We start from the raw sequence: 144,179 nt of genomic DNA on the forward strand, positions 1-144,179 counted from the left end.
GACAGGTGAACATAGAAAAGTTCAGCTACCACCATATGCCCACTAGTGATCACCTTATCTACAGTGATTTAACCTGCCACATATATAAACATATGAGCATCCCACTGGTATCCCCTCCTTATTAATTTATCTCCTCCCTGCCTGAGCACATACAGGTATATATACTCTCCTAGGTCTGACATCACTTCATTCATACCTCAGTTACAGAACAATCTAGAGATGCAGTTCATTTGAACTAGAAAAGTAGGGGGTAGATCTCCCCCCCCCCACACACACACTTCTTTAGCCCTTTTAAAATATTTTACAAGAAATTAAACATTTTGTTCAGACACTAACTCTTGACTTAAATCTCAGTCCCTACTTGTTTATTGAGAGATCGCTTCAGCTGACTCATATTTCAGTGTTTCCGGTTAATTTACTGAACATCCTTATAGTCTCTCTCTACAGGAGAGTCCTATCCCCCTTTTCAGATCTTAATGGTGCAGTCCATTTTGACATTCAGCTACAGAACCTGTCTGCTTCATCAACTGCAGAGGGAGAGCTGTCTCCTGGGTCCCCAAGACCACCAAATGCATCACAGGTTGCACTCATCTATCAACCAAAGAACTATATGAATTCATCTTCTAAGGATGCTGTCAGGTCATATTCAACCCGATATTTAGGTTTGAGAAATGAAAGCTTTATCAGAATCCTAAAAGCAATCAAAATATTCCCACGATATAAAAAGTTTCAAAAAAGATTGAGTGTCTGTCTGTGTGGGTGGGTGGGGGGAGGAGGGGTCACAGACTCCCAGGGTCTGTTGACCATAGCTTGAAAACCACTGCATTAGAGGCAAACATTCCCAAGCACTGTTCGCAATCTATGCCTAAAATTTCCAAAGCATTTCGCACCTCCATTCAAATTTGTTTAGGAAAAAAAACCGTTGAAAACTATCCTTGTGTGGGAACATGACCTTGGAGCATGAAAATGAGTAATGAATGGCAAACGTAAAAGTGACTAGTATCAGGGCTTAAACTTTTGTGAATAAAGAAAAATAAAGTGGCGTTTATAAAATAATTCAGAAAGTTTGGCAGCTTAACCTGACAGCATTTATTTAAAGTGTTGAGTTTTCTGGCCAGTCATGTAAGTGCAGGGGTTGCCAGAACAGAATCCGACTGAGGAACGATTATTTCCAAAGTTAATTGAAGGGAATTATTCAAGTTAGTAGCAGTGGGGAAGGGAAAGGAAGAGAATTTGATTGGGACAATTGATCTAATTCTGTCCCCTTTGGCCGCTTCCCCCATTTCCTATAACAAAGAAATTCAGTCTTGGAGCAAATGTGTTGTCTGTTTTGTTCTGATTTAAGCAGCGCTGCCTGTATCCTGGACTGTTTTTACTACCATAACGTGAAAATCGTGGCCGTGATGGGTAAGGTTTTCAATGCTAGGAGCTTCAGCGTCGGTGCTGGGAGCTTGAGCAGCGTGTCTCATTCAAAGCTAAAAGGGTGTGCCAAAAAAGCTACTGCTCAAGGGTGATTCCTTCGCAGCCTCTAGCTATCGCATTCTCCAGTTTTTGCTTCAGTCGCGTTCTAAACGGTGGCGGATTTTCGAGCCCGGGGGCTACTCTTGCGCTTGCGGGAGGAGGTATATGCATGTCACCACCAGCAAGCAGAGGCTGAGCTGCACACAGACGGGCACTAAGACCGCAACGCCTCCATTTCCTCTCAGGGTGGATGCAGAAGCTGAGAGGAGGAGACCTCCAGACACGGGTGGAGAAGGATAGGAAGAGGAGAAAAGCAATGCGAAATCAAGGATATAGCTGAGAGAGAGAGAAAGAGAGGGGGAGAGAGAAAGGGGCGACTGAAGGGAAGACGCGGGGGGAAAGATCTGTAGATAATCTATTTATATTTAGACATAGGAAGGCATCCCCTAGAAGATTGGTCCAATGAACATGTCAGTGTTGACTTTGCAAGAATACGAATTTGAAAAGCAATTCAACGAGAATGAAGCCATCCAGTGGATGCAAGAGAATTGGTAGGTGATGGTTAATGTAGTATTTACCAGTAGCTGTCTCTCTCTGAGCATGTGTGTTTCATATCTATAGATGGATTAGTCATAATTGACTCCAGGGTAATCGCTGATCCAGTGTCTGTATTTTACTGGCTCTGATAAGGTGCAGTGGTGTGTGTAGGTATGTGTATATAAACATACATACCAATATATGCATATATGAATAAGCGTGTGCAAATGCACATTAGTGTGTGTGCATTATTCCAGTGACATAACAAACCACACAAGCAAAGGTCAAGGATGCTAAGATTGAGAGACTGCAGTTTTTTGTCTAATTTAAAAAAAACTTATATAACACTGGCATCTCACTAATAAAAGCATTTTTATAATGAAAGAAAACGATTCCCTGCGATCTCCTTCCATTGTACTTTTGTTCTTCTTTCCTCATTCTCGTTCGCTCTCGTACTTCTGCCTTTTCCATCTCCCTTTTGTCCTTCTTTTCTCCTTGTAACTCCTTTTTGTACGTGTGCCCCATTTCCTCTTTCTTCAGGGTCTCTTACCCCCTCCCTCCCTTTCCACTCCAGCTCGTTACCTCCCTGCCACTGTAATGATGCAGAAGGACGAGTTAAAAAGAAAACACATGTCACTGTGGAGTCCCCGGCTTGAAATAAAAACTTAAAACTGCAGCCATGCGCCTATTAACTTTGTTATGCGTGTCTGTGGCAGGGGGAGCAATTCAGTGACCTGGATTTACTAGTGCCAAGAAAAGGCGGAAAGTTAAAGTGCGTAGGGGCAGGCGGGGAAGTGGGAAGGCGCGCAGGAAAAGTTCTCATGCTGGGCACATCATGTCTGCGATGGGTGCCTGACAATCCAGGCGCCGGGGGGAGGGGGGTTTCAGCCAGAGCGAGCATGGAGTCGCCCGGCAGCGTGTGCAGAGGGCATGTGGATTCGGCGGGGGGGATGCGTGCGAGCAAATCAACCATGGCTCCTGTCGGGGGGGGGGAGGGTCGGTTCCAGGAAAAAAAAAAAAAAAAAAAAAAAAGCGCCTGTAGTGAGGTCTGCCCAGACACCGGCTGGCCGCATTCCCAGCGCGAGAGCTCGCCGGCGAGACGGGCTCGCTCTTTCACCAAGCCCTTGTCTCTCATTGATCAGACGGGGGCTGGGCGGGGGCGCTGCCGGGTCTCGGGGGCTGGGACTGTAGCGGAGGGGGCTCCCCCCCGCTGCCGGGCAGATGATGGGCGGGCTGGCGGGTCTCGCCGGCTGCCGCCGCCCGGCACTGCAGAGCCGCCATCCTCCGGGCACTCGGGCACACACAGCACGTGCGCCTCTCTCCACTTCGCTCGCTCGCCGCCCTTTCGAACCTGCCACTCCTCCCCCTTCCGCTCCCTCCCCGGCTGGGCCGGCCGCCGCTGGGGCACCTCATCGCCCCCTTCGCTGCGGCAGCCGGCTCTCCGCTTCCTCCCCCCCGGGGGGCCTAGCACTGGGGCGGGGGGCGTTCCCAGTCGTGGCAGCCGCGGGAGGGATGGGGGGCAGCGGTAGCAGCAGCTTCGGAGGGGGAGGCCTGTTATCCGGAGGAAGAGAAGCCATCGCAGTCCCCGACATGGCAGAGTTGCCAGCTCCAAACTTAAAAACCGTATTTTAGGAAACACCCTCTCCCCTCCCCCAAGAACGAGATTGTCTTAAATATCATGAGACTTTAATAATAAATGTCTGGGGTCTTGCCCTGTGCCCTCTGGTTTCATCCACCTTTGGGCTTCAGGCAGGCAGGTCGAGCATTTTAAGTTTTTCTCTGCCACCAAGAGAGCTAGAAACTGCCTTTGTGCTGGAAATGAAAGCCAAGAGTCTCACCTCCTCCCATGCTTCCAGAAGCTGGGGCTTCAGCTATCACAAAAGGCATCCTGAAATCAAGAGGTGAAGAGCAGAAGCCCCCAGTGCAAGGCTCAGCGCCTCCCACCACCTCCTCTGCTGCTGTGGTTTGCTTGGGTGTGAAAAGCAAATGCCTCACTAGCTTTCCCCAGGTGCTGCATTTCCTCTTGGTTACCTTTCCCTTGTTCTGCACCTCCCTCCCCTGTGCCCTTTACTCCATTGGCTTCTCTTGCTTCTTTCCCTTTTTGTTCCTTGCCAGGGTGACTGTTACTTCTCCTGCCCTCTTCTTCCATCCTGTGTCCCCAACATCCTCTCCCTCAGTGAACCTGCCTCACCCCACATGTTGTGCTCTTCTTCCCCCCCCCCCCAGTGAGATGCTGTGTCCTTTAGCCATCTCCCTTCTGGCTCTCACCTGAATCCACATCCTGCGCTTCCTATTCCTTCAGCCCTTCCTGCTTCTGACCTCTCCCATTCTGTAGTTCTCACCACACCTTCTCCCCTTTCACTGCAATGCCTTAGCTTCCTGTGTCTCCCATCCCGTATCCTCTGCATCTGTCTCCAGTGCACACCATGCTCTTCGATCTTCACCCTCTGCATTCTCCTCTTGCTTTAGCCTATGCTTCCCCTTCTTTTCCCCTCCCTTTGCACCTTACGCTTTGTTTTGCTGCACTCTGCCCCCAAACCTCTCATTTCCTTGCATCTGTGCTGCATCCTTTCCCTCGTACCTTCTGTCCTATCCCTTCACTCCTTTACCACACACTGACCTCACATCCCTTGCCATCTCACTTCTCATCCTGCTACCCTAACACTCCACACAGTACCTTCTCTCTTTCACTGGTGGTGATAGATTTGGGACAGGAGTCAGCTGCAAGCTGAGGCTGCACATCCTGGGTTTGCTAGGCCGGATGATCCGAGGCCTTTGCTGGGGTACCAGGGATGCTTCTGGGATGGTGCAGTGGCCCATGTAGTTTCTAGAACAATAATGAATTTAAATGACCATTAAATGCTTTGACTTCTCTGTTCACCTGCAGGAGAGATGGTTAGGGATATTAGCTCCTGACGGGTACCCATTGAGGCATACTGTTCAGACTGATTTTTTTGCCTTTGTTTGGTTTTATTTTCATAGCTCTTAACAATCTTATGAGGCTTATTAGGTCGTCTTTTGTTCTCTATCTGTGGAGAAACTTACCTTCATCATGATGTAATATTTCAGTAAAGGAGTAGAGGCAGGGACAGTCAATAGATGGATTGCAGGCCAAATCCATCCATCCTGATGCTTTTCAACAGAGTGCAAAATCTTTATTTACTTATTATTATTATATTTGTCTATTATTTTCTCTATAATCTAGAGGCATTGACTATTCCTTGACCAAGAAATTTGGACCTTGACAAAAATAATTGATTACCCCTGTGTGGCGGAGATTGTTGCCTCAGTACTTTCACGAGCCTATCAGAGAAGCTGTGGCCTACTGAATTAAGTATTCAATTGGAAGTCAGGTTCCTGTGGTTTTTTCTCAGCCCTGCTACACTTCATTATGTGACCATCACTTTGAGGCAGTTGCAGCGCTGCTGTGTGCCTCAGTTTCCCCAGTTGTAACATGAGATTGATATAATTTGCATAACTACCTGTTAGGGTGCTTTGAAGATTAATTAATTGATGTTTGTAGATTGCTTTGACTATGTAAAGTGTTGTATAAGTGCTAGATAGTATTATTAAAACCCCTTTACATGCATCTATTTACTGCAAAGGTTTGCCTGCTGCGATTCTAATAATATTAATTTTTGACTCCCTAGATTCAAGAGAGAACAAATATTTTCATGCTATTACTTTACAGCTGAAGAGATTCGGTCATCTGTGTGTGAACTCAATCTAATATACTCTGTTTTAAGGGCACTGATGAATTAAGACCTTCCGTTCATATTAAACTGTAGGAAAGGAGAGATTTGCTCAGGTTTGAGAACATTATTGAAAATGAAATGGAGTCCTGTCCATTGAGATGCTTTTTGCCTTGTGAATGTTCCCTTGGAAATGCTAGTAAAACTTAGTAGTTAAAGTAGATGATAAACTTGTTCAGGAAATTCACCTCCCTAACAAAACAATCATGTTTTCAGTGTTTTAATTTTTAAGAGAATTTATGTGGCAAAATTCAGTAAGTAAAGAGCATGAAGATCTCCTATCACAGTGTCATCAGTGGGATTTCTATATGCAGATAAAGGATAGTAAATGACTGATTGACATTGACATAGGTTTGATATGAAGTTGTCTGGACCAGTGTTATTAACATAAGGGGCCTAATATAGGTACATTAAAGAATATGTTTCAGGGATAAATGTTTGGTTGTGTATCAAATGCAAATATTAGTGGAATAAACAAAATCATTTAAAAAAAAAAGACATTCCACTGGTAAGAGGTTTTATACTAGGGGTTGCACTAGTCCTGTAAGTTACAATACATCAATCAACATGGAGGTAGAAAGTAGACCAAAAAGGTTTGACATTTATTATTTCAGTTCCTCGTTAAAAATGCATCTTGATATTTTACTGTCTTTTAAATGACTATTCTGAATGGATAGGGTGAAATGGACCTAGGGAATTTAATGTGTTTGCATTTTGGGAGCATGTTTTGAATCCAAATAGTTCATACAGGGGTTTTTTTCCATACAAAGATTCAGCATAGAAGTTGATGTCAACAGGAGAATATGGCAAAAGTGGCGTTATACCCTTTTATGCCTTCTGGATTCTGGACAACTCTAGTAATGTCTCTCCTAATTACAAAGGCCCAATCTGGGCTGCTCATGCCTGTGATGCTGTCCAGAATCCTCATAGCACTGTTGGTATCACACTCCAACTCTGCCCCTAGAAAGTTGCCTACACTGTAACTTTTGGCAGAGACTGGGAACTAGGCACCTGTAGGAGTTTGAAAATGTCCCCCCTTGGAAACTAAAATAAATTGAATTCCACTGATGTATGTCAGTGGTAAATCAGGCCTTCCTTGGTTTAACTCCAGATGTTCTTATTTTACTTTGTGAAGGCCCTCCTCCTGCAATGAGGCTGGGGATAGAGTGCTGTGCAGATACAGTCCTGTTGAATTCTGGGTCTAAATTGTCAATGTTGTAAATAGAGTAATGCAGGCAAAATGAATCATGTTTTTGTAATCCGAATGATCTAATATATCTTGTGTTTCTGTTAATGTGTGTGTATGTATTGTGCAAATACTGCACATCCCTCCAACTATCTCCACAAAATCTCTAATTATTTCCCACTTAAAAATTAATTAAGAATGATTCTTCTAACTGTCACACAAAGACCTGGCAATTCATCATTCAGTGGAAGTGAGATTACTGACTCAGAAGTTAATTTACAGAATCAAACAATGTTTTTAGGACAAGACAGACCCCTTCCTATCATAAAATCTTACTTCACTTCATGATGTAACTGCAGGTATGTTTTTTTACATATAGCTGATGGCTTTTTTAAAAATATCAACCTATATGGTGTTTCTCACCCTTGATATGCACATACCTCAGGAGTGTTGACTGCAGTGGGAGCAAAATTAGACTCAGTACTTATAGAGATGACTTCTCAAATTATGCAAAATCAACCCTCCCAATTCTTGCAAAAAGGGGAGGATAAAGGAAATTAGCAAAATCCGCAGACGCTTGCTTCTCTAGCTAAACAGCTGTATGAGGACTTAATACATTTTTTTTGCATGTGTGTCAGGAGGTAGCACAGACATAAATAATTTGTTTTAAAAATCTACATTGCAATCAGATGTACTGTGAAATGGAATCTAGAGCTGGGTTTCTAGTTTACAGCTGCAGTCAGTGAGGTAGCACATTTGGTCAGTGATTGGAAAAATGATAGAAATTAACTGAATGAGCAATACACTGTCAGTCTTTCTTTCCTTGTATTTCTGCAGACTGCCAGGTTTATGGTATCAGCACTAAGTGACAGTTGCTCCTGTGGTAATTGTCCGGCCAATAATAGTTATCTTCTGATGTCTGCTGACACTGTATTCACCAATAGGAAAGCCAGAGGTCTGTGCTGACTGCTCAGAGATTATCTATGTGAAGCTACGTCATGAGGGGGTTTGCCTAAAATCACACACAAACTTTTCTCCTTTCTGTTCTGTGGAACCTTGCACAGCTCGTATAATGATGTATACTACCAGTAGGTACTACCTCTCACTCTGTTTATTTGTTCCAGTTTTTTTAAGTTTGCTTATTTCTGAAATGATTTGCTCTCTTTTAAGCAAGCAAACAAACAAACAAATATATATATATATGCCAATATTTTCTCACTTAACACTATGCAGACTAAATGTGGAGTTCCAGTTGTAAGTAAGAGTAGAATTACTGTAGTCCTAACTATGTAAGTTATTTTGCTACAAAATAGTCTTTAGTGTATATTATGGAAGGTGGCTGTTTAATAAGAAAGCTTTTGTATCAAATGAACCATTGGGTGAAATAAACTAGTCATTTATTTAATGGGCACAGGTAACTCTAATCTACCTTATCTAATCTACTTGAGACAAATAGAAACATTTCTGCAATTTAATTCCAATGGCCACAATTGTTTTAACCCTTTATTGTCTGAAACTATAACATTACAGCACTGAGAACTTGAAAGTGTGGTTACAAACAAACATAAATCTTAACTTGAGTTTTTTCAGAGTGAAAGCTGGGGGAGGAGTAAAAAGAAAGAGCATAAACATTGATAACTGTTGGATTTTTTTAAAATTTATGTTAAATAATTTGCATAAACACCATAAATAAAAAAATGTTTGATCTATATATGGGGCCAGATTTTCAGATCTGCTTGAGCTATCCTCAACCCAAATCCAAGGTTGGAGGCAGAGATGAGTTTAAACCACTTCTGTGTCCCCCTTTCCTCCTTTCTCCCCCTCCCTCCAATCCTGGGGTCAGCCTGGTCTCTGGCATAAATAAAAATAATAGAAATGTAGGCCTGGAAGGGACCTTGTTAAGGCAGATGTTCTAGGTCCCTGAACTGAGACAGGACTAAGTATTATCTAGGCCAGTATTTCTCAACTTTTTTTTTTTTTTTAATAAAGTACCCCCTTTAAAAAAAAAAAGTACCCACAGTACCTACAGTTTTCAGAGAGACACAATTTTTTTCTACCATTGCAACACATTTAAACAACTGAATCGTAGGTGAGTGATGAAATTTTTGGGTGTAAAAAGTACAAAAATAATAAAATGCTGTAAAACTTAAAACCAAAATTCAGTTTTCTCCAAATTTCAGTTATATTGACGTACCATTGGTGGAGAAACCGTGATCTAGGCTTTTCCTGACAGGTATTTATCTAACTTCTTTTTAAAAGCCCCTAGTGATGGAGATTCTACAACCTTAGTAGGTAATTTGTTTGTGCTTTACACTTAGGCTGTGTCTACACTGGCAGCTTCTTGCGCAAGAACATCTGCCACGTGAGAGCTGTGCTTTTGCACAAGAGCTCCCATAGCAGTGTGGACACTCTTGCGCAAGAAAGCTCTGGTGGCCGTTTTATCCATAGGGCTTTCTTGCCCAAGAAATCCCTGCTGAGCGTCCACACTGCCCTCTTACACAATAGCTCCTGCGCAAGAGGGCTTACACCTGATAAGAGTGTAATTCTTGCGCAAGGAGCCCTCTCAACACACCGTATTGCAAATCTTCTTGTGCAAGAGCGGGCGGGCAGTGTGGATGCTCCGCAGATTCTTGCGCAAGAACGGCCGTACTCGCGCAAGAAGCTGCGAGTGTAGACATAGCCTTACAGTTAAGTTTCTTCTTAATCTAAATTTTCCTGGTTACAGTTTAACCCTATTATTACTCCTCCTTTCTTCAGTGGCTGAGGAGAACAATTTATCACCCTCTTCTTTTACAATTACATACTCAAAAACTGCTATCTTATGCCCCCCTCTTGTACTCCCAGTCTTCCCCAGGCTTAACAAATCCAGTTTTTTCAATCTTTCCTCATAAGTCATGTGTTCTAGACCTAAAATTTTTTAATTTTGCTCGTTTGGACTTTCGCTGGTTTGTCCATATCTTTCCCAAAGTGTGGTACCCAAACTGGACACTATATTCCACCGGAGGCCTTATTAGTGCAAAAGAGAGAAGAAGAATGTCTCATGTATTTCTTACAGTACTCTTCCTCATACATCCCAAAATAATGTTCACCTTTTTTGCAACATCAGTATTACATTGTTGACTCATATTTAGTATGTGATCCACTATAACCCTCCCCCACCTCAGATCCTTTTCCACAGTACTCATTCCTAGCCAATTATTTCTCATTTTGCATGTGTGCAACTAAATATTCTTTTCTGAGCTACTTTGCATATCTACTTACTGAATTTCATGCTGTTTATATCAAAACACTTTTCCAGTTTTTCAAGATCATTTTGAAGTTTAATCCTGTCCTCCAAAGCTTTTGCAATCCCTCCAAGCCTATTATTGACTTCAACTTTATAAGTGTACAGCCGGTCCCCAAGTTGCGAATGGTCGACTTATGACCGTTCGCAGTTATGACCAAAAATGTCGTAAATGGCAGACCCCGAGTTACGAATGCGATCCGCGCTTACGAACAGTGCGGTCGCGTGTAACTCTATGGGGTCCGACTTACAAACAAACCAACCTAAGACCAATTGCTTGGTCCATAACCGGTTCATAAGTCGGAAGACAGGCTGTACTCTCAATGCCATTATCCAGATCACTTATGAAGTAATTGCATAGAACTGACCCGAGGGTGACAGCTCAATGCAGGACATAACTTAGAGCAAACTGAAGGTTCTTCTAACTTGTGTCCCACTCTCCATGGTTCCTGAAAGTCATTCCCACTGCCAGACAAGGCCAAAATATAAGGATGCTACATTGAATCCAACATTCTCAGGAAATGTGCCCTGCACAGTTCGGGATTCTGTTTGTGCAAGTGTAATCTTTAGGGTGAATCTGCCAGCTTTATAGCTACTTTATGCCCAGTGCTGGATTTATGCACAAGCTACATAAATCATAGTTTAGCACCTCAGATTATGAGGGGCCTCTAAATACAAAAAAATTACTAGTTTTTAGTTGCACCCTTGTGTAATTTTTAATTACACCAATACATATGCAAATATAAAACTTTATTATTTCTATTGTCCTTTCTGTTAGAATAATACACATTTTTTGTAATGGTTTGTAGGTCTCTTAAAATTGACCTACCTTAGTTCTCAGCATTAGAACTGTAAAAAAAAAAATCTATAAAAACAATAACATGTAACTGTTACAAATCCTATTAGGCACAATGATAACTGTTTTATCTGAGGCTGTACGGGTAAGGAGGGAAGGAGAGTGGAAGGGTGGGCCCATGGTCTCTCACGGAGTGTCCCTTGCTGGTCCCACTCATGGGGAGCTGGTTGCCCTGTGCTACAGGCTCTTCAGCTGGCAGGCTCCCTCCGTGTGCCAGTTGCTGGCCCTGCTCTTGGGGAGCAGGCTGCTGACCCATGCTTTGGGCTTTTCCAGCCCCATTCCCGGAGAGCTAGCTGCTCTGCTATGCAGGTTCTACAACTGGCAGGCTCCTGACACATGCCAGCTTCCAGCTGTTGGCCCTGCTCCATGGGGCACCGGCTGCCGCCTTGTCTTGAAAGATTTGCTGGCCCCACTTCCGGGGAGCCAGCTTCCTCACACTCTAAGCTATGCAGCTGGCAGGTAGCTGGTCCCAGGGCACACCTCTCCAAGCTGTCAGCCCCACGCCCTGCCAGCTGCAGAGCACCCTGGGAATGGGGCTGACAGAGCCTTTAGTGTGGGGCAGCAACCAGCTCCCCAGGAGCAGGGCCAGCAGCTGGATGACAGCATGTGCTAGGACCCTGCTGAATGCAGAGCTCGCAACATGGGGCAGCGGACACCCTGGGAAAGGGCAGAGTGTAACTGGTAACACAAACTGATAAGCATTAGTTAACTGGTTAAACTCTTATATCCCTACTCAGCATGTCTTACTCCTGCCCTGTTTATGCCCTTGGGGCACCCAAAGCCATTGCAGTGTAGCCAAGAATCAAGTTTAAGATTTTTAATATGACAGTGTTTAAATAAACTCAAATGCCCGGATTGTAAATATATATTCAACATTTATCATAGTTTGCCCAACCCTCTGTGAAATGCATTCGCATGATTACCCATTACTGTTGCTCATTTGTATTACTGTAGCAACTAGAGCCCCTAAGGAGGAATGGGGGATGCCATTATGCTAAACCATCTGCAGTCATGCAGTAAAAACAGAGCTCCCCACAAATAAATTACAAGTGGATGAAGCAAACCAGTAGCATGGAAGATGGAAAGGAGAATCAGGTAGCAGTGTGAGCATCCTTTCACATAGCCTAGAGATTTGTGTTCCAAGTGCAACATGAGTTTCAAACATTATTATTATGAAATCACATTCTTAGATATAGAAGAACTAAGAAAATGTTTTTGGTCCTTAATAAACTAAAAATCACACAGACCGGTCATTGTCATTATCAGGCCTGAAATTCTGATCCAGGCAGAATTCCCACTGAAGTCAGTGGGAACTTGGCCTGCATAAGGAGTAAGCCCTAGACAATGTTGTTTAAAAAAACCCAACAGAAATGATAACATGATGATAAAATAAAGTATACATGCAGATAAATAGCTGCACACACGTGTAGCTAATCATGCAGTGGTGTGTGGGTGGGTGGGTGGGAGAGAGAGAGAAACAGCGGCTTGCTTTGGTACTCTTCCTTTCCTGAGTTATTACTAAGTCTATGACTGATACTTTTTGTTATTTTGAGTGGCAAACACCATCACCCCACAGAATAGTCTGGTGATGTAGAAAGAGGGGGAGTGCAAAGTCAGCTGCGTTTGTCTCCACCTCCCTTCCCCCACCCTGGCACCCTCACTAAAAAGCCAGTCTGCTGGAGCTCTTTGGGGGTTAAGGCTACATGGAGTTGCAAAGGGATGGAGCTAGAGAGGAATGTCAATGTACAGCATTTCAGAGACAGTCTGTGTATTGGGTATGATTGTGGGTGGGTGGGTGGTTGCATATGCAGCAAATACCTGTGTTTGCAAAGGGATGAGAAGAACATTAAAAAGAAAAATCCTGAATTTCAAATTAGGTGTGTCACCATGGCTGTGTCCAGACTCAGGGGTTTTTTCGAAAAAAGCCTTTTTTCGAAAAAACTTCACCTGCGTCTAGACTGCAGCCGCGTTCTTTCGATATTAAATCGAAAGAATGCGGCTTTTCTTTCGACGGTGGTAAACCTAATTCCACGAGAAAGAACGCCTTCTTTCGAAAGTGCTCTTTCAAAAGAAGGCGTTCTTGAAAGCAAACAGGCTTTTTAGAAAGAGAGCATCCAGACTCACTGGGTGCTGTCTTTCGAAAAAGCGGCTTGCTTTTTCGAAAGTTCCGCGTGCAGTCTAGACGCGCTCTTTCGAAAGAGCCTCTTTCGAAAGAGGCTTGCAGTCTAGACATAGCCTAACTGTAACATATCCTGTGTGGTGTTTCGACTTTTCACTGTATGACTGATATAATTTCTAGTTATGGGATGATTCCTCTATTTAGTCTACTGTGGTGAAAGGGCCAATCCCTATGCATAATTTAAATGGGTCTGGCTGCACCCTAAATAATTGCACCCAATACAAGGAACAGTCACTCTTCAGTTCCTTTAAAGGTCAGCCCCACATATTAAGAAAAATAAGTCATATGAGCATGCTTGAGCCACTGTTAGCATTAGGCCAGCTCCCCATTAGGCAATGCCATCCATGGTCCAAAAGAGAATGAAGCCATAAGAGATGCAGTAATGACATGAGGTTTTAAGCCTTACTGCACAGATCAAAAGTTAGAGTTGATAGAAATCATGTCAGAACAAATGATAAAACATGCTCAGGAGAAGACAATCCAATACTACAGTGACAGATATGGCATATGAACCCAAACAGAATAAGAGTATATTGACTGAACAACAGACTGTAACATCTCTTCACCTGATGGGTTTTTTCTTAGTTAAGATTTGTTCACTTCTTTAAAGATTCCTCCTTGGCTTTATTACTTGAGAGAGGAGAAAATGAAATGGTTAGTAGAACTGTGAAGCATCAGGTACACTGCTGATCTGTGTAAATGATAAATAACAATAACTTTCCATAATGTTAGAAATATGTCATGATTATTAGAGAAAACAATGGACAGAAATTGTGCACATGAACCAGTATATTTAGATATTGCTAGGATGATGGACTCTTACACTATTTAGACTAATTTATCTGAATGGTAGCATGAGATTCTGTTCTGAAAATAAGCTCTGAAGAACTGGTATTGTAAAACTCTGGTTTCCATGTTAGATTTGCCTAGTTGACACCATGCACTTGGGAATCCTCAACAGTTGAGAAGTGGCCAAAACTGAACTCTATGTTGGTCTGGCACTATCTCAAGCCATTCCCTTAATGGCTGAGTCTTGTCTCCAGCATAACTGACTCTCAAAAGCACAGGGCAAAATCAACATGCAGGATGGAATTATTGATTCATTATTGGTACTGCAGTTCCTAAAAAGCCAGTTGTGCTAGAAACTCTACAAACACAGGTGCAGAAGTCTTGTTCTGTCCTCTCTCAGACCATTATATTCCCCTTTTGTTAGCTGAGCCAGTCAGTTGCATCTTCCTGGGGTTTGTGCAGCTGTGATTTCCACATAGATTATCTTTCTGCAAGGGGGTTTGCCAGGCCAACCACAATTGCTGTTTCTGGTGTACTGCCTTGACCTGAGATCTGAAAACATGTCTCCAGGACTAAAGATTCCATAATCAGAATTTTGCTGACCATTTTGTGTGTGACGCATGTGAGAGATTTGAATCCATCCCACTTTTCCACAGATGTCTTACTCTCCAGTGCTAAGAGGAGAGACATAGAGAGGGAGGGAGGGAGGGAGAGAGAGTGAGTATGTGTGTGCGTGTGCATGCGTACACGCATCCCCTGAAGTTAAGTTCACTAAAGTTGCCATGTTCACTTTGGCTCAATTACTTAGGGCCCTGAGCAAGTGGAAGTGCATTGTTATGCTGCTACAGGAACAGACTGGAAAGCAGATTGTACCTCCCCATCATAATCTTATCTCCTGTATTCCCCTTACTCTTCAGGGGAAGTATCTTTAGCCAGATTTCTACTCACTCCAATGTGATTCCCCAGTCCACCTGCCTGCCTATGCTTGCTTTAATATGACACAGCAGAGCCAAGGCCCTGTGGGCAATAATTTTTAATGGGGGGCCACTCCAAGATTTTGTTAAGTGGTCAAGAGCCACACTTCAGTGGAGGGGGGTGCAGGTTATAGGGCAACAGGTGGGATGCAGAAGAGAGCTTGGGATAGAGGACTGGGGTGCAGGAGGGAGTGTGGGGTCTGAGAGGGAGTTTGGCTGAAGGAGGGGCTTGCCATCCAGAGTCTAGGAGAGAATTCTGGCCTGGGGGAGAGGTGTAAGAGGGGGGTGCAGGGTCTGGGAGGGAGTTGTGACCTGGGAGAAAGGAGGAAGGGGTGCAGAGGGTGTGAGTGGTGACATGGGGCAGGGGAATGGGGTACAAGTTCAGGAAAGGATTCTGGCCTGGGAAAGGGGCATATGAGGGGGAGCAGGTTCTGGGAGGGAGTTGTGACCTGGAGGATGTGGGGAGAGGGGATACAGAGGGTTTTGGTCATGGCCTGGGATAGGTAGTTGGCGGGGCAGGGCGGGGGATAGGGTGCCAGAGGCAGGCTGTGGCTGGTAGGTGCTTACTTAGGCATTCACTGCCCCTGCCTTTAGCAAAGTTTCTCAGGTCCTGTTGGCGGAAACTGGCCAATAGGAGTTGAGGAATTTTGATAAGAGCGGGAACAGCGCACAAAACGTTCTCCTCCCTTCCCAGACTGCATAGCAATTAGCAGCCTGCTTTGCAGTAATACTGGCGAGGTGGCTGTGGGCCGGATCTGACCGTTTGGTGGGTTGGATCCAGCCTGCTAGCTGCCTCTTTCCCACCCCTACCTTTATGACTTATACAAGTAGGAAGGCATCCACACTTGGAAAGGTGTTCTCCTACCAGCAATGCAGGTAGCTGACATAAGAGTACAAGGGAGTACATCCGTTCTGCTTTGCACTGCCACATGATCCCAGATGACAAACTGGCCCTTAATGAAGGCTTTTATCATAACCCTTCTTTAAGTGAACTTATTAGAGTGTTGACTTATATTACTATAAGTTTGGAGAGGAAAGGATAATTAATATTTTTGCATCTGGCTGTACAGTTTCCATTTTTTCATGGTTGCTATACTTTGGATGAGAGAAAGGATGATTAACTTTAAGCTAGGAATTCAGGAAATTATGGTTGTGTGGCAATTGGGGTGTGTTTGGTACCTACCTACATAGGAAATATAAAATATTCAGGAGGCTATCTAGGGAGCAGAGCTGGGACTTCTGTTTGTATTGCTCTCATTGATAAATCTCATTAGCATTCATGGATGATGTAGCTTGTTTTTTTATAGTACAGATTCTGTAGGGAGCACACATGACAGGACTATAATCCATGTTTTAAAAACAGATCTGGGGAGAAGTAAACTTTTCAGAAATGGAAATGTGTATTTCAACTTCCACCTATGGCTTGTTATTTTTACATGGAAATTAGCATTCTTCAATATTTAAAACAAACTTTCAGTTGAATCTGATTTCATCCACTGTAGGCACTAGCTAGCATTATGTAACCACATTGTCTTATTCCTGCTACCCTCACCTTCCTCTTTTTCTGTTGTCTGACAAACTCGTTGAGTCTAGTTTTGTAGCCTTCCATTTAAATTCTTGGGGACAGTCACAGTCTGTATTCTATGTGTACAGCACCTAACACAGTGACTCCCTGACTTTGCATGAGGCCTTCAGGTGCTCCTTTACTAAGAATAACAACAAAGAGATGTCAGCTGTGCTAATTCTCACGTGTGCTGATGTGAGATCAAACCATATGTGAGTTTGTTTCTAAGCTCCGCAGGCTAGCAGAAGCAATTATTTGAAATCTTATTTGGGTTCAGAGGCAGCAAGGGGTGTGTGTGTGCATGTAGTCGTTTGGATTAACCAATAAACCCAGGCTTATTGGTTAGTAGTTTAAATGATTATACACTAATACAACTGCTCAATGTTAACTTCCTCATTACAAATATATTATGCAACTTGCCAGCTAGTTTTTAATTGATTTAATATATGCTGTGTTGTTGTTGATATCCTTCTGGTTTCTTAGTAAAACTAATATGCAGTACCAAGTTAAATGCCTTGGGGAAATCTAAGTACTGTAAATTACATCAACACTGTTACCTTTACCAAGCAAACTTGTACTTTCATAAAAAAAAGATATCAAGTTAGTTAGTTAGGGTCTATTTTCCATAAACCCAAATTAATGGGCAGTAATTATAGTATCTTCTCTTAATTCTTTGCCAATCAATCCCAATATGAGGCTGACAGACCTTTGATTACCCAGGTCACCCCTTTTACCCTTTTTAAATATGAATTTAAATTAGAATTCTTCCATTCTTTTGAAAATTCCCGTGTTTCCAAGAGTTGTTGATAATAAACATGAATGCTCCGGTGAGATCCTCAGTCAGCTCTTCTGAAACTCTTGGATGCAGTGATAGAAATGTAGCCGTGTTAGTCTGGGGTAGCTGAAGCAAAATGCAGGACAATGTAGCACTTTAAAGACTAACAAGATGGTTTATTAGATGATGAGCTTTTGTGGGCCAGACCCACTTCCTCAGATCAAATAGTGGAAGATCTGAGGAATATGGTTATGACTATTTTCTTCCACTATTTGATCTGAGGAAGTGGGTCTGGCCCACGAAAGCTCATCATCTAATAAACCATCTTGTTAGTCTTTAAAGTGCTACATTGTCCTGCATTTTCTTGGTTGCAGGTTATCCGGAACTGCTGTTTAAAAATATAGCTACTGATTAACATTCTCCTGAAATGGGAAATGTTTCTTTATTGTATGAGTACCTCTGTTTTTCCTAAATACAGAACAGAAATACTGAATTGCTTTCTTTAATTTGTGCATTAATATTGTACCATTTTCATCTAGTAATAGACTTGTACCAATCTTAGGATTCTTTTTCTTCCTAATAAAGTTAGTCCTTCCTCACTCCATGCACACATAGTTTATTAGTCTTAACTTCTGCTGGTCACACATTTTCCCCACGTGTATCTCAAAATTACCCATTAATATTTTTCTGTTTGAATTCTCTCAACTAATTTGGTTCATAATTGTTTTCAGCTTTCTGATATTGGTCCTTGAAAAGTGCCAAGTATGTGTATTACTGGCATTGACTTTATTCTGTTTGCATATCACAAATTTGATCAGAATAGGTAGACAACTAATTTCTGTAGCTTTTTTTTGTGTGTGGCTGTTTCAGAACTTAATAAACTTAGAATTATATTCTGCTTTTTTTAAACAATTATGTACAGCTTGGTGGATGAAGAGAACTCTAAATTATCTACTATATATTTGAGAGAGTTTGTGAGCAAGTCTGTCAGTCCGTCTTGTTTGTTCAGAGACTCCTAAATGGTAAGAGCTAGGACCACCAAATTTGGTATGCAGCTTCCACTTATCACAACTTAAAGCAAGGAAAGGGTGTGGTTGTGTGCTGAGAGAAGGCGGGGAGTGGAGGTTGATGCTCCCCTTTTCTCAATTCGTACAGGGGGATACAAAACCATTCAGAAAAGAGACATAATTACCAGGCAGGTGACGGGCTGGCTGAGGGTGCTCACCCCCTCTTCTCCCGTCCACAACTGCCCCAGTCCTGAGCCTACCTCAGGGAGCAAGGGGAAAGTGCACAGTTTGCTCCATTTCTCACTTTATCTGGGAAGTGCAGGGAGTAGACGAACCTGGACCTGTCTCAGACAGGGAACATGCACCCAGTGGCAGCCCGTCAATACAGGCGAACTAGGCAGTTGCCTAGGGCGCCAAGATAAACGGCCATTGAGGGCTTTGGAGGCGGGGGTGCCGATTGCGCATTTCGCCCTAGGGCGCCAGTTGCCGGCAGCTCATATAGGGCCACTCCTGCATGCACCCATCCCCCATCTTTGTCTGCTGGAGCTGCAGCAGCCATGGAGAAGTGCTTCTCACTTGACCTCAGATTGCTAAGGATAGTCCCCTCTCCCTGTGGCAGCCTGTATACGGAACCTCTCATCCCCAGCCCTGATTTAAAGGAAGCAATGATTTAAATGAAGAAGAAAAAAAAAGTGAATTGAATCAAGGACCAGAGCAATGCTGGGTAAATCTTCTAGTTATAATATATATTTCAGTAGAGCCTTTAGACCATAACCAGGCCAGGTCCTATTATGCAAGGTGCTTATACTGATATGTTGTAAAAAGACAGTCCCTTTTCCAAGTGTCCCAAGACACTTAACAGATAGGTAAAATACCATGTGATTCCTCCCCCCTACCCTCCAGGTCAGAATAAATATTGGCAATTGGTGTCAGTAATGCAAGAGTGGGATCAGCTCTATGTCATCACCCATCACTGTGAAATTTGTACCCAAAGCCATGATGAAAAGAGAGTAGGTTCTGTGTGCCAGGATATAGAGCTGGCCGTGTGTGGCAGGAGAGTAAAACAAACATACAAAAAGGTCAGCCACAGCAGTAGCATGTTATGTTTGCACGGAAAAAAAGTCTAAAAGAAATTAACTCTGTCTACCAGTGATCACTAGCGGTTGTTGTCAGATGTGCAAAATATGTCAATCCATTTCCAACACAATAATTATATATTACACCTAGAACATATTTTTTTCTGAAAGATTCAGAAAGCTTTACATGCTTTCTTATAGAATATGGGAGTTATTTCACATTCCATTGGAAGGCAGTAGTGAGTAGACAGTGTACAGCAATGCTACCAAACAGTTTTCCAAGCAACTTTGGGGTAAAAAGAAAAATTAAAACTTGGAAAGATTGCAAAATAAAACAATTGAAACTCTGAATTCACAAAGAACTTCACTGTCAATAGACACGCTAAATATCTAAAACATTTTCTCTCTTTGACTTCCTTGTAACAATTTCTGACCGGAACTTTCTTTCTCTAGTACACGGGCCAGATTTTCAAGTATTCAGCACCCACAGATGAGGCTGAATTTGTAAAAGAGCCCAGCTGCAATACACATGATTGAATAAGGGCCAAATTTCAAAATTATTTAGGACTTAGGAGCTCCCATTGCAACATTTTTGAGGCCAGATATTTCAAAAGACCTCAGTGCCCAAGGTACTACATTCTGAAAGCGCAGCCACTTTTTTTAGTATCCAAATGGGATTTAAATTCTGTTTGAAAAGCTTGATTGTAGATGCTGAGAATAGCATTAATGCAGGCTTCCCACACACACTTCCACCAGTGTGCCTCGCTCTTATCCTGGCAGGCTTACCATTCACATGCCTGTTCAATCCCTGGCGTTTGCTGACTGCTAACAAGAGTGAAAATTGTTACCCATTCTATTTTAAATAGTCATATATTGCTTTTTTGTCCTTCAAGAACTTTGCAGACTTTATCTGGTTAGTTCTAATTTGTGGTGATTTGTTTGTGCATGTGGACTCCTGTCTACTAGGAGCTGACTCAAACTAACTTAATTGTCCATAGGCCTCCAAACAGCTGTGAGATGCCATTAAATTCCAATCACTAGAGACCTAAACTAAAACAAGTGTGAACTGCAGAAAAAATACTCTGCTATATTAGACAAACTGACATTGTATTATTTAGGAGAGAACTCTGAGCCATGTCTAGTCTGCAGTGAATAATTATTGATACAGCCTTTGTGTGAGATACTAGCAGTGGTTAAAGATGAGTTGGGACTATGGTTTGTCATCTTACTCTGTGCATCTCTGTAGTTTTGATTGTCTCCTATTATCTTTTGACCATGTCAAAAGCTTTCCTTTTTCCAACTTGTTTCCACTTTCCGCCTCCTCCCCTTATCTCTGTCTCTCTTTTATCTTCTCCATATCTTTTTTTTTTCATTTAAGAACAGCCAGGTAAGCAGCTCTGGTGACTGGGTGTACAAGTTTTTGTGCAGAAGAGCTTGCCAGCACTACTGATTGTAGAGTAAGTTTCAATCTGAGCTGAAGGTGGTGGAAAAACCATTCTGCAGAGGGATACTGCACAATTAGAATCTTGCTGCACCTGTTATTGGTGAGCATGCTGTAGATATTAGTTGCTGTAAGGATGTAACCTGCTACCTAATTCAGGTGCATCGTGGACTGCTAGAATCTATCAGTTGCTTATTTGCTGAAATTTGACAATCAAATCCCCTCAGTAAGGACCTAACATTGCACCTTATTACAATCAAAGCAGAGGGAGCCTGAATTTGTGAAAACATTTAGGTTACAAGCCAACAGGCTTGGGAAGAGAGAAAACAAGCACAGGATTATTTGCATTTTGCCATATTCAGATGGTCTCCAATGCAAAGAACCATCAATACTATTACTATTTGCATTATAGTACTGCCAGACTTCCAAAAAATTTAGAATATGAACAAAAGAAGGATTATGGTTCCTATTTTGAAGGTGAAGAGCTGGATTACAAAGATATTGCGTGATTTGGTCACACACTTGATCACACAGGAAGTTGGGGCAGAACCAGGAATTAAACCTAGGTCAGTGCCTTAACCACAAGCCATTTTATTGGCTACTGTCTCAAATGGCATCCCATAACTGCAGATTTACCATGCAGTTTTATGCGGCTTGCCTCTTAAAATCATCCCTACCATTTTTGAGTTGGTCAGAAAAGTCTGTCACTTTCAGCATCTGTTTTCTTTTTATGTATTATTGGATTATCATGGTTTTTTTTCTTTGAAAATTATAAGAACAGAGAGAGACATTAAAATCACAGTAAAAATGCTTATATACAAATGAGATGAGTAAAGTAATGGACACAGTTGTTTCCCAAGGAGAAAGAAAAATAAATAAATAAAAGCTTGCAGTGGATATTGAACAAAATCTTGTTAGCAAAATATAAATGAAGCAAATGGGAAAATAGCAAGCAAAAATAATGTAATGGTACACTGAATTTTGCCCTAAATATCTTTATTGGCTACTGGTATTAGTGGGGACAACTCCACTGAAGTTGAATGGAGTTTTCTAATTCAGTTCTTAATCCTTCAAACAGTTACATGCTCAACTTTACACACAGACCCTAACCTTCAGTGACACTGAGCATGTGAGTGGTTGCAGGTTTGGAGTCTGACACATCTGGCAGATCTCACCCATAATTTTTTATTGTTAAACATTTTAAAGATATTTTAACTATTTTATTCCCAAAGTTACTATTGTGATATCTCTCTACTCGCAAAGAGCAACTTCACACTTAAAGGATCCTGTTGTGCATTCATTCCATATCCAAAATTTGGTATTCAGTGCAATTATAGGAATGTAAGGAATTCTAGCTTGGACTGTCAAGGTATGTCTACATTGCAATAAAACACACATGCAGCTGACTTGGGCGCTGGGGCATAGTTGTTTGGGCTTGGGCTGGAGTCTGGCTTGGTTATAGGATCTCAGAGTTTGGGGCTCCAGCCTGAGCATCTGCACCGGTGAACTGACATGATTTTATTGCAGTGTACATATTCTAAGTGACTGTGGCAAAACTAAATCAGGGAGGTATAAACCATTCAATTTTTAATACATTTGTGCTCTTCCTGTCTTAGCAACTTGACAATACATAGTTTTTGGTGTTAAATCTTGTCCTTCTCTATTCAGCAATATGAAACACCTAGTGAAAGAATAAGCACCTTTCATGTGTTGTCCATACATTGCCATTAGTCTAGGGTTGGTGGTGAAGTTATTATTAATATAAAGAAAGACTAACAGAATAAGCCAGTTTAACCTTTGCAGCATATGTATTCATTCAGGATATGTCTAAACAACATTTTTTTTCAAAAGAGGATATGCAAATTCTGCGGGAATTTGCATATCTTCTTCCAATCGTCCTTTGAAAGTGAGATCTTTTGAAAGTAAAAGTAGTCTGGACATGGGGTGTTTTTTTTGGGGGGGGGGACTCTTTTTTTGAAAAAAACCACGTAAACCTCATATTTTAAGCAAGAGCAGTTTTTTCAAAAAGGTTTTTTTTCTGGAAAAAAACACGTCCAGCCTACTTTCACTTTTGAAAGAGCCTCTTTCTAAAGTATCAGAGGGGTAGCCGTGTTAGTCTGAATTTGCAAAAGCGACGAGGAGTCCTGTGGCACCTTATAGACTAACTGAAGTGTAGGAGCATAAGCTTTCGTGGGCAAAACCCACTTCGTCAGATGCATGTAGTGGGTCTTTGCCCACGAAAGCTTATGCTCCTACACTTCAGTTAGTCTATGGTGCCACAGGACTCCTCGTCGCTCTTTCTAAAGTGAGATCCTGTGGAATTTGCTTATCCTCTTTTAAAAATAGAATGTAGTCTAGACATAGCCTCAGTTAGGAACAGTAGCCAGCACAATATAAAGTAAGCCTTAGGCTGCTAGTTGGGCCTGGTAGTAAGAGAATTGGAAAAGTGGCTCATAGTATTTGCTGCCTTTTCCTACATATGTTCTGATGTATTTACACCCTAACCTTACCCTCCGTACTACCCCTGAATGAATTTACCTAGTTGTCAGTACTTTCCATACTATGGCCTCAGGTTACAATACAAAGATATTTTGGGATTCCTCTCCATCCATTCATGGCCACCGGGCCCCTCTCTCCATACAACCCAGTATGAAAATTCCAATGAAGTCAATGGCAAATGTTCCATCAACTTCAAGAGGAGTAGAACCACAACCTAATCTAATACTTTTTGGTAAACTGAAGTATAGCATGAATCATATAACTTGATTTTCATAATTTGGAATTACTTATTACAGTGCCTCCAAAGGGGATCAGGGTTTTGGTTTTCCATGGCGCTGCCCCTCGGGCTGCGAGACCAACCCGGCAGCACCCCAGCTGCTCTTGGGGACGCCTGGGGAAGAACAGCTGGGGTGCTGCCGCGTTGGTCCCATAGCGCTGCCCCTCGGCACTATGGGACCAATCTGGCAGCACATCAACTGCTCTGTCCCAGGCTTCCCCAAGTCAGCCGCTGCTGAAACTGACCAGCAGCTGATTCTGGTCAACCGCTGGTCAGTTTCAGCAGCGGCTGAATCGGGGATGCCTGTGGCAGAGCAGCTGGGGTGCTGCCAGGTTGGTCCCGTAGCACTGCTCCTTAGCGCTACTGGCCCAGCCCGGCAGCACCCCAGCTGCTCCTCCCCAGGCATCCCCAAGAGCAGCTGGGGTGTTTCCGGGTTGGTCCCGTAGCGCCGCCCCTCGGTGCTGCGGGACCAACCCGGCAGCACCCCAGCTGCTCTGTCCCAGGCGTCCCCAAGAGCAGCTGAGGTGCTGCCGGGTTGGTCTCGCAGTGCCAAAGGGTGACGCTACCAGACCAACCCAACAGCACCCCAGCTGCTCTGCCCCAGGTGTCCCTGATTCAGCCGCTGCTGAAACTGACCAGCAGACGCCTGGGGCAGAGCCGGACTATCAGAAGGGGGGGCTATGAGGGGTCTGGGGTGGCATCCCTCCTACCCCACCCCAGACCTCTCATAGCCCCCCCTTCCAATAGTCTGGCATATCTGATACTCCTGCATCCCCCAGGTCCTAAAGGTGCCGGATTATCGGAAGTTTACTGTAGTTACATGGCTTGAAATCTTGGGCACACAGGTCCTAGTTTGCTGCTGACAAAGAGCAGGCACAGGTCCACTAAAATCAAGGGAAACGTACCCCCTTATGCCAGTGGTTAATTTGGCATGAGTTAGAAACACCAGAAGCACTGTTACATTTTCAGGCTAGTCAAAGTTGTTGAGTTTCAAGGAGCGCTCATGCTGTGACACTTGTTTGTGTCTGCTCATGACCGTATTTTCTCTGGAAAATTTGATAGGACCATTTTATTGTTTTGGTAGAGATCTTTTATTTTCTTCCCTTTTTCTTTTTCTTCCCACAGACTTCTTCTGCTATACACAACATATCCCCCCACAGTCATATTTCTTGGTGAGCCAGGTAGATTTGTACAGCTTTGTGCTGTAAAATAACATATAGCTAAGAGTCAATGGGAGACAAAGCCCTTGAAAGGATTTGTTTGATTCCACTAGCCTTTTTAAAGTTCCAGTCTTTTTCTGAAGTCTACTCAATTCATTCTGGGTTTGAAGTCTCACAAGAACAGTCTCATGAGATGTTCAAACTAAGGAGAACTGGAGTAGACTAGAAGTGCTACAGTCATAATATTCTGTGTTTCCTGATGTTTCATCTGTAATTGCAATAGTGAGAGCTGCTGTATTGAAAATCGTAAGGCTAACCTACTTCCCTGGGATTCTGAAGGTTAAAATCTAAAGGTTGGATAGTATTCTGAGAATAGCTTCATGCCATAGTGATGCTAAGCATCACAGCCAGGCTCAAAAAGTGTATTCTGGGGAAAATATTCAACAGCACTATAGGGATTTGGGAGCATAACTTCCAGAAGACTTTCAATAGAACTTGTGTTTATGCTCCCTGGTCCCTTAGACACTTTGGAAAATATCCCGTAGGGGTGTGTCTAGACCACATGTCTCCATCGACAGAGCCATGTAAATTAGTTTATTTGGCATAGTCAAAGAAGCGGGGATTTAAATAAAATAAACATGGCCGCCGCACTGTGCTGATGATCAGCTGATCCTTATGCCTCGTGAAACGAAGTTTACAGGATCGGTCGGCAAAGGCTTCCCCAGCCGACAGATCCGTGTCTAGACTGCCGTGCTCTGTCAGATCAGCTGATCATCGGCACAGTGCAGTGGCCATGTTTATTTTAATGATTTTAATTTTTATTTAAATCCCCGCTTCTTTGACTATGCCGAATAAACTAATTTTACATGGCTCTATCAACGGAGCCATGTAGTCTAGACACACCCTATATGTACTAAAGCTCTGCCCATACCGGCTCTATTTTCTGATGGCTGAACTAGTCATGCTATGGCCTCTACTTCTTATTTATATTATGTAGTCATTAAACTAGATCCTGCCCTTCTCTTGTTACCCAGCGCATTGAGCAGTAGTGGTGGATTCCTGGCTATGCATCTTGTACAATGGAGTGGCATCAGGACAGGCTACCAGAGTCAACTGGTACCACTCCTGGAGGTACTGCAGTACCAGGTGGATGCTTGGCATGGGCGGGACAAGCTCTGTTCTTACCAGTTTAATATTTGGTGGTATTTACTGCCGGCTACTGCCTGTAGCTGGAGCCATTGACTTACCAGCAGATTTTCCCCATGACTCATGCTGAGTAGTCCCTTACTCTAAGTAGTCCGCTTAGCTACAGAATGAAGAGAGTTCCTTGCCCTTGTCTGCTGTGCCACTAGCAGACATGCTGGCATGGATATGGCTTGTGTTGCATTCTCAGGTACACCTTCAAATGCACTCGTGTAGTATGAAAGGGTCATACCTAGCTGTGTGCACAAGGAGAAAAGGCTCTGCCCCGTCAGCAGTCAAACATTCACATTTATGAATTAAGCAAACCCATTCCACAAGTAAAACCAGGGATGCAGCTTGCTTAGGTAGATAAGTGTCCTGGGAAACAAACACCAAGATATCCAAGTCCACCTATCTGAGTCAGTGAATGGGGAAAACACCAGTTTTAAGAATTGCAGTAGTTGGGTGAGAGAGGGGAAAGAAGCTGTCCACTTCAGACACAATGTACTTGTGACCCCAGTGTCTTCATGGTCATGCACTAATAAAATTAGTGCTGGAAAAAAACTCCTATTTAAGTCTGTGGGAAGACTTTAATGAATGAGAGATGGAATCTTAGTGCATAAATATACCAGTTAGCTTTAGCAAATTCTTGATTGCAGCTTAACATCATGGTAAACAACGTTTACGTAGGAGTTTCCCAAGAAACTGAAGCAAAGGGGAAGGGATGGAAAATGGCCTTCTTTCCCCAGATTCCATGCATGGAGCATCATTAGAAGGCCATATAGCTTGTGAGCTAACTTATGGCAATGGAAAATAAGGAGAAATTGACTGGAATAGCTCTCTCTCTCTGTGGGTTCTCTTATTTTGGAATAAGAGTACATAAGAGTATTCACAGAGGGCATGTCTACATTAGGAAACTATTTTGAAATAACTAAATTCGACTTAATAACTCCCTATTTTACAAAATCAAAATAGCGAGTCCCTACTACAGGGAAGCCTCAAAATTAGTCTGAGGCAAGCTCCATTAACGTGGAAGTGCTACCTCAACTTAGAACCCCAGGAAACACTGGGGAGTAATTAGTTCAAATTACTCTGGGGAGTAGTTATTTTGAAATAGCACCACTGGAGCATCAAAATAACTATTTCAAAATTAGTGTCATTCCCCGAGAAAAGCAGGAGTACAGATTTGGAAATAAGCATCTTGTTGTTATAAAATAACAGGCTTGGTAGTGTGGACGCTCTGCTTATAAATTCAACCTAAAGAGGGTTATTTTGAAATAAAACCCTAGTGTAAACCAGGGCAGAGAGAGTTTTTCCATTATAGCTATAGCACTTAAAATGTGGGTATAATTTTCTTACGTAGACAAGATCTATAGAACGTAAAGGAAAAATCCATGTTTACATCACCATTTTAAAGGTTGTGTACATGTAGGATATAAAGTGTGTGTGGGTGTGTGAGAGAGAGTTGAATATAAATGTCCTGAAAATATCACTGGTTCATAAACAGCCATGGAAGAGGAAAACATGGAAGAGTGCAGGGTTCTGATGAAGTCACAGCGTATCAACTGGCTGGAATCCTAGATTTTAGAAATTCTCACTGTAACATTAAACCAAGGTGAGTTGCAAAATCCAGAATTCAGATCAGCAAGATTGCAGAATATCCTAGTTTCCTTAAGGCAGGCATGTCCAAAATCCGGCCCGCGGGCCAATTGCGGCCCGTGTTCCGGTTTAATACGGCCCCACAGGTAATTTGGCAATATCTATCTTTTATGGCCCCCAACGAATCCATATGTATTGAGATGAATACATTGTAAAATCTCAGTTAATGTCAGTTGGTCTAAATCAGTTATAAATATATTTGGACACAACATGTATACTTGGTGTTATGTTCCTGTTCATATTTTTTTAACTTAAAAGTTGACAGACAACCTCTATTACCAATAATATGTAATGTACTTTACAATGTTCCTGACATATATTTCAGCTTCCTGGATTTTTTTTTCATCTGGCCTTCAGATATGAAAGGCAGAGTGATTTAACACCTGTTTAGATTTGTCATCCATGTGACGAAATGAAAAGTATGCCGTTTGCAATAAACTTTGCATAAAATAGTTAATTTGCATTTAATTTTAATGGTTCAAAGAATGTCAGGCAAAATGGTCGGCCCTCACGCTTGTTCACTTCATCAAATCTGGCCCTCTTTGAAAAAAGTTTGGGCACCCCTGCCTTAAGGTATAGCGATTTCAGCCAAAGCACAGGTTGCATTCCACCCTTACGCTACTTTTATGCTGGTGTACATCCACTAAATTAAATCCAGTTAAGTTACTTCTGATTTATGCAGTCAGAGCCATTGATTGAAAAATATTTTCAAATCTGTGCTATGATTAACATATTTGGTTTCCTTTTACTATAGAGGAGCCACGTTATGTTTCTTTTAGGGTATGTCTACACAACAACACTATTTCAGCATTCCGCGCGTCTTAACAGCAAGCCCGTTATTTCGAAAAACATTCAAAATAATGGGCTTGTTGTTCCGAAGTCCCGTAAACCTCATTGCGCAAAGACTCAGGGACTCATCAGAATAGTAGTGTATTTTGAAATCAGCGCTGTTTAGACAGCCTATTTTGATATTTGGTGCTATCTTGAAATAAGCTATGCAATTTATGTAGCTCAAATTATATAGCTTATTTTGAGCTACGCGCTACTGTGTAGTCATACACTTACTGAGACATGCTTAATTCAAAAAAATAAGACAAAGCACAGGTACAGATTTGTAAAACAGAATTTACAATGCCTTATATGATGGGCAAAGTGAATAGGCTAATTCTGAAAACGTATTCTTTGTCATGACAGTTTAATACAGCATGACCATAGTCCTCTCTTTTACTATGTAATATAGAATACATATAGATCTGTGCCTTTCAAAATATTGTATAGATTTTTTCTCCCTTCCCTTTACTGGAGTAATGTAAGAAAACTGCAGTGATGCCTTCTGCAAAATGCTGTTGAAATAAATAGTTTATATAGCAAAAGAAGAAGGCCCTAACACAAGGTGATGTATTGTTTAAGTAAGCAGTGTTGGAGGAGGTTCTGATTGTGCATATTGACTTTGTCTGGGATATTAATAGTCACACAGGGAGTTCAAAGCCACCTCAGACTAACATGAGAATGTGCTGACTCACTGTTGTACTGCTTCCCTCCACCCTCTCCCCATTTGTGTTCATCTTTATCTCAGCGATTCATGTTCTGCACAGACACTGCAGTACACAGAGTATTCACATTTGTCTCAGATTGTGATAGGAAGTGTCAGCATTTGGATATAATATTATTATCCACCTGCAAACTCTTTACCCAGTCCAAAAAAACAACCACATGAAACCTGGTTTTAATAGGTTTTGCACACTGGGCCTCATAAAATATCCAAAACTGAGGAATTTTTAAAAGGTCAATAATAGATGCAATACCCCTTACTGGATTCTTTCCTATTATTCTAGAGGCTCTCCCCCTTGGTAGTGTTTCAGTAATTTAATGTTAAGTACCAACAACATGTTACACTTTGTAAAAGGTAAAATTATAAACAGGCTTTGACTTCAAAGAGTTTTCAAAGTACACATAACAGAGTATAGAGGACATGCATTGAGATACCCCATGGAGAGAACAGATTGAATGATATATTTAATATTATTTATTATATTTCTTTATTATGGTGGATCACTTGATGAATACTTGTTCTGTTCATTCTTTCTGAAGCACCTGATGTTGGCCACTGTTGGAAGACAGGATACTGGGCTATATGGACCTTTGGCCTGATGAAGTTATGGCCATTTTTATGTTCTTAGTGTACCTGGTACGTCTCTGGTCTGGTACCCTTGAGACCCGATTATCCCAAACTAGGGAATTTGCCAGACCAGGGGAGATCAATATCTACCCTGCGGCTTCCACTAGTTGCCAGACTCCGCTTGGGCAGCAGCAGAGGTGCCAGCATTGACCAAGGGGGGACTGGGAGGGGCACTCGGGGGAAGAGGCAGGCTGGCTGTGGAGCCCCATAGCTGGGAGTGCAGCTTCACAGAAGCACAGTAAGCCCTGTGGCTAGGGTTGCCAGATGGTCTCAACAAAAATACCGGACACACTTGACATGACATCACAATCTACATTACATCTTATTTAGAAAATACCAGGCATTTATATTTTCTCATTTATATTTTCTCAATTTGTTTCCCGAACAGAAAGCTCAAATACTGGACTGTCCGGTTCAAAACTGGACACCCTACCTTTGGCAGCCAGGCTGCACTTTTGGACCATGCTGCCGGCTGAAAGGTTGCACTCCTGGCCCCCATCCACAGGGGTAGGCAGCCACCCTGCCTCGTCTCCTGAGCATCTCCCAGACCCCACTTCTCCCCCTCCCTCTCTCCTTGAGCTCATGGTACGATGGAAGCTCAGGGGGGAGTTGCTGAGTGGGAGCCTAGCTTTTTCCTGTGAGTGCTTCAGCCCGGGAGTACTCATGGGGATTTCAGACCACAGATGATGCCGACTATAGAAATCCGGACTATAGAGCTCAAACCTGGAATTGTCTTGCTCCTTGTGGTCATCGTGGAAGAAGTGAGTCCACAGAGGATTTTGAAATTAAAGTTCCTATGTGATTAGGCTTTTAAGGTAGGCTGTCCACAGCATAAAACTTTGTAAATTTGTCATGTTGGGGTGGGGAGGATCACCATCTAAGGGGTACTTTCATATTTACCATGTTGGAACTACTTACCATCAGTTGTGCACCATCTCTTTTTTTTCATAGCTGATAGAAAGTGAAGAATGGTAGATGGTGGGAGAAAGGACACATGAATGTATTTGGAGATCATGGGAAATATATTTGTAGGGAAGGGAGCGAGGGCCGCCTGGAGGTTGATCTTGAGGGGCTGGAGTCACAGGGCTTCAGCCATCAGAAAGGGATCCAACAGACATCAGCCTCCTGGCTCCTGTTTGACTATCCATCCAATATTAACCCGAGGGGCATTGCAGGAATTTGTCTTGGCAGTAGCACAGATCTCCTGTAGCTGCCACAAAAATTTCTGCTCTTGAATTCCTGGGTTTGGCCTGCACTTGATTTGGACCTCACTTGCTAACCTGCACCTGGAAACTTGACTTAGTCTCTGAATTTTGTTATTGACAGTAGCCTGGAACTTGACTACAAACTTCTCCGTAACTCCTGGCCTCTGATTTGACACTACTCTGATCCTGGATCCTAACTGTCTTTGTTAGGATCCTGACACTTGACAGTGCAGCAGGCCTCTCTTTAATGACTGATCCTGTTCCCTTGGACTCTTTATCCTGCTATTCAGTTTATATATTGAGAATGTATGTGCAATACTTCACAGCTTCACTGTGCAGAATTCAGAACTTGCTGTAGCTTGAAATCTTCAGTTTTCGTGTTTAGTGTCGTTGCTATTTCTGCATATTGGTCTCGGCAGCAGCATCCAAGTGTGTGGCAATTCTCAGTGCTTTGGGCCTCCTGGCTTTGCCTTCAAACAATCCATCTCAGCAGTTTTAGCTTTTGTTTCTTCAGAATGCTTTATCAAAAGCCCTGCACTGAACCATATCGTCTGTCACTCTATCTCATGCTTTACTGAGGGTTTCTAAATGGTGCAGATTTTGCATTATTAGCCAGAGCAGTGCTAAGCATTTGCAAACAGACATTCTAGATTTTACATTACTAGGAATTTAGGTTGGGATTTCCAAAACAGCTGGAGGTGCCCAAAAGTTGTGGTATTTTAATTGAGCAGAAAGTCATTTTTCAGAGAGAAATGTCATTCCATGTATTGAACCAAGTCCCCTGAAAGTCTTTCTAGTACAGAACTTCCATTTGCTTCGCCAGCAGCTGCATGTGTGAAGAGCTCGCAAGATCAAGCCTTTTATTCAGCTTTATATTTATATTTTATCATCTAGTCTAAATATGAACTGGGCCAAATATTTGCTTCCAACAATTTCAAATAGATTATATTTTTTGGTTTTATTTCTATTGAGAACTCAGTGCAAAGCTTGGCCTGGGTGGCTATTGCTACTATGTGTAAAGGAGGAGCAGAGTTTCATGTCCCCTGTTAAATTTGAACTTTCTTTTCTAGTTTTTTGAATTTGCATTATACGTCAAGAGCATTAGCTACCTCTGATTTGAACTGATATTTCTATGTCCTCAAAATAGCAGAAGAATTTGAAACAAACATATTAGTGGAAGAGTTTAAAAACAAAGAAGTAGAGCCGTGTGTGGATACAAATTACATCTGTTTCTGCAAAAATGAGCCGTGGATATGTGGATACTTGCAGATATAAAGCAGATATCCACGGGTTTGCAGGGCTCTACAAAAGAAAACTGTATTTTTCCAGTAAGTAGTATCACATGCACTATTGGGTCTGTTTTAGCAATGCATTTTTTACTTTTTGGTGCCTTTTGCAAATAGTTTTTTTCTTTTATATTGCACTCTGTCATAGTGAAGCCTGAACCATGAACTACTCAAGCAAATGAACTCGTCTTCTCACAGACTGCAACTCCTACTTCTGGTTTTAAAAAAATAAAGTATGTCTCCATTTGCAATACCATGCTACTTTTCTCAGAGCTGAATGGTTGTTCCCACACATAATTACAGGCCCATGGAAAAGGGGCTTTGCAGCCCAGCTTTCAATTTCCTGTTTTAAAAGTAGGGAGAAGTAAGTGCCTATTAGGGGAATATTTCCCCACAATTTAGAGGGCTCGTTCCAGGGCAGAATTATGGCAATCCTAGAACTTTTTTAAAGGATTAGAAGAATTATGGAAATATACCTGTCTCATAGAACTGGAAGGGACCTTGAGATGTCATCGAGTCCAGTCCCCTGCCCTCACAGCAGGATCAAGTACCATCACTGACAGATTTGCCCCAGATCCCTAAATGGCCCCCTTAAGAAGTCCACACGTCACCTCCCATGACCTTGTCCCTACATTGTGACCATGCTTCTGTGCCCTGTTTTACCCCTCTCAGGGTAGTAGCTTTGCTTTCAGAGCTAAGGCAAGGATTGTCTTATTCGTCTTTCAGAGCTATCAGGCTATCTGCAGAAGAACATCCCTGCATTAGTTTTACTAGGGTGCGTCTACTTAGCTCAAAGTAAGCTATGCAATTTCAGCTACGCAAGTTGCATAGCTTATTTCAAGTCAATTTTGAAAGAGCTTATTTCGAAATTTGGTGCTGTCTACACAGCACATTTTTCAAAATAAATTGCTATTCCAAAACATCTTTTCCTCCTCGTGAAATGAGGTTTACAGGGACATCGGAATAGCGAGCCCGTTATATTTAGAAATAATTGGCGCTCTCAAAAGATGTGGAATAGCTGTACCTCCAGTATCCCAAAATAGTGCTGCAGTGTAGACATAGTCCTAGAGTCCATGTTTTCACTTACGCATGAGGGCTTTTAACTCTTTTTTTTTTCTTTTAAAAGAAAGCTGAGATTCTGACCTCATCACAAGACTCCAGAACCTGTGGCCATAGATATGGGTCTATATTTTCCATACTTTGATGTATCCCTGTTTATTGCTCTCCACAGTCTTCTGCCTTTTGTGTGTTAGTATTTAAGATTCTCTCTTGGATCACATTGACAGGAAAATTAGAGTGACATTTCCTGGATACATGATGGCTTTCCTGTACCGACACGCTTGTTACTATTATTCACAGGCCCATACGCAGGAATTTCTGGTGGGGGGAGTGCAAGCCTTGAGACGGCCTGGGGGCTGCCCTGCCCCTGCCACCCAGCTCTGCCCCCAACCTCTGAGCCGGGTGGGGGTAGGGGAGGAAATCAGCCGCAGCCTTCCCCCAGCGGGGGAACAGGGGAGGGAGGTTGGGGCAACATACCACCCCAGCCTCATGCTTACTTGGAGGACGATCGGGGGAGTTGTATTCACACGCTTCACATACCCACTGCATATGGGTGATTCAGCTAGCGGAGATGCAACACTGTATTCAGACCTAAAGGGGAATTTTGGAAGTTCCTGATAGAGCTGGATTTGTAATATACTGCGGTCTTAAATGGTATCATTGTTTCAGTTTAAGGAATGTGCCTGTGTGTGGCTAGGGATGAGAAACACAGTGTGCAATGGTATTGTTCAGTGACTGCTCAAGAGAGACACACCAATTCTATTTATTTTGGATAATGGATCTAAAACTACATCAGCCATTGAGTTCAAAGAAGCCTTCCTCTGCAGCATGGGGCACAGGGTACTTTCAGGTTTAAACTAGTGTAAATGGTGAATTCTCTGACCTTAAAGTCTATGAGTTCCTTGCATTAAAATGTCAGGTGTGGAACCTAGCACTGTTCAGTATCTCCAAATAGTAGCGTCCTGTTGGTTCTATAGTTATAGAACAATATATTCAGTTGTAAATAGCAGACATTCTTTTGGTATTTTGTTTTGACATCTTTTTAGCCGGCGTTTTTCTCTAGTGACTCATTTTTAAATTCCAGAGTTTCTGGGCGCATTAGATTTTAATCTGCCATACAATGACTTGCAATTTCCATTCTGATTTGTTGCGATTAAAAAGAAGCCTAGAATTGGTGGATATTTCTGGTATCAAAACACTTAGTTTTTCTTCTAAGTTTTGTTTTAAACTGAAAACTCACGCCTAGATCTTCAAAAGACACGAGTGCCTTTGTTTCAGTTTTAGGCACCACTGTGACCCACAGACTCCCCTCCGCCTCCAGCTCCCATGGGTCAAGTGTCAAGCCCAGTAGATACCAACACTAGGGGTATGTCTGTCAGCAAAGGGATGCAGGTTAGGCAGGTCAACATTGTAAATCTCCTTGCAGGAGGCATAAGGGATCTGTCAAAAAAGGCTTTCTTTTTCGACAGATCCCCCTCTAGACTGCCACTTTTTGCTGACAAAGTGCTGAGTCGGCAAAATGCGGTGGCCATTTTTATGCAAATTAGGTGCGGGATGTTTAAATCCCTGCCTCATTTGCAAAGTCGACCTGCCTAAACCGCATCCCTCGGCCGACAGAGGGATGTAGTCTAGACATACCTTAGATGCCTACATGTTTGCTATAAACATCCCCGGAGTGCTCAAGTTTCTGTGTCTGTGCATTGTGCACTGCTGCCTCTTTATAAGCATTCAGTTGCTTATCTCATGCCTACGCCCCAGTGTGATCCACAGAGTGGGGAAGGTGGGGCATGATCTGAAATAGTGGAGGAGCAGGTGCCTCCCTTGTAACTTTTAGATCAGTAATTAGAGCACTCTCACAAGATGTAGAAGCTGTGGTTTCAGTCAGCTGCCTCTGCCTGATAGAGGGAGGGTTTGAACAAGATACTCCCCTCCCTGCTAATTGCTGGGCTATGGGATATTCTGAGTGATGGGGACTTTCCTCAGCCTCTCCTGTTCATCCTCTTTGCATGAGTAGTCGTAGCAGCAGGGGAGCTCCTCGTGTCTCCTAACTCCTCGCTAGGTGCCCTAGACTTTTTCCTTTTATCTCAGTGTCCCAGTGATTTACTTTGATTCACTCTCTGAAATAGAGTAAGTCCCTTTTGTGGACCCAGACCTCCATAATTAGAAAATTTCCAGGCACTCTGCAATTTCTTTTTTGCTTCTGGGATATGACACTTCCTATTTAGTATTTTGTCATTGGAGCAAAAATATACATTGCTATCTGAGCTTATACCAAAGTACACTTGAGGAATTAGTGATCCTCCGGTAAATAACTACAAAACCCTAATTGTGGAGTTGAATATTTCATCTGGGCAAGCAAGGGTCTAGTTAAATGATACATTTATCAAAATTTGTTTTTAATGTGTAGAAAGAAAAGTATCTGCTGTAAGTCTGCCTATATACATGAAATGGCAGGTGCATTTGTTAGGTTTGGGTAAACTTTTGTTCATATAATTTTTAAAAGTCTTCTTCAAAATTGAATTTTGAAAGCAGTTTATGATGCGGTCCAATAATTGTTATTTTCGTGACGAAAAAAAGACAGATAAAATAGAAAGATTGTACGCCTCTTGAAATCCATTGTTCATATCTTAGCTACAGTTGCAAATAAGAAATAATTCAGAGGTCTTGTCTTAGGACCTGACCTGTCTGTGCAACTGTTTCCTACAGAATCAGGTTTTTAGTGTCTTTTACTCAGGCAAAACTGATATCCTAGAACAATAATTTGTAATTGCAAAATGACACTAGTATCTCTGTGGTTCCAAACCACATACAGATCTCCAACTTAATTTTCCTAATCCCTGTGTTAAGGACATTTGGACTATTGATCTGTGACATCTTCAGGACACATGGTTGTTAACCTTATTTAGATTAACCTTATTTGTTGATAGTACAACACAGTTGTTAACCTTATTTAGATTAGCTCTCTCTAACATTTAGAAATGGCAGATCCAGATTGGCACTTGTATATTAAAATAACAGCAGTGAATCGAATCAGTTACACGTGGACATGTCATGTTTTGTATCTACAATTATTTGCCAAATTTGGTCCATTAATTCCCTCCTTAAGTCAGTTTTCCCTAAATAATCACACACGCTGTGGACCAAGTGGAAGTTCTAGGAGTTCCCATCATTGTTTGTGCTTCTATGTGAAGTTTCTTTTTGTATAAACTTACTGTTATATAACTATAAAAAAGATAATATTGAAAAAAATACATAATACTGAATTCTACAAGGTCATTTATAAACATCTGCCTCCTGACAAATTTATATTTAGCTTTGTTTTAATGAAGAAGACTGTAAGAAAAATCAATCCATGCAAAAATTGTAAAACTAAAGCTCAGTAAATTTCACTGCTCAATCTCATTACCTTTAATTGTTTCTTTTAATTTCTCCTTTGTCTGCATAGGATCTGTTTAGATTATCACTAGTACATTGTGGACAAAACTTTATATGGTGATTTTTATGAAATAGACAAATGTCCACAAAAAACTAAATAGTGGCCATCAAATTTCTAACTTAAACCACATTGGAACTCTGGTCTTCAAAGATTAAAGACTAGTGACCAATGACTATCATTAAGTAAGACCTAAAGATGTCATCATATTTGACACTGCAAACATCATCTTACTAGTTCCTGAACAGGAAATGGTACCTTATATGCATAAACAATTGTTAGAATAACAGTTTTTAATTTCATGGTGTTACTCAGAAGTTAAAGGGATAGCATTTTATAGGGGCCTGATCCCAGCTTCTGATTTTGCAACCATAATCAAGAAAAAATGCTGATACAAAAGCCATGTTTTACATAATATTATTTTAGTATAGATGTAGGGATTGACTCTGATCTCACTTAAACTGGTATAAATATCACTGACTTTTTAATGCTGATTCACAACAAGGTGATGATCAAAATCAGACTTGCATACACCAGATAAAAAAATCAGGTCCACTCCAAATCTCAGATATTTTATCTTAGTTGTCTGAGGCTCTCCGTTTCTGGGCACAGCACATCTCTTACCCTGTGAATGCGAACTGGAACTTAAAAATCCCATTATATTGTTCATTTTAAAGTTTAAGTTCAGTTCATTGTTTAATGTTAAAATGTTTCATGTCCATTTATTTGTTAAAAGATTTTCAACATTTCTAGTACAGTTTTATTTTACATAACTTTTAACATCAGTACAGCAAAACAATAGGTCACCCTGTTTTCAGCATCACTTGGTTAACTGCATTGGGTCTGGTAAGAGGTTAATTTAGTCAATTTAAAATCTGCCCTAAAGCTATGCTCTTGTAATGATGTGGGCTTGTGCTGAAAATGACAGTCTAAGGTACTAGCAGGATTTCCAGCATATCACTTTAACTCTTTGCTAGAGATAGATTCCAAATACTAAGTTCTCTAGAGAAATTAGTAAGAGCTGAAGCATAAAGTACAGACTTCTTGAAGTGAAGACACAAACCAATTACACTTTTGATGCTCACCTTGCACAAGAAGCTCTCCAAAGAAAGGCTGCAGTTATCCTTAGGGCAACATACACGGTCACACATGCACGCACACTAAATGGCCAACTCAAAATATAAACCATTTTAGTTACTAAATTATTCCTTTAATGGAGGTTTAGGGTTAGTAACAGTCTCACACCTCTTATTTAATAATGTTCTCCTCTTTCCAAACCACAGTGTTTAAGGCCTATGGCAAGCCACACAGATATGTACAGTATAGCTACTCTATTCACAAAATTCCTCTCCCAAAGCCAGTATCTTATTTTGGTGAGTGTAAGCTAAAATCAGATAAGTATAAATAATTGAAAAAGTAGGTATAGACAAGGCCAGACTGGATTTCTGTAATTCACTGCACCTGGAGCTGAAGGCAGAGGCTGCAATAAATCTAGACTGTGGCAGCTTACCCCTAGGAGGATAGGCTGCTCTGAGGCTATCATCCAGAGCTCGTTATCATTTGCTGGTAAACCATAGACCTTCCACTGCCAATGCAAGTCCTTACAGCCTACTCTTTAAAGTCATCAACAGGTAAGCAGTGGTGTTCCCTCTAATCTTTGCCATCCATGTGCGGAATAAATGTTATGTGCACCAAGGCTTTTGTGAATGTGCACCACCAGTAGAAACCAATAACCTAATTGTGGATGTGCTGCTAAGCAGCTGGGCAGCATGTGAACTCTCCTGAGTGACCGCATAAGCACACAGCTTACAGGGAACACTGGTCAGGAGCAGGGATGTAAAACGTAATTTAAAAATGTAACCATGCAACTGCTAAAAATCTTCGCAGTTACACGCACTGCGAGCTCTGCAGTATAAAGCTTAGATATAAGTTTTATTCTGTAGAACTTGCAATGAAGCCTCCCTGGGAGCGGAGTCAGCAAGGGCTGCCAGTCCCATTCCCGGGGGGATGGGAGGTGGGGGAGCCTACCATGGACAGGGGCTGCTGGAGTAACCCCTGTCTGTGGTGGGCCCCATGAGTCTTGAGCAGCTCTCTGCCCAGGGCAGATAGGAAGCTGCTCCTGCCCCTCCCTGTTAACTGGAACCTGTAAGCCTCACTCATTTGGGACTGGTCCGGTCACAAGGGTGCTGGACCAGGGAGGTCCAAATTTACTACAGAATAAGATTCCAATTATTGAACTGATCTCATTCTCGTTTAAAGACATATCACAGTACAGGTTAGGAAGCAACAAAGGTTTAGGGATTCCGGGGACAAGTTTTGGGTTGGGGAGGGAGGGGGTACAAAGATCGGTGTACGTGATGCACAGGTTTGGTTATAGAATGCATGAGATCAGTGCACACAAATGGTTTATAGGCTTCCTGGGATCATATTACAACATATATGATCCCAAATTTACATAGTGTGTAAGATACAATGATTAAGCAAGTCCCGCATTGCCTTGAATATACACAAGTTGTAGCACTATCAGGGTAGCAGAATACAAAGGCATATTGTGTCAGGGGACAAATTCGGGATGGGGGAGGTGCAAAGAGGGGTTTACATAGTTTTCAAAGCACCATATTGAGCATGACCCACATTGCCCTGGATTGAGATGGGTGGGTGTTTTCAAAACTCTATCGCTATAAGTCTTTGGGGACGCCACACATGAAGTGAAAAGAGTCTCTGTCTCTGGCAGATTTCATAAAGTTATGGGTACAGCGCATCCTGCAGCATGGTATTGTGCAGTGTAGAATGATACAGTTAGCCAAATTCAGCAGCAACATTCCTTTTGTACAAAGTCCTCACCTTCAGTGGGGTAATATGAGGTACAAACACAAAGTAAATTCAGCGCTAAGGTTTCTATGTATAGAATTTTGTCCCTATGCACTACAATAGGCTCTTGAAGTACATGATCACATAACAAATACAACAAGTAAACTGCACCTATAATTATAGAAAAAGTCATTTTTAATTTGTGTCAGGGCCTGCCAGATATTTAAGAGTTCATAGTCCCTGGCCTCTGCAGTTGTTGCATAAGTTATGAATGTAAAAAAAAATTACTTGAACCCCAGCATCTCTTTCATTATAAATTAAGCTTTGAGAAAAGGGTCCATTACAAATATACATGCATAGTACAGAATTAAGCAATTTTCCATAGTCATATTGGGGAAGCAGCTCTGGAATAATTACAGAAAAGCAAATTTTAACCTTCATGCATCTACTGTCTTTGTATATTGTAATATTTGTCTAAAAATATGTTACCTAAAACTACACAGTAATATGAGGAATGCAGTGTATAAGTCCATGAAGACAAAATTAGTTTGGGAATGATAAATCTAAATACCCTTTTTGTGCAAATAAAGTCTCAACATTTAAACTGATTAATGATTTTTTTTAATATAATCTCTCTTGAGTCTTCCTGCTGGCCATCTTATTCTGAAAAAGAAATGCAAAGGCTTCAATATCTGAACCTAGGTTTACACTAGACCAGGCAGGTCCATTTAAGGTACAGCTGGTCCCCGAGTTACGAACGGTCGATTTACGACCATTCGCACTTATGACCAAACCTCCCATTAAGCAGTTGTAAAGGCAGTCCCCAAGTTATGAACGCGACTTGTGCTTACGAACAGCGCGGTTGTGGGTAAATCAATGGGGTCCAACTTACAAACACTTCGAGCTACAGCCAAGTGTTTGGTTTGTAACTCAAGGACCGGCTGTACTCCATCCAGCTATACATTTTGCTTACCTTAAGCTGTGCTGGTGCAGCGTCTACGCTACGGGAGGCCGATGGAAGCACACTTCCTATTAATTCTTGCAGATCGAGGAGTACCAGATGCCGGTGGGGGCTGCCCTCAGCATTCAATTTGGGGGTCTAGAACCACTAAATAGAATGTTAGAAGTTCAACCTCTGGAAGGTCAATCTTCTCTGTAGTGTAGACATTCCCTCAGTCATGACCAGGGCTGTCCGAACCACAGCGAGCCCCGCTCGCCAGTCGCACTGTCCAGCGATCTGCGCATGCGCAGATTGCCCGAACCCAGCTCTTCCGGGTTACAATCTACTCGCCCGTGACGAGTAGATTGTATTATTTGTCGAGCCCTGGTCATGACTGCGTTAAAATGTTGCTTCCATGATGTCCATCCCTTTTCCTATAGGGGTTTACAACAAGGAGATATATTTAATGTGCTCTTTAATTCATCTGCAATTTGCCATAAAGCAGGCCGAGGTTTATGAGGCCCCTAAGCAATGTGTGATGGGGCTGCTTCGGGTTCCCGGAAAGGTTAGGGCCTCCAGGGAAGGGGCAGGGCTTAGGCAACTAGCCCTCAGCATTGCCTGGACTGCGTGGTGCCCTCCTTCCCCAGGCAGCCCTCTAAAGTCTAAAGGGATCTCCCTGTAACGATTCTGCTGATGGCTGGGAGTTTGGGTCCTTTAGAATTGCTGGGCCCCATGTCAGCTGCCCCCTGTGCTCCTCCGTCAGCGGGCCTGCAGACACAAAGAAATGAAGATCTCATGTAGAGATGTAAAACATTGCTACATGTAAAATAGCAATATTCCTCCCTTCCCTCTCCAAACTGTGAATTGTTCACCCAGGGTATGTCTACACTACAGCGCTAATTCGAACTAACGCTAATTCGAACTAACTTAGTTCGAATTAGTTAATTCGAACTAAGCTAATTCGAACTAACGGATCCAGACTAAAAAACTAGTTAGCATGTTGCTAATTCGAACTAGCATGTCCACATTAAGTGGACCCTGAACCGGATTTAAGGTAGGCCGGAAGCAGTGCCGGCAGGGCATCAGATGAGGACTTAGAGCGTGGAGCTGCTGCCTCAGGCTAGCCGAGGGCCGTGCTTAAAGGGACCTGACCCCCACCCCGGACAGACAGTTCTCAGGGGTGCCCCACTTGCAAAGCAGTCCTGGCTTGAAGTGCCCTGAGTGCCTACACTGGCCACATCACAGCACTCGGCCATCAGCCTGGCTGCACTTGCCGCAGGCTGCCATCTGGGGAGAGGGGGCGATTGGGGGGCTGCAGGACAGCTTCCACCCCCAGAAGCCCGCAGAGCCAGCCCAGTCCTCCCCATCGGGGGCTCGTACCCCATTCCTCCCTCACCTCCTTCCACTTACCCCTCCCTAGCCCCCTTCCTGATGTACAAAATAAAGGACAATTGTGTTCAAAAATAGAATCTCTCTTTATTGAACAAAACTGGGGGAGACTGGGAAAAGGAGGTGGGAGAGGGGAAGAGAGAGGGTGGGAGAGGGGAGGGCAACTAAAATGATCAGAGGTTTGGAACAGGTCCCATATGAAGAGAGGCTAAAGAGACTGGGACTTTTCAGTTTAGAAAAGAGGAGACTGAGGGGGGATAGGATAGAGGTCTATAAAAGCATGAGTGGGGTGGAGAGGGTGCATAAAGAAAAGTTCTTCATTAGTTCCAATAATAGAAGGACTAGAGGACACCAAAGGAAAGGAATGGGTAGCAGGCTTCAAACTAGTAACAGAAAGTTGTTCTTCACAAAGCAAAGAGTCAACCTGTGGAACTCCTTGCTGCAGGAGGCTGTGAAGGCTAGAACTAGAACAGAGTATAAAGAGAAGTGAGATCAATTAATGGAGGTTGCATCCATGGAGTGGTATTAGCCAGGGGGTAGGAGTGGTGTCCCTGCCCAAAGTTTGTGGAAGGCTGGAGAGGGATGGCACGAGACAAATGGCTTGGTCACTGTCTTCGGTCCATCCCCTCCAGGGTCCCTAGGGCTGGCCGCTGTCGGCAGACAGGCTACTGGGCTAGATGGACCTTTGGTCTGACCCAGTACGGCCATTGTAAGCTCAGGGCTCAGGGTTGGGGGTCTCAGTGGACCACCTTGATTTTCATGCACACCTGCTCCTGGGTGGCCAGGCTGGCAGCTCTCCTGCCCTAGACGGCCACTTTCCTGTGCCTAGTGCGGAGGTCGTGGACGAGGTCCACGATGTCCGCACTAGAGCAGGCGGGTGCCCGCCTCTTGCGGTCCCGGGCAAGCTCCCAGGAGCCGCCAGCCTGGTCCCGGGAAGAGGGGGAGGGCTGGGGGGCATCGGGTGGCCGGCTCGAGCTGTGCCAGGTGCAGGGTCTGCTGGCTGCATGCTGGCAGGCTTGCACCTGGCACGGGCATTGAAGCCAGCCCGTGCCCCTTGAAGGGGGCCGGGAGGGGGGCAATAGAGTTTCCCTGGTGTTGGCCAGAGTGGCCACCAGGGAAAGCTGGGGAGGGCTAGCCTCCCACTAGTTCGAATTAAGGGGCTACACACCCCTTAATTCGAACTAGTAAGTTCGAAGTAGGCTTAGTCCTCATAGAATGAGGTTTACCTAGTTCGAACCAAGCGCTCCGCTAGTTCAAATTAAGTTTGAACTAGCAGAGCGCTAGTGTAGCGCCTATCAAAGTTAATTCGAACTAACGTCTGGTAGTTCGAATTAACTTTGTAGTGTAGACATACCTCACATACTTAACTTTGATTTCACATATTGGGCCCACCCGAAGGGCAGGGGGGTTTCTATACTTTTAGTTGTTCCCCTCACTGTAGTCTGCTATGATATTTCCTTCATCTTCAGTGAATAGGGAAGTATTTCTCAGGCTACAAAGTTTGGGAATTTGCCAGTATTTATATTCACATGCTGTCAGTCTGCTGGCTTTCCCCTCTTTTTTGTGCTGCCACCAAAGATCAACAAATCAGTACCTTTCTTCACACTGTTGTTAATCTTTAATAAAATAGATGGAGTAAATGAGCAGTTCCAGCATCGGTTTAGGGATTCAAATCAGAACCAGTGGTGCATGTGTGTGATTATATCATGTCTAAAAACGGCATGTGTAGAAATCATGTCTAATCCCTCACTAGTTCTATGTTGGACAGAGCCATGTCAGTATTTTCTCTCCATCAGAGCATTGTCAAATGGCCAAAGAGGAAGGAACAACACAGGATACATTTATTGTGCATACAGGAAAAGATGAACTACTGGTTAGAGTCATATGCCTAGGCAATGATGCAGCCTTGACTGATGTTTTCTCTAATTTTTTTTTTAATCCGTGTGCAGAATAAATTTTGCTATGTGCACCTAGGTATGTGTGTATGTTCACCACCAGTAGAAATACAGGCTGTGCTGTGAGCACTCTGCTAATCAGCTTGGTGGTACCCGAATCTCTCCTAGGATGAACATAGGAGACCCTGACGCAAGGGTAGGGAACCGCCAGCCTGTGGATTTCACGCAGTTCATCAGGGTTAGCTGCTGACAGGCTGTGTGGCAGTTTCTTTACTTGAACATCCTCAGGCACAGGGCCCCAAAGCTCCCATTGGCCATAGTGCAATGTTCCTAGCCAATGGGAGCTGCAGGAAACAGCATAGGCTGGGCCATGATTCTTGCAGCTCCCATTGGCTGGGAACAGTGAAGCATGGTCACTGAGAACTGCAGAGTTGTATGCCTGCCAACACTCGGGTAAGCAAACCATCCTGCAGCCCACCGACAGCTAGCCCTGATGAACTGTGTGCGGCCGGTGCACCAAAGCTTCATCACACCTTTCCTTAAGACACTGGACCAAATACCGACCCATTAAAGTCAATGGCAAAGCTCCCATTTACTTCATTGGGACATGGGTTTGAATCATAATCTGAGTTAATTCATCTCTACCTTCAACCCCATCTCTAGAGGGAAAGGATTCATACTTCTCTGGCAGTGTGCATATTGCCAATAAGGAATAGTCAGGGACTTGAGACAGTCTTTATATGGCTGCAAAGAACAGGAGCAGTAGGTTCCATTTCCAAAGACTCTAATGCATGGTCTACACTAGTCCAGGCAGGTCATCTTACGGTGCATCATCTAGCTACACAAAATGCTTGTCTGGATTCAGCTTACCTTAAGCCTCCTCGCTGTAGCATCTACTCTGTGGGAGGTCGACGGGTGCACACGATCACATCTGCTTCACTTACTCCTACAGAATGAGGAGTACAGGATGCCAGCGGGGGCTGCCCTCAGCATTCAATTTGGGGGTTTACACTAGACCTGCTAAATCAAATGCTGGAAGATCAATTGCAGAAGGGTCGTTCTTCTCTGCAGTGTAGATAAGCCCAAAGTGATAATGAGGGAATGCATCTTGGAAAAGGTGGGGGTTGTGTTTCAGGTGGTGGTGGTGGCAAAGTCAATTTTTTGTTGGTGCTGGGTGTCAACGTCAGCATTAGATATCTAGCGACACAAAATAATAGCAACACAAGTCGCTGCGGTTTGTTAAAACACAAAGATAAACGCGTGAGTGAGTGGAGGAGCGCTGTGACCACGTGTACTCATCTGTTCATGCGTATTACCACTGTTTTCACCACCTTATATCACCACGTGAAATAGTCCGCCACTTGATTATTTTTGTGTTATTTCGGGGATGGTCGTGTTATTCAAAAAACGTTCCCTAAAAATAAAATCGTGCTATTGCGAAAATGTGTTATGCAGGCACGTGTAAAACGAGTAATTACTGTATTTTAGGCTGCATCTTTAGTGACATTTAGAGTTAAGGTTTCCTGATACTTACCATTGTAAGACTCTGTTTTCAGTTGCTTAAAACTTTGTCAAATGTAACCAGTTAGGTTTTCATTTTCCATGTGGGGCGTCTGCCTCAGGCAGATTTTTAGGGACTTTGTTTCAGTTTTTCTCACTGAGATCCAGGTAGTGTGGAGAAGGGGCAAGCAGCCTGACTTGACTGCCAGGGCATAAGGAAAGAGGTTAGAGATGAGTAAGAGATTCTGGCAAAGATCAGGGATGAAGGCTTCAGGGGTGGGGGCAGGTCAAATTTGAGTGGTGTATTTCTGGAACAGTCATACTTCCTCACTGAATCCTGCCTACACAGCGATCCTCAAGGCTAACACTTCACTTCTAATCTGACTCTCTCCAGCAGAGCAGCTACATCAAAGAGAGTCCGTCCAAGCTGAAGCTCTGGGGCAAAGACTCCTCGAGACACTGTACTTTGGCTCTAATGAAGCATCCCTCTTTCTGCCCTGATCTCTGTCACTGAGTTTCAGGTAGGGATGTAAAGAATTAACGGGTTATCCAGTAAGCATGTGCCTTATTGGTATGCTTACTGGGGTAACCAGTTAATCAGCCACAGCAGCCCTCCTGGCCCGGCTGGAGCAACCCCTTCCCTGCAACTCACAGTTAAATGGTTAAACAATGTGTTTAACTTTTTGACCAGGATTTTACATCCCATCCCTAGTTTCAGGAGAAGAGATGGATGGGCACAAGCGATTTCCTGACATGATTATGAAAGTTTTGGAAACTAAAGCTACCCTTTAACTTCCTTTCTCTGGCTCCATCAATGGGACTCCCCATGCTGCTGTTCTCTCAAAGGGTATGTCTACCCTTGCACTCCAGTTCGAACTAGGGATGCAAATGTAGGCATTCAAAATAGTCAATGAAGCGGGGATTTAAATATCCCACACTTCATTAGCATGATCTCGCCAGTGCGTTACTCTGATCAACAGCTGTTTCGAAAGTGAAAGTACATGCCAGGACGCGTTAGTTCAAACCAAACCCGTTGGTTCGAACTAACATTACTCCTCATTTTTTGTTTGAAGGGGTTTGGTTCAAACTAACACGTCCCGGCGTGCACTTTCACTTTCGAAACGGCTGTTGATCGGAGTAACACACTGGTGAGATCATGCTAATGACGTGCAGGATATTTAAATCCTCGCTTCATTGACTATTTCGAATGCCTACATTTGCATCCCTAGTTCACACTAAGGTGCAAGTGTAGACATACCCAAAGAGTGCAATGCCACTACAAAGTCTTGCTTATTGACCTCCACTCAAAATCACTGAGGCTACATCTACAGTGTAGCCTTCTTCCGGAAAAGCTTATGCAAATGAAGCGCGGAGTCGAATATCGCCATGCTTCATTTGCATAATTAATTAGCAGCCGTTTTTTGCACAAGAGGCTTTTGCGCAAAAAGGAGCTGTGTAGATGGCTCCTTTTTGCACAAAAACCCCCTCTGAAAAAATGAGGAAGAATGGCTCTTGCTCAAGAGGGGGCTTTTTGCGCAAAAAGGAGCCATCTACACAGCTCCTTTTTTGCACAAAAGCCTCTTGTGCAAAAACAGCTGCTAATTAATTATGCAAATAAAGCACGGCGATATTCCATTCCACTTCATTTCCATAAGCTTTTCCGGAAGAAGGCTACAGTGTAGACGTAGCCTGAGAGTGTTGTCAGTGAAAGCAGAAGAGGGGAGAGCATGACCACAGTTTCCCTGTTGCAGTTACAGTCATAAAGTTACAGCTTGGGACATGAAGTAAAGAACATCAGACTCCCCAGCTGATGCCTATTATAAATAAACTCTAACCTGTTCTTGAATTCAGGACAATTGCCAGCCATGCATAATGGCTTGATTATTGTAATAAGCGATTAGAAACTTAAAAGATTGGTGCTTCAATGCCATGATGTCAGATTGATGTTGATTTAAACATCATCTATGTGAGTCCTTTACTGCAGAACAAAGAAAGCTGTGAATGGCATCACCACTCCATCATGTTGGAGAGGGGGTTGAGCCAAACATAACATGGGAAAGCCCAGTTTGCAAGTGCACCGAGCTCTTCATTTCTTCTTTGAAATATACTATACATAGTTTGTCCGGCCACTAAAATGCCATGACACTGGAGCTTCCTGGTGAATTGATGGCCTTGATGTATACAAAATTTAAGAAACTTTTGGAAGATCCACACTACAGGCTAGATTTTCAAAGGAACTGAAAGTGCCTAAAATGCAGGCAAGTGACCTAGTGGGATTTGATAAAGCACCCAAGCATTTTAGGCACCTAACTCACATTCAAGTCAAGAGTAGTTAAGTGCCTGACCTGCTTAGACATTTTGGAAAATCCCATTGGGCACCTACCTGCCTCTTTTGAGGCCAAATATTCAAAGGTATTTAGGGGTCTAAAGTCTTCCTCTTACCTAAGCTCTTTCCACATTCAAGCTTATCTACAGTCAGGGAGCACTAATGTTGTTCTGACCTGGCAGCAAGTGGCCGCCTGCTCTCAGCAGGGATGGTGTGACTCACTAGCAGTCTGATCCTATATAAATACGATCATGCTGATTGGCAACGTGTCAAACTCATTAGCCTTCAGGGATCCAGAGGCAGAGTCTGCTTGTGATAATATGAATCAAAGGCAGACACATCAAAACGATTGTCAGATATATTGTAATAATGAAAAAGAACAGAGCAACCAAGGGCCTCTGTAGCTAGGGCCGATGGGTGCCATTGCACCCAGAGAAAGCACTTGGTGCACTTGCAAACAAGCCCCTCGTCTCAGAGTCAGCTTGGCTACACCTACATCATGATGAAAGGGTGGTGAGGCCAAATCTCTGTGAGTGACACTGTGACCTGATGCCCGCCACTGTCACATTGGGAGTGACTTGGCTGCCTACCTGATCCCAAATCCCACCATTGCTGGTGTTGTGCTGGGCCTGAGGTGGGAGTAGGGTCAGGGATCAGGGATACCATTCCTGCTGGCAACAGAACAACAGCTCAGGGAGAGGTGGGACGGAGAGTGCCCCCCCTGGCTGCATACAGGGCAGAGATGTGCACCCCTATGGGGAGGGCAGTGACCTCATAGGCCTTGGTAGCCTTTGACCCCCTCCTCCTCATTGCAGGGAGGGCAATGACTGCACACTGCACCCACTGAATTGGGAAGCTTTCTCAGTCCTTGAGAAAAATCAATATCCTAATTTCCTTATTAATATGAAGGTCTCTCTAAACATGAAAGGTTTCTAACAGTCTCATCCACAACAATTTGCTCGGATTTAAAAATTGTGCATTTTTAAAAAAAATTTTTAAAAGGAAAACTGGCATTTTAAGTACTAAGTTGTCTTGGGAAGCGGGCTGCTTATGTTAGCATGTCGTAGGAGTAAAGTATACAGTTAGGTCAGCAGAGACTAGCTAAGCCCTGTAAAGCTGCTTACCTTGTATTAGAGAACCTATAAAATAAGAGGAGACTCATTATTTATTCTCTAAAGTTATTTCAGGACTGTCATTGGAAAGTGCAGAGGATCCCACTGAAAAAAACTGACACATTAAGATATATTATCAGTTAAACAACAAAAACCAACGGAAATAACATTTTCAACTGGATTAAGTCATGAATACTGAATAAAAGATTAAATTTCCAGTGCAGCGCAGCAAACTGTGAATTTCAGATTGAACTATTAAACAAATACTTTTTGGGGGTACTGTAGTTCTGCATTAAGATAGATCCCAATGTGCTATAACTAAGACTACCTGAAAAGGATCTCTGCCTCTTGTTATTGCATTGTTTGTAGGAAATTGCTATATACTACACTAGCAGCTGTAAAAAATTATAAAAGTACATAATGCACAAATTGCTCAAATTTGATTGCACTGAAATTGACAATGAATCTAGATAATGTGGCATGGTGTATAATAGAACTGGCTTTCTTTGCCTTCTCTTAAAATGTGTAAGCATTTCTATTGAAAACCTGGGCTTCCAGGATAGATAATCAAGAATAATTCATTTCAAGGTGAAACGTAGAACTCAAAATTACAGTGAAAAAAGAAAAATCTATCTGGATCTCTGGGAGTTTTAAAAAAGCAAATACATAGGATTTGGTGGTTTCAGATATTTCTTTAACACATTTATATTTGCTAGGACCACTAGAAATTTTCTTTCTAAACGGCTTTTTGATTGACACTTGGGGTCTTGGTTAGACTAATTGTTTAATCAAAAGCATCAGCTTCCTGCATAAATCCTTGCTATTCCATGTGAAAACAGAAAAGTGTTTGTTTCCAGCCAAGAATGGAAATATTGGGAGTTGTAATTCCAGTGCCCTGTGCTCTCATTCTCCCTAACAGTCAGGGTTCTCAGTGATACACTATGATGCACCCACTCCTTTCTTTTAAGAGTTGAGGAAGAGATGTGACATAGGAGATGCAGTCCAGACAGCCCACCCTAGAAGAAAACGGGAGCGTAAGGCATCCAAACTACAGCTACCAGAAGGCACCTGAGTGACATTTGGTAATTATGGACATAGGCCAGATTTGAACTATTGAACTAGAAATAAAAGGATCTATATCCCATTACCAACCCACTATCCAGTCCCTCTCATTAACATTTTAGTGGCAAAAGCTCAAATGTTATTTCATTAATAGTCATGAAACTAACTTCATTGACGTGCATCTATTAGTAGTAGAGGAAACTGACTTTTGTCCTCCCGAATAAATTTAGTCTGCATTAGGAAAATGTTCTCATAGCAAATGAGAGGAACGCATTGCAAATGATTAAGAGCCATTAAAATAAGATCCAGACATGTTCTAAATACTTAGTGCTGGATGCTGATTATTCCTTAATGCAATCAATTAATGGAGTGAATAATCAGAAGTGTGTTTATTTAGGGAAAGCGAGTCCTGTGCAGCATTTTTATTCTTACTGTTGATTTCAGAGTTTCAGAAGATTCGCAAAGTGGTACTAAGTGAAATGTCTGCATTGCAACTTGAACAAAGTCCAGTGAACCCTGGCTTCAAGATTTGTGCTTTTTGGTACAGAAATTTGCATCCCATCTGCCCTGGGCTAGCTTCCCTTTCTTCCTAAACAACCTTCACATTCTCCACAAGCCGGGGGTTTCCTTTATTGACAACTACCAGATTTAGAGGAGCACGTGATCTCATTTCCCTCTCTACTGTCTCTGAGCCCAGTGGCCCCTCCCCTTGTTCTCTGGGGAATGCAAGCTGGCCAATCTCCCATGTTCACATTTTAAGGGGTGGAACACAGTCCAGTGGTAGGAGGTAGCAGGATGTGACATGACACTGTGCTGAGAGTGGGGCAGGAAACTCTTTTCTTCCATTAGTAGCTCTGCTGGGAGCTGCAGAGATAGGTAACCCCATGCAAAGCCAGCAGCTAGGGAGTGCTCAGTGGTTCCTAAGCAATAAATGAACAGGAAAGTGAGCCCTATAGTTGCAAATGGCTAGTTGAGAACAGCTTTGTTGTCTTGGTGCCTCAAAGCTTACTTAGCTACTACAATATGCCCATATCTGCCTTAGGGCTTAGTGGGGAGCTTCTAGGGCAGGAGAAGTTTCTCCTCTCCCCTATTTCCTTCTGAAAAGGCCAGACATTTCATGGTCTCACTACACATCTTTGGGATGTGAATGTGTGGGGTAGTGGTACTGTCTGTTATCCCCTGTAAACAGAAGATGGCAGATTAGACTGCCAGATCCAGATTGACAACAGTAGTTGGGCACCTAAATCCCTGTTTTAAGCTGCCACTGAAACCTGTGCGTACCTAAACTAATGCAGTGTCTATATTTTCCGGACAAATATCCTCTACGTACCTGTGTTTCTACCTCTGGGTATGGACACTGCTGCTGCCTCCTAGGGCATCTGATACCCATCTTTCACCTATGCTCAGAGCAATCCATGATCCAGAGAAGATAGGTGCTCCTGCATCTCTCTCACCCCCGTGTAGGCATGCTGAGAGGTGGCCTACTAGTTCAGGTCCCATTCAACATCCTGATTATAATGAGGGTTGTGCCACCCTCTCGCCCAGATTGTTATCCCAGTGGTGTGAGCACTCATTAGAGATGTTCAGATTTAATTCCCCAGGCTGATGGATGGGAAGAAAGATTTGAACAGGGGACACCCCCCCTCTCAGGAGAGTAATCAGTGAACAGTGGGATGCTCTGGTCCTCTGTTGAAGATATTCCACTGTGTGTAATTAATTAGTCATTGCAGCAGCCGGATCAGAAGCCTCCCACCTCCCAGGTGCATGCCCTAAACATATTCTCTCCCTCCTCCTCCCCCGCAATGATCTTTCAGTTATTTATATAACATGGAAAAGTTTCAACAGGAGGCTTGAGGGAAACCCATATCACAATATCCCAGAGTGGTTGGAGCACTCTCTCGAGTGGCATGGGAGTCCCTTGTTCAAATCCCTGCTCTCTCTGAGGAGGGACTGGTACGTAGGTCTCCTGCACCTCAGGTGAATGCGCTGACCTCTGGGCTAAAAGTTTTAAGATGACATCGGTGGTGGTAGCAGCAGGCGGAGCTTATTTTGAGCAGAGAGAGGTATCTGCCTCAGTCATTGTCACAGGAAACAACTTAGGTGCCGAAACCATCTTCCTCCAGGAGAGGTGTCCCTGCTGTGGATCACAAGCACAGATGATAGGTCCTCTCTACAGTCCAGTCTTGGGAGTGTATCTCCAAGGCAGAGGTGGGACTTAGGACACAGCCCTCTTGTTGGCATCTCCTATTGGCTAGCTTAGATGACTCCCCACCCAGCATGCTGGCATCTCTCTAAGGCTTTGTGGATAAAAGCCTTGGTCTAGTCATTTCCCAGGAAACTCAGGCTGGGAACTCCTAAGCCCAGGGGATAGCAGATGAAGACGGCTCCCCTGGAAATGGCAACAGCAAACAGAATGGTTCAAGGACTTTGAGTGCATGGCATGCAGAGGAGGCCCATTCTGATAGACCAGTAGGATGTTCCCTTGGAATTTTACATGTGCTAACTCATATCCCCATTGAACATTGAACATGATCCAGTGGTTAGGGCCCTAGTTTAGGAGTCAGGAGACCAGAGTTCAGTTCCCTGCTCCATTATGGACTGCCAGCGTGACCTTGGGCAAGTAATGTACCCTCACTGTGCCCATGTGCCAATCTGTACATTGGGGGGTAATAGTTCTTCCTTACCCCTGCAGGGTATTGCGAGAAGAGATGCCAAGGGCCATGGAAGTACTTTAGATAGACAACTGGTTCTCTGCCAGATGCCACTTTGCCAGACCGAAACACAGAATTCAGTTTGCAAGCAGTGCCGGGCATTGAATCCAGCTGCGTTTACAACAAGCTCTCTCTGTCTCTAAGTTATGCAAAAGTTGTATTCCATACATGGTGAAGATAACCTGTATCTTGAGAGAGTTAATCCATCAATGTGAACATGGTTAGAGCCCTGCACAGATACAAATGGCTACCCGCCGATGCGGATATCCACAGATAGACATTGGTATCCACAGATGTGCACGGCTCTGCTCCCAAGAGACGTTGCTGCCAATAGAGAGAAGTGTGATGCCATCAAGCTCAGGAGCCAGTGCCCCATGCAGTCAGCTCCGCCTGGCCATGTGGCTATACTGCTGCCAGCCCTGCCACTAGCAGGACTGCACGACCCCAGATCAGAGATGCTTCAGATGGGGGCAGGGCTGGTGACGGTAGAACCGCACAGCCAGGAGGAGCGGCTGGTGCGGGGCGCTGGCTCCCGGGAGCGAAAGAACCACATTCCTCTCTGTTGGTTGCAGCATCTTTTGGGAGTGGAGCCCTGCAGGTCTGCGGATATTGATGTCTATCTGAAGATAGCTGCATCCGCAGGTAGACATTTATATCTATGAAGGCTCTAAACATGGTCAGGTGGGTCATAAAACGTTGTTCACTGGTATGATAAACCAGCTGAAGAAAGGGTATAAAATTCTGCCTTCAATTACACATGCCTTATTTTATTTACCATTATAATAATGTCTACCAGCCCAATGGAATAGGTACAGATGCATAATACAGGGATAGTCATGCCCCAAAAGCTTACAGTGTAAATAACCCAGACAGATGAAGATCAGGAAAAGGAAGACTGATTAGCTCCATTTTACAAAAGAGGAACTGAGAAATTAAATAACTTATAGAAAAGTATGAATGGGAGGAGAATGTGAAAGTGTGACAAGGATTTATCAGCTACTGCAAAACAAAGATGAAGCTGTCTGTTTTGCTTTTAATGCGTTCTGCTCTTTTTTATATGCATTAGTTGTCTTCTAAAAGCTTGCGTAGACAAGGGTAACTTCCACCAGGGTAACTACACTGATGTAGGCATGTTGTAGTAGATCCCTAATGTAGACACATGGCATCAGCGCAAATGGGGGCTAACATTGATAAGTTTCACTGGTATAGATAATTCACTCTGGCTATGTCTACATTACAAGTTTTCTAGGGGAAAAAATACGCTAATGAGGGACTCATTTGCATGGGTTGCAATCTCATTTGCATATTTTCTGCCAATCCGTTTTTGCGCTGGGGTTTTTGCACAAAAACAAGCAATGTGGATGTTTTCTTTTTGCACAAAAAACCCTTTTTCCACAAAATTGGTAAACCTTTTTTGGGGCATAAGGATCTTGTGGGAAAAGGGGGTTTTACACAAAAAGAAAATGGCCACACTGCTTGTTTTTGCGCAAAAATGGATCGGCAGAAAAAATGCAAATGAGATCAAGATTCATGCAAATGAGGCCCTCATTAGCATATTTTTTGCCTGGAAAACTCGTAGTATAGGCGTAGCCTCTGGGTAAAAAAGCCTATTGTAGACAGGGCTTTCTTTTTTATTGAGGGCATGAAAACATGTTCTTATGTAACAGAGAAAGTTCTCCGGTGAGTTTGGTCCCTCACAGGTTCTCTGAAGCAGATCTTGGAGGAAGATGAGGCCTTTCTTGAATAAAGATGTAAGCAGCATATTCCTAGCAATTGGTCATCAGGTAATAAGAGTTGCATGTGTGTGATTTCCAAGGAGCACCTTTCCCCCCGAGAGTAATGCAATCCTTCAGTGATATCCCCTATCACTGCCAGCTTGGCACTGTAACGGGAATGTATATTTCATAGATTACTGTACTAGGTCTCTTGTAATTGGCTGATTCAGAATCACATGGTCATGCATGATACACCTATTCAGAATTTGTGAGTTACCCTATTATGTAACATTTCTAGATGATGGGTAATATTTTCTCGAAAGCATCTAAGTGACTTAGAACACTAAGGCCTGCTCTTCACTAGAAAAGATTTGTTGGTCTAGCTATACTGCTATAACCAGGAATGTATTCAGGGCATCAAGGCCCTCTTGCTGCTGGGCCTTAACTCTATCTTCAGTATTCTAGTTCAGTCAGCATTACTGCAAGTATGTTTCCTTGAGCTGGGAAAAATATGCCCAGCTCAAAGCATAGACATAGCCCTAGTATAGCTGCAACTTAACAGTGCTAAAAATGCTTTTGCTGGTATAGCTTACACTGTTCCCCAAATAAAATAAGCTAAACCAGAAAATGTACTTTCATGCTGGTATAGCTGCCCCTACAAAGGGCTTCTGTCACTATAAATATTTTAAAACAAAAAACAAAAATACTGCAAGCGACATCACTATACATGCCAAAGAAGACCTGGCTTAAGTCTCCTTCAGAAAAGGGACTGAGGTACATAAATCACTTAAGTACTTTTGAAACAATGTATTATCTCTTTTTACTACCACTGGGTAAAATGTGTTGGTGTTGCAAATTCTTGCAAAGCAGCTAGTGAGTTCTCACTCCATAATACAATATAATATATCAAAATATATGTAAATCATACCATGCAATGAGAATCTGGGAGAATGTGGCTTTCCTCTGCCACAGACTGTGTGTGACCTTTATCAAGTTATTTATGCCACACTTTCACTATATGTAAAATGGCATTAATCCTCACCTAATGGGTTTAGTGAATTTTAATTCTTTATTGATTGGCAAAGGCTTTTCAGCACCTTCCACCAGAGGTTCTCGGGTAGATACTGAAATATATTAACCTGGATGCAGAGAGGTTGATCGGGATCAAGCTAAATTTTATGTACATGTCTTTTCCAAACAATAAAGAATTAAAATGCACTATACCCCAGGTAGGTGGGAATGAGTGCCTTTTTAAAATATATTAAAAAGTAGCTGCTAATTCACCTAAGGGACACTGGTGTGGAAGAGAAAAAGTAATATCATAGAATGTCATATGTAGTACTTGAAGAAAGTCCTCAGGAAAGATGTCATCGGAAACAGTAGCAAACATTATTACACACACACAAAGTAGGAAAACTTAATAGAGAAATAAGTATTAGATTTACAGGTTTTTCCCCCATGGGACAGGTGTTACGCTCTAATGCACCCGCAACAGCAATCCCAAAACACAGGGAAATTGAGGCAAGACCCACAGGTAGGTGGTCAATCAAAATAAGTAATAAGGATGAACCAGTTACATCTGGAACAGTCTGAACAAAACAGTGAAATGGCAGGTATGTGGCACCAGGCCCTAGGTAACCGCACACACCCTATGCTATGTACACACAGGAACTGGAATACTGAGTTCAGGGGGCAGGAACAAGAAAACAAACAGCAACAAGGGGCAAGAAGTATGTGCATGTACACCAGTCATTACAGTTGTTTTCTCTTTTTCATCAGAAGTTCAGTGGAAGTACTAGGGGTGCATCTACACAGCACCCTAAAATCAAAATAAGATAAGCAATTTGCACTACGTAAATTGTGTATCTTATTTCGATTGTATTTCAAAATAGCTTATTTTGAAATTTGGCACGTCTACACAGTGCTATTTCAAGACCTCCCTTAACCCTCATGGAATGAGGGTTACAAAGATGCTGATATATTGCTCCTGTTATTTTGAAAAATATTTCAAAATATTTCAAAATAACTGTCATGTTTAAAAGACGTGGGGGAGCTATTTTGGGATACCTCCAGTATCCCGAAATAGCCACACTGCCTAGACATAGCCCAGGTGATCCTAGGGCCATATGTTATACTTCTGATTCAACTAGGGGGTGTGGATTCTCTTCTTCTGACAACTTCCCCTGCTGGCCACTTGACATCATATGCAGAAAGAACATTCTCTCCCCCTTTTCAGGAGGCAGTACAGCTCTCTGGTTAACACCACATTCTCCATGTGATAAATGCCTCATAGAACTCAAATCATTGGATTCAGAGTGCTAACCATTACACTGTTTCCTGCAGCCTCAAAGACCGCACCACAAGTATCAAACATGCTTCCAGTCTCTAACCTAATATACATTGCTTGTCCAGGACAAAACACACAAAGATGTGCATGACTATACATGTTGAAACCCCTATATTTCCTACTCACATCAGTCAGCTTTGAGGATGGCAAAGGGGTGGATAGATACTTTGGTCCTCATAGGTCAGCTAAATCACCAGTAGACATGGGCTACTCCAGTACTATCATGAGGTGCAGTCTGGATACATGTAAACCACGACACAACCAATAGGAAAGGTTGTATCCTGGCATCCCTCCAGTATGTCATCTCTCCCGTTTCCTTGTCACTCTCCTGTTTCCTTGGGTGTGGTACAAATAGATTGATAAAGTACTGTACCAATATTCATCAGAAAGCCTTCAAACTCTTTTGATACAAAAGATGCCCCATTACCTGACACAAAGTTCTCTAGTAGGCCAAACATCGCAAATAAAAGGGTTAGAAAACAAGGGTACACCTACACAGCAGAGCTAAACTCTTAATAAGCTATGTAACTTGAGCTACCCTAATTGCATAGCTTAAGTTGAAATAGCTTATTTCGAATTTGGGCACGTCTACACAGCACTTATTTTTAAATAGAGCACTCTTTCTCTGGCTTCCCTTACTTCTCATACAATGAGGTTTACAGAAATCGAAGTAAGAAGCCCATTATTTTGAATTTATTTCAAACTAACAGGCTTGCTGTGTAGACACACAATACATTATATTGGAATAACTGATGTTATTCTGAAATAATGCTGCTTTGTAGACATACCCAAAAGGAGCTCCTTTGAGAGAGGTGCCTTGTGAAATTATGAATGCAAAAGGGTTAAGTGAATAATTGTCTCTAACAGTCATCAGTGTGTAGCTATGCCGTCCATTTGAGGGGCCATTCATATCTGCAGCAGTTCTTTACCATGGTCAGTCTACAACTACTAGTTTCAAAGAGGCCAGAGAAGAAGTAGTTCTGTGCACTGGGCAGCCGGAGCGTACGTTCACATGATGCTGAATGTTTGAGGGTAGTGCTGGCCACCAAGCATAACTCTGCAGAAGTTCCTTCATCTTCATAACTCCCAAATATGTGTCATGAGCCTCATCTAGGACAATTTGTCACAATGCTGCTGGGCATAAGATAAGTGCAGTAGCACATCTTCCCTGTGCGCTCAGAATGAATTTTGTAGAATGTAGACAAAAGTTCTTTTAAGGACGGGATCTATCCAATCTGCTTGTACAGCATGTACCTTGCATAGTTCAGCAGTCAGCCCTTAGTCAACTGCCATATCATTAAGCAAAAAAATATACTGGGTACTCTGCTGTTTCTGCATATAAGGATGCCAGACCAGCAGAATTTCTCAAAAGAGCATCAGCAAATAAATTACGTCTTCCTTTGATATATACCCAATTAAAGTTATACTGCTGCAAATGAATAATCCACTACTGCAGCCTCACGTTCAGCAGGTCAAATGGCTTTATGTCACAGGCCCAAAATAGGCAAATGTTCAGTTTCTAAAGTCAGATGTCTTCCCAATAAGTGGACTTTGAAGTGTACAGTAGCAAAAAGCTTTGCCAAAAGTTCTAGCTCAATCTGGGAATGCTTTATTTCCATTGGGGCTTTCCACTGGCTTGCTTTCCCTCCTGGAGCAGAACTGAGCAGATTCATCAATCTGAATCACTATAGGCTTCCTTGGATCAACATAAGCATGGGATTGAATCCAACACAGGGCTTGATGCAGATTTTCAAAACCCTGCTTTATGTCTTGAGTCTACACCAATTGGCCTAGACCCAGGGTTAAAACCGACAGTGGCTTGGCAGGGGTACTAAAATTGGGCAGAGCATACCCATCTATGTATTCATCTTAAGCCAAGGAACAACTGTAACTGCTACGATCAGTGCGTAATGGTAGCAAAGTAGCAACTTGTAGCCATTTGGGTGTCTGTTCTACTCCCATCGAACAACAGAGACTACTACTGGGGTGTCCAACCAGTTCTGAAGCAGGAGCCACTGCAGTGGCTTTCAGTTTCCTTGTTACATAAACGGAAATTGTCTGTTGATTGAGTTCAATGGTGATAAAGACATAAAGGCAAAGATTTTCATGGAGATGGATGAATAGCAGACTGCTGCCACTAACCAGCCCTGGTCCATAGTGGCCCGGACTGGCCGTGAACACAGGCAGCTAGCTGATAGAGGCAGCAGTGCAGAAGGGGAGCAGGCGGCACTGTGCAGAGGTGCTAGAGGGAAACGGCTTTTAAGCCAGCTCCCCCCAGCACCAGCTCCTGCTTCCCCATAGTCCTTGCTCTTAAGTAACCCAGTGAACCGGGACTAATCCTTGTCCATAGCCATTGCAGGAGGAAGAGAACTTACCAACCGGTGTCCTCTTGCCCTGGCACACTCATGTAAGGCTAGCCACATTCTACCCTTCCATGTGTGAACATACCTTTCTGGTTTTGTGTATAGATTTCAGTTTCTCTGCCTCTCTGATATATTATTCACTTTGTTAATTGCCTTTCAATACAGTTTGTATGAAAGACACTTTACAAAGAGAATCATTCATTTTGTGTTGTGTTGCACTCGTGCCCAGACACCTCATTCCAGTATCAGGGTTTTGTTGTGCTTGCTGTTACACAAATACATAGATAGGTAGATGCCGCCTCTGTCCCAAAGAACTTACAGTGTGATGTTGCTGTAGTGGAACAGTTTAAAAGCAGTGATATTACCCACATAGGTATTCAGGTCAGAACCGGGTGGCTATGTAGCCCTCTCTTCCACAAGCATTCTCGATCCCGTTTTTAAAAAGAGAAGCAAAAAGAGCTTATGTACCTTCCCGCCTTATCATTATGAGAGCAAACAGAGGAGGCTGATACGGGAGGGATGGTGGTTTTTGTGCTGCAGACATCTAATCTGAAAGAGATTAAAAGCAAATAATATTAGGGTTACAGTAGGACAACATGACATCCCTTTTTATTTAAAGTGTCTGTGTTTGTTATGCATATATGCCAATTACATGTGGCCTTTGATCCTGTGGCGACATGCCACTGCAGCCTTCAGTAACATTTTGGTTGTGTTTTTTGTGACAGCTTTGTGTCATCTTACTTTCCAAACAACAGTTTAGATTATTTCTCACAAGTATTTCATTACTGGATGTTTTATTTAAAGTGGGTACCAGTGTAAGAATACCCCAAGCCTTAGGAAGTGTTTTGCTTCAAGCAAAGGCAGCAAATCCTTTTTCACACTTTGAAGTTGCATACAAGCAGTTACTGTACAGGTTGAACCTCTTAAATCCGGGACTCTCTGGTCCAGCAACATTTGTGGTCCAGCAGGATTATGGATGTTGCTGGACCAGAGAGCCCTGTTGCCTGGGAATGTCAGGGAGTGCAGCAGAGGGGACCCCACCATCAGACCAGTGAGTCCCATCCCTGGGGAGCCCTGGCCAGGCGGGACAGCAGTGGGACCAGAGAGCCCCGTCCCGGTGGAGCCCCGTCCCTGTGTGGCAGCAGCGGGGCAGCTGTGGAGCCTTATCCCTGGGGAGCCCCAGCCAGGCGGGACAGCAGTGGGACCAGCAAGCCCTGTCCCCGTGGAGCCCCATTCCACCGCGGAAGAAGCGGGATGGCTGCAGAGGTCCGTCTCTGGGTAGCCCAGCCGGGTGCAGCAACCGCAGAGCCTAGTCCCCAGGAAGCCCAAGGTGGGGCAGAAGCAGGGCAGCTGCGGAGCCCCATCCCCAAGAAGCTATGGCCGGGCAAAGCAAAAGTGGGGCTTTGGTGGCTGGAGAGCTCCATCCCTAGGGAGCCCCAGCCAGCTAGTGGCAGCATGCCGAGCGCAGGCCCTCTAGCAGCAGGGCTAGAGCCCTGTTGCAGTGGGGCTGGAACGGAGCCAGCCAGTGTGTGTATCCTGGGAGTCCAGTGGCAGGGGACCTCCCCAATCCAGCAAATTCCCTCATTCGGGACGGGTCAGGTGCCAACTGTGCTGGACCAGGGAGGTCCAACCTGTATTTTCTCTGACACAGCCAGCACGAATGCTATTTGACCAGCCACATTCATTTCCTAAACCACACATTTTAAAAGGAAGTTTTGGCTGCAAGGAGCATGATTGGTGTATATGCCAAAAAATAGTTTAATATTCCTCTCCTAAACCATGTAAAAATGCTTTTGCATACTGTATTAGAGAAATCGTTGACAGAGATCATTTCCTCTGTTACTTAACTGCAGCACATAACATTTAGATATGACCAATAAATCCATTTTTTTGTTAATTAAAACAGTAATTACGTAACTCCAAAAGCTTCAGGGGGTAGCCGGGTTAGTCTGTACAGGATTAACTTAAAAAACAACAAATAGTCTGGAAGCACTTTAAAGACTAACAAAACATGCAGATGCACTATCATGAGCTTTCGTGGGCACTGCCCACTTTGCCACAAAAGCTCATGATACCATCTACATATTTGGTTAGTCTGGTAGCATTTTAAAGACTATTTGTTGTTTTTGAAGTTTACATATCTCCAGTGAGCCCACCAAAATGACTGTGTATGCATTGTTACTTTCTAGTGTCTATAGTTTTTATGTTTGATTAGAACACAAAATAGCAAGCCCAACTTTACTTGGATTGTATGTTGAAAATTTGGGACAGATACACTGTATTTTTCTTATAAAACACAGAGTTTTGGGACAGATACACTGGATTTTTCTTATAAAACACAGGGTTTTATGCACCTGTCTTAGATATAAAACAAAACACAAACCTAACAGCAGTGTTGCAAGGAGATTAATATAATTCACATGGCCAGATTTTGATCTCTTGAGACATTTTGTGAGTGAACTCTTGTTCTTTGATCTCAGCATTTTCTGTAGGACCTTTCATCCACCCAAAAGCACTTTACAGACATTAAAGTGTCATAACACTCCAGGGAGTTAAGACAGGTATTATCCCCATTATAAAAGTGTAAACCAAGGTATAGGTTAATTGGCTGGTCTGAGATCACAAAATCTATGCTGGTACTGAGCTCAGGATCTGTTTTGCCTTAACTTCCAGGTCTTTACCATAACCTCTTTACTGTTTTTGGAAGGAAGTTCTGAATATGAATCTAGAATTTCTAAAGTCCTTGAGGGAAAAGTCCATCTTTGAATTTAAGCATAAACAAACAGGCCAGGGTTCTGTATATATAGTTTGATTATTTTTAAATGAATCACCTGCTTCATGTAAGATTGATAGACACCTAAAAAAGGGCTTTGTTGTACTTTTAGTTGATATTTTTGGTAGTGAATGTGTTCAGGGCTGTTTGGTTTTTAATCTTGTCACAGCCTAATACATTTGGCAGTGTCTGCTCATGAGATGCCTTGGCCTGGATTGCTGGGATACTGCAAGTCAAAGCTGAGGTCTAAATCTCTTAGCTGTGTCTGCCTGCCCAGGGCCAGACAAGGTATACTGAAAGACAAGACTGAGAGGGTATGTCTACACTACTACCCTAGTTTGAACTAGGGTGGTAATGTAGGCAACCGGAGTTGCAAATGAAGCCCAGGATTTGAATTTCCCGGGCTTCATTTGCATAAAGCCGGGCGCCGCCGTTTTTAAATGACTGCTAGTGCGGACTCCGTGCTGCGCGGCTACACGCGGCACGGACTAGGTAGTTCGGACTAGGCTTCCTAGTCCGAACTACCGTTACGGGGAAACGAGGAGTAACAGTAGTTCGGACTAGGAAGCCTAGTCCAAACTACCTAGTCCGTGCCGCGTGTAGCCACGCGGCACGGAGTCCACACTAGCGGACATTTAAAAATGGCGGCGCCCGGCTTTATGCAAATGAAGCTTGGGAAATTCAAATCCCGGGCTTCATTTGCAACTCCGGTTGCCTACATTACCACCCTACTTCGAACTAGGGTGGTAGTGTAGACATACCCAGAGAGACTACAGAGTTGCACAGAAAATTACAAAGTACCTTTGTGAATTCATTCTGGACGATATGTGACATGCATATGTTGTTAAATAGCTCCCTCTTCCTTTCTCTGCCCTGCACCATTACACAAATCATAAAATCTCACTGATTCATTTTAATCAAAAACAATTTTCTAGCCTTTGGAGAGATGAGAAAACATGGAAACAGCTAAAGACATTTTGCAGTAGATAGAGTAAACTCTCTGAAGTGCTAAAAAGTGATATTCAAAGTTGCATTTGCAAGCGTGTGCAATTTTTTATTAATACAAGTATTCAATTCCAGCCCATGAAAGCTTATGCCCAGATAAATATGTTCGTCTTTAAGGTGCCACAGGACTCCTTGTTGTTTTTGTTGAAACAAACTAACATGGCTACCCCTCTGAAATTTGTTATATGAAAAGTATTTTTGTCTTCATTCACTTGGGAAACAAATAAGATACTAAATGGTTTTTTTTCTAATTGATCACAGCTAGTCAATGAAGACAAACACAGATAGAAACAAAATATAAAATTGTAATCGTGGGAACTAACCATCAAGGGAAATGGTAGATTCCCAATGTTTTCATGTCTTTAAATCAAGCTGGACACTTTTCTAGAAGATATGCTTTAGTCAAATCAAAGTTACTGGGCTCAATACAGGAGTAAATAGGTGAAATTCAATGAGATGTGTTTTACAGACATGCACGCTAGATGAGCTGATGGTTCCCTCTGGCCTTAAAATCGATGAATTTCAAAATGAAATGGCCCTGAGAATCCTGGCAAAATACCACTTCAGCTCTGGGTGTTGCAATGTCTGGCTATCCCTAAACTAGACAGAGAAAGAGAAAACCATAGTAAGTGGACCGGTATGTGTTTTCAGAAGGAAATTATTAGTGATAGTAAGACGGCACTGCACCAAAAAGACTTGCATTGTATGCCAAAGGCATACCAGCGTGACAGCCCATTCCATGCTGAGTGGAACAAGGTTGACAGTACTCACACAGTTCAGTGAGTGATCTACAGCCTCTGTGCTGGCACACAGCAAAGAGCAATTTATTTATTAATTTGAAAGCTTTGTAACATTTGGGGAACGTTTTGGAAAGTGGTATCTTAGCAGGGGCCCCTCCCTCTCACCCCTGTCTGGTAGGGAGCCAATATGTTCATTTCTAGCCTTTACAAAAAAAACAAAAAGAGCAACAACAGTGAAAGGATGAACGAGAACGTCTTCCATAAATTCAAGAGGCTTTAATGTGACTAAATTCATCTGCAGGAATAACATCTGGTCATGGCATGAAAGCAGTGGCACAGATTCACCGATGCTCTTATAAAAGCTGTAATTGTTTGAAGAAACTGGTAGAACACAGTTTCCTGCATGCCGGTTTAAATACAGATACTCGTGACTTGAATTGCTTTTATCCATAAGACCTGTTAAGTGGTTATGTCCCCTAAGACACATTATTTCCATTGACAAGAGCCTACATTTTCATGTTCCCCTATTGTATTAGAAATTTGTGCAGTAGAACATGTTTTTCCTAATATTTACTGTAAGTGGGGTGGCAAATTCCCATTAAGACAAGCCTGCCTATTTATAGTCATGTTTTCTTCATCTATTTATAGCAAATATGAGTAAATAAACCTGCAACACAGAGGTATTTGTGCAATAGCCACAAAACTGCAGCTTTAAACAAGGAGCCAATCAATATAATCACATCTATACCTTCCAAAGGATTTACAAGGCACCAGTGTTTGCCCAGAAAAATAAAGGCTTGAGAGACTCTTGGGGGTTTTGCTTTTGTTCTACACCTGATCATAATTATTAAGCTGTACGACACCTTGCCTTCCATCATTAGTCTATGAAAACTTCACCTGTCGCTAACTATAATCACCTTCTTCAACATGGAAGAGTTTTTGAGGAATATGTTGTTTGCCATTGCATTAAGTCTAGGAATACTTACTTGTCATTGTGTTTCCATTTCCTGCTGCTTATGAAAACAGAAATCCCCCATCAGTTTGCTGGCGGCTACACCAACAAGTATAATAAGCCATGCCGATTGGATGTCTCTATGGATTTCATATTGGATTATCTGTAGCATTTTTGGCTTAGATTTTCAAAGCAGGATAAGGGGCTTGGATAGCCAATTCTCAGTCAAATTAATTAATTTCATTTCTCATTTCCTAAAATAAGTTCATCAAAATATTACAGAACTACTGCTGTAATAAGTACTGCTGGAGTTTTGCTGCTTCAGTTGTAGGGGCTCTGGATTTAATGGTGAAGCTAGAGGCTGTAATCTATGACATGGATATCATGGATTAGTTAAAGTCAACTGTGAGGACATTTTGAATTTGTTATTCATTGGTGGGGCTGTAACCCTCCTCTGGGAATTCAAGGTGCCAATCCCCCTTAAAGAAAGCATGCTCAAGAATGCACCATTTGATCTTAATGACCCAATTCTTGGCCAAGTTCTCTGCTGCATCAGCCTTTACTGGGCACATCAGAGGCAGCAGAGCAGGAAAGGTGCTGCAAAAGAAGGTGTTTCAGTGCTACAGTAAACTATGTCCTAGAGGGTATTCTACCATTAGTAGATTGCTGGAGCACAGCACAAACTAGCCACACCCCTGACTCAGTCTTATTCTGACCCCTTTACCAGCAGAATTCCTAGCTGGCTGCATAAGAAGTGAAAAGGTTTTAAAGTGGGGCTCAAGGTTTGGCCTTTTCTTCTCAAATCTTCAATTTTCATGGGAGATTGAAAAGGTCGTGACAAGTTTTCTGCAGCTCCATTTGGATACATCTGATTTCCCACTAGCCAAGTTTTAGGTCTGGGTACTTGGCAGTCATTTCAAAAGTATTCTTGGTCACTGATTTCCTCCTGGCAATGAAGAAAGGTTAGATATCCTGTCAGATTTTCTTCCATCTGTCAAACAGCCTTTGATACTGATGACCACAAGGTGCTGTGGGCATACTTCCAGGACCTGTCAGAATGGAGGAGATGTTCTCTGGCAGCTCTATTCTTTCTTTCCTGAGACGTGTCAGAAAGTATTCTAGGGTAACTGGTCACCCACACTGAGGGTTCTTACCTGCAGATTCTGTTGTGTTCTCTATTTCAGTGTGTATGTGAGGTTACTATGATAGTGAGTTGCTTTGTGCTGCAGTGCTATAAGTACGATGAAACCCATATCTACATTGGCTTTTAATTAGATCTACTCAGTGCAGATGCCTTGATTTCCTGGCCAGTTCCTTTATCAATTTTATTTGTAAATGTATCTGCTAATTTATATTTTTCACGCATGCTTTTATTTTGGTTTCCAAAGAATAATATTCCAGCTCTGAATGAGCTAGTGTTGCCAACATTTCCCAAATACCTTCCAATAATTTTGCACGAATAAACTTGAACATGTCTTTGGATGCTGCTGTGGTAATGTGCACATGTGATATTTTTTTTTTTGAGAAAGTCTTGGATATCCCTTTTTATTGCTTTGGATTAAGTCATATTAAGCCCTTTGGAAAACAAGAGGCCTCTCTGGCATTTTTCACAATCCAATGATAGCTGTGGTAATGTGATTTCTGAAGAAGGGCCCCTAAATAGCGCAAATGAGCATTGACTGTAGGGAGAGTTGGTTTGTTAGGATAGTTATAAAATCACCATGATTCTGAGTTATAATCACTAATGGTATGTCTACACTAATGGTATGTCTACCGGACAAAGTTGAATTAAGATATACAACTTCAGTTACATTAATTGTGTAGCTAAAGGCGAAGTAGCTTAACTCCGCTTTTGGCGCTGTCTACACTGTAGGAAGTCGAAGGAAGAACACTCTTCCTTAGACTTCCTGTACTCCTCGTCAGGGTTACAACAGGAGTGCCCCTTTCAGTTCGAATTAGCTGTCTTAACCACTAATTCGAACCCTGGAAGATCGACAGCGGCAGCTTCAATCTTCCTTTGCAGTGTACCTGTACCTTGAGGGTGTGTCTAGACCAGGGGTTCCCAAACTTTTTGACACGGGGATCAGTAAATCCATTCACGAACTTTTGGAGGACCGGTAACGGTCATTTGCATATTTGCATATTCATTAATCAAATGATGAATATTCAAATAAGTTGTTTCTGGTCCTCCCAAAACCCCCAGTGCCAGCTTTAGCAAAGTTTTTCATATGGTTACCCACAATATTCTTGCCAGCAAGTTAAGGAATATGGATTGGATAAATGGACTGTAAGACAGAAAGCTGGTTAGACCAGCGTTTTCCAAACTTTTTACTTTAGTTGGAACCCTTTTTTTTCAGTACTGTTTTTTGCAGCCCAAAAATATAAACACATAAAAAACAAACTGAGAAAATACCAGACATATAACATGTCTGGTATTTTCTCATTAGGTAAGTTTTATTATTACTAGATGTATCAGTTTGTAGTTTCGAACTGCCTGGCTGGTAAATGTGCTCAGGCTGCATGAGTGTGTCTGCCAGCCAGACAGTTCGCAACTACTCGAGAGGGGGAGCGGGGGAGAACAATAGAATCCCCAGGCTGGACTAACTCGTGCTTTGCGAGGGGGGGGGGAGGGGAGCAGCACCCCGAGATCTGCATATGGCCGGGTCAGTCCCGCTCCCCGCCGGCCGATTCACTCCCCCCCCCACTGCGCCTCAGGCCAACCCCACTTCCCCCAACCCCCTCCCGAACAGCCAGTTCTCCCTTGCTTCTTCTCCCAATCTCCCTTGGCCAGCCCCGCTGCCCGCGCCCATCCCTGCTTCCAGTGGCCGCTTCTCCCCCCCCCCATCTTCCCTTGCCAGCTCCCTACCCCCGAACTTGTGCCCTCCGGCAGCCCTGCTTCCACTGGCCCCCAATCTCCTCAGCCCACCCTGGCCCGATTCCCCCGTCCAGTGCTGCTTCCGGTGGCTGGCTCTCCCCTCCTCCTCTTCCCCCTCCACCCCCCGCCACCCCAGCTAGGATTCTGCCGGGAGCCTTAACATCCGGCTGCAGACTCCGCCCAGGCCGGCTGAAGGCTTTGGGGACCCGGCGCCACCCGGGCTCTCCAGGAACGCAGAACATCCCAGAAACCATGCTAAGGCCCAGTAGTTTTTTCCTGCCGCCCGGTAGCGGGCCGTGGCCCATAGTTTGGGAAACGCTGGTCTAGACTACAGGGTCTTTTTGAAAAAAAGTGACATTTTTTCGAAAAAACTTCCCCGCGTCTAGACTGCTGCCGAATTCTTTCTAAAGTAAATTGAAAGAATGCGGCAGTGTTTTCAGCCATGGAAAACCTTGTTTTATGAAGAAGAATGCCTTTTTTCAAAAGTGCTCTTTCGAAAGAGAGCATCCAGACTGTCTGGGTGCTCTCTTTCGAAAAAGCGGATTGCTTTTTCAAAAGTACTGGTTGTAGTCTAGATGCTCTTTTTTGAAAGTATCTTGAAAAAACTTCTTTCAAAAGAGGCTTGCAGTCTAGACGTAGCCTAAATGTCTTGTGTTCCATTTGGGGTAATTACATTTCCTTACCTTCATTCCCTTGCCGTTTCAGTAGGTACCAACATTTAAACTGTTTCAGAGTTGCTGTGTTGCTAGTGCAGTGGAAGAGGACTGTTACAATGCATTGGGTCTAGCTCAGGTTCTGTAACATAAACAACTTTATTAAAACTTTATTGGTATGTTGTTTGTAGTGTGCCATATTGTGCTGCTTTAATTAATTAAACATTCCATCCCAAAATTCCCCCAAGGCACCTATATTTCAGAAGCAGGGAATATGCAAAACCACATAAATCCTGGCAGTCCAGCAGCTTGGCATGAATCTCATTCATAAGCCCCAGTGGGAGTTCCAAATTAGGAGTTTCCCTTTCTAACTTGCCTTGAGGGCTTGGCCTGATAGATGTGTTCAGAGCATATCTAAACCCATACAAAAAATGGCCAAGGAGGAGGAGACAGTCCTCCTAATGAGTCTGATCATTCATCCAGAACATAGGAGATCCTTGTTTAGATCCCCACTCCGCCTTGTGAGGAAGGAACATGAATTTCATAACCTACCTCTCTGGGGCATGCCATAACCACTTACCTATGAGATGTTCTGGAATAGATCTCTCTGTCTCTCCTGTTGAACCTGTTTTGCTGTGCATAAATGATTAAATATACTTTGGGAAAATGAGGAAGTGGTTAAATAACTCACCTGGGACAGAAGAAACCCAGATTCCAGTCCATTGGCTCAAATGAATATTTAGTTATCGACATATCTTAGAGTGGTGTATTACAGACTGCCAACTCAGGAGCATTTCTAGAACAAATAACAGAAAAACCAAAAATACAAGACCTGGTAGTAAAAAATACAAAATGTGCAATACGTTCTTGGAGTGCATTAGGGACAACTTCTTGTTTCAGAAGGTGGAGGAAGTAACCAGGGAGACAGCATTTTAGTTTTTATTCTGACTGCCTTGGAGGAATTAGTCGTGGATCTGAAGGTTGAAGGCAATTTGAGTGAAAGTGATCATGAAATGATGAGGTTTCATGATTTTAAGGAAAGGAAGAAGTGAGAGCAGGAGAATAAGGTCAATGAACTTCAAAAAACCAGACATGAAACTAAGAGAATTTGTAGGTGAGTTAGTAGGGGAAGAAAATCTAATGGGAATAGGAGCACAGGTACAGAAACTTAAGTACACATCGTGCCCTTGTATTTAGATGAGATGTCAGTGAGTACTCCCCAAGTTCTGTCTCATTGTATCTGTTTCTAACACAAACCTAGAGCTAGTAAAGGGCAGAAGTTTAAATGGAAGCTGATAATATTAAAAATGAAAGTCCAGTAGCTGTGCATCAAAGCTAGAGTGGTTTTGACCTACATTATCTTCCTTGCTCGTATTCTGTGTGGTGCTAGCCCTGTGATAAGGGCAGACAACTCCAGCAATAACTTGAGAATGCAATAATGTGTCACCACTGGCTCTTTTATAAGAGGGAGTCTTGGTGTAAAATATAAGGTAAATTCTCAGCGCAGTGTTAGCTACACAGATTCTTATAACTTAAATGGGAATTGTGTGTGACCAAAGCTCCTTGCATTCTGAACTCCAGTGTTGCAGGGATGTTCATTGTTTGTAGGTTACCAGAATGAACAGATGGGCCCGGATTCTGTTCTTAATTACACCAAGTAACTGTACAAAAAGTTCTTGCTATATTCTTTCCTAAATTCAGACTTTTAATTACAGGCAGTCCCCGGGTTACATGGATCCGACTTACATCGGATCCCTACTTACAAACGGGATGAGGCAACCCCGCACTAGCTGCTTCCCCCCAGCAGACCAGGGAGATGCGAAGCTAGCGCCCCCCTCTCCCCCCCAGCAGACCAAGGAGACGCGGAGCGGCTTTTCTCAGCAGACACCTCAGCTTGAGAATAAAGGACTGAGGGAAGTGAGGTGTGGGAGAATAAAACTGAGCTCTGGAGAAATGTTTGGCTAGAGTTTCCCCTACAATATGTACCAGTTCTGACTTACATACAAATTCAACTTAAGAACAAACCTACAGTCCCTATCTTGTACGTAACCCGGGGACTGCCTGTATTGCTATTTTTTCTACAGAAAATAGTTTCTGCAAGTTTGATCATGGAAATCCTCTTTCAAATCATGATACATTAACCATATATAACAATCAGGAATATAAAAGACATGAGTCACATTTTACTGCCCTCAGTATCTATTTACATAAGAACATAAGAATGGCCAAAGGTCCGTCCAGCCCAGTATCCTATCTGCTGACAGTGGCCAATGCCAGGTGCCCCAGAGAGAGTGAACCGAACAGGTAATGATCAAGCAACCTCTCTCCTGCCATCCATCTCCATCCTCTTACAAACAGAGGCTAGAGACACCATTCCTTACCCGTCCTGGCTAATTAGCCATTAATGGACTTAACCTCCATGAATTTATCTAGTTCTCTTTTAAACTCTGTTATAGTCCTGGCCTTCACAGCCTTCTCAGGCAAGGAATTCCACAGGTTGACTATGCCCTGTGTGAAGTCTAAAGTACTGTGAGTATAAAGTCTAAAGTCCTGTGAATCTTATGCAAGCAACAGAAGAAATAATAAAACTTCAGTGTTCAAAATTGGGTATTGCTGTCAAGGTACATATTGTGTCAGATACTAAGGTCCTGATTTCATTCTCACGCTGGTGTAAATCAGAGCTAGCTCTGTACATTTCAGTGAATTACACTGATTTGAGAAGGCAATCAAGGTCTTACAGTTGACCTCCTAACCAATTAAATGTTTATCAAAATATGGCTGATATTTTGAAATTGAAAGACAGATTTGTCCTATATGTTTTAAATAGCAACCTACCTGTGACAGTCTGTACAACCATATTCACCCCTTCTATAGAACGATGATAAATCTTATACAAATTATGCTAGTGAGGTATCTTTTGAAAATTCATAATTTGCTGGTCATTATGGTCCTACCACACCATTATGTGTGGTAACATTGCATGTAAAGTTATCAGAATCTACTATATGATATTACTAAAACATTTCACAAGTCTGGAAAGCCGTCACAAACCAGTTCATGAGAGACAAAAGGCTAGCCAACAAGTACAAGTCAAGTTAAGTAGCCACTCTTTGGCAGGAAAGAACATAAGGGAAAATCTCTACAGCTTGACAGAGAAACAGCTGGGGGGTTTCTGTCCACACAGACTTTGTCTCCTGAATCTTAGCTGGAGATAATTCTGAAAGAAGAGAATGAAGGGATATAAGAGGGGAGAACAGATGCTCCAAATGATCTTTCTCTACCCACGGCATCAACAACATATGAAGAACAAAGGAAGCAGCATTGTACTGGGGGAGGGATCCTGACTGAAAGGAATTCATCCAAGAATAAGTCTGCTAAAGTGTGGTGAGAGTGAATTCAAAGAAAAGTTTCTAACTTAAGTTAGGCATTAATTGCATTTTCCTTTTATTTCCTTGTAACCAATCCTTGACTTTTATAACTTATTACTTGTAGTCACCTAAAACCTGTTTTACTGTAGTTAATTTTATAGTTTTATCTAAACCAGTGGGTTTAGATTGAAGTGTTTGGGAAACACCATTTAGGATAACAGGATCTTTGCATATAATTTTCTATTAATCATATGATAGATTTTATATGAGCTTATATGGTAGAGAAAAAGCTGGGCAGTACAGCCCTGTGTATTTCTGGGGGGAAGGCTGAGATTGGGAATATTCTTATGTTATTCTGAAGTGAAATTGAACAGTGGCTGGCTATAGTACTCACACAATATAACTGGGAGTAATTTATATACTGGAAGCTGTGTGTGAGCAGACTAGGAAAGGTAGCTCTCAGCAAAGCAGTGTAAACAGCACTCCATCTGGCAGAAGTGAGGGGACACACTTGTTCATCAGTCCAGATTGTCACCTTGTCACACTAGCATTTTGAAAGCCACTTGCTTTTAGAAATCTAGCAACGGGGAAACAATGTGAGCCTGACACCTGTTTACATTGTAGTTCTCTGGTAGTGTATTACTTGGAAGAATCTCATTAATGAGTGCACTTAACCCACGTGAGTGACTTTCACCGTCACTGTTCTAAATATAAATGTCACAGGACATTTTGCTGCAGGCAAAAAACAAATTACACTGACGTGCATATAAGACCAATCTTCTGATGTATCCCTCCTTTAAAAATCCTAAGTGTTGTAAGCTATAGAAAAAGTAGTTGCAGAATTGCTTATCTACATTCTGGAGTTATAGTTACTATTTATTATATAAAGCTGACAAATCTGTACAGTGAACCCCTCCTCAGTGACTTCTCACTGTATCTGTGAAGTTAGAACAAGGTTTTGCTTTGTTGGCATCCTAGAAGTGCAAATGCTAACGTGGTTATGAAAGGTTTCACACCTTTTTTATATATATGAACAGAACTTGCAATTTTAAATTAGCATCGTGAAGAAAGCAACATTGCCTGAGTTCCCATGCACAGGCGTCTTGCAAAATGAGCATACGGATGTGCTATATAGTTTGAAGTTTCTCTGATCAAATGTAATTTGAACTGGCTATAGCCTTTTTCTGTGAATGACTGATTCTGACCGGGAAAAAAAACACTTAAAATATCTTATTTTTCATTTCACCAACAAGAATATTTGTCCTACAATACATTTCATTTTATATATATATATATATATATATATATATATATATATATATATATATATATATATTTGAGGGGGGAGGAACATTTATCACTCTGTACTTTTTTCTTTACCTTTGTGTTGTTTACTTTCTTTTGTTTTCCTACCTTAGGCCAGGTGACTCAGTCTCTCCCTGCTACTTCTTGATGCCTGAAATAGCTTTCCTGGAGGCAACACTTCCTGTCTGTGACTGACAAGAAGCACTGTTTCTGGTGGGATGGATTTTCTCCATCTTTCTTTGTTTCCTTCAGTCTCTGCCTCTCCTTTCTCTGTTGTAATCCTTTTTCTATTTTTTATCCCCTGTTCCCTCAGGCTAGGACTACACTGCAGAGTTTTTGAACAAAAACAGTTGTTTTTGTGCAAAAACGCATGGAGCGTCCACACCTCAAGCACAAGCAAAACAAAAGAACAGAGGGGTTTTTCTGTTTTCCTCCTTCTATGAGAAATAACTCTTTTTGCACAAGAGTTCTTGCAGAAAACAGTGTGTGTGGGCAGTAAACAGGGGGGTTTTGAGCAAAAAGAGGCAATCGAAAATGTCCAGGTGCCCTGGTGGCCATTCTGTAAATAGCAATCAGAGTTCCTTTTGAGAGAGCGTCCATGCAATCTGGATGCTCTCTTTCGCAAAAGCGCATCGCTCTTTCAATGCACTTTGCAGTGTGGACGTGCTCTTGTGCAAGACGTTTTTGCGGAAGATCTCTTCCACAAAAAGCTTTTTGCACAAGAAGGCTGTAGTGTAGACATAGCTTCAGTGTACTTTTCCTTGTTATTACACTTCATTTCTCCTTCCTCTGTTTTCTCACCTTCACATTATCCTCTTTTCTGTCAACTTCCTTTTCTCTCCACAGTCGTTATCCTCTCTTTTCTCTTCTATTTGAGTTCAACTTCTCGCCCATTTTTTGGTTTATCCTCTCCTACAACCATTTCCTTTCTGATTTCCTTTCTGCCATGCAGAGGTTTCCCTTCCTTTGCTGTTGATTTCCAGAAAATATCCCTCACATTTTCAGCCTGCAAGTCCACATATTATCTTCCTACCTCTAGCAATGCGTGTAGTGCTCTGTACTATCTTTAGGAAGATTCTTCTAGTCTTTGCTTGTGTGTGAGAGAGAAAGCAGGCAATTTTCAGAATCTTAACACAGAGCACAGAGCACTCAGTACAGATAGTCCTTAAGTCCCCGAAGACTGGAAATGTAGGAAGGTGGAAGACAACTGTGAGAAGCAGGAACTCCTGTAAAATGTGGGGGATTTGGCAGCCGTGTGTTTCTTTATGTCTACTGTGTTATTCCCCAGGGAACAGAACTGAAGGCAAACATATGAATGTGCTAACACTGATACCATTAGACATGAGACTTTGCTATTGGCTTATTTTTTGGGTTTTGAGCTTTAAGTCTTAATGTTGCTTCATTGTTCTGTTGTCTTTAGACTGTCATCAGGGATTACACTTTTATATTACAATGGTTTTACGGTGTCCTAGAACTGCTTGTAAACTCTATCTATAGAAATATCTCTATGCTACCAGTGTCTTGCTGGCCAGAAAAATTTCAGTAAAAACTGAATACCGTTTGAGTGCCATTTCTTTATATATGTTCCTTAGGAACTGGACTGAGACTACCAACATTTCACACAAACCATTATTCAAACATTACAAAATAATTTCTGGTCATTACTGATCTTGGCCAGATCCAAAACAATAATGTGAAAGACTGTAGCCCAATAGCCAATCACCTATACTGCCATCAGTCCTTTAATAAAAGTGTCTCCCTTAACATAGTTACTCTATAAGGGAAAAATTAAAAAAAGAAAGAAATACCGATAGAAAAAGTGAATGGCTATCTCAGAAAGAGAGGATTGCTTTCATTATCAGAAAGCTTTATACACAGTGCCTGTCATGACCTCAAGGCTGTAATATTTTGCCCCTATTAATTTAAAACTGTGTTCTGTACAATACATATCACCAATACAGTCAAACTGCCTAGCATTTGTCAGTGCCAGTGGGAAGTCTTATACAGATACTGTAACATTTAAATAGGAAATACGGAACTCATTAAAAGCTGGGGAAGTGACCTAAAATGTAACAATACCAATTAGCGGTATATAATTACTGTACTGACCTACTTAGTTAGACTTAACACAAAGCAATAATTTCATTAATAAGAACCCGAGTGAAAGCCATTTAGATACATAAGTGTTATCTTGCCTATGAAGAGGGATATTTATGTTTCTTTCCTGACTGTGAATGTTATGAACAAGAATTGAGATTGCATTATATCTTCTTTATACAGAAAGGAACATGGCCTCAGACTTCCAAATCTATTTATTTATTTACCTAAAGATGCAGTGAAGCTCCTAGTGGGATTTTCAAAAGTGCCTCCACACCTACCTGTATCTTTAGATACCGGAATAAAAAAAATTCACCTGTGACTAGCATGACATATTAGATATTCCATAGAGATTCATTTAATTTCCTTCCACTGTGGTGATTCTTCATTAGATACAGGAACAGCAGCTAGAGAAGAACAAATAGACACTGTTAGCTGTCACATTCTTCAGCACTTCCAATATATTTTTATTTATTTATTTCAGTAGTCCATTGTCTAAGCCTCTGGCTGTATTTACATTAATGTATCATCATTAATAAGACCTTTAATAACATGCTGCCAGCAACTAAGAAAAATCAAAAGACAGTCCCTCAGATCTTTCTTCCATAATGCACCATAAAAAGTGAAAGCAACTCTTCCTACACCTTTCCAGAAACATCCTTTAACTCAAACACTTTCTATCTTGAGTTGATCTCAGGAAAAAAGTCTGAGCAAACAAAGAGGCTCTAACACATTGCTCTTAAGTTCAACAAACTTGAACACCGGGAAAGCAGAATGGGGTCAATTCCAGAGTCATGGACACTCCAGAGCAAATGACTTGCCTTCAAGCCCCCTTGGAATTCAAACACTGTTATTAAAAACACCATGGCTGATCTCAGTTCTTAGGAGGATGCATACATCAGGGACAGAGACAGAGTAAAGCAGTCAGGATGCTCAGCATGCATGGTTTTATAGATTAGCACTAACACACAAAACTACACGTTTAGCAATTCAGATTTTCAAAACGGTCTAGGAGATTTGGATGCCCAGCTGAGGTGTCTGATTCCCCCGTGGTGGAGTTGAAAATCCTGATTAGAAGCAATTACAAAGCCAGTAGGATATACAGAGAACAGGTACAATGTGCTCAATGCAGCTTTCATTGCTAATTAAATCAGTTACTGAGTTTTGCACCAGAGCAAGTTTCCATAGAGTGTATTACTCTAGTCTAGTATAGAGATGACAAAGGTATAGATTATTAGATGGTAAAGACCATAGCCAAGAAAAGATCCATAGAGAAGCATAGATGTAAAACAGCATGATTCCATTTCAGAGCAAATTAGGGCCCAAACAACCCCTGAGTAATGAAGGGTGAGTATCCCATGTGCAAAGAGAGCGCACGCCACCTCACCCAATTTGTTTAGAAGCTTTTCCATGCCGATCTGTGTGTCTGCCATCTAGCCTGGAGTGAAATTCAGCCAACTCATGTTTATCAGTGCCTCATTTTAGAAGGCCATCCGTGCCTCATGTCAGGAAAGCACAAGATGGTACCATCCAAGTCTGATTGGGAAAAAGCATAGTGCTGATGATAAATATGCTGCTGTAATTGCCAGCCCAGTGACTCACAGTCTCGATGTGTTCTCCATGAGAGGAGAGTCCCTTGCTTGGCTTGGAATCATGGAGATCCTAAGTCTATGTACAAGTGTTCTTATCCCTGGGGACAGTGAAGTTAACATACGTTCCTCCACTGCCAGACCAGATAAGGATATTTTCAGCTGGGAAGGATAACTTGAGGTGCAGCAAATCTGACTGTACATCAGAACAACTCTTCATGCAACACCATTAATTGCTTTTTCATTCCAGTTCATGATTTTTTATGTATTGCCAGAACTATATCAAGAGTAACTCACTTTGTTTAGGATACTCGAAAGTCCTATGTTGTCCAAGCCTAAACATATTGGATTTGTTTTAATGTCTTTGGGCTCATGTTGCTATTTAGCTTTCATCGTTATATGATATGTATATGTTTTGTTTATCACTCATTAAGGCTTAGCTGAAACTGGCTGACTTTGTACTATGACAGCAAAGAGCAATTTGCTGCAGCTGCACTTATATAGTCTATTGATATTTATGATTACTCATTTTCCCTTTGTTTGCAATTATACACGTCGTCCAAAAAACTGCTCCTAAATATATATCTACATACTTAGGACATTAGTAATGTTGTGCATCATTATTGATTTGGCATATAGACACTTATTGCAAGCCATCCGACTCTCTTAGAAGCGCAGAAAAGGGTCCCAAATTTCACCCTTTTTTCATCCGCTACATTTGAGCTTCACTGAATTATAAGAATGAGGTTCAAATGCTGGCTGATGGAAATATCTATCCTGATGTACCATTACAGGCATTTTCAAGTGACGCTTACAAATCTGATACCCCCTTTGTAGTTCAGCTTACTTAAGTAATATATGTCCATTTCAGCAAACTCAGACCAGAGAGAATAATCTTGGAATTCACTCAAATTGCTACTCATGAACTATAAAAATCAAAACAATGTGACCACTGAATGATAGAACTACTGGCCTCTAGCCAAATATTCCCACTTTTTAGGAGCCTCGTCAGATTTTATTCTGCAGCATTTAAGAATTCTTATTGGGAAGCAATAAATGACAAGTGCATGTTAAGTAAGAAACATACAGGCAGGGATATATCAATTGAACATATTGAATGACCTATTAAACTCGATCAGTTGGTTCAAATACAAACTGAACATTGATTTTAGAACAGCATGCATGGGCAGAGGACCAAATTGGCCACATGCCATCTGTTTTTCTTCACAAATGGAAAATATTCCTGAGAAGGGGGAGAAAATATCTGCAATACCAGCCAAAGCTTTCAGAATTTATTCAGGAAAGTTCCTATTGAGTCAATCAGAATTTTGCCCTGAGTAGGAACTTCAGGCTCGAGATTTATATTCATGTATATTTGGCTGTTCCATTATTCAAATTAATAGCAGAAGTGTGTTCAAATGGGATTTTTTTTTATTTTTAAGCAAGGAAAGTGACAAGTTCTTGGCAATCATCTGAAGTTGAGAAAACACTGTGTGAAACTGATGAATAATAAATATTTTATGGGGATTTTTTTCTTCGCTTTTTTTACAGGAAGAAATCTTTTCTGTTTTCAGCTCTGTATGCTGCCTTTATATTTGGTGGTCGGCACCTAATGAACAAACGAGCAAAATTTGAACTGAGGAAACCGCTAGTGCTCTGGTCCCTGAGCCTTGCAGTCTTCAGGTAGGCCTTTTTTACACAGCAAGGAATTGTTTGCATTAGTTTATTCACTGGATTAAAGGAGATTCAGCCATAACAAGAGCATCAAGATGACAAAATTTGTACCTGACTAAATATTTTTTTAGTTGTGTCGTTTAATGGGTTTGAGTCCTCCAACCTCTTCCTCACTCCAAAATATTCCTGTTTTGCCTGTCATATCACAAACATTTTTAAAGGAGGAAACTAATCACCAATCTCTTTAAGAGAAGCGATTAAATCAGAAAATAATTTTGTATTTTTGTGATAACCAAGCTTTCTTAGTGATCTACACGGCAGAATGAAATAAGCTAATTAGAGTGTTAGCTTTGTTTCCATTTGTAGTTTAATATTACATTTACGTAGTTATGTTAGTAGAATCTTTAAGCCATACTGTTACCCTGGCATACATCTGGAATAACTTTGAGGACATCAGTGAAGTTACACTGGTATACTGAGATCAGAATCTGACCCGTGGGTTATTCCAAGAAGTTAAAATAAAAACATGGTTAATTCAGTGGTAAGAGAGGACAAGAGGAGGTGGGAAATAATCTTACTCTGCTGGGTGCTACCTCCTCAGACCCAGCAGTGAGTCTGACTGATCTAAATGATAGCTTTGCGCCAATATCCCTTCTGGGTACATATGGTACCCACTAGAGATGTTAGTGTGTAGTCATTTATACGATTAACCGATAAGCCTGGATTTATTGAATAATCCTAATGACTACATGCACCCCGCCACCCACTTTCCCACTGCCTCCCATAGAAACAGCAGCAAGGGAGGGCAGACGAGCTGGTGCATAGAGGGAGCTGGTTTCTAGGCCAGCTCCTGCCTGTGTGCAAAGGTGTAACTGCTGAAAAATTCAGTGGTTACACGTTTACAAAAATAAACATTTGCTAACATCTCCAGCATCAATTCTAACATCAGTTCACCAACCGCAATCAGCGAATGTACAAAGAAACTAGGTATTGTGAATTCTGCATAAAACAGATTATTGGTGTTTATGTGGAACATGTGTTAGAATTCACTGTGCAGCATGAAAACAATTTGTAAACCAGTATCTGATGCCACGGATAGCTGCATATATTTTTGACATATTTTTAATAACTCCATGGATTATTCATTAGAGCAGTTCATAAACCCATGATGCGGGATTGCAAAGTGAACAGAGATGTCAGTAGAGCTCTTATGCGGGTTTGCAAATTCTGTCGCAGACTGTTAGTTTGAGTGTTTGTCTTCTCTTTGATTAAATGGCAGGTGTGATTTTTAAAAATATGTTGGCAAGTTTTAACAGTCTAAAACCTAATTTAGAGAGGGAAAGGTGTATTTTAGATTGACTCAACCAGCTAGCCAGTGTTTGTTTGTGCCTTCTGTGCACTATAGCTTTACAACAAGTTTGAGTGTGCTAGTTAAGATGGCCTTCCACAGCATTTCCCAAATGCTAAAGTGACCCACCAATGCATTTTGTCTTTTGTTAGCGAGTCACCATTCCATAGTTACATATATGCACTCTCTACACCAGCACTGCCACTCTAATCCCAGCTGGGTGCAGAAGGGAGACTCCAGGGGTGAGAGAATGGAAAGCAATCCCACCCTAATCTCATCCCACAGGGCAGCTCCTATCCCATGTGGGTGAGCCAGTTCCCCACTCCAGGTCTGGCCAGCTCTCCACTCAGGTTTGGCTCTACCATCCTTCCATCACTGAAGGGCATCCACAAATCAAATCTGAGTGAGTGGTCTTGCGACCCAGTGCACAGGGTTATAGGGGTGCATAGACCAAACCTGAGTGGCACTGTGACTCCATGATCACTGTGCCCAGAATGGGGAGCCAAGTTCAGATCCACTGGATAGGAGACACTGCTCCAGACAGGCCTGGTCCCCTTCCCCAATAATTGGAGCCTCTTCTTATGCTGGTCTGGGAAAGATATGTGTTTACCTAAGCCTGGGTCAGTAATCAACTGGTTAATCCAGACCTAGTCACGGCAACCAATTTAGAAACTTTCTGTGACTCATTGATAGGTCAATACCCACTGTTTGGGAAACAGTATGCTTAAAATCATCAGAATATTTTGACTAGAGAAGACTTGAGTGTCCTGATTAAATTCTACATTAAGCTTTTTCATTTTAGCTATGTATTATTTCTTGAAAAATTCAACTAGTGCTGCATTCTCCACTTCCTATCCCACCTGGGCCCATGGGATGCTGGGCATGAGTTGGCATTTGCTATACTTTATCCTAGAAGTTGCTGACTATCAGTGATTGGTGAACAGCTTCCTAGATGGTATTCAATTTGAAGATGAATTTGTAAAGTGATTTAGGATCCATTTGAATGCAAAATGCTTGTAATTACAGTCCAGTTGCTGATAGCATATAGCTGTTAGTGGTTAGATGTCTTCTGTGACATAGTGGAAGTTTCCTTCCCAAACTGAGAAAGTGTACTGCGATTTCATAACTGTCTTTGAAAAAGGTCATTATGATTTTTTTTAAATTGCATTCAGTGCAGACTGCCCCCAGGCTGACATGTGTTGAAGTAAATATATAATAATGATGACCTGATAGAGAGAGAATGAATCCATAATAATGCATAAACTTGTGATGGAGAGTTCTTATTAAACTAGTTTTCAGTATCTCTTCTTTGATACACAATTTCCAGTTCCATCCTTAGGGCCTTCAGTCACTCCCACTCTCATCCAAGTGTGCTACACTTAATCCAGTGTGGTTTCTGCTCTAATCTTTGCCAGTGAGTATAATGCTTTTGCTAGGCCCCCACAGGAATATGGATCACAAAATAAATATGAGCCAACAACAATGCAATGCAATTGTGAAAAAGCTAATAATCATTTTGAGGTGTAAGAACAGGAGTGTTGATTCTAAGACATGAGAGGTAATTGTTCTGTGGTAGATAATAACCCATAGCATCATGAGCTTTTGTGGGCACAACCCACATCTTCAGATGATTCATCTGAAGAAGTGGGTTGTGCCCACGAAAGCTCATGATACCATCTACATGTTTTATTAGTCTTTAAGGTCTGCTAGACTATTCGTTGCTTAAGTTTTTTCCAGTTACAGATTAACGCGGCTACCCCTCTGAAGCTTTGGAACACATTGGCATGAAAGGGAAATGTCTGCTAAAAACTTCAGGAATATTGGATAGAATTCGAGCCTTCTCTTATGCATACAGATTCCCATCTGCAATAGGGAAATCCTTTTTTTATCTACAGTATTTCTCCTTAGCTTTTCTTGCTTTCTGTTGAAATTATATTACTTTTATTATATCAGAGAGTTTAACAATCCATGTTCTTATCTGCTAGAAAAGAAAATAGAATAGAATAGAAAAATAGAATAGAAAATTCTGTCTGCCAGGCAATGAGTTGGCCATTCTTCAGTCTGTATCGGTGTGCCTTTTCTTGCCAAGATCATTAAAATATGGTGACATCTACAATAGGAATGTAGCTGTGCTTCTTAGCAGCAATAAAACACAAATTATTGAGAACTTAATAAGAGTTCATTAATTTAGTCAAAGATGAATTTTAGATATAGAATCATAGAAATGCAGAGCTAAAAAGGGCCTCAAGAATTCATCAAGTCCAGGCACTGTGGTGAGGCCCCAAGTAAAGCTAAACCATTCCTACAGGTGTTTGTCCAACCTGTTCTAAAAAGCCTTCAAGGATGGACACTCCATGAGCTCCCTTGAAACCTATGATAGGACTTAATTACCCTAATAGTTAGAAATGTTTTTTTAGTATATAACTTGAAACTTCACTACAGGCAGTCCCTGGGTTACATACAAGATAGGGACTGTAGGTTTGTTCTTAAGTTGAATCTGTATGTAAGTCGGAACTGGCGTCCAGATTCAGCCGCTGCTGAAACTGATCAGTTTCAACAGCGGCTGAATCTGGACACCAGTTCTGACTTACATACAGATTCAACTTAAGAACCCCAGGCATCCCCAAGTCAGCTGCTGCTGAAACTGATCAGCAGCTGATTCCAGGAAGCCCGGGGCAGAGCAACTCTGCCTCGGGCTTCCTGTAGTCAGCCGCTGGTCAGTTTCAGCAGCGGCTGACTTGGGGACGCCTGGGGCATAAACTGATCAGCAGCGGCTGAATCAGGACTCCTGGGGCATAGCAGCTGGGGTGCTGCCGGGTTGGTCCAGTAGCGCCAAGGAGCGGTGCTGCGGGACCAACCGGCAGCGCCCCACCTGCTCTACCACAGGCCCCGGGCTTTGCTCCACGTCTCCCTGGTCTGCTGGGGGGGTGGGGGGGGCACTAGCTGCGTCTCCCCCCAGCAGACCAGGGAGCCGTGGAGCAAAGCAGCGGAGGACCCGGGCCGGACCGCGGTGCTTCCAGATCAGCGCCGCGGTCCGGCCCGGGTCCTCCACGGCTTTGCTCGGCGTCTCCCTGGTCTGCAGGGAGGACCCGGGGCCGGACCTGCGGTGCTTCCAGTTCAGCTGAGCAAAGCCGCGGAGGACCCGGCCGGACCCGCGGCGCTTCCAGCTGATCTGGAAGTGGTCGCGGGTCCGACCAGGGTCCTCCGTGGCTTTGCTCTGCAGGTATAGTTTTGTCGACAAAAAGTCCACTTTTGTCGACAAAACCCTGTAGTCTAGACACACCCTTGCTGTCCACTCCCTTTTTCAAGTCATTAATGAAAGTATTGAATGGTATTGGATGCAGAACTGAACCCGGGGCACCCCACAAAATACGTCCATCCTAATTTAACAGCAAATCATTGATAACTACCTTTGGAGTATGGTCTTTCCACCAGTTATGCACTCAACGCTGTAGTGCAGGGGTCAGTAACCTTTTCAAACCAAAGAGCGAAACTCGGGAGCCATAAGTTGCCGACCCCAGCTATAGTGATTTCATTTAGACCACATTTCCCTAATTTACTCAGGAGAATGTCATGTCAAGTCAAGCCTTACTAAACTCAAGATATTTCTCCTCTGCTGCTTCCCCCCGCCACTATACTGGTGAACCTGTCAATGCACGTAGCGAGCAGAATTTTGGAAGGCGAAAATTGACTTGTTTTTTTCTTTGGAAATGTTGCCAATTTTCAAACATTTGTCTCAGCTGTAATGTCATTTTGCAATAAAAATAGTTTTATAATAGTAATAGGGAAAACTTCAAAAAAAGTTTCAAATTTTGAAACATAAAAATGTAGTTTTTCTTACGTTTTCTTAAGAATGTAGGCATTTGTTTCCTCTCACAGGCCAATTGATCCACTTCAAGTATGAGAGACTTCAGAATAATTCTTTGGTACGGTCTACAATTATTTTAGTCTTATTCAGCTCTCACATTTTAATTACATAAGCAACATGTACTGTACCCATCTCAGTTCTGTGATGAAGTTCCATATGGTTCAATTTTTGAACCTTTGCTGTTCTTGTTTCCCCTCATTCAGCTGCATAATTTCAGCTACAAGATGTTTAACAATTAACCACTATCACTGTGGTTATGTTGCTGACAGAGAGGTTTATTTTTCAATCTAAATTACCTGGGGAAGTGATTTGATTAGATGTTAGATTGGTATTCAGTCCTGGATGCTTGAACATTTCCTGAAGTTAAATTCTTAGAGAATGCAACTAATTTGAGTTTCCAGTTCCCTCTAGATAAAGTTATTTTATATCCCGTAACAAAGGTTCATCTTTGAAACTTATTTCTTAGCTACAGTATACAGCAAAAATGTCATGCCTCCATTTCTAGGATATGGCTGAGCTGTGAACTCAGCTCTCACAGAAGGTCCTTGAAATGTTAATTCATATTTTCTTTGCATCTCATCTGGATTATGGCAATTCATTTTTCATAGGTCTTCTAGAATATTTACTGTATATATTGCACTACTATCCTGAATTGTGCAATTAAAGTTCAGACAGATTAGGTGCATATTTGACCAGCACAGCACAGCCTCTTTTCCTTTGACCTCCCTCCTTAAAATACTATGTGCAGAGAACATAAAATCATAAGATTGGCCATTCTGTGTCAGACCAAAGGTCAAGCTAGCCCAGTGTTCTGTCATCTGACAGTAGCAATGCCAGATGCCCCAGAAGGAATGAACTGAACAAGTAATCAAGTGATCCCTCTCCTGTCATCTATTTCCAGCCCCTAACAAACAGAGGCTAGGGACACCATTCCTACCCATCCTGGCTAAAAGGAGGAAGGAGTGAAATACTTTCCTTTAATGCCACCAAGAACTTGTTCTCACTACAATATTTTATTACTTGCTAGTTAATAAAAACAATTCTGACATAGTTGGCATCACAGAGACTTAATAGAATTATATGCTTGATTGGAATATTGATGTAAAAGGGTACTACTTGCTTAGGAAGAACAGTCAGGAGGGAACAGGGAGGAGGGTGTTATCTTATATATTACAAATGTATACACCTAGGATGTTTGAGATGGAAATAGGAGACAGACTTTTTGAAAGTATCTGAGTAAAAGATTTTAAAACAAGAGTCAAAAGACAAGGATGTCATGGGACCCAAATCAGGAAGAAGAAATGGATGAACCTTTTTTAAACTTACAAAATCATCCAAGCATTGGACATGGTGGTGATGGGAGACTTCAGCTACTCAGACACCTGTAGGGAAAATAGCACAGCAGGACACAGATTATCCAAAAGTTCTTGGAATGTACTGGAGACAATGTTATTATTTGAGAAGGTGGAGAAGGTTATGAGGGGAGAGGCTGTTCTAGATTTGATTTTGACAAATGCGGATCAACTGGTTGAGTATTTGCAGTTGAAAGGCTTCAAAGATTAAAGTGATCGTGAAAAGGAACATTTCATGATTCTAAGGAACGGTAGTAAGGAAAACACACCATAAAGACAATGAGTTTCAAGGTGACAGACATTATCAAACTCAGAAAATTGGCAGGTAAGATCACATGGGAAGCTAATTTAAGAGGGAAAACATTTTGAGAGTTGAAACAAAATAGTTTGAGAGTTGGTATTTTTTCAAAGAGACATTGTTAAGGGCACAGTGACAAACTATCCTGCTATGTAAGAAAAATAAGATGTATGGCAAGTGATCCTCTTGGATTAACCAGGAGTTCTTCAATGATCAAAAACTCAAAAGAGAATCCTACAAAAACTGGAAATTATTTCAAATTACAAACATGAATATTAACAAATAACACAAGTATGTAGGGGCAAAATCAGACAGGCCATGGCACAAAATGAGATTAAACTAGTAGAGATATCAAGGGTAATGAGAAAAAAATCTACAGATACATTAGCAGCAAGAGGAAGACCAAGGACAGGACAGGTCCATTACTCAATGATGGTGGGGGAACGACAATGACAGAAAATTTAGAATTGGCAAAAGGGTGTTTTGTTTCCGTTTTCATCAGAAAGGCTAGTAGTGATTGGATGTCTAACATAGGAATGCCAGTGAAAATGAAGTAGAATCAGGGGCTAAAATAGGGAAAGAACAAGTTAAAATTGCTTAAACAAAATAGATATCTTTAAGTCACCAGAGCCGGATCAAATGCATCCTAAAATACTCAAGAAGCTGACTGGGGAGATATCTGAGCCATTAGCTATTATCTTTGTAAAGTCACAGAAGAGAGGAGAGATTCCAGAGGACTGGAAAATAGTACTATATTAGCCTACCTATAAAAAGGGAAATAATGACAATCTGGGGAATACAGACCAGTCAGCTTAAGTATCCAGAAATATAATGGAGCAAATAATTAAACAATCAATTTGCAAACACCTAGAAGATAACAAGATAAGTTATACTCAGCATATATTTGTCAAGAACAAAGCATGTCAGACTCTTTCTTTGATAGGGTAACAGTAGGGATTAACGATTAATTGAATAATCATGCAAAAACAACGAGAAGTCCTGTGGCACCTTATAGACTAAGAGATTTATGTCATACATCTGACAAAGTGGGCCCATGAAAGCTTATGCTCCAATACATCTGTTAGTCTATAAGGTGCCACAGGACTTCTTGTTGTTTTTGCAGATTCAGACTAACACAGCTAACCCTTCTGATACTTGAATAATCATGTAACCACATCAAATCTTAGCCATTACACAATTATTCAATAGTCCTTGGGGGCATGGGCAGCAGACAGTGCGCTCCCAGCCCCACTCCCAGGGAGCCCCCTGCCCCTCCACGCTGCTGCCTCTCTATCTGCACTGGATGGTAGGCAGGAGCCGGTCCATGAGGGGAACCAGCTTAAAAACTGGCTCACTGCACAGACTGGCTCACGCCTGCCTCTGCCTCTGATACTGAGACAGCCCTGGAGCCCAAGCTCCCCACAGACAGAGGCTGTGGTAGCGTCTCATGAAACAGTCTCTGTCTGCGATTGGATTTCTAACTTTAAGCATGTGAACAGCCCCATTACATTCAATAAGGTTTTTCACATGCTTAAGCACCTACTGAATTCAAGCCTAATTTTCCCAAATAAAATCTGGACAGATTAAAAATAATAAAGCAATATCAGAAGCAGTCTTTGGACAGTGACATTTTTTCTACACCTTAGTGGAGTGGGTTGAGAGAAGTGCTATAGCAAATGACGGGAAAGAGATGCAACAGAAGGAAAAAGAAGCTGCTGGGACACTGAATAAGAAAACAGGGATTTAAGAAGAATTACTTTGTAGCCCTTGAGTTTGAAGTTCCAGTATGTACCCCTGTTAGGGGGGTCGTGGGGTCCAAGCCCCTACTTGGGACTTCTCCCTGACCAGCTATTTGCTCTCGCCCTATCCATCGCCCCTGCCCAAGCCAAGCCCTGCAGGGAAGGGGCCCCCGTATGGGCTTCTCGCTGCTCCTGGTGCTATCTACCACTCTTATCTGCCGGAATTAGGATCCCGACCTAATGGGAAGGGTTCAGGTGAGAAAGGGAGACTTGGGCCCTCCCCCTCTCCGAGTCTCAGCCCTCTGTCCCTGTCTCGACTGGTGGGGCTGTTGGCCTCAACTAGCCAGCCCACAGGCTTGCAACTCCTGCACCTGTCCTTGCAACTTCCTTTCCTCCTGTTCCCCCTTCCTGGTGTCCTATCATTGAGTCCTCCCAGCTGCCTCTTCCTGGGATGCTAACATTGGACACACCCTTGCCCGGTCCAGTGTCCATCTCGTCCTTTCTCCCGTGCCTCCTCCTTTCCTCCCCCCTCGGAGTTTCGTTCCGCGTCTCAGGGGCAATCTCCCCTTCTCCTACGGTCCCCCTTGCCGTTCCGCGGGCAACCTCTTGAGGTTCCTCTTGCAGGTTCCTCCTCCTGCGGCGGTGGCAGGCCATTCCCTCATGCCCAACACTCTCCCTTTACTTCCAGCCTCGGCATGCGTTGCGCTATCCAACACACCCTATGTCCGAGCCCTGCCAGTTGTGGTTCCATGCTCTATGTCCGTGCCATTCTAGGCGCGAGTGCGGGGCCGTATCACCCCCCTCACAACCGCTGAACTTGATACAGGTAGTACTGCAGATAGCCATTTGTGTGTTTCACCACTGCCAGTTAAAATCAAACATTCCTTAGCTAGAAATAACTTTAGGCTTCGATTGGTAAAGCCATATAGTTATATGCTTGCAGTTTCACTAACAGAATGAGCGGTAAAGACAGCTGTTTAATGCAGGATTATTTGGACAGATTCCCTTGATTTTAGATGCCTTTGACACACAAGCTTTGTTGTTGTTATGATCAGAAGTGTTTTTCTAATAAGTAGAATAAAGAATTATTGGTTGTTGCTAAGGAAATTCTTAGCTTATTGGGGGTATTATGTTTTTTATTCAAAGAAAATGTATAAAAAGTATAATTAGTAAGTGTGCTATGAAGAAGTCCAAGGAAGTTTTTCTTAGGCAGCGATTTGATACCTAAATTCTCCAGCATCTGGACAGAAGAAGGGCCCTTGGGAGTCTGGATGTTAATTCTCTGAAACTATTTCAGACTTTTTGAGTAACTATACATATTTAAAATGCTCAAAACCAACTGCAACAACATATAGATAAATATGGATACAGACATATAAAACGTAATCAAATAGTTTTAAATAAAAGCCATCTTATTTATATTAGTCATTTATCAAACAAAAAATCTATGCTCCCATTTATTAATCCTAATACCGCCTAAAAAACCAATTAAGTTACTGCTGCTTTAGATTCTAAAAACTATAATGGCAACTCAATTATAATCCTAATAAGAAAATACAAGTACTGCGGTGTAGGCTGAATAGACAAGCTGAGAAACAAATTAGACTAGGCTAGCAACTGAATATATAATTGTTATATTAATATACTATATAAACTGTAAGAGCAATCAGTATAACATAATGAAATAAAGATATATTTCTAATATAAAAATACAATCTCCCATTTATTCTGGTTAATACCATCCCATCCAAATATTTCTATTTTTATGGCCATACAGACCCAGCATCAATCTTGTGTGCTGGAATTTCCTGCTGTTAATTTCTCATCACTTCTTGGCCTTTGTGATCCTATGTAATTTTGTTACTCAGCACAAGCATGTTATTGTTTCTTTGGCGATCAGATGAAATTGTTACTTTATGTCTTTTAATTAGAAATAAATTATACACTTGTACTTTTATGTCACTGGCCCAATTCTCTTCACATGCAAACTGGTTTTACCCTTCTGCAACTATTTATTGTAATGGTTATTCCAGATTTAAACTGGTGTAACTAGGAGGAGAATCATGCCCTACAAATGGTTAAATCCATGACTTTGCCACAAGCTAAGGGTGGGGAATTGTCAGTTTACTACAGATGTTATGGATAAGAATGGCTGAAAATGTTCCATTGAAACATTTTTCAACAGAAAACTGTTTTTCAATTAAACTGAAATTTTATTGGAGAATTGTGGTCCAATTCTGCTCTCATCCAAGCCAATAAAGCAGGGGTGGGGAATCTAAGGCCCAGGGGCCAGATGTAGCCCCTGGGTGGCCTGGATCTGGCCTCCTGAGGCACTCCAGTCCATCCACTCTCGCCATCTCTCCGGCTAATTGAATCAGGAAGAGAACTGTACTTATATGAATGGGACTTTTTTTATAGGAAATCAGCCACCCCAGTTTGTCTGTGGGAGGCACTTTGACATCTTGGTCAACCTGGATCTGTGGCCCATGCTATTCTATCAAATACATCTTTGACAGATGCAGATGGAAGAGAAGGGACCTATGATACAGAAGTCTCTGGGTACTTTCTGCTGAATGGAATCTCAAAAGATTAGCCTTGTGGAATTTCACTGGAACAAATGCTGACAACTCTTAAACTATTAGGCCTCAGGCAAATCCAACAGTTGGTTTGTGAATGAGCCCGTTAATTTACTAATCTCAAACAGTGAGTTCTGGTGGAATGAGACTACAGGAGCAATGGCAGGTCATGGAGCTAGAGATGTCTATATTTGTCTCCAAGCGACTCGTTTGTTCAGAAGAGCAAGCCAGGTTCCTTTATCTATGGTGTTTCATTCAGAGTGTTCTCTAAATTGCTGTTAGATTGCAAATGTATATATTGTTTACTATATGCAGACCAAATCCTGAGAGTTGGACTTCTACTTAAGTCATTAAGAGCTCTGCCAAAGTAAAGATTGAAAACTAAGTGAGACTCCGTAGCACTGGCCCTGTAATTGCCATTCATTTTATGGATCTGAGCAGATCATTATAACCATATTATAACTTTTAGCTTCCTTAAGCCTCCTTTAATCTGTCAAATACTAATCTTTCCTTGTAATTTAGATTTTGCTCCATTTGTTTGCTGACTGTTATACAGTTTTCCTGATCCCTTAGTCCTCTTGGGTTGACGTAATTCACTGGTAAATCTTTTACTTTATTACTTTTGCTGTATTATTTGGCTAGGGTAATTTTAAACTCCTGAATACATACATTTCAATGCTAAATATTGCAGTTGCTATAACAACTTGATACGGTTGATCCTGTAAGAATCTTAAAATTATCCTGCAGAAAGAAGTATAACCATTTTTTGGATTACTGTTCAAATCTCCAGAATATTACAGTTATCCTAAAATTTTCTTGAGATAATGTTGGGAACATAAAATAGTTTTAGTAATAATGCTGGGAATGAGCAAAAATGTCCCTGAAGCATTCATTAAAGATTTCTTAAGAGTTCTGTTATGCTTATGAATTCCTTTGGGGCTACTTTAGAAATCCTTTAGTGAATTCCTTAAGTCTTATGAGATTTCTTGCCAAACACTAGGTTTTAGCTGAAAATTGAATTTTGTTGGTAATTTAACTAATGTTTACATGAATATTGTAGACATTTTTCTTGATAATGTTGTTCACTTGACAAGAAATTATTTTAAAAGTGCTGGGCGAGTCAGTGGGGCATACACAGAGGTTCCATTATTTTCATATTTGGATTAGTGAGGTTTTATTTTTAAAATGATGGATACACTAAATAAATATTGCCCCATCAAGATGCCTCTGTCCACTATAATAAATCCAGTGAGTGGTTTCAAATGACAGCACACATGCATGACGATATTATTTCCTTACTCATATAGAAAGAATCAATGGTGTGAAGCTGTTGATTAGTTTCTAAGGGACTATTTGGAAGTTTCATGGGGACTATCAGATAGAAAGCAAACAGTGGGTAAGGTTAATAAATGCTTCTTCCATCCTGGAGAACAAGCAGTTTGTTATTCTTCATTGGAATATGGCAAATATGATGTCCCAGTAAGCAAATGAGGTTGACTCAAAACTGATCTCCAGTATAATGGATGCTGCTGTTTCATCTCCTAGCTTGAAGCTGCCAGACTTTCAGTAACTAATGAGTGGTCTTTTTGAGGGATCTTTACTTTCTCTATGGAGCTGCATTCCCACTCTGTTTCCTCCAATTTCCTCAGGTTGAGCACATCTACATAGCCAGGCTTAACTCGAAATAAGCTGTGCAAATTGAGCTACGTCAATTGCGTAGCTTATTTCGAAATAGCTTACTTTGAGTTTTGGTGCTGTCTACCAGCACTTTTTTCAAAATAGAGCACTCTTCCTCTGACTTCCTTTACTCCCCATAAAAAGAGGGTTATAGGAGTCAGAGGAAGAAGTCCTCCAGCTTGACGGTATTTCGACATTATGTGGAAATAACTGCTGGCTGTGTAGACGCGGATTATGTTGTTTCAAAATAACACTAGTTATTTCAAAGTAATGTTGCTGTGTAGACATAGCCCTAGTGAAAAGAATATAAATAAGGCCCTACCAATTTTGCACATGTAAAAATGCATCACAGAAATAAACCCTTCCCTGTGAAGTCTTATCTCCCCACGGGTGCTAGGAGCACCCCAGCAAAGTGGCTTCTAGTTCTGGCTGAACTGGGGAGGGCCCTACACAGCCACTCTTGAGAGGGGGTAGACCCACATCCAGGTGCCTCCCTCTATTACAAGACACTCTGCAGATGGAGGAGACGTGAAGTTGGGACTAACCTTCCCTGTGCTGCTCTTAGCTGTTAGTCTGGGCAGGGCTGGGGCAGGACAGAAATTGCTCATTCTCAACAAGGCTGCTCTTGAATATCTCTTCTCGTTACAAATAGGGATGTTAAGTAGCGATTAATTTGCTAGTCAAGTAATTGATAAAATTACCATTGACTACTCGACTAGTCAATAAACACTTCCACATTCCACCTCTGAACTGTATAAGAGCTCCAGCAGGGGTTCTTGGGCATTTCAAAGCGGAAGCACCGCATGAAGCCTGGGGTGAGCGGGGACTCAAGAGTCCTGTGCTAGCCCCAGGCTCCATGCTGCAATTCCTCTTTGAAATGCACGAGAGCCCCCGCTGGGGACTCTTGTACATTTTGAAGCTGGCATAACTCCCCAGCTGATCCCGGACTCCACCTTGCATTTCAAAGCGGGACCTCCCTCTTCTCCCCTGGCCCTTGCTGCCTCTATCTGATAGAGGCAGCAAGGGTAGGGATCAACTAGTCGACTATCCTGTAGACTATCCAATAAGCATCTGCTTATCGTATAGTCAACTAGTCCTTTACAACCCTAGTTACAAATAGCTCATTGTACAGGGAATTTTCTCTCCCCCTCCTCCCCCCCACCACACACACACATTCTAGATGTAATTATTTGCTTGTTTCAATAAAATAAAGAACCTGTCAACTCGACTCACTGATTGATAGGTATGGACACTGGGATGGTTTTGTAATAAAGTGATCTTAATTGATTGCTTACCAGGCAATTATTGTAACATGAGAGTCCAAATTAAATCAAAAACCTCAAAAGTGATTACTGCAGTGGATTGTGTGAAAGAATTTGGAAGCCAAATTCTGCATGTCAATGGTAACAAACTATTTTGTACAAGCTGCAGTGTTTCATTGGATCACGCACACTAAGCAACAGTTCAGTGCCACTTAGACTCAGAAACCTATCAAAGCAGAAAGAGGGGCAAATAGTACATTGCTGCTTAACAAAAAGTAAAAAACAAAACAATTTCTTCTCTTTTAAAGAAGATGATAGAGAGAATTGAGGCCCATCATTTAGCTAGAATGGAACTTACAGTTTTATTTGCAAGTGATTATATACGGTTAGAAAAACTTGATCATCCAAAGCTGCCTACGTTAATTCAATAGGACATACAAAATGCCGGTTATATACCCAGTGCAAATAATCTGACAGAACTACCTTCCAAAGCATTTTGCTCATGTTTTGGGGAGATGAAGTCTCAGATTAACTCATGTGAATCTGTTGCAATTATTTTGGATGAGTCCACTGATTTTATTTCTGACAATGCCGAAGATGTACAGACAGGAAAGCTAACAACAATATTCACCAAACACATTTATTGGGATGCTGTTAAACTATAGTGTGATTATCAAGCAATAATTAAACCAATTCAAAATACAGTGTGAACTTTGCCAAAGTAACTGCTTTCATCAATAGCAATGCAACTTACAGGATGAAATCTTTCAAATCAGTTCTCTAAGGTCTAATGCCAAATACTGTCCATATTACATGTAACCCACATATAATTTCTCATCCATCAGTTATGGAGTTGCAAATTTAGTAAAGCCGATTCACGGATCAGCTATATTAAACAGATCTTTAAACACTGCCCTAGCCACAGCTTTGATACAGGCAACACATTGCAAGTATGACTGAAACGACTGAAACTAGAGAACAAAAAATTGCACTCTCCTAAAGCCAGTAGTTGCTTGTTGGAATTCCTGGTTTCACATTGTACTATTGTATATGCAGCTCACCTGAAGTACTACTCTGAGTTCAGTGTGTCTCTGATGAGCTTACACTGACACCAAAAACACTGGTTTTAACAGAAATGTCAACCTTGCTAAATGGTGCTCAGCTGAATGAGGAAGTTCAGTTCATTGCCAAAAATGCCACAGGACTCATGGACTTAATCACTTGGTTTGACTCTTGAAATTCACAATCCACCAAGTGTACAACAAAATAATGGACATACTGGGCTGAAGCACAGTGTAAAAGAAAACCACTCTGCCAATGCTAAGTTGAATGCCAGTGTTCAGCAGGTGTTTTCTTCCTTCTGATTTTTCCTCTTTATAGAATCATAGAACACTCAAACTGGAAGGGACCTTGAGAGATCATCAAGTCCAATCCCCTGCCCTCACAGCAGAACCATGCACCATCTATAGTATCCCTGACAGATGTCTCCCTAACCTGTTCTTAAATATCTGCAATTATGTAAATACCATAACAAATACATTAAGGGAGATTGCCTATCTCCTAGAACTGGAAGGGACCTTGAAGGTCATCAAGTCCAGTCCCCTGCCTTCACAGGAGGACCAAGTACCATCCCTGACAAATTTTTGCCCTAAATGGCCTCTGCAAGGATTGAACTCACAATCCTGAGTTTAGCAGACCACTTCTCAAACCACTGAGCTATCCCTCCCTAGGGGCTTTATTTCAGTGCTTAACCAGCCTCACAGTTAGGAAGTTTTTCTTAGTGTCCAACCTAAACCACCCTTGTTGCAATTTAAGCCCTTTGCTTCTTGTCCTACCATCAGAGTTTAAGGAAAATAAGTTTTCTCCCTCTTCCTTTTATCACCCTTTTAGGTACTTTAAAGCTGCTGTCATGTTCTCTCTCAGTCTCTTCTCTTTTCCAAACTAAACAAACCCAATTCTTTCAGTTTTCATAGGTCATGTTTTCTAGACCTTTAATCATTTTTGTTGCTCTTCTCTGGACCTTCTCCAGTTTGTCCACATCTTTCTTGAAATGCGATACCTAGAATTGGACACAATACTCCAGTTGAGGCCTAATCCTTCCAGCTTTGCCTCTTCCTCCCATTCTTCTAGTCTACTATACTTCCCTTTTGGCCTTTTTTCACTTTTTCCCAGTTTGCCTTTGTATTGTAATTATTCCTTTCCCCCTTTAATTCTCAGTTTGTATTTGTTGCCTAAATTTAATCCCGACTACAGCACTCTTTTTTTTTATGAAGATAAATGTGTACACCTAAGGCCTGATTACATTTCTGCTCAGAGTCTCAAAGAAGTTGTGGTGAGAGGAGGTGCCTCTCAGCTTCTCCAGACACGGGAACCAGGCTCAATCCAGCCCTTTACGTGGCGGGATTTTTCAAAAGCCTAATTCCTTATGATTTAAATAGGAGTTATGTGGCTAGGTACTTTTCAAAATATCAGTAGGCCCCTATGTGCATCCTTGTGTACCTAAATAGCTTTAAAAATCTGTCTCAGAGGGTATGTCTAGACTACATGCCTCTGCCGACAGAGGCATGTAAATTAGACATACCGACATAGTCAATGAAGCGGGGATTTAAATATCCCCCACTTCATTAGAATAAAAAATGGCCACCGCATTGTGCCGGCTCAGCTGTTTGTCAGCACACACCTGCAGTCAAGACGGGGATCGGTCAACAAAGAAAGCCTTTGTCGACCAATTCCTTATGCCTCGTGAAATGAGGTTTATAGGATCGGTCGACAAACGCTTTTCTTGCTGACTGATCCCCGTCTTGACTGCCGGTGTGTGCCGACAAACAGCTGAGCTGGCACAATGCGGTGGCCATTTTTATTCTAATGAAGCGGGGGATATTTAAATCCCCGCTTCATTGACTATAACGGTATGTCTAATTTACATGCCTCTGTTGGCAGAGGCATGTAGTCTAGACATACCCTAAGTCCTCTCTGCACCACCCAGCAGAGCTGTTTCATACTACACCTTTTGGAAAGGCATAGCAAGGGCTACTCAAACTTGGATTCCACTAGTGCCCCTGGAGCATCTTCGGAGACATTGCCCAGCAGGAAAAGAATATGCCAATGGGCTTTGCAGCTTCGATCCGGGCCTGTCTCTCCTCACATTTGACAACTTTTCTCCTCACTAAAAAGATTTTAAACTTTCCTGGCAGATAGTTCCTTGCTTGTTAATGTTTTACATTTAAAATATAAAATTCAGATTCGTGATCATTACTTGTTATTTGTATTACACTAGGCACCCATTGAGGCACCAACTGAGAGACAGGACCTATTGTGCTAGGCACTCTACATTCACGCATAGTAAGAGACAGTCCCTGTGTCAAAGAGCCTATTATTTAAATAGGTGAGACAGACAAAACGGGAAAAGAATATTATCCCAGTTTTATTGATGGTTATCCATGCCAGTGAATTAATGCAAGCCTGTTCAAAATGTACATCAAATGACATGGTTTTGGGAAGGTTGGGTTAGCTCTGATATCTTATAATTGATAAATATGTTTGTAGGTTGTGGATGTGATTCTGTTCTGTCTTTAGAATATAAAAGAGTCAGACTGAAAACTATTAGGTTAAAGCAGTTGGCATGCAGGCAGAGATAGGAGATTTGGAGTCTGACCTTATAAACGTCTGAATACACTTCATGCTGATGGAAGTCGAGGACGGTAAATATGCCATACTGAAAATTTGAACATATGTATATAGGTCTCTAAACAGAGATATATGTGCCTAACTTTAACCATTTAAGTTTGAAAACTTTTGTCTATAGTAAACAAAATGGAAATACATTATAATCACAAAGCTTTCCGTTGGGTTGTTTAGGGTTTTTTAAATACTTATCACCACTTCATTATTACATCCTTTTATGTGACATGGAACTTAGATTACAACTAGAAATACAGCTCTCTTATTTAAATTCTGTAAACTCGAGATATATTATATTTCCATTTGGGAGTTGAAGGAAGGTACCGAGGCTATGAAAGTAGAGAGAGAAGATTTGAAGAGAGGTGCGAGTGACCCAAATTAATATTTTGCATAACTTATTCTGGAAAACTGTAGACAAATCCTTACTCGCAGTGCCAATGTACTCTGTTCTCACTTTAGATCCAATAACTCCACAGCAATATCTCACTTTTTATATACACATATAGCAAACAAACCCTCAGGTGGGACAATAACAGCCATCCACTTGCCTATTTATATATTTTGCGCATGCTGATGAATATTTAGTAGAGTAATCTAAAATATTTGCACAAAATTCTAAATCACTCGGAACTTTCCCTGGATAGGCTCTTTGTTTCAAATTGAAAGCCAAATCACATAAACTGAAAAACTTACTGAAGAGGCTTCAGAGGCCAAATCACATAAACTGAAAAACTTACTAAAGAGGCTTCAGAGGCATAGGAAAAGGGAATACTTTGCTCTCTATTGGCCCTATTTTTAGAACTAACTTGCTCTCCATACTGCCACATATCTCCAGGTTTTTTCACAAAATAAAAATTTTTGAAAACTCAAAATAAAAGGCAAAACTCCTGATTTGAGTCAAGCACTCAAAATTTAGATATTTTTTAGGTTGCCAGTGCAATCCTAATTCATCTTCTTTGTATGTAGGTGCTAGGCCTCAGTCTTTAATTACATATTCACATACTATTCTGCCCTACCTCCCACCCCGGAAATCGTACAACACACAGGACGGTCCAAGTTCTAGAGCTGAATTAAGGTTATGCAATGAGAGGAGCTGTTTGTAGGACCTCTGCAATTTCTGTTGCAGACTCTCCTACAGTATGCATTGCTTATGCATTTCAAGGGAATACTTGTTTCTCAACAGCAGCTTTGTGCTAACCTTATCTCAGATCTGTGGAAAATCTTGTTCTGTAATAAACAAGAAAAGGACCATTATTCTAAAGGCTGTGAAGATCAGGGACTATATTTATCCTTGGCATAAGCTGGTACAAGTCCTGCAGAAACAAATGGAAGTTGTTTCCAATTATGCCATGGTTGAATTTGTTCCCTGTACTTCTCAATGGTACACTTTCAAACAAAAGCTGGTCTCAGGTATTTTGGGATCCAACTTCAAAAGGGTATAGCAAATATAAAACATTTTGAAAGAAGCTTCTCTGTTGCCTTTATAAATATCAGTAGGAGAGCCGAAAACCTTTATAAACATCTTAAAGGACTTTTTAAAAAAACTTTTATATTTCAAGGGTTTTCTGTCAACAATGTGTTTTATGTATTTAAAAAAGAAACTGGCAGTGTCTCTTAGAACACAAGGAGGTAGGGCCAAATTGATTTATATGGGCCCAATTCCGTTCATGTTAGTTATGAACTCAATGCATTGTGCATGTAATATCACAGATTTGTAGTCTTCAGATTCTGAAATTTGCTTCTTCGTGATCCAGAGTTCAAAGTAGCCAATTTCCGATATGAAGATTTGACACTGACTGTGTTGATAGATTTGAGTCCTCCCTTGAGATTGCTGTTATCCCTATCTAGCCTTCTAGTGTAATTGGGAATACACACACACTAAGACAGGGAACTGATCAGTGTACTATAAGCCAGATTTTGCTCTGTTACCTAGATATAAATCTAGAGTAGCTACTTGGGTTTCCAGATTTACACCAATTTTAGCTCAGTCAGAATTTGGTCTGTTATTTTAGACAGACACTAATCTGATCTGCGTTTAAATTCATGATTCAGAAATCCATTTGATTTGCAAATGTTTTAAAAACATGATTATTTCAAAAGTGCAATGAACATCATGTTGCTTGCAACTATTTGACTTTATAATACAGGATATTTCTCTCATATTTTTTCTATGCATTTTATTTTAATGTCATCAACTGCTTCCATGCCGACATTAGATTGCTTGGCACTGCGCATCCAAGACATACTCGATCTGATCCAACTAAACACTGCTTTCTCACCCAACTCCTAAATGAAAGAACAGTAACACAGCCATCCCGGTTAACCTGTGGAGTTGTTCATTACTACAGGAAATCAACAGTTCAAATAGCTGAGACTATGCTGTCTTCTTGGGACTGAAAAAAGGAAAGCATAATATGAGTTAGCAATACTGACAAGCTAGAAGAATCGGAGATACAGCCAGGAGCACTCAGTTTCAATATAGCTGTTTTAAGGATGCACTTGGCTGTCTCTGCTAAAGTTAAAGGGTCGGCCCCAGGAAGCTATGAGAAAAGCATGTTGGGAAAAAGTTTATACAAGAAAGCAATCTTACACAGAAGAGAGATCATGCGGTCCAGGTAGATGCTGAGGATGGAGATGTTTTTGGTCTGTGCTTACATAGCACCTAACACAATGTGATCCTGGCCCATGAGTGGGGATCATGAGAGCTATTGCAATACAAATGATGCTATCACCTTTGTATCACACAATGAACCTTGTTCATCTAATGAAGTGGGTTTTACCCCGAAAGCTCATGATTCTCTCTCTACATATATTGTTGTTAGTCTCTAAACTGCCACAGAACTACTCGTTGTTTCAGAAGAACAGGTTAACTTGTATGTTAATAACACATGTAGTTATAGATACTAAAATAGAATACCCAAACCTCATGCTTCAAGACGTAAGATGATCGGCAGGCACCAGGAAGCAACATTTCCCTCCATTTAGAGTAGAACTTAAGAGCCCAGTACTTGATACTCCACAGGAAGATAAAATCCATTGTACTGTGTGGCACAGTGTTCTTGTGAAATGTTGTCTAGGGTGGTGAGGGTGGGGATGGTGTTTTGCTGGCCTGCAATGATCAATATACAGCATGCCTGTTAATGGTGTAGGTCTGGCAATCCAGAGGCTTTACACACATGATATAAAGATCTACAGTAATAGAATTCACAGATTATAATGGTCCCTTCTGGCCTTAAAATCATCTAGCCTGACCTGTGTAACACAGGTCATAAAAATTCAACTAGAAATTTTTCCCTTGACCCCATAACTTCTGTTTGAGCTCAAGCATATCTCAGGCAAGCTCCAGTCATGATTTAAAGCCTGAAAGTGATGGAGAATCCACCAGGACTCTAAGTGGGCTGTCCCAATGGATGATTACCCACTCTGTTAAAATGCGCATCTCATTTCCTCTTTTTTTTGCATGTGTGATGATTATGTATTGCGTATATGCATACATTTCAACAGTCAAAGCCATCACGCCACCCCTCTTCCTGTCATGTGCGTGTCCATGATAGGGAACCAGGCGGTGAGTGGCAGACATGGGCCAGGCAGTGAATGCGGAGCAGTGATGGGTCACAGTGATGCGGGACAGTGGAGGATGTGATGGGCGTAGTAACATAGCGGTGATGGGGGCACAGTGATATAAGGCTGTGATGGAGAAGGTAATGGAGGGCAGTGGTGGGGGGTTGAAGTATTGGAGAAAATGCTCCCGTGCAGTGAAGGGGCACCGAGCTGGAGAGAACCAATGGAGTTGATGATGTGCAACAGCGATGGGAGCAGAATCACAAACCAGTGATTGGGCACCGTGGTGTAAGACTCTGGTAATGGGCACAGTGATGGAAGAGGCAATCCAGGGCATGGTGATGTGAGGTAGAAAGTGGGGCTGTGATGCAGGACAGTTAAGCTGAGAAATGATGGGGCATGGTGCTGTGGGACAACAGAGGACCTGAAGAATGCAGAGAGATGATGCAAGGCAGCGATGGTGCACAACAGCGTGAGGTAGCATTGGCTGAGGTCATTCAAGGCATCCATGAAGAACAGCAGAGTGGGGCAGCATTGGCCACGGTGGTGCGGGGCAGCATTGGCTGTGGTAGTGCGGGGCAGCATTGGCCATGGTAGTGCGGGGCAGCGTTGGCCATCGTGGTGTGGGGAAGCATTGGCCGCGGAGGTGCGGGGCAGCATTGGCCACAGTGGTGCGGGGTAGTGGTGGGGCTCAGTGATCCAGTGTGATTAATTCTGCATTTCTGAGCGTTCAGATGGTGAACAGCCTGAACTTTCTTCAGGCTGCTTGTGTTATTTAGGGTTCCTCAAAGGCTGACTTGAGAAACATCAGTGAGCCACTCAGTAAACCAGCAAGCATGAGTGTTCTTGTAACTTAGCAAGTGAGGCAAGTCTCCTTACCAGGCCCAGGCTGTGCTACTGCTGCAGGGTGAGAAAGAAGCCTTTGAGTCTCTCCACATTCGGTTTTCAAGCTGGAGTGTAATGCACCCGTGGTTTACCCACGGAATGGCCTTTGATCCTTGTGGTTACTGAGCCAACAGCTAGAGACTGGAAAGTGGACACCTGCTAGCTACTAGATGATGGTACAGAGGGTGTTGCTGTAGCGAAACTGTCTCAGCAGTGCCACCTGTACTTGTAATCTGAAACCATCTTCTCAGTGAATGACACTCATTAATGCCATACTGTACATTCTAAAGTAGCTCATTTACAGAACACAACGTAGCTTTCTGTCCAGACAGATTGAAGGAAAGGAGGGTGATTTGTGAGTCTCATGAAATGAATTCATCTAGTTTCTCCGTGTCGGATCCTCTGTTAGCAATGACTTAAAAGCAAACAGTGAGCCAGGTGGTGTATGACACACAAAATGAAGCCAGCCAGAGCATCTATCAAAAGAGTTCATAAGCTTAAGCTCCTCTCTTAAAGCAGGTTCTCCTCTGAGGTCTGTGGCATTCTGGCTGGAGTAGAGGATTCTGCCTGCATGAAATTCCTTGCAGGATTGGGGCCTAGAGAACAAACAGAACACACTGAAAAACCCAGAGGAGGGAGTTTATAACAATAAAATATTCCAGCTGCTGTTAAACTCACCACTTGTGGGTAGTGAAGATTCCCAGCTAGCAGATCGAAAGTCTGTATACTGCACACACTCAGAGCTATTGCACATTCCCAGATACTCTTGATACCTGAAATAGCATTTCCCTAGGACTGAAAGAAGGGAGCTGACATGACTGTAGCAGAATGCCACTGGTAGCTTTATTTTAGTCCGATAAAAAAGCAGATATTCTCCACTTACTCTGTACATTCAGAGTCACTTCTTAAAGGCAGTGAAGTTACTCCAGCTCTGCACATGAATCAACATGAATATTTGGCCCCAAACAGCTAATAATTAAGAACACTGCTGGGTTTTTACTATAATGATTTGAAGTGATTAAATTTAGGTATTGAGTAACTACTGAATGTTCTTTATTTTTTCTCTCTATTCTGAAGTATATTTGGTGCTGTCCGAACTGGTGCTTACATGCTGTACATTCTGATGACCAAAGGCCTGAAGCAGTCAGTGTGTGACCAGAGTTTTTACAATGGACCTGTCAGCAAATTCTGGGCTTATGCCTTTGTACTAAGCAAAGCACCTGAATTAGGTGAGTACCTGCTCTCCTTTTTTTTTTTTTTTTTTTTTTTTGGCCTACTGTGCACATTTTGGGCAAAAGAGTTTTTGCAAAAAAACGTGCAAGACCATTCAGTGCTGCTGAAAACTTCTTTTTGGGCTTGTAAATAAAAAAGCCAACCCACCCCCCATATTTCTCAGTTGCTAACTTTTAAGCCCAATTATGCTAAGATTAGAGCAGTTTAAAGTTGTCCAAGATGATTCACAAGCCCCTCAGGCCATGTCACCTTAGTTTTTAGCAGTTTTGATTTAGTTTAGGTAAACTATGGCTTTTGCTTAGTGCACTCATGCCCTGGAGCTAACCCATGGCATTTAGCCATAGCTACGAGCTGGGGACATTTTAGAACCAAATGAAGCCCACACATTGTTCCCCTCCTGTAGCTCTCCGGTACCCTGGGGATGGTACAGCCTGTTCCTTCCTGGCGCACAATTCCTCCATGGGTCATTGTGGAGGTTAAGTAGGCTCATGGCCCTGTTCCTCCTAGCCCCCTCTCTGGAGCTCTTGGGGCAATGGACAGAGCAGTCTCGGTGCTCCCTCAAACTCAGGGCACCTTATTTCTCTTTGACTTTTTGGAGCGTATGAAAAGAAGCTGAGAGACCTTTTGTGCCTTTGTTTTCCCCACTTTATTTGTACATCTGTGCTAGGGTTAGGGACAACCTATTAGCAGTTCATAGTAGAAGCGGGAGTTACCTAGTGTTATCTGCTCCCTTCTCCTGCTGATTAAGCATAACATTCATGCTGAGGCAATCTCCTCTCCCTCAGGAGGTGACTGGAAGTGTCAAATAAGCCCACATTGTATTGTTTTTTATGTATCTCTTCATAGGGATCCTTGTTTCTCCTATCACCTTATCTAGAGATAAATAAACCTTTATCTAATGAACAACAAATGGTGTATTAGCACTTTATAGACTTAACAAAACATGTAGATGGTATCATGAGCTTTCGTGGGCACAACCCACTTCTTCAGATGACCGGAGTCAAACTCATCTGAAGAAGTGGGCTGTGCCCACGAAAGCTCATGATTCCATCTACATGTTTTGTTAATCTATAAAGTGCTACCAAACCATATGTAGTTTTTTTAAGTTTATCCTGTACAGACTAACTTGACTACCCCCTGAAGCTTTATTTAATGGTTGTACCAGCCAGGGCACTGGAAACTTCATTTCTTCGCGTTCATGATCATAGACTCAGGCCTTCTGCAAATTAGTTTGGCCGTGTCCCCTATTTCTAAATTTAGCACTTGTTAAACTCACTAAACTGCTACTGACCAGGGCTGGATGTCTGCCACTGTGCTAACAACCACGATGTCTTAATTGTAATTGAACTACAGTCAACATACAGATACACTTAAGGCCTGATTCATCCTCTGATATGAACTTTTCACCAGTAAAATAGCATTGACATCAGTGGAATTATACTTCACTTATATCAGCAGAATCAAGTCCATAGGCCTGATGCAATTTGTTCAGAATAAAAAAAGTTTAACAGGAATTATCAGAATGTGCAGCCAGAAAAGGTTATCCAGGCTGAAGTATAAGGAGAAGGTTCTATATAGCCATGTGGAAGTACCCAAAAGCCACCTAGAATCACTAAGAATTGGGAGTGGGGAAGGGACTCAAGAAGTACCCACTGGAAATAGAAATTATTTTAGGTCCAGGTACCTGGGGCTATTGAACTTTGTGCAGCTGGTGGCTCAGGAACACCCCCTACATATTGGTCTCCAGGTCAAGAAAATCTGATGTAACCCATTGTTCAGCATCCTCCCCCTCTCTCCCATTCTTGCCTACAGCAGAGATGAATCTCTTAGAGCTGTCAGCTAAGGTCCTTAACCTCAGGCTGCTAAGATTCTCGGTTTAGCTCTGGAGTTCACAGGTTCAGTAGCTAAGAATAAATATACTGACTGTATCAAGTGTCAAGGGAAAGTTGCAGCCTTAGGTTTATCACTGTACTTTGACTGATTACATGAGGACAAGTCCTGGACCAGTACCCAATCTAGTATGAGACACTGGATTCCTCCCTAACCTTATCTCCCATATATAACCATGTACAAAAAATTCACTTTCAGAGTGAACAGGATGCCCCATGTCAGAAACTGTGAGTGATTACAGATAAACATTAGGGCTGTGTCTAGACTGGCAAGTTTTTCCGCAAAATCATTTGATTTTGCGGAAAAACTTGCCAGCTGTCTACACTGGCCACTTGAATTTCCACAAGAACACTGACGATCTCATGTAAGATCGTCAGTGTTCTTGCGGAAATACTGTGCTGCTCCTGTTCGGGCAAAAGCCCTCTTGCGCAAATCATTTGCGCAAGAGGGCCAGTGTAAACAGCACAGTACTGTTTTCTGCAAAAAAGCCCCGATCGCGAAAATGGCGATCAGGGCTTTTTTGCGGGAAACCGCGTCTAGATTGGCCACGGACGCTTTTCCGCAAAAAGTGCTTTTGCAGAAAAGCATCCTGCCAATCTAGACGTGCTTTTCCAAAAATGCTTTTAATGGAAAAGTTTTCCGTTAAAAGCATTTTCGGAAAATCATGCCAGTGTAGACGTAGCCTAGTAGAGTGATCTGCAGTGTCACTCAGCATCAGCCTTACTGTATGCAAATCTGAAAGCTACACACAATGACATCCAGCTGGAACATCTGGAAGCAAGAGGCTTCAGGTCTCATTCTGCCTCCGTTCTGTTTTATTTGTCCTTTGTGTCTGTACACAGTCTTCCCCCCACTCTCCAAATACACCAGAACCCTAGCTGGCAGTTTGCTTAATATTGTAGTTCTTCTGCCCACCCTCGGATGCATCCTGCATCTTGGAATAGATTTTGTAAATGGTTTTTCTCTGCCACAGTTTTTGCAAGGTGGCTATAAAGTACATACTTAGTAGAAACAACAAGTAGTCGTTAGTCTCTAAGGTGCCACAAGGCTGTTCACTGTTTTCACAGTTATAGACTAACACAGATACCCCTCTGAGACCTTTTATACTTGGTAAAGTATGTTTAGTATGCAGCCTGTATGTTTGTGTCTCACAGGACCTCTCAGTATGAAAGAGAATGATCTTAATGAAAAGTAAGAGACTTTCAGCAGCCCTCCTGTGTTCACTTTTGAGGGTGCAGGTTACTGAAACCTCACAGAGCTGCCCAATTCACTAAATACAGATGAAAAACAAACCTATTCTGGCAGTTTAACAGCAAAACTCAGTTCAGTGGATTTTAGATAAGCAATTTTTCAGCCCGAGAAGGAGACACTGCCCCCTTCTTGCTGTTTCAAACTTTTTGGTTTCTTACTGTTTGAATTACATCAGAATCCACTTTGCATCTGGTTTTATTAAAATCGGAAACTATCTGCTAATAGTCTAGGTTCTAACAAATGTGACTCAGCATTCCTACAGTCAATGAAGCAAACCATGTGCCCAACTGCAGCCTTCATATGTAAGGCATAGATTCAGTTGCCCCCATCACTAATGTTTATCATTTTGATTTTCCAAAGACATACGTGCATAAGAACACACTTTGTTTTCAAACCTGACACTTTCTCCACTATTAATCACAGTCTATAATAAAAGTGTACATTTATGAATAAAATAATTAAGATGAGTGTGGGGGGTGGCAAACAGCGGGAAGAGAAAGAAACAATAAGGCTTTGTCTACACTGCAGGGTTTTGCGCAAAAAGCTTTTTGCAGAAGAGATCTTCCACAAAAACTTCTTGCACAAAAGCATATCTACACCTCAAAAGTGCATCGCAAAAGTGATGTGCTTTTGCGCAAGAGAGTGTCCACACTGCATGGATGCTCTTGCACAAGAAAGCTCTGATTGCCACTATCAGAATGGCCATCAGAGCACCTGTGATTTTTCTGATAGGCTCTTTTTACGCAAGAAATCCTTGCGGAGCATCCACATGTGCCTTTTTGCTCAAGAGCTGTAGCGCAAAAAGAAGTTATTTCTCATGGGGATAGGAATAACTCTACCGGCAAAAGCTCTCTGTCCTGTCAATTTACTGTATTTTTTTTTTTTTGCACAAAAATGCGCTTAAGTTGTGGACGCTCCGTCAGTTTTTGCGCAAAAACCTTGTAGTTTAGACATAGCCTAAGTGGAAAGACTACAACATATTTTTGCAGCAGTACCATGAGAATTTGGAAAAAGGGATTTGAGATATTTCAGAATTACCCCATTTTATCTCTAAAACCAGGAAGTATCCACACTTGCACCCCATCCCCCCACCTCACCTCCCACCAGTGGTACAAATTGTAGCTGGTTCAGCTACAACTTGCACAAGTATCAACTATTCAGATACATATTCAAACTGTTTGAACTGGTGGAGCCCAATGTTGTCATACTAGTCATTCAATCTAAAATAACTTCAGTGCCATTAATGGAGCTCATTACATAGATATATGTGACTGAGAACAGAATTTATTGACCTTAGTCTTAAAAAATGAGTTGAACCTCTCATGACAGCAGGCCCTTCCTTCCAATGTTTGGTACTTCTGGCTCCAGATTGGCTAGAAACAGACCACAGACTTTCTGTGATTTTCACTACTGAGTACATTTAGTCAAGCCACAAGCAGACAGTACAGAAATGTGTGAAAATGAAAACCCTAAAAATTCCCAGAAATTTTCCCCAAAACCTCAGACCTCTTTGGGTAGGAGCTCTGAGTTAAGTTTCAGTGAAAGCTGCAACCAAGATTCTCAAATATAGGTAGTGATTTGGCTGCCTCAGGTTTTTGAGGCATCTTAAATTGACCTTATTTACAGAAATTGCTGAGCACAAGCCCCTGAAGTCCAGTCCTATAGCAGGTGTCCCAAGTTGGACAGTCAAAAAAAAAATGAGGCATGCAAAATCACTAATTATTTTGAAATTCTTGACTGTACTCATTATTTTATGCTATATCCCACCCTCACTCCCCAGCCACTACAGTCCTTTTAATAATAAAGTAATAGCAGTTACGTCCAAAAAATCCTCTTTGCATGGATGGAAAAACCTAAGGCCTTTAGCATGTAGACTTACTTTCTTTTGTAAATGACCTTTGTGCAGACCAACTGTGTGAGATTTGACAATAATTTGTTCAAGTCATAATATTCTTTATATAAATTCCGAAGTTGTGTACATTTAACCATTTTTTTTATATTTACAGAATCAGACCTTGATTACAAAATTTTTTTTAGACTAGTCGCTCCTGTTCACATTTATATTAACACTCAGAACCACAGGGGTCTAGATATTTATTGGTGAGAACACAATGGCACAAACTCTTCCCTCAGTCACCCAGGATTGTCACTGCCAGGTGTAAATTCTCATGGCCTGATTCTGTAATCCCACTGGACAACACACACAGGGGAGGATAGGTCCCATAAGGAATCATCTTCAATTTGTCACATATGCCAGGATAAAGTGATACAAAGTCTTTGTGCTCTTTGATTGAAATATTCAAATTTTGGGGGGAGGGTTGTCTAAATTTGGACACCTACATCCATATTTAGGCACCTAGTTCAAAAAAGGCTAAGTTGCTACCATTCTCATTGACATTACTGTGAGCAGGGGTTAGAAATCAGACACTTTAATCCGTGTGCCTAAATATATGATCAGGACCTAATTTTAGGCACATGGGTTTGAAAATATTGACTTGAATATTTGTGCTTATAATCTCCAGAACAGCACATAGTCAGTCTTCACTTACTATAGTTAGGTTTTGGTTTGTTAAATATGATTTCCTGGTGTCTGTTAAATACCACTGTTTCCTGCCGTTGCACTGGACAAATGGACATTGCTTGTGTTCAAAACATAAAAGCACGAGTCAAAAATACAGTCCTTATGAGATACCACCAGATATTACCTCCTGAGCAGAGAATGTTTCTAAATTAAGTGATGGGCATTTTGAAAGAGCAGTTGCCCATATCACAAAGATTGGATCCTATGTGTTTTTTCAGACCTCAACTTTTGGTTCCACATCATTAAGATAAAGGGACCTGGGTAACACCTGACTCTGGGCATGAATATAGAAGTAGCTTCTAAACTCCAATAAAGCCTTGAGTATAGGGGTGGTTGGAGCTGAGTTTTTCATCAGTGCCCCAAAATGCTATAATCTAAATAATGTCCCACCATTTTCAAAGGAAAAGATGTGACAGAAACACAAGAATTACAAAGTAGTTTGATTCGCTTCTGATACCTCCCTCCCATCTTCTCTCTTACAGGAGATACAATATTCATTATTCTTAGGAAACAGAAGCTCATCTTCCTGCACTGGTACCACCACATTACGGTGCTGCTTTATTCTTGGTACTCTTACAAGGACATGGTGGCTGGCGGTGGCTGGTTTATGACCATGAACTATGGAGTGCACGCTGTTATGTACTCTTACTACGCCTTGCGGGCTGCTGGCTTCCGAGTCTCACGCAAGTTTGCCATGTTCATCACCTTATCACAGATCACTCAGATGTTGATTGGTTGTGTAGTTAATTACCTGGTCTTCTCCTGGATGCAACAGGGGCAGTGCCACTCCCATGTTCAGAACATCATCTGGTCTTCTCTCATGTACCTCAGCTATTTCGTGTTATTCTGCCATTTCTTCTTTGAGGCCTACATCGGCAAAACCAGAAAAGCAAGGAAGGCTGATTAGTGGTATAAAACAAGACAGAAGCCATAGCTCAGGGTCATCAAGAAAAACAAAAGAAAAACAAACAAAACAAAATGGCACAAGGAAACATGAATGGTGCAGCTAAACCTCGGCAGCTTAGGGACAGCTAGGTTGGTTTAAACCAGTAAGTTTATGATCCTATCATGGTGAGGACTCACTGAATTCTACTCCATCTCTGACGACTGCTGAGGAAAGACATCTTCCTTCTTGTACCTGTCAGCTCTGAAAAAGGAAGGAAAATAACATTTTGCAGGGGAGAAATAAGCCTTGTGCTTCCCCAAAGATGGAAGAAAGACCTTTATAAAAAAATTATTTCTATATCCTTTCTAATCTTTTTTTCTGCATTCAATTTGAACAAAACAAAGCAGAGAGCAGACAAACTATTTGTGTCTATGATACCAGTACAGTTACAAAATTAAAAACTTTATCCTAAAGGGTTGACCTGTTTAGCCCAAATGTGAAAAACGAATGGTTATCTTGAATGTTTGTTATGGAAAGTCATTGAACTAGTGAATGGAGTTGATAAAAGATTGATTTCTCCACTCTGTGATATGCTGTGCATGCAGATTTGGGATGCAACATCTATGCTTTCAGCAGGCAGAGAGGAGCAGTAATTTTTCAAGATTTAAATTTGATGAGATACATATCATATCTCAGAGAGTGCTTTTTCCAAGTGCATTTTCCAATCAAAGTCAAGGAATTTCTGCAGCAGAATAAGGCAGAGGGTTAAATCAATCTCTGTTACATTGCCTGGAGCTAACAACAGAGTAATGGGTGTGGAGGATGAGAACCCCCTAATATTTTTTAACAATTATCTGTGAGTCTCAAATTAATCAGCAGTATTACAGCAGCTGAAGTAAATGAAAGTGGGGAAGAATCAAAAGAAAATTTAGACAGCTAGAGACAGACACTCTATCTACAGAATAGGGCCCTGTGGTACAGCACATATTTTATATTTTTGTGAACTTAAGAAAAAGGTATCTGCAACCGTAATAGCATTCGGCAGGACTGTATGTGACATTGGCTAACACTGTGTTTCTGCATTTGCTTCATGAGCAGTGCAAAGAAGTTTAAAGTGCCCTCCTCTGGTCATGTGGAGATACTACAACAAAACTTACTTGGAATAGTTTTTCTTGAGACTTCTATAGAAATATTATTCTAATGAAATCATTTTGCTGCAACAGCTTAACTATAATGTCCAGGGAGAATTATCCTTAATTGAGAACAATCTGCTTTGTAGCATCCTACTGACCACTTAAGAAGACATCCTGTTCTCAAGTCAGCTACAGATAGGAGAAAAGATATTTCACTCTGCACCTGAAAGGCAGTTAGTTGATAAGAGCCATATTCTTTCAAAGAAAAGTAGATTGCGTTATCTGTAATTTTTCAGTCCTTACAAAGCCAAATAAAATATGTACAAGTTCCTAGTATTTAAAAAAAGCAAGTATGTAAACTTGATGTTAAATGTGTTAATGTAGTATTCTAAATTGTAATCAGTTTGGTAGTTGAACTAAACAATTAGAAGAACTAGATGAACAGAATATGTTCTGCATAGAATATACACAACTAGACCCATACACACATTATGTGACTTGTCAACAAGAAGAAAGTCCAGTGGAAGAGAATCACATTTTCTGGCTAATGCAAAAGATTGTCATTATCTTTTTTGCTTTAATTTGAGATTGTACAGTACAAAGTATTATTATTATTATTATTATTTTGGCTTTAATTGTGCTGACATTCATAAAACAGAGCTGCTTAATATTCTATGAGAGATGACAAGGGCTTTAAGTGTCTCTATGTGAAGAAGAACAAAAAATAAAGTTACATTCCGTATTATGTGAATGCTCTTAAAAGAATCAGAAAGTCCTTGGGGGCCTAACCATAACCATAACAAGCAGAAAAACAAGTTTACATGTGTATTATTTGCATTAGTGATGTTCTGGCCTTATATTATGGTACACAACCAACAGCAAAATGTGATATTCAGTAATGAAGATGACGTGAGCTTAACTTAAAGAACTACTGTATAACTGGAATTATTAGACAAAGCCAATTAAATGTGCAAATGGTGGTATTTCACAGCTTTGGAAGTAGAGAACGATAATCCACAATGAGCTGTTTTCTCCTACTTAATTTTTAGCCTGGCTTAAAGGTAGCAGTAACCGAACAAAAGGAAAATAATTAAGGATGGAAAAGGCAAAATTAAACTTAAATTCAGTCAGAACAGAAGCATCAGTTACAAGCCAATGATTGTGCCATTCCAATGTTCAATTCTTTCTGTGGTCTCTAATCACTTTCTATGCAGACTGAAATGAGGTTATGGAAGTAAACCCACATGTCTTTTGAAATTACGGGTGAAATCCTGACCCCAATGAAAACAATGGGAGTTTTGCCACTGACTTGAATGAAGCTAACATATTTACCTTATAATGCCACTTCTTTCGTCTGCGTAATGAGGAAAATACATTCATTTTAATTTCTTTTATGTTTATGGAAAGGCTCAGTAAACATTACAAATAAGAAGCTAGATCATAGGTATGTAAAGTATTGTGAGTTGATCTCAGTGGTTTAACAGAGGGAAAATAATGCAATAGTTTTTTTTTAAACAATTATTTCTTTGCAGTATTTTCCAAAAATATTTATGCATTGTGTTTAATCTGTCAACAAATGATACTGCATTTAAACATATAGAGCCAGATTGAAATCTTGGGAATTTTGCCATTGACTTAGACAAAATCAGAATTTCACTCCACCGTGGAGTACATTTATACAGCAAATACAATTACGAGTATATCATGGGTAGACATATCTATGTTAAGTAGATTAAAGTTAGCATGGATAACAGTAGTAAAGGACTACCATGGATGTGTTAGCAAGGACTTCAGCATGAGCTAGTAATCCAAGTACATACTGAAGTCCCCTCAGTCAATGGGAACTCAGCTAGCGAGTAAAGTTTTCATGAAAATAAATGGGACTGTTTACATAAGACCTACTTATTAATGGAGTGCAGGATCGGAATCATATTTGGCAGCATGTCTGAGTAAATTGATAGCTTTACTGAAAATTGAACTGTCATTTACTTTATCTGATGCCATGCCATGGACTCATTTACTTATGCCCTATTTAAATTGCAGTACAGTACAACAGAATTTTTACTGATGAAGTTTTAATGGATTCAAATGTGATATTCTCAATTCCTTTAAATTAGATTTAGTCCAAATACAAAAATCTTTGTTTTTCTATTTTTATTTAAAAAAAAACACACATCCCATTCCAGCCCCTGTCATTTAACCCAATAACATACAGGCGCAGTTTCAGTCCTGGTGTAATTCTACTGACGTTTATACAGTATTGCCAATCCAATCTGTTTGAAATGTACGAGTCAGGCCCTAAAAATGGTGATTTAAAAGGTGTTAGGTTTTTTTTTTTTTCTCTTCAGCATTTTGAGCCTCATAGGCTCACAGTTTCAACGTCTGCTCTACAAACATGAAGGCTTATATTTTGTCAATGAAAGCTTAAGATTTTATTGTCACATGACTCCAGTCACATGATTCTGGGAGCTCAGATTGTATGAAAAACACCAAGTATTGTAGACCTAGGATAAAATCATGACAGTTGTCAGGACAAGTTTATGGCATTCATTTCGACTTCTGAAATCAAGGAAGTTTAACCAATTATAAATTCAGCCCTCTGGGGCCAAATTCTGTTCTGATTTATATAGGTATAAATCCAGTATAATTTCACTGGAGGTAGTGGAGTTACTCTAAATTTACACTCATGCAGCTAAGAGCAGAATTTGGATCTTGCTAAGCAGTGATATTATGTGGTGACTATTTAAAGAAAATATTTTCAGCTGGCTGATAAAATATCAGAAAGTAGTTTAAGTTTGAACTCTCTTTCAGTTATGTCTGTGGGAAAATAACCCATGTGTACAAACATTTGTACAACAGAGTCACAAATGATTTTGTGTTCAATCTCTCAGATGGCACATAAGGATTCTAATCTGGGTGCAAAGGAGAACTACATGGTGTCCACCAGCAGAATGCCACAGTAAACTAACAACCATATTTACGTACAAAATAAGGATATAGTCATGTCAATGGAATACACTCAACAAGCAACCTGAGTAGATGAAATCATGGATTAGGGTGTATGTTATGGGAGATACTACAAGGCAATCCTGTCCTGTTTCCAAGAGATTGTAGTTACTGATAAAAACTATTTACTAATCAGAGTGCAGGTTAGTGTTACAATTAAGACATCAGATGTGAGAGTTTAGAATGTGGATTAGCACCTTTTCTAGAAATGAGTCTAATGTAAAGGCGTTGTATGCTATACCGCTTATACTACTGCGGCTGGTGGAAAACGCTTCAGTGAAATAGTTTGTCCCTATGCATTTTGTGGAGTATTTAATAGTACAATGGCTCCCTGGTCCCTCTCAAGTGTTTTGACAATTTCAGAATTGTTCTGTGGTTTATTTTTAGCTGGTAATCCTCATGATTTGATTTCAGTACGTTTCTTCTCTCTTATAAAGTGAACTCTTGGGAAAACGTGTTAGTTGACAAACAAGTGAGCGAAATTCTTGGTTTTTGATGATCAGTTTTATGTAACAGACTATGTAAGACACAAATGATTGTGACAATGAAAACAGCAGCCTTTCTGAACAGGTGCCAGATACAGTATATTAGCACAGTGTGATGTAGCAAAACAAGTTTGCTTTCTGTTTTGCTGTTTGCTTTCTGTCCTGTACTTCAGAACCACATATAATAGTCTAATATATCTGTCCTGTACTTCAGAACCACGTATAATAGTCTAATATAGTTATATACAGGTATACCTTCTGTATAGTAATAAACTGGCTTTGATGGAGGAAGTAATTTGAACAGATGATGATGAACTCCTACATTGGTGTGATGTCTCTTTCTCCTCCAGGGCCTGATTCGAAGCCCACTGAAGTGGATGGAAAGATATCCATGAACTTCTCTAGATTTTGGTTCCAGGCTTTAAAGTCCAGTCCAACAAGGTGATTAAAGATCCAAATCCTGCTAAGTTCAATGGGTGTTGAGGTTACTCCACACCTCACAGGCCCTAGAGACACTTAAGTCATTAATCCTGAGCCACATTACCCTTCGTAAATGAACTGTAGAAATTATGAGGAGAAATCTTCAATAATTTTCTGTTTTTTTATTTCTGCACATCTTAGGTTCATTTAAAGACAAAAAGATCCCAGTCCTGCAACTGGACCTATGCCTACCTGGAACCAGTTGCAGGATCAGTGCCTTGGTCCAGGGTTTGTTTGTTGTTCTTTTAATATGGAAGCCAAAACCACCGTGGAGGTTTCAAAATAACCAGCTAAGCCAACACACTTTAGATAAGCTTTGACAGTGAGTTCTGCAGGTTGGGAGGTAATGGGCCTTTCCTAAAACTTCAGTATCTGAGTGGAATGCTGCATTTAGCCCAGTCGATGTGTTTCAGTCGTTCCTATTGGACACAGAAGTATTCCTCTTACACAATGAGAAGTCCTTCTTCTTCCTAATCTGAGCAGCTTTTAATCGGCCCATCTGCCTAAAAACAAACCCACCCGCCCTGCAGCTCGGATTAACTTTTCTGCTTTCTCAAAATCCATTATACCTTTCAGGCTTCTTGGAGTATTACAGCTCAAGCTAGATTGCTATTCAGATAAGATTAAATGTGTACAATAACTAGGAAAGCGTAATAAGAGAAATATCTTTATTTTGCCATTTTCAAATGGATATTTCACTACATAAAAGGAATTTTATTTTTATTTTGGGGGATATTGATATTCAAAATAAAATGTTAACTTTTGGTTCAAATAAATTATTTTTCTGTGTTTTATTTTCTTATATTACCTCTTGGGGTAATAACTCTATCATTTGTGGTTATAGGGCCACTGAGGCAATTCTTTGGCCATCAAACTATAGTCTTCCTATTGTATCTTTCACTTCATACCCCGCTCCTTGCTATGATGTTTGTACACACACACGTCTCTTTAGTCTTTCTGAATATGTGTACATTTTAGATGCACATAAAAGGAATTTTTATTGGTAACGGATTTTTAAAGGATCATAGTTTTAACTTCAAAAAAGCGCTATCCATAATTTTTATATTACACTCCAGGCCAGATTTAAGGGCAAGAGACCCAGGCAACAGTGTGGGATGTCAGGCTTCTGGAGGGTTGACCTCAGGGTGCTATTTTTGTTGCTACAGGTTGAAACTCTCTAGTCTGGCACTCTCTAGTCCGGCAATATTAAAATTAAAGAATTTTAATCCAGTATGATTTTAGTTAACTGGATATCCACTTATCATGTGACTGGCCAAGTTTCCCACGGTCCCACAAAGTTTGTTTACAGCCACCAGTCCTAGCTCTCAGTGTTCTGTGCTGTTATTTCACTCTAATTTACTCCTAAATGTCTTCTAAGATCTCAGTAAGCAGTGGAAGTGTTGGTAATGCTGCTACACAATACTGACCTCCCTTTCTTTGGCAAATTCTCTTGTTTCAGCAGTGGTCAGGTCCCAATGGTGCTGGACTAGAGAGGTTCAACCTGTAGCAACAAAAGGGAAAACAGTGATTGAAGTAAAATGTTTCTGGTATTTTATAGTCAAAAGCTTAAGAAATGGAGGCAGGGGGCATCAAAGACATTCCTTGCCTGGGGCGCCATTTGGGCTAGGCCAGTTCTCTGCATGAAAAGTACTCTGAGTGAAAGGGAGGGATGCTCAAACAAAGGAAACAATCCTTTGAGAAACTGTACGCTCCTTTGCTTCCATAAAACTGAAAGAGTCACAGTAACTTCTACTAAAGTTTTCTGAGCATGTCTCCCCTTTCGTAAGGAGTTCTTCCCAAACTCTATGTGCCCTTTAAGCCCCTTTACATGGGCTTCTTTAACCATCAAACCATGTACTCAGCCACATGGACTGTTCCAGTGGTCTTCCCACATTTTTATTAGTCCCCACACCTCACCCTGTATTTTATTCTTCTTAGCCCACACATCTTCAGAGGAAAACTGCTGGCCTAGCACACGAGAGTTTCCATAAAAGCTATATATAATGGTCCATTTTGCAACTCTACTTTTTAACATTAAACACAATGTTGCTTGACCGATGCCTTTCCAGAGCGAATCACAGTTAAACCACTGACAAACTCCACTACCGAAACATAAACACATTCTTCCATAGCCCTATATAAAAAAAACCATACTTTTTTTAAAATTTTGTTATTAAGCCAAAGCCATATGGTATATATATATCTTTGGTATATATGGTCATGTCAATTTTCTTCCACAATTTGATCTGAGGAATTGGGTCTGGCCCATGAAAGCTCATCACCTAATAAACCATCTTGTTAGTCTTTAAAGTGCTACATACTTCTGTCTTTTGTTTCAGCTAGACTAGACTAACACGGCTACATCTCTATTAATATGTAGTTTAACTAATTGTAATACAATTTTAGTGTATACACATATTATTTTGCTGGAGAATAGTCATACTTCGCTTTTAAGTACTGCTTCTCAGCCGGCATTTTCAAAGGACCTTACAATGGAAGGTAAGCATCAATTCCACAGCTCTGGAAACTGAGACATAAAACAATGAAGCAATGTGTCCAAGGTCACCCAGCGGGTCAGTGACAGAGTCTGGAATAAGAAAACAGATGTTCTTAGTAATGCTTTTGTCACTTGCACTGCTAAAGATCTTGTTCTATGTATGAAAATGCAAGCCAGCGGTGTGTTAAATTTTATATTGATTAAATACAAAAAAGTATTCCAGAGTGCTCTTAAAAGATGGGGATGAGGGTTGATTATATTCTGTTCTTAACACACTGCTGAGGTCAAGTACTGGAGCCTATCTGGTATGTAGGAGGCCCTTAGGAAATGGAACAACAGTAGAGATGGGCCAAAACAAGAATCCCTTATTTAAGCCCCTTGGACTTTGAGAAGTCAGAGTGGATTCACAATTTAATCCACCTCTATATTTATTCTCAACCGTTTTAGATCCAGGGCAGACCCAAAACCAGTGAGATCTGATTTCTGGATCACAGATTTTCTGCCAAAAATGGAGAAAAACCACTTGGTGAGTGGATAACCTGTTGTGTTTTTTACCATCTGAGGCCAGTATTACCCCTGAGATTTCAGTGTCAATAACTTTGAACTCATGACTTCATTGAGCCTTGAAGTCAAACCCAAACTTAAGCCAAATGCAGAACCAAATACTGACCTCCCCCCTCCTTGGGTGCTTTTTCTGAGAGCATGTGGGCCATCTAAGGCTCTACATGAAGCAAAAATGAAGCCGCTAGATGAATAGTGCTGTATATAATTCTCAGGCAGCTACTTGATGCTTAATCCTTTGCGGAAAAGGCTATTTCATAATTTATGCAAACATGCGCACCCTCTGCATTCCCTCCCCCAATCCCACGCTAAGCATTTGTTTGTTTGGAAATGGCCAACAACAGTTAAAGATGGAGCAAGATCATCCCACAATCAAACCATAGAGCCATACCTTTGCTTTTGTAAATTCATCAGATTTATGGGCCAATTTTCAAAGCGGTATGCAGACTATTCAATACAAAATACAGCTCCTATCCTTGCTGATGAAATGAATTCCCTGCATAGCAAATGGAAAATGTATCCCTTACAGCTTAGCTTTTGTCTGTTTGTTTAATGATTAATCTTAACTAATTGTACAAATAGCACAGGACATTTTCCCAACTGGGATGTGGTTTTTGTCCCCTCAGGTGCATCAGCAACCATCTTAACATCGCATAGTAATGATATCATATTATGTCAGTATTATGCAAAACTACTAAGTAGTCTGATAATTAGGCAAAGTCTTAAGAAAACCCACAGTGTTACATTAAATAAGTGACTTTATTCAGTAAAAACTACTCTATTCTACAGCAAGGCCAAATATTATTACTTATTTCATACTGTGGATGCTGACTGTTAGTAAAAAGTGAACACATCCAAAGTAGCTTTACTACATTTAATGGAGTTATGGGATTATGTCAATGTAACTGAGATCAGAATCTAGTCCAAGCTGTCTTTATACAATATAAAACAATATTACACTTATTGTATAATTATAACCCCCATTTTCCCCTCTACCTTAATTCAATAAGATTTTTGTGGACTAAAAATAATGTGATAATCCTGCATAATGCTGAGTGGAAAAGTATCCCTTACCTTACTACACCACCATCAAAATGTCATAATTTACCAAAATCACAGCTGAAAAATACTAAGATCACAGTTTTTCTGCACAATAAATCCAAACCGACTCTCAAAATTACAGTATTTGACAAATAACCTAAGCCATATGATTAATACATGCTTAGGGCCTCTCACCCTAAATAATCAAGTCTGAAATGTGTGCATCAAATACATTTTCTTCAATAACTAACATTTTAGAAGGGTGTATTCACTGCAGGTGGGCCCCTGTAGAATATAGCAGGCTCTCCACATCTAGTGCCCCCTGTCAGTGGCCATTCTGGTCCTGCAATGCTCTGCCTTTTCTCATGACTTAAATCTCCCCCCTTGGCTAGGTCTCATCCCTTCTGAAGCAATAAAGTTCAGCAAAAATATAAAATGTTCAATCCCCTGAAAGGATTTTTGCCCCTGAGGTTCATGAACATGTCTCCTTGGGCCTTCTAGCAGTCCATAGGCCCCCTGTATCAGGGTTTCATGTCACCTGACCAGTGGTTGGCAGGCAAATTCAAACCCACTCTGGACACCATCTAGGATTGTCATCTTTGAGGTATAAGTGGGATTATTTTAAACACATAAAATTGAACATCTGTCAGTTTTTACTGAGTCCCTTACAGATTTCCTGAGACATCTAGTGGAACAAAGAGATACTCTCTGGATAGGTAGCAACCCTAGCTCCAGCCCAAAAAATATAGTGTGTGTGAAGTAAAGCTTCATTCTTGTTCATAGCTTGTGTACCATACAGGTTTTTAGCTCAAAGTACTTATATATAGCTAGTTATTAGACCTCAAGTATGGTTTAAATTAGAAAATTTAAAAGACCCCGTAGGGATTTACTTTCTCAATCTTATTCTAGGCATGTTGTCCATTTACTGTTGTGTGACTAGAAAGAGCGAGTTAATGGAGCAAGCTCTGCACGCAATACTGAATTAGTTCAGTTTTCTACTTTCCGTCTGGAACGTTCTTCTTTTCCTAGGATTACATACAGATCATTAGACAACAGTGAATGAAACACCAAGAACTAAATGGTGATGGACAGCATGCTGGTACGTGGGCGTGAGAATTCCCCTCACAGTTCTGTGCACTGATGCAGATACCGATGCAGCAGTAAGCAGTCACTCCAAAGCCAGTCACTTCCACTGCAGAGCCAGTAAATTGGGGAAGGTGGCAATGTTGCAATTAAGCACCATTTACAGTACCATAGAGCTTCTTTTTTTTAAAAAAAAAATGTAAAACGTTGCAAATACTTTACTCTTACAATTTAAAGTAACAGACTTGAACAGGCTTATTTAAGGTTTTTTAAACATGTGTCCTAAAATATAACCCCTTACATTAATACAAGGCAACAATTTGGGCCATGCCTTGAAAAAGGGAAGTTCTTATGTTGCACCACCCTGGGAAGTATTGTGCTTCAGAAGGCAAAATTCCTCTTTCCCCGCTCTGAGGTAGTATTTTGGACCCTTGCGTGCTCACTCAGCGGCACTAAGTAGTGAGTTGGTGGGTGATACCAAAGCTCCTCCCAGTCCATGCTCCTGTGTTAGCTGAATAAGATAACAGGGCAAAGGAGACACTAAATCAGTTTCTTTTTCTTTCTAATGGATATTGCTCTTTGTGGTTTTCTTAGTCCCAGCAGCCTCTCACACTCTTAGCCTCATGTTAAACATCCATCATTGTGGCACCTGTAAACATCTGCAGATCCTTTTCTTCTTAGTGCCATCATATGTCTGTCTGTTTGTGTAGGTAACAGAGAAATGCCAGCTGTTGAAATATCTGTTTCTGTACCTTAAGACATTGGGCTCTGGAAGTCTGCTTGTATTACTGAGGAAATATAAAGTCTCATCATTTGATACAATCACTGGGTCCCTAGACATGGTTTGTACAGGATTCTTGATGCTCTTCATATACTAAATGCATATCAGTTAAGTATATCATTATTATGCATATGTGTTTCACTAGCTCCTAAAGGATTCCACAAGGCTGTGGTTCATTTGCGCTTGTCATTGTATATGTAGTAAGTGGGCAGCCTCTTCTAAAGAGCTTGCACTCTGCTTTCTAGATAAGATTTGGAAGGTTTCTTTCCCATTTATAGAACTGTATGTATCTGTGATAGGGTAAACTTCCCCACTGAAGAGCTGAGCCAGGTGGGCTAAATTAGGCTGCAAACAGGGGAGCTGAAGATTGGAGGCAGTAGAGTAAAGAAAGCTCAGCTGGGCAGAAAGTCTAGCAATCCTAGCAGTGAGGCAGGACATGGCTGTTGGAAAGGCTGCAGGAAAACAGGCAGCAGCCTCACCCAAGGTAGAGGGCTCTTGGGGCTGGTTCTCTCAGTGAGAGAAGGGGAACCAGAATGGAAGGAGCAGTCAGGGCAGGGAGAGGAAGTGCTGAGCTATGGGTCCCTGGACTGGAACCCAGAGAAGAGGGGGAGATTGGGTTCCTCTACCAGTCATTGAGGTACTGAGGCATAGAACTGAGGCAGTGAATGGGAAGACTGCCTAGAACTGGACTGGACTGGACTGGACTGGACTGGACTCTACAAGGGAGAACACTGAGTGATCCTGATGCAGATGCTGGAGGCCCTGGAGCAGGAGGTCTGCAGACCAGAGTCCTAGTGATGGTGTGTGAACCACAGATGAGGATATCTGCCTCCGGCATGAAACCACAGCGTGACCAGGAAGATGTGCCAGAGCAATGGTGAGTAGTGCATCCTGCGACAGTTTCTCTTGAAAGATCTCTCTCCCTCTTTGACAAAGGAATGACATACATTTTCCACCTGCTGAAATACAGATGTGTGTTTTAACTATTGTATTCATTGCAGGATTTCTCCCCCCTCCCCCCTGAATAGCCTATCAAACCCCAAGGACACATTAGAGTAAGACTTGGCAAAGTTAGCTCAGATTAATCTATGCACCTAGCAACTATTCAATATGGTATATAATGAACAAGAATTGGTGGTTGGTTTGTATTTCCTGAATGACTCAGCATAGCTCACTCAATGGCTTTTTACATAGCAGCTGAGTTGTGTTTCTTTTTTCTAATGCACTGCACCTGCTGTCTAAATGCAGCATCTTATTGAAAGTGAATTTAATCCATCCTTTGATAAGATGCCCAGTGTGTTATAGCTCAGCATGATAAATAGATTGTTGCATACAGACTAGATATATTGACTCTCTTCCAGAAGGTTGTCTTGTCCTTTGCTGCAAAATATGTGGAAGAATGAAAAATTAATCAGAATTGAGAGAGAATTCTCAGAGTTCTGTTGGAACCAGACATTGACAGAATACCACCTCCATCTTATGTTGCATGGAAAATGAATCAATTTTCACAAACTATGCTGACTTCAGATTTCAAACTTTTTACTTTACAGGGTTCAAAACGGCCCCATTTTTCACATTTTTGGTGACACTTCTGCTACTTTTTAAAAAAAAATCTTTAACTATTTTGACTTTGTAAAAATCTTCTATTTTCACCAAACATTTCACTTTGGACAAACTGTCATTTTTGACAAAACCTCATGTGAAAAATTGGCCCGTGCTATGCTTAGCCCAGCAGGTAGATGGTTCAAACTGCAGATGTTATTGAGCTTTCTCCATCAGTTTTCAAAGTATCTGTGGCTCAAGCCATGGAAACTGTTCACTTAGCAGCTCAGCTACAGTGAGGAAGTTGGTCCATATTCACCTTCACAGGGATTTCATTGTACAGAGGGGACTCACCATGTAAAGTAGCACCACTGCACTCAGGGGAATCGCTTTAGGTTGTGGAAGGATGTTGCTGTGAGAAGACACCCATCTCCACAGTTCTCCCCTTTCCAACCTACACAGGTATTTCCACAGGAGGGGAAGGGAAAGGCCCATGTCTCAGAGTAATGGCTCCCATGCCCACACTAAGTCTTGATCTAGCTACACTCTTCAGCTTATTTTTCTGTGTATTCCTCTCTCTCTCTCTCTCTCTCTCTCACACACACACTCTTTAACTTGTTTTGTTTGTAATCCTTCTTCTCACTGGTAGCTCTTTTCTAGTCCCAGGTCTTTCTCCCCCTTCATCCCTATCACCCAGTGCCTGCTCTCACATTCTGGCTGACCATTCCTGTTTCATAGAATCATAGGGCTGGAAGAGACCTCAGAAGGTCATCAAGACCAGCCCCCTGCCCAAAGCAGGACCAATCTCCATCTATTACAGTGCTTATCCAGCTGCCCAGTACTACAGGTCTACTAGGAACCAGTGCTGGAAGATCAATCCCATTTATCAAATACCTGAGCAGATGCTGGATGTGGTAGCTGTAGCCAGCTGTGGCTGGGCAGAAGCTTTTCCAAGGGAAGCTTGTACCATGTCCTGGAGGAGTCTTGTGCCTGTTAGGGTTATATGCAAATGAAATTTTAATGTGCAAATGCCTCGTACATTTCAATAGGATTTTGTTGAAATAAATCATTCTAGTCTTTGGGTGGGGAAACGTGAGCCACAAAGTAAATATATGAATACAAGACTGAGTTGCATATAAATAATTTAGTCAAAGCAGCAGAAATGCAGACACCAATATGGCACTTATTAGTCACTTGAATAGTCCCACCAACTCTAGTAGGTCTCCTTGTGTCGGCGAGTCCCTGCCAGATCAGACCTACTGGACATTGCAGAAGCTCTTTCAAATCACCGGGCTGTGCTAAGAGGCTCTGCCAACCACCACTCTCATGAGCTGGGATTGTCAATAAAAGACAATCAGTGCCGGAAATTGGGTTTGATTGCTAGTGCTGAGCAGCTTGCTTTCTAAATACAGATGGGTAACACTGCTCCCCTCTGAATGGTGTTTCTTTAAGAGATGGGCCTTATAAACTATTTCTGTCTAATTTCAGTGGGATACATCCTCTGCTCCAGCCGAGTGTGTTCATTTTTCAGGGTTCAAAAGGGCCCCACTTACCACTCATTTGATGACATTTTTGCTACTTTTTAAATCCATTTTAAGCTTATCAAAAAAGGTTTCCGTGGAAAAAAAAAAAAAGCTGGACTGTATCATCTTAGGACCTAGTATATGTGTGTGTGTGTGTGTGTGTGTGTGTGTGTGTGTGTGTGTGTGTTTTTCAGTGAGACCCTTGGAGATGTTTTCACAGTGCTATGCCATTCTTGTTTCGGGAGCCACATGCAGTGCACTCACAGCTGTATTGCACTGCCCCAGCTGTGCGGAGACAGTCCCCAGTCCACTCTGGGTACAGCAAGTCACTTGTGATTTAGGATGTGGATTAGGGTCGGGGCAGCCCGTGAGGCTAGGCGAAGTAGGCAGTTGCCTAGAGCGCCGCTGGCCCGGGCACCCTGTGATGATGTCACGGCCATTGATGGCCGTGCAGGGTGGGGTGCCAATTGCGCCGCCCACCTGGAGTGTCAGCTGCCACAGCCAGCCTCAGGCCTCTCCTGATTAGGGTTACTAGCAGGGGGTGATTAGGGGTTTGGAACAGGTCCGATATGAAGAGAGGCTGAAGCAACTGGGACTTTTCAGTTTGGAAAAGAGAAGACTAAGGGAGGATATGATAGAGGTATATAAAATCATGAGTGGTATGGAAAGGGTGAATAAAGAAAAGTAATTTATTAGTTCCCATAATATAAGGACTAGAGGACACCAAATAAAATTACTGGGTAGCAGGTTTAAAACTAATAAGTGAAAGTTCTTCTTCACACAGCGTGTAGTCAACCTGTGGAACTCTTTGCCAGAGGAGGCTGTGAAGGCTAGAACTATAACAGAGTTTAAAGAGAAGCTAGATAAATTCATGGAGGTTAGGTCCATAAAAGGCTATTAGCCAGGGGGTAGGAATGGTGTCCCTTGCCTCTGTTTGTCAGAGGCTGGAGATGGATTGCATGAGACAAATCGCTTGATCATTGTCTTCGGTCCACCCCTCCGAGGCACTTGGTGTTGGCCATTGTCGGCAGACAGGCTACTGGGCTAGATGGGCCTTTAGTCTGACCCAGTACGGCCATTCTTATGTTCTTATGTTATGCTGGGTGGAGTCAGTGCAAAAACTTTTGCAGGAGCATTTCTTGCCAAATTGGTATCATACCCCTTAACATTAGAATGGTATGAAATATTCACTAAGGGCCTTGCAAATTGTAAGGGCGTGATGAAGTGTATTCTCACACTGGCACCTGAGTATAAAGTAGGCCACGTGAGCCTAATTGACCAATTAAGCAGCCAACGGGGAGTGGGCTACAAGGAGGCCACTAATTAGGCAGGTAGAGCTGGGCAGGAACAGGAGGGGCCTGTAAAAAACCAACGAGCTGCAAGAAAAGCAGGCTAAAGTTATTTCCTGAGAGGAGGGAGTTAAGAGCTGGGTGTATAAGCAAGGATGGGAACCAGTTATGCAGGAAGAAGCCCAGAGAAACAGTAGCAAAGGTTAAGATGGTTCATGCCTTTGCTGTATGCTATAGGGTTCGTCTATTGGTTCCTGGTGTTGGAAATGTCAGCCAGGCAGCTGCTCTGGATGGGCTGTGATTTTTCCAGGAAGGTGAAGCACCTTAGTGAGCCAAGCCATAGACCAGAAGTTGCTGCTTTGAGGGAGAGAGGCGGTAGATAGGGAAGAAGCAGCACCTAGCAAGCTGATGACCAGGAATTGGCAACATAAGCAGTGAGGAAATGTTGTCACTTTGGGCGTAGCTGGCTTTGCAGAAAAATCTGCAAAATTTCACTAAGGGAAAAAAATCAATTTAATGTTGATAAATGTAAAGTAATGCACATTGGGGAAAAAATAATCCCAACTATACATACAATACGATGGAGATTAACTTAGATATAACTACTCGAGAGAGATCCTGGAGTCATTGTGGGTAGTTCTCTGAAAACATCCACTCAATGTGCAGCGACAGTCAAAAAAGCAAATAAAATGCTAGGAATCATTAAAGAAGGGATAGAGAAAAATACAGAGAATATTTTATTGCTTCTATATAAAACCATGGTACACCCACACCTTGAATACTGCGTACAGATGTGGTCGCCTCATCTTCAAAAAAGATGTATTGGTAGGATTACCATATTTGAACTTTCAAAACAGGACTATATAGTTATATATAGTATATAACACAATAATGCAACGTGAGTTAGTAGATACTGATACAGATACACTCCGGCTGTGTCTAGACTGGCAAGTTTTAGCTGTCTACACTGGCCACTTGAATTTCCGCAAGAACACTGACGATCTCATGTAAGATTGTCAGTGTTCTTGGGAAATGCTATGCTGCTCCCGTTCAGGCAAAAGCCCTCTTACGCAAATGCTTTTGCGCAAGAGGGCCAGTGAGACAGCTAAAAACTGTTTTGCACAAAAAAGCCCCAATGGCAAAAATGGCGATCGGGGCTTTCTTGCACAAAACCACGTCTAGATTGGCACGGATGCTTTTCCGCAAAAAGTGCTTTTGCGGAAAAGCGTCCGTGCCAATGTAGACGCTCTTTTCCGCAAATGCTTTTAACGGAAAAACTTTTCCGTTAAAAGCATTTGCGGAAAATCATGCCAGTCTAGACGTAGCCTCCCTCTCAAGAGTGGGAGGGAGGCTTTTTCGAAAGTTCAAATATGGTAACCCTAATGGCATTGGAAAAGGTTCGGAGTAGGGCAACAAAAATTATTAGGGGTTTGGAGCATGTCCCATATGATGAGAGATTAAAAAGACTGACACTTTTCAGCTTAGAAAAGAGGAGACTAAGGGTGCGGGGGTATGATAGAAGTCTATAAAATCATGACTGGTGTAGAAAAAGTGAATAAGGAAAAGTTATTTACTTGTTCCCATATATAAGAACTAGGGGTCACCAAATGAAATGAATAGGTAGCAGGTTTAAACCAAATAAAAGGAAGTTTTTCTTCACTCAGCTCACAGTCAATCTGTGGAACTCCTTGCCAGAGGATGTTGTGAAGACTAAGACTTGAACAGGGTTCAAAAAAGTGCTAAATTAATTCATGGCAGTTAGCTCCATCAATGGCTATTGGCCAGGATGGGTAGGAATGGTGTCCTTAGCCTCTGTTTGTCTGGAAATGGATAACAGGAGAGGGATCACATGATGATTACCTGTATTGTTCACTTCCTCTCAGGCATCTGGCATTGGCCACTATCAGCAGACAGGATACTGGGCTAGATAGACCTTTGGTCTGACCCAGTATGGCCATTCTTATTTTCTCAAGTAATTGAAAATCTGAATGTTGAGATTAAAAATTTCCTCAAATATCTATTTTGACACACAACAAGATGATTCTATTTGTTTTGTAAAAAAAATTTCAGGGTAGACAAGGCACCTTTCTAAACAAGGAAGAGACTTTACCATGTATCCAATTTTTCTACTCTGTATATTGTACACCGCATCAGCCATTTCATGAACATGTCCTCTGAAGCAAAAAACTGTTACTGTGCAATTGCACAGGATGGAGTAGAGTATTTTTCCTTGTGGAAAAAGAGAGCTAAAGGCAATTTTTTTTAAAGCCCTATTTGAAAACTTTCACAGATGCAGCTGCCTGCCCCTATTGTACCAGCAAAGCCAGGATTGACTAAATTAGTCTTCCTACTGCATTAAACTAAAGTTACTCACAGATTTTCAGGGTATGTCTGCTTGGGAAGCAGCAGAGCTTTATGGATCAACTCCCTCTGCTTCCTGGCTTTCATAAATTAAACACCAATAGAGTCATTATAATATAGGGCAAAATTTTCAAAATTGCCTAAGGGCCAGCTGGTATTAAGGTGTCTAAAGATGTAGATAGGCACCTAGTGGGATTTTTCAAGAATGCATAAGCAGGTTAATCACCTAATTCCCATTGATTTCATGATCTGGAAGGTGCTAGTATATGATAAGCTTTCTGAGGGCACTAATTACCTTTCAGAATCCATCCCTCAAATTGGAATTTCCCACTCAGCTGTTGTATTATTAATAATAACAGTCATAATTAATGCTCTGTAAGGCTGCCAGGGTGAAAGATGCAAAATTTAGGGAGGTGGGATGAGTTGTCTCATAGTAGGGCATAAATGGAATGGTAATAAGGTTGTGTCAGGGATACTAGCAGGTCCAGTTGTTTGCAGACCCTGGAAGGCCAGTATGTGTGGCCCAAACTTGAGGGGGAGTGAGATTAAACCAGGGGAAGGATTTGAAGGTGTGTGTGTTAACACAAACAGGACAAATGACAAGGAACATGATTTTGGCAGCTGCATACTGAATGGATGGGGGAGGCAACAGGGATAGGCAGGAAAGTCAGAGCCATAGAGACTGCAGCAACCTGTTGATATAGGAACATGGGCGAATGTTTGAGTAGGGGGACTAGGGAGGAATGAGTAAAAGGAGCCACTAGCAGAATTGGTGAGCATTCTTGATGCAAGGAGAAAAAGAGAGAGAGGATGCTCAATAACTGGAAGAAGGAAGGTTCTTGTAGTTAGTGAAGTTTTCACTTACGCTAAGTGGGAATGAGTTTAAGAGGAAAGGTGGGAAGTTGAGGCTTCACACTACAACTGAAAGATTCACTAATGCTCTACTGGTTTTTAAATAATATTGCTAAGGTACTATTTTTACTATCACAGTAGCTGAGAGAAATACTATCTCCATAACTATTCTCAAATTCTAATCTTGCCAGATGCTTCATAAGATATAGCACAAATAGACCTATTGTTAGGATCGGATGGGTCTCGCGAAAGTGGTTCTAGCCTTCAGTGCAATACTTATAAATTAAGCTTCTGAGGGGTAGCCAAATTAGTCTGTAATTGGAAAAACTTAAACAACAAATAGTCTTGCAGCATCTTAGAGACTGACAAAACACATAGATGGTATCATGAGCAAAAAATTAAGCAACCCACCTGCTCTTTCCTTTACCATGGGACCCCTCCCCCCATTGACATCAGTGGTCATCAAACTAGCCCCCTATGACTGTCTTGAGCATGATGATTTGTGGCCAGAAGCGTGATCTTTGAGTTCACTAAATTTCATAGGAAGGCTTCAGTTTTCTTTCAGACCTTTTAGAGCATGCTGTAGTTACCTCTACATTTCACAAACCAAGCGTATGAATGAACCTAAAAGTTTCCTGTGTTGACAGCACATGACTTGTGTGACATTTTGGAAGGTGAAATAAGACCATATGGAAAAGAGATGAATTGTGTTCACACATGAACTAAGACTTTCTAAAATTCCAGCATGTTTTTCAAGTGGAAAAGGAGGGGGGAAATTATGGTTACATTTTGGAAAGTGACCAAGACAAAAAAGTTAATACATTGAAGGGTATTAATAGCAGATACATTGAAGGGTATTAATAGCATGATAAGATTTCAGTATCAAAGGCATTATTGTCAGACTTTAAGTTATAAATGGATGCATGTAGAAGATCAATAGCACATTATGGAAGAGTACCAGCAACTTTCTAGGAAACAACAAATATTTTTAAACTGTTCACATGGGTTAATTTTTATATGGATTTTCAATGGCAAGTCTTAATGCATTTTGGCCTGCATATAGGATTGGGTACTTTCGTTACTGTACAATGAAATACTGTGTTATGGCTGGCTGTGAACACGAGACATTGGTTTTATTTACTAATTTGGGAAATCTAGATTGTGTTACAGCTGAAAAAAAAATTTCCACCTGAGACTATAGTACACTGTTGAGAGGAGTGGGGGGGAACCACACTACTGAAACACACTGAATAAAACACTTAATGTTTAAAATAAAATCAATGAATGCTGGGCTTTACCACATTTACACGTGAAAGGGTGGGGAACTTTGCTGCTAGACTCAGCTGATATTGATTGAATACTCTGAAGTTCAGGAAAGTTGCAGTCCCCACAAGAAGAGTAAAGTGGTTATTTCAATAGTGCTGAAATGAACTATTGTTTGCTATGACTGCTCATGAGGCATTGTTTCTGATTGCTCACCTAGTTCATAGGAAGCTTGATTGTGCTCCCTGACTGGATAACTGAAGCTTTCACAAAGGGAAGAGGAGTAGAGGAAACTTGATGATTTCAAAAGAGTTGAGTGAACAGACTCCATGTGAATTCTGACATTATACCATCAGCATAGTGTCTGAGTACCTCATGGAGGTATAACCTCTCTGTATATACACATTTCTTTCTCTTCCTTCCATTAGGCTGGGGCCAAACTTGAGGCCATTTTCTAGAGTTTTCATAAGACTTAGGCCTTGTCTTTGCTTACCAGGAGATTGATTTCCCAGGGGCTGATTTAGTGGGTCTAGTAAGGACCCACTAAATCAACCGCTGATCATGCTCCTGTCAACTCCAGTATTCCACCAGGTCCTGTCGAGTAAAAGAAGCTGACAGAACAGCAAAACCTCCCCCTTCCTCTCACAGTGGGGAAGCCATGGAAATTCAAACCAATGTTATGTTGATTCTAGCTATGCTACTCACTTAGCTGGAGTTGCATACCTTAGTTCAACTTTACTCCCTAGTATAGACCTGGCCTCAGGCCTTTCTGTCATCATTCTTGCAAACCAACAAACACTCACATGAATGATCAGGGGAAATGAATAATCAGGTTGCAAGTACCATGAAAGTGAGTTGGGATTGTTATCTGAACAGGAGTGTCCTAGCAAGGTTTCTATATATGTAGTTCAGATTTATTTTGATAAGCACCCAGATTGCAGGCCAGACATTATGTAAGCTGTCCAAACCTGCCCAGCCTGCAGGTCTAATCTGGAACTCCCATAGAACAAGATTTCAGATGAAAGCGATGCCATGCTGTCTTGTTCTGGCCTCTTCATTTCTGAGGTACTTTAGAAACCATTATTTACGAATCATACAAAAACTAGCCACTGGATTAGACTAATAGGATGAATATACAATTGGAATAACCCTCATGGCATGTCAGCATTTCTTATACTATTTTCAACTATCCTCAGAACCAGAAATACACAAAAATTGTAAAGATAGATGAAGAAAAGTCAACAGGACATTTTGGAACCTCAAAAAAAATTGGCATGAATTCAGTTAGCATTTTGGCTGAATTTCCAAGTGGCTGTGTGTGGGAGAAGAATTAATATTCAAACAGAACCCAATTTCTAGTTTCTAACATGTATAGAACGTCAGGTTTTATGCAGTTATGATTTTTTGACAGCCAATATCCATTCTTAAACTCAAACATATCTCCTAAATGGAAACAAAGAAGCTGGATCTTCAGCTGATGCAATTCAGCACTTCTCCCCGACTTCAAGGGAGCATCTCCAATTTATACAATTTGAGGAGCTGGTTCATTGTGAATTTTTAACTCCGAAAGGGGGGAAAAATGTAATAGTTCAAGTTGCACACACTTCAGTCTCATTGAAACATTCTACAATTGGGACAGAAACATGACAAAGAGAGAAGAGTTAGTCTTAGCAGATACAACACTATGGTATCAGTCACTGAGAAGCATCATTAGCCCATTTATCATGTCATATGAACAGTAACTTTTCACTGTACTTTAGCACTAAATGCTGTAAGTGGATTCTAGTCAGCATGGCTGTCTTTGCATGCAAGAAATCTGGGCTTGTATCTAGTAGTCATGAATTTTCTTCATAATGACAGATAACCGTAAGAGCTAGTGAGTCAGATGGGACTTGTTAAACCTGTGTTCAATTCTCTACCCAGTTACAGACTTCTTGTGTGACCTTTGGCAAGTCACTTAATCATTTAGTGACTCAGTTCCCCTCTGTAGAATGCAAACAGCAACACTTCCTTACCTCCGAGGAATGCTGTGAGGATAAATACAATGAAGACTGGAAGGCACCCTCATACCATGGCAGCTTGTGAGTACCTAAAATTGATAGTTCTTAGCTGGCCCTCAGCACCACAAATGAATTACAGCCTTACATGGGTTTAAGAAGATGAGTGTACTTTTTTCTCACGTTCCAGTCAATTTCTCTCCTTGTCTGCCTGCTCTCAGAACCCTTCTGAAAAACAAGCAGACCATTAAAAGCTGCTTCAAAGTGTGCTTTTAAAGCTGACCAGCCTTAACAGAAAACAAAAATCACAGTGAAACATATTCAATTCCATGGGTCATTTACCGAGCTCTTTGTTGAAATTCCTTTAAATCAGCGATGAGCAAAATGGTTCAAGTAAAATGGGATGTGACTCAACCTTTCACCCAAACTCGACCTGAACCCCATAGCTATATCTTTATGTTTGAAGCTGTGCCGTTAACTTTATTCTTTTGTCTTTTTCGTCTTTCTATATGCTCTGCAAATTCTACGCTTTTATTCCCTCTGGGCACTTGTTGTGAACAAGATTATGTCCAAGGGATCCCATTCTAAATTATCTCAGTTCAGCTGCATGGAAACAGCTCCCTTTCAGTCCCCCACTTTCAGCCATGACTTCTGAACATCACAGCGCTGCACAATTTGCAACCAATGTAAATCTTATTTTTTCATCCACATCAAAAGCTGAACAAATAATTCCCAATCAATAGCATGTACAAAAAAGTGAACTGATTTTTCTGCTTGTGGTACATTTGTGAGCAGATCACACTTTCCTCAAGTATAGTCATAGTTCTATCATTTTAAAAATAATTATTTTATTATATGAAGTGATAGTAACAGGCCCGTAGCCTGTGACTATTACATAAACACTGGCATAGTCCCAGTGACTTCAACCAGCATGTGCATATGTGTTTGTAGACTCAAGTCCTGAATAAGCATTTGCTATTCTAAATTTAAACTTTTTAGCTATGATTGGTCACACAGGGGATTGGTTCTGTTCCTTGATTGGTGAGTAGCTACTGGCACAAAGAGCTGTGTGTTACAAACTTACAGCTTGGTTTTGTTAAATACTTAGGCATGTGATTTTCTGAAGTTGGGTTTTACAGCCATTTGTGACAGTAAATATTCTCTGGAATGCTTGTGGAGAGTGAACACAGGAGTGTGATCCTGCCTGCCAAAACTTCATTCAAATACTCTAGTATTAATTCATGGGAAGTATTTATGTAATATCCACTCCGCAACATCCAGAACATAGGACTTAAATCAGTTCCCACAGACTTATTGACTTAGGAAGGACTGTACCCTTATGAACAAATGACAGTGGGTTTATGCGCCTTCTCCGGCAGCGACAATAGGAAGGTTTGTTCATTCGCTCTTAATTCCTTGGTGAACAGGTCACTATAACAGACTGTCTATATGGACATCCAGCTGTACATGATTTGATTTATGTAGGGGGAAATCAATTCAGTCACTATTTTTCCTTTTTATGAAATGGCCCCTGACAGCTACTGGAATTTAATTTCAAATATAGATATTGTTTTATTGAAGGCAGATGTGGAAGTTAATCAGCTTACAACACTTGCCATAATTATGAACACAGAAAACTAACATGATTGATATCTTACAAAATTTCCCATAACATTTATGATAACCACCCTGAATATATAAGGGGTTGCTCTGATTCCATTCATTTTTTATTTATAGACCTCTAACAACAATACAGGAGACACACAAAAACCATAACAATATAATATAAAATCCCTTCTTCTGGCTCATTTAGGCAATAAAATGAAATACAGTGCTGGCTCGAAAGATGAATTTGACAAAACAAACTTTGCTCTCAATTCCGTCATCAATAAATTGTACACATTTGTCACATCAAAAAGAGTTACAATTCAAGTTTTTTAATCTATGTGCAAGATTTTCTTCCTCTTATAGGCACTGAGCACTTGCAGCAGTTACTACTAAGTTCTTTTAAAATAATTATATTATAGCTGGTTGAAATTGTTCAAGTTTGGATTTAAAAGATTTTTTTTTCATATAAAATAAAATCTCATTTTGACTAGCTTTAAACTTCATCCTAGGGGTTTACTCTTCTTCTCCCTTTCTCATTCACCTTCACCTCCACCTCATCCACCTAACCATTTCTGGATCTGCTTTCTTTCCATTTTGTGTACAGACATTTATCTCCCACACTAACCTTTCAACTTGCTTTGGGAGACCATTCTTTTGTTTATGAATGTACTGTTTCCCCAGACAGAGCTGTAACATGGGAAAAGAATGCTATTTTTCATGCACCCTGGAGTTATTCATGCCTTTGTCATCTCTCTGCTGGACTATAGAAATGCTCTCAACTCCCAGGCATGTGCTAGCAGTGCTTGGGGAAACTCCTGCTGGTACAGAACACTGAAGCACATCTACTCAGTAACATGGGTTATCACCAACCCACCAATCCAGTCTTCTGTTCTCTACATTGGTGTTTCATAGAATACTGAATCAAGTGCCGGCTCTCTCTCCATCCTTTTCTTCAAGGTGCTCAATGGCCTAATCCCAGGGTATCAAAGCTTAACTTAAGCTTTCTTATGGAGACTTCTCCTCTAGCACTACAGAATTTTTTAAAGTAAAAGTAAACCTCATATGGCCTGGAGACAGAGCTTTCTCAGGGCCATTTAAATCCCTTGAATGAATTCCCCATAGAACAAAAATCCTTACAAATATTAGCACCTTCTGCTTCACCTATGAGGTGCTTAAACTCCAATGCAGAGAGGGGAAGTAAAATAAACATATGACAAATGTTACTTACTTTGCTTCTGACAATAGTGGAAGATGTTCAGACTACAAAGATCAAAACTCTTTTTTGAATAGAACAAAAGTACAGCATCTTCAAAATGCAGCATCTCCTATTATGGTAGGAATCAGGGTTGGTATTTGCTCCCAAAGGAAGCATTCTCCTTCCTGGACAGTGTGATCGTAGACACTTGGGTGATCACATACCACTTCCCCCCCAGGATCCTTACCTCATTCAGTTCACAGACTTGTCATAGGGCTTGCTACAGTCAGATTAAATTAAACAAGTGAATTTGCTCACCTTTGGAAAATCAGGGGGAGGGAGATATAGAATATGGGCCATTAAAATCCTCTTTTGTGAGAGCCACTGAGGACTACAAGACACACACTATAGTTTTCTTTTCATTTTTTTCCTGCCCTTTTAGATCTGCGAATAGATAGTTCTTGGTTTAATACATGGTCATAGTACAAGTAGTAACAATAGCCACCTTACAAGTAAGAATAGTAATAGAGATGTAGCCATGTTAGTCTGATCTTGCTGAAACAAAAGACAGGACTATGCAGCACTTTAAAGACTAACAAGATGGTTTATTAGGTGATGAGCTTTCGTGGGCCAGACCCACTTCCTCAGATCAATTTGATCTCAGGAAGTGGGTCTGGCCCCTGAAAGCTCATTACAAGTAAGAGTAATACTTGTACACAGGTCTGACCCTACAAAGGATGACTGATACTGAGGATCAAATTTACTAAGGATTCTCAATCTGGGCTCTACTTGGGTACCAGCAATTTTTTTTTCACACGATCATTTATGCATCTATATGATGAAATTTACATATCCCAACCCATATCTGTGGACCTGATTTTGCATCATTTTAGTCAATGGGAGTTTGCTACTGGCCGCAGTGACATGATCAACCCTTTTAAAATACGTTTTTACATTAAAATTAGGTTTTAAAACATTATTCTTTTAAAAAAGAATCACACAGAAGAGAAGAAAAAACTTTGTTTCAAAAGTGAGAGGCCTCGGTATATTTGCCTCAAATACAATATTGGGTTTCCTGAAAGTTTATATCTTTATTTTTTTAACGTTTCCCTCTTCGTACAGCATAGAAATGGTCACTACGTTTAAATCTTCCATTTTATATGCCCTTTTTGCCATTAATGTTTTCATAGGGATTTACATGAAGTGATGGGTGAAATATGAGGAGATTCCTTTCAGACTAGTGCTTGGAAAACTTATCTCTATCTAATTTGAATAAACATGTGGAGTATGTAAAGCTGTGCTTGAAACCCCAGCTCCAACCCATCCATCACCCACTGAAGTCAATGGAAATTGAATCAGGGCCTTTTTATAAATCTCCTTTCCAAGGATGGACTGTCAGGTCAAAGCAGCCCTGACATTGTTTCAGCTAATGTACCAAGTTCTAGCACAAACACCTTCAGAGCTGTTGAAGGACATGTTTATTTTTACATTTTCAAGTTCTTCTAAAACATGGGAAAAGGTTCCGTTTCAGCTTTGGGAGACATTTTTGTTGTTGGTTTAAATTTACTAGAGCCAATTCACATCATTCTTATGTGGCAGGACCTGGCAAACGCTACAATGGCTGCCATTGAAACAGTCAGCATTTACCAACAGTGCTCTTTGAGACAGTAGAGTTAGTTCCCATCTTAAGTTAAAGGAAACTGGGATGCCTCCAATAGCACCATGTGGCAACTCTTGGCAAATGCAGGTGTTTTTAATGGTGTATTATCTGACAGCCTCACAGGAAAGAAATAACTCCCTAGTTTGGGAGCCAAAATCCTTCAGTTTTGAGGAATTGGTTGTCAATCCCATTCCTGTTTTTATTGCCTAGTCACAGTGAAAGAGAGAGCACAGAGGGAAATTGGTTTCTAGTATCAAAGCCCACTCTAATTGAAAATGCGCCTGATCTTGCACCACCTTAAATGGAGCAGGCTGCTGCTTAGTGCTTGAAAACAATCCCTTCCAGGTTGAAGAGGTACCTCCCCAAGTAAATAATGAAGCAGTAATCCCAGACCCAGGGATTTCAAAAAAGGCAGAAGTCTTGAGGGGAACAGTGGTATGAAAATGATTTTTCTTTTAGTTTGATCACAAGAGAATTCTTTAAACTCTCTGCAAACTTCCTTTGAACCCTGCTATCGGGCTAGTTCTCAAAAAAAAAACTACTATCTCCTTTCTGAGCACTACTCACTGATATTGTCCCTTGTCTCTCCCTGTGCATCACGTAACAAAGGATTGAGTTTCCTCCAAACTACTTGCAGAGGAAAGACTAAAAAAGAAAGACAGAAAGATGTTAGCTTGCCGAATCAACTCAGTTTCAGCAGGCTTCTATTTAGGGACTCGGGTAGCACAATTTCCCTTTCTTTTGCCATGTCTCTTTCTGCCATTTCTACCGCAACCAGCAATAACCTCTACCCTTCTCTTAGCACCCAGACCATGCTAGGAACTTCACAGAAGACCTAGAGACAGAAGAACTCCCCATCTACATCTGAGATTCAATGCAAGTGAAGGATGAGAGAGGATAGACAAAGGTGAATGACATTAAGATCCCGTGACTGTGCGGGTTGGGCGTATGCACATCTTGGGGATTCTGTGGAGTTGTGGATGTTTGAAGAAAGATAAGGAAATTGAGATGTGGAATATTACTGGCTCGCTATGAGACTTTTGTGGAAGAAATAAGTCTCAGCTGGATGCAGCGGGAGGTGTGACGGCCATGACTTCCTGAATTCTCTTCCTGTCTCAGGTTAGAATCTAGATGCCCTAACCTGCTCCTGTGCTAGCAGGCTCTGATCTCTAAGGGACCATCTTCCAGCTCGGTATATTTGCCTCAAACACAATATTGGGTTTCCTGAAAGTTTATATCTTTATTTCTTTAACTTTTCCCTCTTTGTACAGCATAGAAATGGTCACTACATTTAAATCTTCCATTTTATATGCCCTTTTTGCCATTAATGTTTTCATAGGGATTTAGATGAAGTGATGGGTGAAATATGAAGAGGTTCAGTTCAGACTAGTGTCCAAAAGCTCTTGTCTCTATCTAATTTGAAAATAACATGTGGAGCTAGACTGTACAGTGCCACCCACTCCCAAACCCCAACATGCTCCCTACAACTTTAGGCTGCTCCCTAAAGCCGGTGCTGCAGAGCTAAAAGAACCAGCTGGATTCCTATTGGGGACTCGTGTAAGCTGGGAGGTTTGGGGTCAGTCTGGGTGTGTCTACATTGAGCTATGCAAATTGCATATATTATTTCAATACTATTTCAAAATAACTTATTTAGTCACTTGGCGCTGTCAAAATAAAGCACTATTCCAAAACCTCCTTTACTCCTCATAGAATGAGGTTTACAGGGACACCAGAATAGTGAGCCTGAAATAACGGGCTTGCTGTGAAGATGTGGGATTGCTATTTCGGGATACTCTGGTATCCTGAAATAGCATTGGAGTGTAGACGTAGCCTCTCTGTCCCCTGGCTTCTCTTTCTGGCTCTGCAAAGGTACGTCTAGACTACAGGCTTTTGTCCACAAAGCCTCTGTCGAAAAAGAGTGTGTAGACTACAGCCAGTTCTGTCAACAAAGCAAGCCGCTTTTTCGACAGAGTCTAGACGCTTTCTTTTGAAAAAGCACAGTGTGGATGCAATAGCACCTTTTTTCGACATAACTGTTGAAAAAAGGCATTATTTCTCATAGAATGTGGTTTACCATTGTTGACAAAACTGCCGTGTTCTCGGTGGAAGTGTAGACTCAGGTATAGTTTTGTCAACAAAAGTCCACTTTTGTCAACAAAACCCTGTAGTCTAGACACACCCCAACTGACGGACTGTTCACATAGAATCATAGAACTGGAAGAGACCTCAGAAGGTCATCAAGTCCAGCCCCCTGCTCTACGCAGGACCAATCCCAACTAAATCAACCCGGCCAGGGCTTTGTCAAGCCGAGACTTAAACACTTCTAGGGATAGAGACTCCACTACTTCCCTAGGTAACCCATTCCAGTGCTTCACCACCCTCCTAGTGAAATAGTTTTTCCTAATATCCAACCTGGACCTCTCCCACCACAACTTGAGACCATTGCTCCTTGTTCTGCCATCTGTCACTACTGAGAACAGCCTCTCTCCATCCTCTTTGGAACCTCCCTTCAGGAAGTTGAAGGCTGCTATCAAATCCCCCCTCACTCTTCGCTTCTGCAGACTAAACAGACCCAAGTCCCTCAGCCTCTCCTCATAAGTCATATGCTCCAGCCCCCTAATCATTTTGGTTGCCCTCCGCTGGACCCTCTCCAATGCGTCCACATCCTTTTTGTAGTGGGGGGCCCAGAACTGGACACAATACTCCAGATGTGGCCTCACCAAAGCCGAATAAAGGGAAATAATCACATCTCTGGATCTGCTGGCAATGCTCCTCTTAATGCAACCTAATATGCCATTAGCCTTCTTGGCTACAAGGGCACACTGTTGACTCATATCTAGCTTCTCATCCACTGTAACCCCCAGGTCCTTTTCTGCAGAACTACTACTTAACCGGTTGGTCCCCAGCTTGTAACTATGCTTGGGATTCTTCCGTCCCAAGTGCAGGACTCTACACTTGTCCTTGTTGAACCTCATCAGATTTCTTGTGGCCCAATCCTCCAATTTGTCTAAGTCATTCTGTACCCTATCTCTGCCCTTAAGCGTATCTACCTCTGCCCCCAGCTTAGTGTCATCCGCAGACTTGCTGAGGGTGCAATCTATCCCCTCATCCAGATCATTAATAAAGATATTGAACAAAACCGGTCCTAGAACCGATCCTTGGGGCACTCCTCTAGAAACCGACCACCATTCTGACATCGAGCCATTGATCACTACCCACTGGGCCTGGCCTTCTAGCCATCTTTCTATCCATCTTACCGTCCATTTATCCAATCCACAATCCCTTAACTTGCTGGCAAGAATATTGTGGGAGACCATATCAAAAGCCTTGCTAAAGTCAAGGTATATAACATCCACTGACTTCCCCACGTCCACCAAGCCAGTTACCTCATCATAGAAGCTAATCAGATTGGTCAGGCACGACTTGCCCTTTGTGAATCCATGCTGACTATTCCTAATCACTTTCCTCTCATCCAAGTGCCTCAATATGGATTCCTTAAGGATCCCTTCCATGATTTTTCCAGGAACCGAGGTAAGACTGACTGGCCTATAGTTCCCTGGATCATCCTTCTTCCCTTTTTTGAAGATGGGCACTACATTTGCCTTTTTCCAGTCATCCAGGATTTCTCCCGATCTCCACGACTTTTCAAAGATAATAGCCAAAGGCTCCACAATGACATTTGCCAACTCCCTCAGTACCCTCGGATGCACTAAGTCCAGACCCATGGATTTATGTACGTTTAGCTTTTCTAAATAGTTCCTAACCTGTTCTTTACCCACCACGGGCTGTCCATCTTCATCCCATCTTGCGTCACTTAGTGCAGAAGTTCAGGAGCCGACCTTGTCCGTGAATACAGAGGCAAAGAAAGCATTGAGTACTTCAGCTTTCCCCACATCATCTGTCACAAGGTTACTTCCTTCATCCATTAGGGGCTGCATACCCTCTCTGATCACCTTCTTCTTGTTAACATGCCTGTAGAAACCTTTCTTGTTATCCTTCACATCCTTAGCCAGTCGCAATTCCATTTGCGCTTTCGCCTTCCTGATAACCCCCCGGCATTCTCGAGCTATACCTTTAAACTCCTCCCTGGTCTTTCCACTCTTTGTAAGCTTCCTTTTTGTGCTTAAGTTCACCAAGGATTTCCCCTGTAAGCCAGTCCGGTCTCCTACCATGTTTGCCTCTCTTGCTGCGCGTCGGGATGGTTTCTTTCTGTGCCTTCAATAAGGCTTCTTTAAAATACTGCCAGCTGTCCTGGACTCCTTTCCCCTTCATGTTAACCTCCCAGGGGATTCTGCCCATCAGATCTCGGAGGGAGTCAAAATCTGCTTTTTTGAAGTCCAAGGTGTGTATTTTACTACTCTCTTTTCTTCCTTTGGTCAGGATCCTGAAATCTACCATCTCATGATCACTGCTTCCCAGGTTGTCACCCACCTCTACTTCCCCTATTAGTTCCTCCCTGTTTGTGAGCAGAAGGTCAAGCTGCGCACGGCCCCTGGTTGGATCCTTCAGCACCTGTGTCAAGAAGTTATCCCCAACATTCTCCAAAAACTTCCTGGATTGCCTGTGTACTGCCGTATAGGTTTCCCAGCAGATGTCAGGGTGATTAAAGTCCCCCACGAGAACCAGGGCCTGTGATCTGGAAGCTTCGCTCAGTTGTCCGAAGAAAGCCTCATCTACCTCACCCACCTGATTTGGTGTCCTGTAGCAAACACCAACCACAATATCAATGCTGTTGTTTGCTCCTTTAAACTTAACCCATAGACTCTCAACAGGTTTTTCTCCCTCTTTATACTGAAGTTCAGAGCAATCGTAGTGCTTTCTTACATATAGTGCAACTCCTCCTCCTTTTCTCCCCTGCCTGTTGTTCCTGAACAGTCTATACCCTTCCATGACAGCACTCCAGTCATGCGAGTCATCCCACCAAGTCTCTGTTATCCCAATTAAATCATATTTCTTGGTCTGGGCCAGGGCCTCCAGTTCTTCCTGTTTGTTGCCCAGGCTTCTCGCATTAGTGTACAAACACTTCAGGTAACCAGTTGATCGTCCTATCTTCTCCATTCGAAACATGGGTTCTCCTTTCTTGCCCCTTCCTCTCTGCATTTCTTCCCGGTATCCGACTTTTCCACTCCCCTCAGGGTTTTGGTCACCGTCCCCCGATGAACCTAGTTTAAAGCCCTCCTCACTAGGTTTGCAAGCCTGCCCGCGAAGATGTTTCTTCCTCTCTTCGTTAGGTGGATCCCATCTCTTCCTAACAATCCTTGCACCCGGAACAGAGTCCCATGGTCAAAGAAACCAAAGCCCTCTCTGCGACACCATTTGCGCAACCACGCATTTACGTCCTCAATTCGACGATCCCTGCCCAGTCCTTTCCCTTCAACAGGGAGGATGGACGAGAACACCATTTGCGCTCCAAATTCTTGGATCCTTCTTCCTAGCGCTACATAATCTGCAGTAACACGCTCAAGATCATTCTTGGCCGTATCATTAGTTCCCACGTGGAGAAGCAGGAAGGGGTAGCGATCCGAAGGTTTGATCAGCTTGGTAAGCCTCTCAGTGACATCCTGAATGCGAGCTCCCGGTAAGCAGTACACCTCTCGAGATTCCAGGTCCGGACAGCAGAGGGATGGCTCAGTCCCTCTTAGGAGGGAGTCCCCGACCACCACCACCCGTCGTTTCCTTTTGGGGGTGGTGGCCGTGGAACCCCCATCCGTAGAACTACGCATCCCATGCCTTCCAGTAGATGGTGTTCCCTTCAGGTTTCTTCCTTGTGAGGTCCCTTCCAGAGCTTTCAGCACTGCAGAGCCTGTGGAGAGAGCTTGAAAGCGATTGCTTACCTCTATAGCATCGGGGGATTCCCGTGCTGGACTTTTTCCCCTTCTAGAAGTTACATGCTGCCAGTTCTCTTCTTGGTCACGTACTGCCCTCTTTGGCTCTTCTGCCTGCCGTGCTTCGGGATTAAATGCTGCCTTCTATCGAGGAAGTCTTCATCCTCTTTGATCAAGCGTAGGGTTGACACTTGGGCCTCCAGTCCTCTAATTTTTTCTTCCAAAATGTCGACCATCTTGCACTTGGTGCAGATGAAATCCGTTCTTTCTTCTGGGAGGAAGACAAACATGGCACACGCTGTGCAGGTAACAACAGCAGACCCATCACCAACCATCGCTGCTGTCCTGGAAAAGGGATTTAAAAAGAAGGGCAAGAGAACCTCCCGCCCTTCCCAACTCCCTCTCAAAACTCCCTGTTAGCACTCACCTGTTTGCAAGATCCTTGGTCACTTGCCCACTGCCTTATAAAGCCCCTCCCCCTATCAAGGCTCAGCCAATCAGCAGAGGCTTCTAGAATTCAAACTTTAATTAGAAGCCAACAGTTTCCACCTGCCAATCACAGCACAAACTCCATCAAGGGGAGGGGGAGGGCAGAAGGGAGGTGGGGGAAAAAAAGCCTCACTCTCAAACACAGGGAAAAAATAAATAAATAAACAAAAAACAAAAAAGAACACTCACCAACCCTCACTCACAAGCATAAGCTCAGCACACAGCAAGAAAGCCCCAAACACAATACCCACTTCCCTCAAGACTCCTGTATCTGCTTCTCCTCTACCTGGAGAACTCCCTCTCTAAAGCCTCACTCAAACAGGGATAGAAAAAGGAAAAAAAAAAAACCACCGCCACCACACACCAAACAAACACAATCTCAGCACACAGTAAGAAAGTCCCAATAACAAAACACACTTCCCTCAAGAGTCCTGTATCTGCTTCTCCTTCACCTGGAGAACTCCCTCTCAAAACTCCCTGTTAGCACTCACCTGTTCGCAAGGAAAATAGCTATCTCACTGTACCTCAGATTACCCATTTGTAAGACGGAAAAAACACTTACCTCAGGTGAGGTCTGCAAGGTTACAGTCAATAATGCCTACAAAGCATTTAACATGCTCAGATGGAAGGTGCTATCTCTATACTCGAGAAGTGCAGGCCAATTATAGCCCTTTCAGAATTACTGTTCCTTTAAAAGGGTAACTTGTGGTGAGCTGGAGGAGTCTGGGAAGAGTTTAGATGTTTCCAGAAATTTCTAGGGGCATTAGTTATTGGAGGATATGAACTGGCACTTCCACTTTAGTAAAAGCAATTTCTCACTTTAATCTGTCGAGTTATACCTAACGGAATTTTTCCAAGCCAGCAGTGGACATGCAGTCTTAGGGTTTGAGTCTCATTAATAATAATTAATTAATAACACTGACCAGCTGAGGATCTTTACAAACATGCTAAAGGAAACAGCACTGCTAGGTTAAAGAGAGCTGTTAGCATTTTTACAATGCTTTATATATTCAAAGCACGGTACAGAGATTAATCAATTAACCCTCTCAACATTGCTGTGGCTAGGTAAGCATTATTACTCCCAGTTAACAGATCAGGAAATGGAAGTCCTGATCCTACAAGGACCTCCAGGGGGGTAGTCTCTAGAACCCATGTAAAGTCAATGAAGCACCTTAGACGGAATGGTGAACTGATATGCTCAGAGCAGCACAGTTTGTGGTGTTTTGGTCCCACTCACATCAATGACTTGAACAGGGCCAAGATTTCACCAAGTGAATCAATAGCAGGACAAAGATTAAGAACTCAGACCCTCCATATTCCCAGCCCTGCACTTGTTCTGCCAGACCATACAGTCATTCAGCTATACTAGTTTTCCTGACTCCTAATCAAAGTTCTATTTTCTGATGCAAAATAAAACTCCATTTTTTTTTAAAACTAAATACTGTAAAATGTTGATGTGCCCTCTAGTGGTAGAGAGTTGTCAAAAGGCTCTGGTCTTCTCTCCTGCTTTGTTCCCTTTTTCAATGATAAAACTAATGATCAGTGCAGCATATCACTCTTCCCAACACACCTTATTCAAAATAATTGCCAGTCAGGCCTTCACTTTAAGAATGGCACATGCATATTGATGTTGTTAAGACTATGTTCCTTTATTTAAACTTCTGCTACACCAACTTTGTGCTCTAGCTGCTAGCTAGTTGCAAATGCATTATGGTTAAACTCTGCTGTAAAATGTCACCAAGTGACAGCGATGCTTCTCCTTCAGATTAATGTGTATCCCCCTTTTTAAAACACTGTTAGCCTATTTCAGTGCCACAAATTATACAAAATACTGTTTGGCCAAATGTAGAAAACCCACTTTGAAATAAAAAGTTCCCCTCAATACAAAAGAAATACATATGCAAATATTTTTAAAATAAATTACTTCTGACAGCTTTGCTTTAGCTTCTGTTTTTAAACCAACAGAAACTATATAGCTGGCCATTTCATGTTGATATTTTTTTCCCACAGAACACATTTATTTTTTTCTCTAAGTCCAAGTGGGACCAACTGGATCAATAATACACACTTAAATAAGTATTAATCTCAAATTCATGTTGCACAGATTATTATAAAGAATTTTAAGAATAGTTTAAAATACGTTTTTAAAAATAACGACCTAAATACTATGGCTAGGATTACACCCGATTAAAGTGAATGGTAAAACTCTCAACTTCAGTGAGGTCAAGATTTCAATCAGTGACTATTTAACTGATAGATAAAATAATGTCTTTTATTATACAGAAAGAGAATAACTATGAGGACCAGATCTGAGACACTCCTGGAAGGAGGAGGGATTTTTTTTTTTAAATTCAACTTGGTAAATTTGACTGTAACCCAGCCAAACAGGAATAATTAGCAAAGTGCATTCAGCTACTCTTTCAGAAGCAATTCAAGGCAAGCTAAATCCAATACCTCCATACTTCAAGGTTTTGGGGGCAGGGGAAGAGGATTCAGATGTGAAAGTTCCCCAGTGGTTTTCATTCCTGATTGGATCCAAAACAGACAGGGTAAATTTTCTCATGTCATTTGAGTCCAGTTGAAAAATCAAAAGAGCATCTTATTTAGGGAGATTCACACTATCTTGCACACACACCTCACAAGATTTCACTGCCACTGAATAATCAATTGAACTCAAGTCCTAGTTCTGGTTTAACTACAAATCCAGTTGCCTCATATAGCCTAAAGCTGATCTAGGAAGAAATTCTTATCCTTAGTCCATCTTTGGAAGCAATGATTCTTTCATATTTTCAACAGTGGCATCAGCTGCACTAAGACAAAAAGAAACTCACATAGTAAATGAAACTTTGTCCTCTTACCTCTTTTCTCATCTAAAGTTAGTTCTTTATAGCAATTGGTGCAGGCATACCCAGCAGTCACTTTTTGGCTACTTGGAATTCTTCAGGATTGAGTTTGGTATGTAATGTTGAAAAGAGCTCCCATTTTATGTTGTTTCCAGTGGGCAGATGGTATTGTGGTATTATATCACATCTAGATTGGCAGGCGCTTTTCCGCAAAAGCACTTTTTGCGGAAAAGCATCCGTGGCCAATCTAGACACGCTTTTCCACAAAAAAGCCCCGATTGCCATTTTCGCTATCGGGGCTTTTTTGCAGAAAACAGTACTGTGCCGTCTACACTGGCCCTTTTGTGCAAAAGTCTTTCGGAAAAAGACTTTTGCCCAAACAGGAGCAGCATAGTTTTTCCGGAAAAGCACTGATGATTTTACATGAGATCATCAGTGCTTTTCCGGAAATTCAAGCGGCCAGTGTAGACAGCTGGCAAGTTTTTCCGGAAAAGCTGCTGATTTTCTGGAAAAACTTGCCAGTCTAGACACAGCCAAGCTATATAAAGGTAAGCTA

At 41.7% G+C, this 144,179-nt stretch overlaps 1 protein-coding gene across 6 annotated transcripts; it reads left to right on the forward strand.

Moving 5' to 3' along the window:
• The first annotated feature begins 1,434 nt into the window (after positions 1–1,434).
• Positions 1,435–113,989, forward strand: ELOVL6 (ELOVL fatty acid elongase 6). Of its 6 annotated transcripts, none has more exons than XM_006119277.5 (4): positions 1,452–2,012; positions 77,922–78,030; positions 101,346–101,497; positions 107,706–113,989. In XM_006119277.5, exons 1-4 carry the CDS (start codon positions 1,982–1,984, stop codon positions 108,128–108,130), a joined length of 717 nt encoding a protein of 238 aa, XP_006119339.1. In that variant the 5' UTR covers positions 1,452–1,981; the 3' UTR covers positions 108,131–113,989. The 6 variants fall into 6 exon arrangements, with proteins under 6 accessions (XP_089634172.1, XP_006119339.1, XP_006119338.1 ...); XM_006119276.5 differs by having other exon boundaries at positions 1,460–2,012; positions 77,899–78,030; XM_075929724.2 differs by lacking the exon at positions 1,452–2,012 and adding an exon at positions 7,770–8,028 and having other exon boundaries at positions 77,899–78,030.
• Positions 113,990–144,179: the final 30,190 nt, after the last annotated feature.

Source organism: Pelodiscus sinensis, chromosome 4 (genome assembly GCF_052426305.1).
Source record: "Pelodiscus sinensis isolate ZL-2025 chromosome 4, ASM5242630v1, whole genome shotgun sequence".
NCBI lineage: Eukaryota > Metazoa > Chordata > Testudines > Trionychidae > Pelodiscus > Pelodiscus sinensis.

Coding starts and splice junctions, on each gene's coding strand:
- ELOVL6 (XM_006119276.5), top strand. CDS start 1,924: ATGAACATGTCAGTGTTGACTTTGCAAGAATACGAATTTGAAAAGCAA. Junction 2,013..77,898: donor CAGTGGATGCAAGAGAATTG/GTAGGTGATGGT, acceptor CTTTTTTTACAG/GAAGAAATCTTTTCTGTTTT. Junction 101,498..107,705: donor AAGCAAAGCACCTGAATTAG/GTGAGTACCTGC, acceptor TCTCTCTTACAG/GAGATACAATATTCATTATT.